General features: G+C 36.7%; 12 protein-coding genes and 2 pseudogenes across 17 annotated transcripts; 9 read left to right on the forward strand and 5 right to left on the reverse strand.

Moving 5' to 3' along the window:
- The first annotated feature begins 17,272 nt into the window (after window positions 1-17,272).
- On the forward strand, window positions 17,273-24,913 carry LOC116121554 (annotated as a pseudogene).
- Window positions 24,914-26,301: 1,388 nt separating this feature from the next.
- Window positions 26,302-28,377, forward strand: LOC116121553 (ribonuclease 3-like protein 3). The gene is made up of 3 exons (XM_031407508.1): window positions 26,302-26,913; window positions 27,487-27,633; window positions 27,744-28,377. The coding sequence occupies exons 1-3, from the start codon at window positions 26,500-26,502 to the stop codon at window positions 28,053-28,055; spliced, it is 873 nt and encodes a 290-aa protein (XP_031263368.1). The 5' UTR covers window positions 26,302-26,499; the 3' UTR covers window positions 28,056-28,377.
- A 208-nt stretch (window positions 28,378-28,585) lies between these two features.
- Window positions 28,586-32,607, forward strand: LOC116121552. Its single transcript, XM_031407507.1, has 3 exons — window positions 28,586-29,266; window positions 29,883-31,178; window positions 32,048-32,607. The coding sequence occupies exons 1-3, from the start codon at window positions 29,084-29,086 to the stop codon at window positions 32,273-32,275; spliced, it is 1,707 nt and encodes a 568-aa protein (XP_031263367.1). The 5' UTR covers window positions 28,586-29,083; the 3' UTR covers window positions 32,276-32,607.
- Window positions 32,608-33,843: 1,236 nt separating this feature from the next.
- On the forward strand, window positions 33,844-41,040 carry LOC116121564 (CSC1-like protein At3g21620). 2 transcript variants are annotated; one of them, XM_031407516.1, is made up of 12 exons: window positions 33,844-34,182; window positions 35,030-35,353; window positions 35,757-35,903; window positions 36,149-36,284; window positions 36,563-36,664; window positions 37,268-37,387; window positions 37,532-37,612; window positions 38,170-38,510; window positions 38,970-39,215; window positions 39,815-40,139; window positions 40,254-40,487; window positions 40,567-41,040. In XM_031407516.1, exons 2-12 carry the CDS (start codon window positions 35,040-35,042, stop codon window positions 40,792-40,794), a joined length of 2,274 nt encoding a protein of 757 aa, XP_031263376.1. In that variant the 5' UTR covers window positions 33,844-34,182; window positions 35,030-35,039; the 3' UTR covers window positions 40,795-41,040. The 2 variants fall into 2 exon arrangements, with proteins under 2 accessions (XP_031263376.1, XP_031263378.1); XM_031407518.1 differs by lacking the exon at window positions 33,844-34,182 and having other exon boundaries at window positions 35,335-35,423.
- Window positions 41,041-44,738: 3,698 nt separating this feature from the next.
- LOC116121565 (uncharacterized membrane protein YuiD) lies at window positions 44,739-48,608 on the forward strand. 3 transcript variants are annotated; one of them, XM_031407519.1, is made up of 5 exons: window positions 44,739-45,027; window positions 45,465-45,621; window positions 46,643-46,693; window positions 46,914-47,006; window positions 48,212-48,608. In XM_031407519.1, the coding sequence occupies exons 1-5, from the start codon at window positions 44,873-44,875 to the stop codon at window positions 48,269-48,271; spliced, it is 516 nt and encodes a 171-aa protein (XP_031263379.1). In that variant the 5' UTR covers window positions 44,739-44,872; the 3' UTR covers window positions 48,272-48,608. The 3 variants fall into 3 exon arrangements, with proteins under 3 accessions (XP_031263379.1, XP_031263381.1, XP_031263380.1); XM_031407521.1 differs by having other exon boundaries at window positions 44,891-45,027; window positions 45,457-45,621; XM_031407520.1 differs by having other exon boundaries at window positions 44,918-45,056; window positions 45,457-45,621.
- A 1,123-nt stretch (window positions 48,609-49,731) lies between these two features.
- On the forward strand, window positions 49,732-54,535 carry LOC116121566 (condensin complex subunit 2). 3 transcript variants are annotated; one of them, XM_031407522.1, is made up of 13 exons: window positions 49,732-50,021; window positions 50,207-50,308; window positions 50,399-50,513; window positions 51,278-51,351; window positions 51,423-51,483; window positions 51,574-51,774; window positions 51,870-52,183; window positions 52,309-52,462; window positions 52,551-52,801; window positions 52,903-52,936; window positions 53,310-53,443; window positions 53,711-53,821; window positions 53,993-54,535. In XM_031407522.1, exons 1-13 carry the CDS (start codon window positions 49,779-49,781, stop codon window positions 54,206-54,208), a joined length of 2,010 nt encoding a protein of 669 aa, XP_031263382.1. In that variant the 5' UTR covers window positions 49,732-49,778; the 3' UTR covers window positions 54,209-54,535. The 3 variants fall into 3 exon arrangements, with proteins under 3 accessions (XP_031263382.1, XP_031263383.1, XP_031263384.1); XM_031407523.1 differs by having other exon boundaries at window positions 52,554-52,801; XM_031407524.1 differs by lacking the exon at window positions 53,711-53,821.
- An 834-nt stretch (window positions 54,536-55,369) lies between these two features.
- Window positions 55,370-58,433, forward strand: LOC116121555 (condensin complex subunit 2-like). The gene is made up of 11 exons (XM_031407510.1): window positions 55,370-55,450; window positions 55,522-55,582; window positions 55,673-55,873; window positions 55,969-56,282; window positions 56,408-56,561; window positions 56,650-56,900; window positions 57,002-57,035; window positions 57,410-57,543; window positions 57,804-57,914; window positions 58,086-58,278; window positions 58,357-58,433. Exons 1-11 carry the CDS (start codon window positions 55,370-55,372, stop codon window positions 58,431-58,433), a joined length of 1,611 nt encoding a protein of 536 aa, XP_031263370.1.
- Window positions 58,434-59,527: 1,094 nt separating this feature from the next.
- Window positions 59,528-62,838, forward strand: LOC116121572 (fatty acid hydroperoxide lyase, chloroplastic). The gene is made up of 2 exons (XM_031407528.1): window positions 59,528-60,045; window positions 61,641-62,838. Exons 1-2 carry the CDS (start codon window positions 59,593-59,595, stop codon window positions 62,670-62,672), a joined length of 1,485 nt encoding a protein of 494 aa, XP_031263388.1. The 5' UTR covers window positions 59,528-59,592; the 3' UTR covers window positions 62,673-62,838.
- A 600-nt stretch (window positions 62,839-63,438) lies between these two features.
- LOC116121551 lies at window positions 63,439-67,998 on the reverse strand. The gene is made up of 3 exons (XM_031407506.1): window positions 67,665-67,998; window positions 67,023-67,046; window positions 63,439-63,988 (listed from the first exon to the last, which is right to left on the reverse strand). Exons 1-3 carry the CDS (start codon window positions 67,855-67,857, stop codon window positions 63,642-63,644), a joined length of 564 nt encoding a protein of 187 aa, XP_031263366.1. The 5' UTR covers window positions 67,858-67,998; the 3' UTR covers window positions 63,439-63,641.
- A 1,793-nt stretch (window positions 67,999-69,791) lies between these two features.
- Window positions 69,792-74,460, forward strand: LOC116121556. The gene is made up of 4 exons (XM_031407511.1): window positions 69,792-70,230; window positions 70,461-72,317; window positions 72,748-73,394; window positions 74,024-74,460. Exons 1-4 carry the CDS (start codon window positions 69,907-69,909, stop codon window positions 74,223-74,225), a joined length of 3,030 nt encoding a protein of 1,009 aa, XP_031263371.1. The 5' UTR covers window positions 69,792-69,906; the 3' UTR covers window positions 74,226-74,460.
- A 2,025-nt stretch (window positions 74,461-76,485) lies between these two features.
- LOC116121557 (cell differentiation protein rcd1-like) lies at window positions 76,486-84,207 on the reverse strand. Its single transcript, XM_031407512.1, has 11 exons — window positions 84,046-84,207; window positions 82,849-82,923; window positions 80,714-80,904; window positions 80,567-80,636; window positions 78,924-78,995; window positions 78,641-78,730; window positions 78,042-78,084; window positions 77,434-77,540; window positions 77,190-77,285; window positions 76,689-76,879; window positions 76,486-76,609 (listed from the first exon to the last, which is right to left on the reverse strand). Exons 1-11 carry the CDS (start codon window positions 84,205-84,207, stop codon window positions 76,486-76,488), a joined length of 1,221 nt encoding a protein of 406 aa, XP_031263372.1.
- A 2,510-nt stretch (window positions 84,208-86,717) lies between these two features.
- Window positions 86,718-100,448, reverse strand: LOC116121558 (annotated as a pseudogene).
- Window positions 100,449-103,026: 2,578 nt separating this feature from the next.
- Window positions 103,027-106,510, reverse strand: LOC116121574 (cellulose synthase-like protein B4). Its single transcript, XM_031407531.1, has 9 exons — window positions 106,185-106,510; window positions 105,775-106,102; window positions 105,373-105,498; window positions 105,111-105,227; window positions 104,822-105,016; window positions 104,582-104,711; window positions 104,276-104,448; window positions 103,773-104,123; window positions 103,027-103,656 (listed from the first exon to the last, which is right to left on the reverse strand). Exons 1-9 carry the CDS (start codon window positions 106,439-106,441, stop codon window positions 103,087-103,089), a joined length of 2,247 nt encoding a protein of 748 aa, XP_031263391.1. The 5' UTR covers window positions 106,442-106,510; the 3' UTR covers window positions 103,027-103,086.
- A 12,323-nt stretch (window positions 106,511-118,833) lies between these two features.
- LOC116121559 (cellulose synthase-like protein B4) lies at window positions 118,834-123,296 on the reverse strand. Its single transcript, XM_031407513.1, is given in 12 exon segments — window positions 118,834-119,370; window positions 120,390-120,740; window positions 120,901-121,082; window positions 121,213-121,342; window positions 121,483-121,677; window positions 121,786-121,902; window positions 122,074-122,199; window positions 122,483-122,807; window positions 122,884-122,923; window positions 122,926-123,027; window positions 123,030-123,152; window positions 123,260-123,296. Coding segments are annotated over 12 exon segments (2,265 nt in total).
- Window positions 123,297-143,500: the final 20,204 nt, after the last annotated feature.

Genomic DNA, 143,500 nt, shown 5'->3' on the forward strand with positions numbered 1-143,500 from the left:
ACCACCGGTGCCACTGGCTCAGCACGCCGCAAACAATCAAGGGGTAGGGACATCAAATCCTGAGAACGGCTAGCTGATAGAGATGATTAGAACAATGGTTGCATAGGCGGTGCAACAGAACGTGGCTGAGCTGAGGAACCAACAACCAGTCTCCCAGAACCCCGACTAGCCGCGTTTTACCAACGTTACCCCAACAAGTATGAATTCTACAGGTCAACAGTCCGTTTCGTCGCCGCCAGGGGGTGATCAACACTACCAACCTCACGGGCAACTCCTCACTCATGAGCAAGAGTCCTACGGGCAAACAAACCACGGGAGGCGGCCGGGGAAGCAGCCGTTGAGGGAAAGCGAAGGCGACGAACACCACTGAGAAGCTCGACGGTATCCCCAACATTAGCGTGCCGGTTTTAACCCACATCCAAAACAAGATCGATCTTCACAAGCTCGCGAAGTGAGCCATGTGCGTCAATCTGTCAATGACTGATGTTTAAGTTATGACCGACGTCACGAGCAACGCACCGAAGAGCATGATAGCACCTACCAACCCAACTATCATGACTCGGCCTCGTGTATCAATGCAGGCATCGAAGGAGCTTCGCAAGCGACAGACTTGCGAACCCACTTGCTCGAGGTACAACTTAACAAAGCCAACTAGGGAAACCAAAATGAAGACATGTATCGCATGCAAAGGATGCTCGACGATCTAAAAGTTCGCCATAATAACCTGGCGGAAGAAATAGTAAGTGCCCCCTTTATGGAGGAAGTTCGTCAGGCCCCGCTCCCACATGGATTCAGGACACCAAAAAGCAAGTTCAACTGGAGGGGAGACCCTAGAGATCACCTCGACAACTTTAATGACCTGATAGAGCTACACCAGGTCAGTGACTTAGCGAAATGCTAGTGCTTCGCAGTCACATTAGTCGGAGATGCCAAAAGGTGGTACAAACAGCTCAAGGCGAACTCCATAAACTCTTGGCAACAATTCTCCACGCTATATCTACAACAGTTTCAGGCAAGGAGACAGTTCGTAGTGTCACTTAGCTACTTAAGCAACATTCACCAAGAACGAGATGAATTGCTAACCTCGTATTTAACGAGGTTCCAAAACGAGTAGGCAAAAGTCGTTGATGCCCCCGAAGAATCCATTCAGACTCTCCTGATCGCAGGGATCAAACCTCAGGGATCAGACCTAACACGGAGCTATGGAAAGAGCTCCAAAGCGAAGACCATGTGAGCTTAGCCAAATTCTACCAGATAGCCACAAAATACCAACGAGTAAAGAGCTTGTTAGCAGCACTAGCCAAGAGCTCGACACGGGGGGCCCCGGATAAGAGACAAGATCACCCTTCAGATAAGCATGGGGGCCAAGATCGCAGTGACAGGGATCGCAATAGATTCCCAAAGAAGTAGAGAGTAGATAACCGCGGAGACAGGCAACGTTTCCCGCGGTATATAGAGTACAACCCTCTTACTCAAGACATCGTCCGCATTTATGAGATAACCCAAGAGGCAAAGAGGCTACCCGCTCCAGAAAAAATAAGGGGGGCTCCAAGAAGAAGAGATCAACAAAAATATTGTTGGTATCATAGGGATGTCGGGCACAATATAAATGACTGTCGGGCTCTGAAGGATGCCATCAAGGACCTGATAAGAAGAGGTTATTTGAAAGAATTTGTTAAGGCAGAACCAGCTTGAGAGAATCCTAGCGAGCAAAGTAACGAGATCTTCGTGAATATAATCTACGGAGGACTGAATATCGCAGGAAGCTCAAAGCGGGCCTGCGAGCAATACGCTCAAGAGGCCAGAATGAACTCGGTCCCCCAAATAATGAGTTACAAACAAAAGTTGCCCAAGCAGCCCAAACAGGAAAGCAAGGTAGTGGGTTTCACAATTGATGAGTGCGAAACATCCCCTCGTCATAATCATTATACGATTGTAATCGCAGCCAAGATTGGCAACGTAAGAGTATTAAGGGTTATGGTCGACAACGAGAACGCGACAAACATTATTTTCTTGGGACCCTTCCAAGGAATGGGATTCACATAAAGGAATCTACGAGCGTGCCCTTCGCCACTCTATCGGTTTACCAAGGACAGCCTGGTTCCCAAAGGTACTATCGACCTTCCTGTAACTCTGGGGGCCGAACCGAAGGTCAAAACTATGATGGCCGAATTCTTGGTGTTGGACTGCTCGACCACGTATAACGTCATCCTTGGAAAGCCAATCCTGGATGATTTAAGGGCGGTCACGTGAGTGTGCTACCAAGCAATGAGATTTTCAACTCCCGGGGGAGTCGCAACAATTAAGAGTTGCACCAAAGAATCACGGGAATGTTATAATTGAGCCATAAACGCCGCACAGAAATGGCCACACCCAAAGACCATGATCATCACAAAATCCAAGCCAAATCCCGGACCGTTAGAAGACACCATAGATCTTCGCAGCAACAAAGAGGAGTTCGCTACGGGACCAACCGAGGAGCTAATAGGAGTAAGTGTTAGCGAGGAGGATCCAACTTGCTTACTAAAGATCGGTAGCAGCTTGAGCAGAGTGATGGTTGATAATTTGGTCGAGTTCCTAAAGAAGAACCTTGACGTATTTGCATAGGTTCATGCTGATATGGGCGGGACCATCCCTGAGGTGATATGCCATAGGTTAAACCTCGACCTAGAGGTTTGGCCTATAAGACAGAAAAGAAGGGTCATGGATGCAGAGTGCTCTCAAGCGCTCAAAGATGAAGCCGACAAGCTTCTAGAAATCAACTTCATCAGGGAAGTTAGTTACCTAGACTGGCTCGCCAACCTAGTCTAAGCCGAATGGTAAATGGTGGACTTGCATCGACTTTATGATCCAAACAAAGCCTATCCGAAAGATAGCTTTTCGCTACCACAGATCAACTAGCTTATAGATGCGACGGCGGGAAACACACTACTTATCTTTATGGACGCATATTCAGGATATAACTAGATCCTGATGTACAAGCCCGACGAAAAGCATACTTCTTTCATTACTGATCGTGAAATTTATTGTTACAGGGTTATGCCGTTTGGCCTCAAGGACGTTGGCGCGACCTACCAGTGCTTGGTGAACAAGATGTTCGCTAATTAAATCGGTCATTCCATAGAAGTATACATTAACGACATTCTCGTCAAATCAAAGGTCGCTGAAAGTCGTATTGAGCACCTAGGGGAAATGTTCGACATCTTCATATAGTATCAAATGAAGCTCAATCCATTGAAATGTGCTTTCAGAGCAAGCTCGACATGAAAAGCCCGATTGGTATTAAACATGTATAGAGTCTGACTGGACGTGTGGCCATGCTCAGCAGGTTCGTTTCCCAAGCCATGGACAAGTGTTTACTATTTTTTGAGACCCTGAAGGGGAAGAAAGGTTTCAAGTGGACAGAGGAGTGTCAAAGAGCATTCCAAGAGCTGAAGAAACACCTTGGACAGCCCCCATGTTATCAAAGCCCATCCAGGGTGAGCCGCTACTACTATATTTATCGGTATCCAAATCCGCTGTCAGCATAGCATTGGTACGCGAAGAGGGAGGAATACAATGGCCCGTGTACTATGTGAGCGAGAAACTACTTGACGCAGAGACAAGATATCCAGAGATGGAAAAGCTTGCCTACGCCTTTGTTGTTGCCGCCAAGAAGTTGAGACCCTATTTCCAGGCACGCTCCATCCATCTGCTGACAAACTTCCCTTTGAAGAAAATAATGCAGAAGCCCGAGGCATCGGGTAGACTGATCTAGTGAACAATGGAGATGAGTCAGCACGACATTAAGTATATCCCGAGGGCATCGATCAAAGGTCAAGCCGTGACGGATTTTATATATGAGTTTTCTTATCAACCAGATGCTGAGCCAAGCTCGCCAGAGATAGATACCTCAGAAGAGATCGAGCAACAAAAACCAAGGAGTGACGACTTATGGCTATGGACTCTATGTATAGATGGCTTCTCGAATCAGAAGAGAGCAGGAGCAAGCCTCTTGCTTGAAAGTCTGGAGGGAGATCCAATTAGAGTCGCGGTAAGATTTAGGTTCAACACCTCTAATAACGAAGCTAAATATAAGGCATTGCTCATAGGTCTTCTTGTTGCCGGGGAAATGAGGGTAGAGTCCATCAAGATTTATAATGACTCACAGCTCGTGGTCCATCAAGTTACCAGGGAATATCAGGCAAAGGAAGACAGAATGGTATCTTACCTCCAGTAAGTGGAGACCGAGCTTAGACAGTTTAGATCTTTTACCATCCACCAGATCCCAAGGGAGAGAAACTCGCAGGCAGATGCACGGGCTCGCCTGGCCTTTACAATGAATAATGAGAATGTCGATTCAACCCCAGTTAAATTCCTCCCAAAACCAAACATCTCCGCTTCAAAAGATTCGGTGTTAGCCACAAGTCCAAGGTATAGCTGGATAGATGCAATCATCGCCTACTTGAAGGACGACACACTACTAGAGGACATAACCAAAGCTAGAACACTCCGGACAAAAGTAGCTCGATACAAGCTCGTCAATGATAAATTGTACAAGCGAGGCTTCAATGTACCATTGTTGCGATGTATTGACCACGAAGATGCAAATTATGTTCTAAAAGAAATACATGAGGACATTTGCGAAACCACGCAGGGGGCAGATCTCTAGCTTACAAGGTGCTCTGCTAGGGATACTATTGGCCAATGATTTATGATAATACAGCAGACTACGTCCACAAATCTAACAGATGCCAAAGATTTGCAGACATTCTGTGAGCTCCCTCGCAAAAATTGACCACTCTGACAAACCCTTAGCCATTCGTGATCTTGGGCATCGATCTTATTAGCCCCAACCTTAGGGAAAAGGGGGTGTCAAGTTCATAGTTATTGTCGTAGATTACTTTACTAAGTGGGCGGAAGCTGAGCCATTGGCGACGATAATGTCGAACAAGCTGAAAGATTTTATCTACGAGAGCATCATTTGTCAGTTTGGAATTCCCCACACAATAATAACCGACAATGACAGTTCAACAGCAAAGATTTTAAGACCTTTTACGAGCAGCTTGGCATCAAAAAGAGTTTTACAACCGTCTACTGACCTCAAGCCAACGGACAAGAAGAGGCTGTGAACAAAGTAACCAATCACACCATAAAGAAGAAGTTCGACAACCTTAAAGGGAGGTGGGCCGACGAGCTGTTAGAAGCTCTATGGTCTTACAGAATGACTGCCAGGAGCTCGATGGGTGAGACCCCGTTTTCTTTGTCTTATGGATGTGAAGCAATGGTCCCGATCAAAGTAGGAATCAGTTTGTTTCGAAGAGAAATCTTTGGTGAAGAAGCCAATGAAGACCTACTCTACTTGAAGTTAGACCTGATCGAAGAACATCGAGTGAAATCTCAGTTAAGGCTCGCCTCTTATCAATTACTGGCCAAGCGATATTTCAATACCAAAGTCAAAAACAGAGAGTTTGAAGTGTGCGATCTGGTTCTCAAAAAGTGTAATAACTCTTTTTAACTAGTATACTTGGGAAATATAATATGATAAAAACACATATACATATAAGTGAAAAATAATGGGCCCGAAAATTTTCTTTACTTTAGATATTAAATTCTTTACATAACAAAAGTATCATATACAGTAGCTTAAAAACAGTGGACAGTAGTGTCATTTCTCTTTGCTTCTCGACGTCTATCCGACCGCTTCTCACCTATTCCCTGCAAAAACATTTAGAAACAACGGGGTAAGCACTAGCTGCTCAGTAAGTAAATCCGCTACACTATTCTTCTATCTTGATTGCTCATATTCTGAATTCTTTCTTTACATCACACTTTTGCTTCTTCTCGGTTCTTTCTTTGTTCTTTCACTATTTCTAATTCTCACTATTCTGCCTTTCTAGTTCTCTCTGTTCTTTCTCTATTCTAACTTCTCACTACCCATGATAGTAATCATGGTATCATGCATAGGTATGATGCAAATGCTCAAATGCATAGGAATGCATTTTCTTTCTACTTTTATGTTTCTTATACTGTTTTCTTTCTCTTTTCTATGTTTCTTTCTTTCTATTTCTCTTCTTTCTTTTTGTTCTATTCTTTCTTTCCTCTTTTCTGTTCTCTTCTTTTCTTTTCTATTCTTTCTTATTCTTTGCTGATCGGACTCGGTTGCTGCATGGATTCAGAACCTTGGCCGTGTGAGTGAGTACAGTCCTCATCTACATGTATTCTTATGGACTGTACAAATTCTTTTTCTTCTTAGGCCAATCATTAAAAGCGGCTTGCATGTAGGTATATTCTTTTGGGTACAGCCCTCATCCACATACATTCTTACGGGCCGTACAAATTCTTCTTCTTATTCTTAGGCCGCTCACAAGGCGACGTGTATGTGGGAATATTCTTCTTCTTGTCACTCACAGATTCCCCATAGCAACAACCTTTCTATTCTTTTCTTTAGCACTTTTCTTTCTTTCTCTTTATTCTTTAGTGCTTTTCTTTCTTTCTCTTTGTTCTTTAGTGTGCTTGTATGCATGTATGCATATAGATGGATTCTTCTTATTATTCTTTCTCAATTCTTAGTTAAATGCAAAGATGCAATATAGCATGTAAACATGTCATTTTCTACTTTCTCTACCATCTAGAAACTCATTTCAAACTATTATACTATCATAGCCATACATGCACTTCACTTTGGAATTTCATCAAATAAGTGGTATGCACAAATAAGCACTGAATTAGCTACTCTTCTATCTCTTTTTCTAGCTACCAAAATTGAAACACAATACTCTATAATTAACCTCAAATCTGGCCAGGAAATTCATACCAAAATTCTATTTCAGCTTCATCATAATTTCTTCAAACTTCCACCAATTCATCTCATACTAAACACTACTTCTCATGGTGGAGTTCAACCCAATACTCAACATCAATTTCATCATCAATTCTCAACACTCAAGCATCTAAGTACTTATAAGGAAATTCTCTACTCAAGGATTTCTTAAATCAAGGGCTAGGGTTGGATTTACTTACCTTAAACTTGAGTAAATCCACACTAGAATCTCTCTCTTTGGTAGACTTTCTCTTCTTCTAAAACCCTAAGCTTATAAACTATAAGAATTCAACACTTTAAAAATTAATCTCACATCTTTTACAAGAATTCTTACCTTTGGATGCTTAGGATTGAATCTCTACCAAAATTCAACCAAAAGTCCCCTAAATGTCCTTGGAAATTGATGAAGGAATTGAGAGAATTTGAGAGTGAAGGTGGCGTGTGAGGGGTAGAGAGTGATAGGGTTTGTATGCTTGAATCCTTAATATCTCATATTAATATGCATACTTTCCCATTTTGCCCTTACAGTTTCTTAGAAAATCCATCTTTGTCCTTTAGTCATTTACAAGAATGCCCTCACCTTCATTGCATTCTCCATGAAATTTCCTTACTTGTCACTCCTCACATTTACAACTAATTAAGGATAGAATGGTCATTTTTCCCTTAAGGAAATTTTCTCTACAATCTTCTCAAGATTTCCAATCAATTCTTTGCCCCGGCAAAAACTCTTCTTCGCCTCGGTGAAGCATTTGAGAGCATACGTCGCCGTGACGAAATTTATTCTTCACCGTGGCAAAGCCTGCAAATTCCAGAACACGATTTGGGCAGAGAGTTTGTTGCCGCGACAACAAAAGTCATTTGCCATAGCGAAGTTGGAACTTCCTAATTTTTCAATCTTTTACCTTAACACAAGCAAAACTCAAGGAATTAAAGGCATAAAAGCATAAATAACTTACCTCAATATGGGTGTTACAGGAAGGCCGTCCAGGGTACCCAAAACCCGAACTTGGGGCACTTGGACCCAGGTAGGAAAGTCCCTTTAGGATCTCCGAAAAGCTCGCACCAGGATCTTTCCACCTAGAACACCTTAATGGTGAAGCAATAATGCGAGCTTGGAACGTCAAGCACTTGCGAAGGTTTTACCAGTAAGCAGCTCAGGTTCTATTTATTTCTATGAACAGCATTTGTTGTAAGGTTGTTTACGGTCGAAACCTTGATCAACAAGAAAGGTATTATTCAGTACTTGCTTTGTTCATAATTTACATTTTTTAGTTCGTCGGCAATGAACTATCAATCAATAAATCACGACCTAAGCGATGGAATTCCAAAAGAAAACTTGGAGTCAAGAGTCTAGGAAGGGTAGCTTACCTCGAAAAAGCCACGCCAAAATCCAACTCTTTGAGGATAAAACATCCCAAATCGACGAAGTTAAACTTAATTTTAAAATCAAGAAAAAAACACGTTGAAGGTAATCATCTCTAAGCCGACAACCAAAGAACTCGAAAGGGATAGTAAAGTCTAAAATCGAAGTTTATCATCGCATCAGATTTCCTCACATAAATCGGGATTGAAAATCCCAGGTCGACGAAGTTAAACTTGGAAAAATCCAAGAAAAAGCATGTCAGAAAAAAATTGGCCTTAAGCTGGCGACGAAAGCCCGAAAAGGATGAGGAGTATGAAATCAATGTCAAACGTCGCATAAAGATTTTTTCGAAAAAAATCCGAAAAGCTCCTAAAGAAGGGAACTACGCATGACTTAGAGCAAAATCTGAGTCCCAAAGTCTAATTAGGACGAATTAAATGACTCCACATAAATGAAACAATCATTGCTCAAAAAAGAAACGTTGAAAAATGTTCTTTCATTAATTAAAAGTTTAATTACATTTGAGCAATAAAAATAAGACTAAGATTCTTCAAGCTGATGGGGGAGCAGGGAGTTCATCCTCAACCTCGTGTTCGGGAACCTCGCTCGAGAGGACTGTGGTCAGAGGAACCGGGTCTTCAACCTCCAGCTTGAGCCCAACCTCCTCGCCACCTTCCTTGACCTTTTTCTAGCCCTTGTCGTAATCCCGGGAGTCATCCGAATACACATAGGTCATCCTCTGAGCCTCAACGTACATTCTTTCGACCTCTTTCTAATAAGCTCGCAGAAGGAAAGAAAAGTCAATCGATGGATGAGCCTCCTATAATTTCTGCATGAGGAAGACCGATGTCTCCGAGGATCGGGTAGTGACGGCCTCGTTTAGCTCCTCAATCCTAAGCCTGAGTTGTTTGGCTTTAGCTTCGGCATTTTGCTAACCTACCGTTTCCTGGGCAAGGTCGACTGAAGTCTGCTTAAATTTTGCCTCCTAGCTCGCTGCTGCTTTATGGGTTGAGGAAAGCTTAAAGTTTAGCTTGTTGTTGGCTCCTCACTACTAAGCCAAACTTTGGTCAGCCTCTGCTGCCTTAGCTTCAGCTTTACCTTGAGCAACCTCGCTCGCCTTAAGTTTGTCAAGAAACTCCCTTTCCTTGACCCCAAAGGCCGCAACTTCCTCCTTAAGGCGTTCAAGCTCGACTTGCCTAGCCTCCCTCTCTTTCTCCTCAACCCGACCCTAGCCAAAGCATCCTCATTTACCGTCTCCGCCAACATCCATCCCTTGTGAGTTCCCTCCAAGGTTTGGCCGCATTCTTTGTACAGGAGTCAACTTGCCATGGAAACTTGAAAACAAAAAGGTGAGAAGCGAGTGAAAAACAAAAATAGCATTAAAAAAGGGAAGCGAGCTACCAGTACCTTAGCCGCGTAGCTGCAAGTTAAGGACAGTATCTAGAAGGGAGTTGAGTCCCTGACAGCTGCGAATGTTCGCTGGGTGATGCAATCTTTAGCCACCACGGCCAACACTAATATGGTCAGGGAGTTGGTCGATCAGAGTGTCAATGTTAGCCTCGATCGCTTCACCCGTCTCCTCATCCTTTGGCTTGGACGAGCCAGGTCTACTCCCCCTTGGAACAACTGTCGCACCCATAGGGGCGGGCTTCTTCTTGGCCAAGCTTTTAGCTGCGTTTTTCTGAAGGCCGCCAGCTTGTGTGGCGACCTTTTTGCCTAAAGGCTCAATCACCTTCTTCTTCCCCAAGCCATCATGTTGCTCGGGTGCTTTACCTTTTCTCGAGCCTTCAGTTGGCTCAGAAGTCTTCTTCGCTAGCCCCTTAAGAGGCTCGGTGGCACTCTTCCTACCATCCGCTTTAGAGGTAGCCGTGGATTTCTTCGTAAGCTCGCCTCTAGCGCACTTCGTGCCAACAACATTCGCGGCTGTTTTTTCACCAAAGTAGCCAGCGCCTTTTGGGCAGCCACTGTTTTCTTCTTAAGGCTTTTGTGTTTTTCGACCCACATTTTTGCAAGAAAAAAGGGAAACGAGTTAGTAATCTATTCACACGGGAAATCAAACTCGAGCAAGCAACAACTTACCATTTTCCAAAAGCGTTGAAAATCTGGCCTCGTCCCTACAAAAGTTGTACGCCTTTAGGTGAGGAAGCGTAAGAAGCTCGTGGACGTTGCGCGAATTTTCTGGAAGATTGTTGAACGCTATAGCCTTTGCAAGCTCGCCATTGGGAGATAGTTCTGCTTGATGTAAACTACAATAGAAAGTAATTCGGTTAGATAATGAAGCAAAGCTCAAAACTTGTCCTCGCGTACGCGAGCGACCAAAGCCTTACTCGCTCACTGAGCGAAGACACCGCTCGCCCCGGCTTCATAGAAGAAGAATTGGGAATCCCAATGTGGGACCTTCTTCGGAACATCGACCAGTCTGCTGAAACGTATTTTCCTCGCCTTGGAAAGGTAGTACGTCTGGTCTTGCCCATTTTTGAGCCTGTACAAGTGGACAAACTCTTTGACGGATGACTCGCCTAGCTCAACGATCATGTACATGATGTATACCCTAGTAATGATCAAGTAAGAGTTGGCCATTAATTAGAGAGAAGCGATGTCGAATCACCTCAACATTTTATCGATGAAAGGGTATAGGGGAATGGATACCCCGCACCTGAGGAGAGTCTCGAAAATTACCACCCATCCGACTGGAGGGTTCTTCCGAAAGTGTTCTCTTGTGACCATCAGGTTGAGCTGCAGCACATAAGTCCCCTTGATGCGTTCAAGATCCCCAAGGGTGATCGATGATTGTGGCTCTTTTCGTAACCTATGAGCTAGAAACAGCGGGGAATGAACCAGTTGGATCAAAACACGGTCGGACAAGCCCGCAGCATTGGGGTCCGAGCTTCTGGCGACAAACTCTTCAGATATCTAGGGGGACACATCCCCTAGTGTTGCTGAGCCAACCGGTGAATCGAACATTCGATCTATTGTGCGACTACTACACGAGGACATGGTTGTAACTCGACTAGAGAAGCGAACATGTGTTAGAGCTTGAACAACTCGGCGACCATTCCATATTTGCTTCTATCTCAGACACCCAAAATAGCTCGCGCAACATAACGAAGTCACTCGACCTACCTAGGACACCGATGGCCACTGCGATTAAACCCCTTTAAAACCCGAGACCGCCAGAAATTCACCCCAAAAACCCTACTAAAACCTTAAAACATCCAATATGGCCACTACAACAGCCATCCTTTAGCACAAAAGTTAGAAAAATGAGCAAGGAAGAGAAAGAAGTATTACTGGAATAAAGAAGAGCGTTGAGAACTCGTAAGAAAGACAACTGCGGTGACGTAACAGCAATGGCAAAAGAAAAGCAAGAGGGTGGAAGAACTTTCAGAATGGCTGCTCTAAATATTCGCCACCTTTTATAGTGATTTTTGAATGGAAGACGAAAGGGCGGAGTTCAATCTCGACCATCGACTTACAGCTGATCCTAGCCCTTCGTTCGTTAAGCGATCTCAACCCTTGGACGTGGCCATGTGTCGACGCACGGCACCTCAACTTCGCACGTGAACAGCTGTTATCGCCCACGCACGACGAAACATAACTAACAAAGGCTGTAGCATTTAATGTGACACGACCACGCAAAAATTACATTTATACCTTGACTTTTTATATTCTAAATTTTGACAGGTGACACCAATAATAATGTCCAAGTGTGAAGAACGTCGACCAAACGTAAGGTCGGTCGTGGAAGCCTGATCGAGCATGCACTCAGAGACTCACTGTTGAAGGCAAGCTTGGCGTCAGATTGAGCGATAGTCTTCGAAGCTCGAAACAAGCATCGAACACTAGGGGGCAGACGTTGTGTGTGGTTTTTTCGCCAAGCTCGAGCCAATGCGAGGATATAGCTCGGCTCAGAATGATCTCAACAACTATGATTGATCAACCCAACATAAGCTCGTCGAGCCGTAGCGCAACCCAGCACAAGCTAGTCGTGGACAATCCCAGGAATTAATCAATCAATCCCCAAATTATTTCAGATCTCGAATATCGCGGGAATGACTGGATCAACAGTTATCGTTGTGCGATCATAGCGCTCAATCGCAAGGATATTGAAATTGTGATTCAAATTATTTGTAATCCCCTTAATTTCTCTATTTCCTTGATGTAAATCTTGTATATAAACCCCCTAAAACGATGAGGAGGGGGATACGAATTCTGGATTAAAACTATATTGTAAACTCTCACAACATATACAAAAAAGACAGTGGATGTAGGCTGTTAACTCCGCCGAACTACTTTGAAATTTCTTTTTGTCATATATTTTCTGGTGTTACCATTCACTCATCACTTATTACTCATAATCACACACACATCAGTTCCGATCTTGACAAGGTTGATCAAATCTTGTTGGTTGGTGCAAATATCTAGTATCATCCTTCGAGTTAAAGTATGAAAATGTCAAAATAAAAAAGGAACATAAATTTGTGATATTTGTTAATATAAACGTAAGATTAAATTACGTTTGAACAATAATAATATAATTTAATTACCATGACTTTTAGTGCATTTGAATGTTGAAAAAATTATGACCAATTTTAAAAAAATCAACATTAAATCATGAAATAACCAATCCACCACCATGAAGATGTTTAGAAATGGGTGGCATGCCAAGAGAAGCGATCCAATGAACCACGGCCCACGGTCAGGTTAATTTTTCCAAATGCCTCCATTGGTGAGTGGGTGGGGTTAAAATTTTCCCAATTGAATTGGTTTTTATTTTTCATATTTTCAGAGGTGTAATAATTTGTTCAACTAACAAAAAAACGTAACACGCGCATAAACATAAAGGCTGGCTGGGTTGTGGGAACCAGTATGTGCACACTTTACTTACACACACAGGGAGTGGTGGAGCCGACCCACCTTCACCACCACCCAGCCATATACCAGCTCAGCTCATTCATTTTCCCATGCAATCAATTGCATCAAATGCAAGGATATTCAGGATTATGGTTCTACTCTTTCCACCATAATTATATATCTCCCTTCTATTACATTACAAAGAACAAAACCACACACTTCCATTTTTTTAGTACCACAATCGAGTAGCTTAGCTAGCTAAGGGTGCAATTGATTGTTTGAGGAGAGTGTGGCCCAATAAGAGCCCAACATATATTCCCATGCTGCAGAAAAGATTTTAAAGAGTTTCCCTCCCCTTCTTAATTGAATGGTGGTTGTATGACATAATGAGTATTTATGCTATCCATTAATGTTGGGGTAAAATTTAGGTCAGAAAGTGAGTTCACTCTTACCTTTTCAAACTCACTCCCACCCTCCTTTTGAATTTCATCAGCGGTCCTGTTTCAACTCGATTTCTGTAATCTTGATTTCAGTGTAGCTGTTGCCTGTTTTTGATGGCGATCATTCCCTTGTAATAAAATACCCCATATATTCTAAGTCAAATACTGTTTATTCATTAAGATTAAAGCCGCAAGTTCATGCTGTTCAGGTTACCAAACCAAGAATGAATCGCAGAGTAAAAGAAAAGACGATGGAAATTAATTACACTTTTCCCATGTGAATCTCTTCCATGTCTGCGCTTCAAAAACTCCTGCAGGTTTCATCTTTATAGAAATTATCATGCAATTGGAGCAAAAGCCAGACACATAGTTTCAATTTCAACTCTTTAACTTGCAGGTTGCAGGTTGCAGCCTTATCAAAAGCTATTTCTGAACGAGATACAGAAGATGTAAACATCCCTGATCGATAAGCTTTTACAGAAGATAATTATTATTATATATGAACCCATTTCTGATGGGATACAAATGAAGCCTAGCTAGAACAAACCATCAATAACACAACTACACAAATGCTAGCTATATCATGAATCTAGAACGCATATATATATATATGAGTTCTAAACAACATTAATTAATTCATAAATATCGTTACCTTCTGTACAACACCTCTACAAAATTTCTAACTAGGTATGCAATAATATGTGATCATAATTTTAGAATTCTCCAAAACGAAAGCTAGAATATAAATATAAGATGTTGTCTTGTTTGTCAAGCCTATGTAACATACAAAAATAAGAGAAAATAATAAACATAAATTTATTATCTGAAGATGGAGTGATGGATCATCGTCGCTTGTTGTGTAATGGATTGGATCCTGTAGGAACTCTACGCTTCTGAGACTGAAAATCTCTGGTTTGGCTACTGGAAAAGGGAGCGTTTGAAGGGTGAAAGGCTTGTTGAACTCTTGCTGAAGGACTTGAGAAGCTCCTGGGAATTGCGTGAATTCTTGGAGTAAAGATAAGGAGAAGAAGAAGAGCAGCAAAGAAGGAATAGAGGTGAAAGCGATTCATTTTGTTTGAAAGAATGTCAAATGATCAGAAAGATAGAGATGGAAAGGCAAGGTTGTGGCTTTGCTTGTACATGTATTTATATATATGGCCAGTTGTCCACAATGGTCGGTCCATAAAGTACTATATGTGTATGCATTTCAAACATATGATTAGTACACATCAATTCTTTATTCATCTAATCTTTCTTTTTTTTTCTTTTTTTTCCCCTTATTTAAAAAATTGAAAATTACTTGATAAATATATTAATGAATTATTATGATAATAATAATAATATATAGTTTGGTATACACATTGGAATAAAATAATTTTAAGAAAAGTTTAAATTATGGTACATCAAGTGTATCACGCTCAACATAGTGTGTGTATATATATATATATATATAAGTATTTTCATCTTGTATTTTTCTACGAATTAATCAATTAAGACACATTTTAAGCTAGGGTCAAGAAAAGGATACTGATTGAATTATAAGACATCAGATCATCATAATTTGTAGTAGTGGCTGTTAGGTCGATGTCCTGTCATCGTCTGATCAAGATCGAATGGTGACAAAATTGTTGTGATATGAGGGTTAAAACATGAGATCATGGTTTAGAAAGGCGGTTGGGGGTGGTGGTGGAGGTCACAATTAAATACGGACAACGACATAAGAATTAAACCCAAATCGGCAAATCCATTATCCATATGTGAAATCTTGGAGGGGAAGTGAAGCCAATGCTATTGCTATGACTGTGACTTTGAATTTGTTGTAAGGACTACAATACCCATTGCTTTTTGGAGTCTACATAATTTACCTTCTAATCTAAACATGGGCATTTCGGTCAGAAGAAAAAGTCAAAGGTCCAATACCGACGCACTTGATTAATGTTGTAGAAATTTGAGAGGCGTGACTGCTTTAACATAAAAACAAATACATATTATACAATATAATTAATCTAGTATAGACACGTACCAAAAAAGGTCGGCTGGGTTAATAGAGATCCAGTTTCTAACTCAATAAATAAACACGACGTGGGATTTGGAAGACTTGTAAATTACACCTCTAATATATACATTACTTATTTATTAATTATCATGCACAGATTTAGTGATGGTGATTTAAAAAAAACAGAACGATCTATAAAAGATTCTAGGAAGAAAATGTTTAATGGTTGGCCAATTACTCACCAAAACAACCAAATAATTTGTATTAAAGTGAAAGAATTATTCTGTGTCCAAAATGATTTAGCGTTGAATAAGACAACTTTATGAAATATATGGTATTAAAATGTAGTCTCTTTTTGGTGCACGGGTGGAAAAAAATGCTTCTTGCTTTTCTCAAATTCCTTTTGTATGTTGTGACCTTGACTCGTAAACTCTTTTCCTTTTTCAATAATTCTAAACTGGGTTAAGAGATATTTTCAATTAAAATCTGAATTAAGAACCCTAATTCTTTAGAATTGACATAATGTTTAAAGAAAAAATAAATTGAAGACAAGAAAGATGATGAATTTGGCAGCTTATAACAAGGGAAATCTTTATATAATTTTACGCCAACTCGTAGCTTATTAGGGAAATCTTTTAAGATTTTTAGTCCAACCAATAGCTTCATCATCATGAGAGACCTAAAATTAGAGACACAAAACGTTGATAATAATAATAATAAAGTAATGAACGTCAAGAGATGACTTTGATTATAAATAGTTCGTACGGCAAAACATAATTCCTAAAATGATGGTAAAGACTAAAGAATGGAAAGCTTTTGCAATTTCCATGGTCCGCCCACATATATGCATTTCGTTTTCAAATGTGCGTTCATTGGGATTGGATTAAGCATTCTTTTAAGTACCCACCGGCTTTAATTAAGGAAGAGAATTATTGTAATATTACCTTCTAAATTAGGTGTGGTGGCATTTAATTAATTAAAGTTTAATTGACAAACACACACTCTCATGGGTAGTTGTCATTTGAAAGCTCATACATTAAATTCTTTATTAACATCATATAAATGTATTATAGACTACTTAAGAGTCTTGATTAACATCCAATGCGTCATTGAATTATATTTGAACCTTTTGGGAGGGGATTGCCGTAACCGTGTATGTAGCGTGTATTCTCTATAAATACTTTTATGATATTCAAATTCATAATTATTCTATGTGGATTAAGTTTATAATTGGGGTCCTCATCAACGATCTATTTTATGTTAATATAAACTTTGAAATATCTAATTTAGTTAATATGATCTAGAAACTTATGATTCTAGAAGTTTAATTGATAAATTTGAGGTGGGTTTGACTCCTCACCCAATAAGGTTTTGTTGAATGAGATGATTACTCACTCTTCTAAACTAATAGGCTTGAGTGTACTTAGTCGATGTAAGAATCGAATACTTTCCCTCACGGTCAAGCTCATATATTAGGTCATGTCTATTGATGGAGGTAATTGCTGGCTCTAACTCTTTACCCATTGGTCAAGCACTCAACTCAACTAAGTCTGGCTCTGATACCATAATAGAATTTGATATGGGTCTGACTCCTCATCCAATAAGGTTTTGTTGAATGGGAGGATTACCATCTCTTATAAACCAATAGGCTTAAGTATGTCTAGTTAATAGGCTTAAGCATGTCTAGTTAATATGAACTCTGTTATTAATTTGTATTGTTTTGGTGTCTCAATAAGAGTTTGACTCATTGGGTGATTTTGTTCAAAACTTTGGTTAATGGAAATTCTGGTGAAGTTTTGATAGTAGTAGTGGAAGGAATGGGAGAAGGGAGAAGGAATGATGAAGAGGATGCATTGCAGAGTAATGGCCACCCAATTCATAATGCGCGTCTAATCTTCCAAGTACAGGGATACTTGAATTCCCGTAATATGACATCAATCTTTTGACATTTTTTTCTTAACTCTGTAACCCACCACACTAATAACCATTTTTTTCTTCTTTAGCTCATCTGTCACTTCTTCATCTCCATGATATTAATAAAATCTTTTGGCATGATTAAACTATTCTATTATAGTGCATAAAAGTGAAGGGATTTGCAACTAAATATTTGCCTATACTTAGCATGTGAAAGTTAAGAAAGAAATGGTGATGGGTTTTGAGTATAAATGGCACTTGAGAAGGTGGTGGAATTGAAATATTTTTTATCATTTCCCATAGTAAGTTTTGGTGAGGCATCAAAGTCCAATAGATCTGAAAAGCATCTTTTACTTTGTGTGGTGGGTTGTCTACAAAATCACTTGAGTGGACGGTTGAATGAATTCAATATTTGTCTCCATGATATAATACTATTACTTTTTCCTCTCCTGTGGCTCTCTGATTATCAACATTACAAATGAGTCAACTAGGTTACAACTTGGTGCCACTTTTGTAAGTCAGACATTTTAGTTGGGTTCAGGTTCAGAGATTTTCTCTTCAGTCAACCACCCCGTTCACAACCCCACACGTATCCATGCTTCATTAAACCTTGTGTAAGGTTCAAGTTGATGAATCATTAATAAGGATTATTATTGAAAGCAGATATGGAAAAAAAAATCAGTTTCAAGACTTGGTTAACCTTAAAGAAGAATATGAGAATGAGATTGAACAAGAAAGGGTCCATTGTTGACCAGATTTGGTCAGCAATGGAGGCAACTAGGCAAGAAACATAAGGAGGGAGAGGTTATTATTTTATAAATTATAACAACCTTTTTGTAAAAATTAAAAAAGCTTATTATATATTTTCTCCTTTTAACCATTTCTGTTATTTTTATAAATCAATATAATAACAGCTAAGATAGTGACGTGGTGATTATAAAACTGACTTTATTCATTTCAATAAAGATAATTATGATGATAGTGATTTGATAATACAAATCAATCAAAGCCATTTAAATTTATTAAAACAATATTTTATTCTTTAGAATTCGATTAATGATAAATTTAAACTTAAAATTTTTGTATTATAATAACCAAACCTATACAAAATTCTTCATTTGGGGGTTTTACATAGAAGAAAATGTTTATTTTTAACTTTTTGAACCATAAGACAGATGTTTTAAAACGAAATATTAATCATTAGTTTTTAATATTAAGACAGAATAAATAGATTGAATAAGAGTATCTTCATCCAATAATTCATTATTAGGTGTTATAAGTCCACAAAGTTAGCCCACAAAAATATTACATAATGGGCTTTATGTACACATAATTATATTCTAAAAACCAGTTTTTGTCAAAATCATATAACCTTGATGACGTAATATATTATCATTTTTAATAAAAATCATATAAAATATATTATAATATAGCATTAAATAGCAGGGATGTTAGACCAATTCAAATTTAACCTTGATGACGTAAGTGATGGCCTAGTTTGTTGTTTTTATTATAATTGCTGGAGCTATAACCACTCTCAACGTTACTAAACTCAAACCTCACTCGCTTCATACCCATTTGGGCCCAAAGAACCCAAGCCCGAGGTCCACCTTCAACTTTTAATAACGAAAAATCTAAAGCTTTTACTAGTTTGTGCTCATGCATCAAGATGATTCATTTTAAACCATTCACATTCTTTTTAATATTGTGTTTTCGATTCAACGATACAAGATACTCCACAATAACACATAGATATAATATGTAAATTTTTTTAGTTTAGATAAAAAATTTTATGGCATATAAAAAAGAATTATAACATTTTTTTTACTTATTGAAGGATTTGTAGTATGTGAGTGGTTAGTTTATAAAAATCTTTTATTTTGTACATCAGAAATAGAGTATTGACATTAATTGGCCCAAGTTTATTCGGCCCATAATACAGCTTAAGATTAAAAAATAAAAGCAATAATATGTCCGCGCGTACTTCACTTTCTATACTCGAGAGATTCCAGTCAACGATTCTTTCATCAAAAAACGCGGGAATTCGATGTATGCTTATTTCTGATTGTCAAAACAAGACAATCAAACAATTAAACTTTGAATAAGTTTTTTAAAAATGACAGACTAAACAAGAGCCTTACCAAACCCGTAACCGATTCTTTAATCCCTAAAAAATCAGACATATACCAGTCAACGGTTCAATTTTAACAACACTTATTCCCGTCCCGATCTCAATTCCGGCACCCGGAATTTTAGGGTTTCAACTCTCCGGTTACCTCCGTTCGGTTCTGCTTTTGTTCTGCCGTCGCTCTTTTTCGTCACTGTCAATCACAATGCAGCAAGGGCTGTGACCGAGCTTTAGCCTCCTACTACGTTTGGGAAGGCTCAAACCTCACCTTCATAGCTCAAACCCTACATTCAACTCCCTGGACGACAGATGTCGTTCAAGGTCATTTTGAATTACAACAAGAACATAACCAGCAAGACAGTCTCCCTGCCGGTGTCAGAATCAACGTCCCGTTCCCCTGCGATTGCATCAACGGCGAATTCCTCGGCCACGTGTTGATTACAATATTAATTCCGGTGACACGTACGATAAGATTGCCAAGATTTATACGCCAACTTGACGACCGCGGAGTGGTTGCGGAATTTTAATAGCTATGACGGAATAGGATTCCGGACACTGGGAAGCTTAATGTGACGGGTGATTGTTCGTGTGGAGATGTGAGGTTTCGAAGAATTATGGATTGTTTGTTACGTATCCGTTGAGGCCGGGGGATAGTTTGGAGTCGGTTGCGAGAAGTGTGAATTTGGATCAGAGTTTGCTGCAAAGTTATAATCGTAATGTGAATTTAGTCAAGGGAGTGGCTTGGTTTTTATTGGCGTAGGTAATTGTTTTGTTAGTTGGGACCTATGAAAAATTGTTTAAGAGCATATGATTGTTCATGAGAAGGGTAGAATTGGATGAGCTTGTTTGAGATTTGGTAGATACAGAAATTAGGCACAGATGTCTTGTAGGGGAGATTTCGATATTATTCAGAAAAATTAGAGAGAAGTTTATCATGAATTTTACTATTTAGGTTGGTTGCGGAAGGTTTTTTGAAATTATGTGGTTGTTTGTATTGTAGCGTAATATTTGGGGAGGTGAATGAATTTTCATTAGGTTTTTCAGTAGAATGTGTGATTTGGCTAAAATATTGGAATATGTAGGATGCGTATGGATTAAGTAGGAGAATATGTTTTTGACTTGGTTTATTTGATTGCTGATTTGTAGTGGTTATGCTTTGTAAGACATGATTATGTTGATGATCATTTTTCTTCACGCATTTGGTGGATAGGGAGTCCAATTTTCAACATGTTATTGAAATGCTTAGAGCACATTGGATTATTTGAATCTCCAAAGTTGTTTACAATGCTTCCACGTTGTTATTGGCAAATTATGAAGTAATCATTGCAGTTACAGGCAACAAGAACTTAGCTGAATTCTAATTTCTTTTTGTGCAGATGAAAATGGTGTCTACCCAGCCCTTGAGTCATCAAGGTAGCTTCCACAATCAATAAAATTTCATGTTTATCAATTGTTTAATCTGAGATTTTTTTTCTCAAAATTTCTAATTATGTTGTTTTTTTTTTTCTTTCTCTTCTGCAGCACAGGTGGTTTAACATTGGTCTTCATTGCTATTAGTCATATAACAAGTATCTTCAATCGGGATGCTGAAGTGAGATGCTTAACTTGAAAATTGATGCTACTTTGAGCTGATGTTTTTACTTTTTATATAAGCAGGCGTATCTGGTGGAGTTATTGCTGGCATATCTGTGGCAGCAGTAGCTTTGGTGGCGTTAGTGGCAGTTTGTGTATATTTTGTATTTTACCGAAAGAATAAGGTGAAGGGGGGAACACTGCTCTTGACACAATCCCAGGATCTGTCTGCTCAAGCTGGATCTAGTATGTTTACTGATTATTTTGGTCTCATGTTTAGCAAAATAATGAATCAAACTATGATTAAACATGATCTTATTGCTAATTTCTCTCTCCATTTGGGGTTGACTCCTGGAATTTCTTCAGATAAACCATTGGAATCTCCTGGTCCAGCTGCTGGTGCTTCCACAGGGCTTACAGGGATAACTGTGGACAAGTCTGTGGAGTTCTCATATGAAGAACTTGCCAAGGCGACTGATACTTTCAGTATGGCTAATAAAATTGGAGAAGGTGGTTTTGGATCTGTTTACTATGCAGAGCTAAGAGGAGAGGTCTGTAGCCCCACACTTTTTCTTTTGCTTTTAAATGTATTTTTGAAGAAGTATTTGCATTTCCAACCTATAAAACATTGTACAATAATTATTTGATTAACTCCAGAACTCAGCATCTTGCTGGAATTTTTCAGAAAGGACTGGGTTCTTGCTTGTCGATGAAAAACAACAATTTTTCGATCTGAATAATCCTGCCATGCATTGAGAAAATTGTCTGGGGATCAAATTGGAATGAAACAATTAGGACACCCTTTTATATTTGCAGGTGAATGCTTGAATATCTATCAATTGACAGTTAAAGTATCTAGAAAAAAATTACAAAAGCTTACCCTCTTCAATATGCATAGTGTTACATGTGCTGAATTTTTTAATCAAGATATTTTTTTCTAGGGCAATTTTGTCACTTATGAGAGGAACAGTTTCCATGAGTTCATTCATTTTGGAAAGGTTAGAAATAGGATTATGTTGGCTGACTCATAACAGTTTCTTGCGGTTTAGTCAATTATAACTGAGCAACAAAATGGATGGGAAGAAGTGAATGGGATTTTAATCTACTAAGTAATGTTATGAATAACCAATGCCCTGTCAGTGATATTTGCTTAGGTTTAAGTGGAATGGCGGTCATGTCATTGACATCCATAGCATATGCTATGCTAGTACTCAGTGTATAACATAGGCCGTTTTACCTTTTCTGACATTTCAGTGTTGCATTTGTAAATGCTCTTTAGGGATGGATACAAAAGAATTGGTGTTCGTTGGTCATGTCACGTTGATTTCATGTTCTAAATTTGCATATACTATTCTGCAAAACTTATCCCTTTATAACTCTTGATGCAGAAAGCTGCAATAAAAAAGATGGATATGCAAGCATCAAGAGAATTTCTTGCTGAATTGAAAGTTTTGACACACGTTCATCACTTGAATCTGGTAATGTGCTTTCTTAATTGGAGAGAATTTTTTTATCATCGATCTTTCTCTTTTTGTAGTTTAATGCAGTTCTTTTTTTCCTTTTATATGATTTTGTTTGCTTTATTTTTTTGGTGACTTTCTTTAACATTGTCCACTTTTGATAATCAAGGCACTCAATATAACTTACGTGACATCTACTGCAGGTGCGCTTGATTGGATATTGTGTCGAGGGTTCTCTTTTCCTGGTTTATGAATTCATCGAGAATGGGAACTTAAGCCAACATTTACGTGGATCAGGCAAGTTTACATGTGCCTGATGAACAACGTTTTTTGTGGCAGTGTATGGAGAGCAATGCCAATGATTGCCTATCAGGAAAAAGAAAAATCAACTTTTTAATGGTTTTGTTTCTATGTCTTCAGAGAGGGATCCTCTGCCATGGTCTTCTAGGGTGCAAATTGCGCTTGATTCCGCGAGAGGTCTTGAATATATTCACGAACACACAGTTCCTGTTTATATCCATCGAGACATAAAATCAGCAAATATACTGATAGACAAGAACTTCCATGCAAAGGTTAGGTTACTATCATGTCTCTGTTGCCAAGGTGACATCTGACAGCCCGTCGCATTGTTGTACTGAATAATTAGTGTTGCAGGTTGCAGATTTTGGATTAACAAAACTGACTGAAGTTGGAAGTGCATCACTTCCCACACGTCTTGTGGGCACATTTGGATACATGCCTCCAGAGTAAGATACTTCTATATTTTTGTTAATTTTTCAAGGTTGAATCGAGTAGTAGTTGGTAGAAAAGAATGAATTTTAGCTTTGGCATTGGTTGATCTGGATGTTTCTTGCGACAGTGACCTGGATCAAATTTATGATCCAAGGAAGCAGGGCACTTTACATGAATGTTTAGTAATTAGGTGATGTTAATCTGAGCTATAGTTCCGGGAAGGGATGCAATCAAGCCTAACTGAGACAGGTTTTGCTACATTTAAGGTTGGCTCAATTTGTTCTTTGGCTCGTAAAAGCTAGAGCTTTAGCTGGGCCTAGAAAATATGTTCAAGTTTATCTCAGCTGGATCGAAGTTGAAAAGGCTGTGAAGGCGACCATTGAGTGATGTGTTCCTGCCAATGTGGAAGGATGTACAGACTGTTAATGCTATTTATCTTTCATGATTTAGAGTTTTCTGTGTTGACATTTAATTTTTATTATATTCATGTTTTAGGTTTTAGGTTCTGAAATTTGATAATTTCTTGTGTATTAGTTATTGCAAGAAAAAAAGGAATTGGTCCATTTCCAAAGATGAGCTTGGCATTTACTGTCTCCAAAAGATGTATTTACTTGTTAAAAGAAGTGATTAAACTTTGGTAATGCTTTTTGCAGATATGCTCAATATGGTGATGTTTCTCCCAAAATAGACGTATATGCCTTTGGGGTTGTCCTCTATGAACTAATTTCTGCCAAAGAAGCCATAGTCAGAGGAGCAAATGATTCTGCTGCTGAATCAAAGGGCCTTGTTGCTTTGGTAAGTTTGTCAACCCTCTATTTGATGAAGTAACTAAGAGTGGTAATAAAGGAGCTCAAAGCTCACTGATCTTATATTGAAACTTGAAAACAAGTCAGTGTCAAACTGGACAACTATAATTTTTTATTTCTTTGCCTCTCAAGTCATGAGCCAATTGGTTTTTGTAGCATATCAAGCTTATAGTTGGTTTGCCTATCTAACACCCCTCATAATAGAATTTGAAAGAGCGCCATGATTATATTTTATCTTATTATAATTTTTTCTTTTGGGTTTTCTTCACAGTTTGAGGAAGTGCTTAATTTACCTGATCCTAAAGAGGATCTTTGTAAACTTGTTGACCCTAGGCTTGGTGATAACTATCCATTTGACTCGGTCCTGAAGGTGAGAAAATCTTTTGGAAACAATATTTTAAGATTTTGTGTTAAGATTTCTGTTTTGTGAAGCCATGGTGTCTGATTTTATTGCAGATGGCTCAGCTTGCTAAAGTGTGTACCCAAGAGTATCCACAACTGCGTCCAAGTATGAGATCCATTGTGGTTGCCCTAATGACTCTTTCTTCTACAACAGAGGATTGGGATGTCGGCTCCTTCTATGAAAATCACGCCCTAGTCAACCTAATGTCAGGAAGGTAGAGAAAATGCTGTCATACGTGCATTATGGAAGTTTTTTTTTTTGGTGTGACTAAATACCTATTAAGTAATTCCACTATTTCTCATTGTTTGTAAATGCTATAGTTTAGATTAGGTAAGGCTTTCACAAAATTATTTATTGCTTGAAGAAAAGCCTCGGAAGGAAGAAACTCATATTTTGTGCTGTAATATGTTCATTTATAATCTTTTTTATTTTTCTAGCTGGCATTTGGTGTCTCAATCTTATCAAGGAACAGCAAATTGTAAATTCTTTATCAAGTGGATTTAGACATTGACATCAAAAGCCAGAACTTCAGAAAGTTAATATTGTGATGTTGAAAGGTATAGTAGATGTTACTAAATTTGGTTTTCTTGCTTATGAAGAGATCCTTAAATAGAAAAAACATAACAGGGAGTGGAGTTGGGCGACAATTCAGTCTTCAAATTCTCTCTCAAAAAGCCTTGTTTATAAATGGTAGAGGTGATATGATATGAGCAACTGTCAATTTATCAAAGTACATGCAACATTTACGGAAACACTATTGAAGTAGGTGCTTCTTTATTTTATTCTAAATGGTGGAAGCTAAAGCCAAAACTATCATCATCACTTTAGCTAGGAATGGTGCGTGGTTAACGCTGTAAAGATTTTTCTCTCATACAAAAAGCAAGCACAATTTTTCTTGGGTCATAAGATAATCAAGGTAACATCTACTTTGTAGACACCGTCCTTCAACTTTCTAGATCAGCAACACCAAGTGGTCCATGCCGTCTTAGACACTTCTCCTTCAAGGAGGAAAGTAAAATTAGAGCCATTGGGGCCGGTATTCTTGTGAGTGGCTTAAGTTCTTGGTAAACCAAATTTATATACTACAACTGAACTTTAACTGAAAAATATATATTAATTACATAATATGGTTTAGTTTTTTGATGGCGATTCGGTCTTTAAGATCTTTCAGGAAAGAGTAAGAATGGTGCATAGTATAGGTGGACTGAATGTAATTAATCACCTGAAAAAAGGTATTAATCATGGGATCTAGCTGGTACTGGTTGCAATTAATATATAAAAACAACTATTATTACAAGTTACTTAATATATATTTATTTATAAACAATTACTCAATTTAATATTTAAGAATGACCGATTATTTTGGTTTTTTTTTCAAAATTGATGAGATCTTCTGGTACTGTACTTTCTGGAACTATAGTAGTAGACTAGTAGTAGTAGTAGTACAATGAACTCCGCAGTTTGGCTCTTCCCAAATCCCAACTGCAATTAATCCGCTGTTTCTGTCTTGGGCCTTACGTAAAGGCAAAGTTAATCTTAGTTGGCCACGTCATTTGTCAACTCCAATTTCTAAACTACAACCACCTCTGATCTGCACTGAGTTTAACATTAATGCACTTACATTGCCATGGCATTGAGTATGCAATGCAAGTATCAATTTTAAATTTGACCTACTTTGGTTATGTTGGTAATATTCTTATTGTTATTTATAATATTCCTAATTGCATAAAATTAACAAAACTCACCAATTCAGTTTAGGTTATATATCATTATCATACCATATTTAAACCCTAATAAACAACCGAAACTTCATTAGAAAATCACAAACCCAAATAATATGAGAAAGAAACTAAAAAAGTCAAAAGTTGTAGACAACATGGATCTTGTCATTGTGTTTCAATTTCTTTTATAATTTCGTCTATAAATACAACAAAATCCCCCATTGTTTTACACTTCATCTTTGTCCGGCATATCCACTGTTGACTTTCTATTCTCTTTTTCCTTTCTTTGTATTCTCTAAACTTCCGTAATGAAAACCATGGAAGACCAAGACCAAATAGTTCTTTTTCGATTAGCAGAAAGCCTTAATTTAGATGGAAAAGAGAGCGACTCAACCCAGATTCATGAGGATTCTTTTCCTAGTCTTGATCAAGTGGAGGAGATTCTCGGTTATGAATTCAACAACAAGGGCTTATTAGAAGAGGCTCTTACGCATTCTTCTTATTCTGAAAAGCTTTCATATGAGCGTTTAGAATACGTCGGGGACTCGGTGCTTAACGTACTGTTCACCAAGGAACAGTACTTTCTGTATCCGGATTTGCCTCCCGGGTCCTTGACCCGCCTCCGTTCAGCAAATGTTAACACAGAGAAGCTTGCACGTGTCGCCATCAAACTAGGGTTACATAGATTTTTACGCCACAAAAAACCTCTTCTTGAAGAACAAGTAAGTGACAAAATATCTCAAACTCTTCAAAGTCGGTTTATTGTATGATGCTGTCAACACATCCAACAGTTTTTAATCGTTACGCAAGGTTGAAATATGGCCGGCGTTGGTTGGTTCTGACTATTAACCTAATTTGCCGTATCAAGACTTTCTTTTAGTTTTATTTATGTTTTTTGTTTATTACTTATGGCTCTGTCGTGCCAGCCAGTGCTCTAGAAAATATATGTGAAAGCGATGTCCTGCTTGGATGCTCAAGCTATATTTTTCAGTTGTCCAATCGAAACCATTCAACAAAAATGGGAAAGAAACAATTCGGAAAATTATTCAAATCTTAACATGTATGATTATGACTTATTATTTGTTTAATAACATATGATGATTTGACTCTCAAGGAATCATCGACCAGCAATAGAGGTTGAAGTTGTTAATCCTAATGCTCTTGTTTCAATAATTTTGTATAAATTCTATAGTGCAGAGAGGTTGAGAATCAAAACAGTTTGTAGTTTAATATGTTGAAGTTAGTTGATTTGTTTTATTTGGTATTTAGTATATTTGAGTACTTCGTGGATACAGATTCGAGAATTTTCGGAAGCGATATTGGACTATCCTTTGCACTCAAATGGACTGGTAGATGTGCCGAAAGACCTGGCTGATATTATTGAGTCAACAATAGGGGCTGTTTTCATTGATAGCCATTGCTCAATTGACACCGTGTGGAAGGTTGGTATAATAATATATTATTATTTACTCTTCCTTCTAACTTCCCTTTTCATATTTCTTTCTAAAAGCATACAGTATTCAATATTAAAATTTTGTGGTTTTTGGATTAGGTGTTTAAGGGTTTGTTGCAGCCTATCATCAGTCTGGAAACATTGAAGAAGCATCCAGTAACGGAATTGTATGAAGTCTGCCAGAAAAAGAAGATGAAAGTAAAATTTGTGGATTTATGGAAGGAAAGTACAGCATTTGATGTATTCGTAGATGATCAGCTTGTGGGAAGAGGTACATATGCTCTGAAGAAAGAAATTGCCCACAATAGAGCGGCAAACGATGCATTAAACAACATTGAGAGGATCCTGAATGAGAAACTTGACTCTCAAGACCTTCAGTGTCTGGACCAAGCTCAAAGTGTTGATACTTGACTTGATTGGATAAACACATTCATCATTCATGTAGGTTGCTTATAGAATCAGAAAAATCCAAATTGCACATATTCTCGTTGCTTATATACTTGCAGAGTTGGTCCACATTAATTGGCAAGAGCTTAAACAATTTGGTTGCATGTAATGCCCCACATAAATTACAGCCTTGCCTCATGATTGAGGGATCAACCTAGAATGGACAACGAGAATCAAAAAATGGATCATAGACTAAGATATATGGATTCTACTTCTTCGTATTATAATTATATTTAAATTTGAATTACGTGCAACTTTGCTGTTCAATTCTATTGATATTAGGTAGTTTATTTTCAAGGTCAGGATAAACATACAAATTTATCCCTATTATAATAATAATAAAAAAAAAGAAGTACAAACTATTTTAATAAAATGATCCAATCAATGGTTAGCTTTGAAATTATTAGAACAAAGTAAAAGGAATTTTTCTTGTCATTCTAAAAAAGTTTTAGAAAGAAAAACGATTTTGCAAAATAATGCACAAACTGTTCCTACAATACCATATTGATAACGAAAAGAATGAAGGTAACATTAACATAGAAGATAGAACTCATAACTCGCAAGATGGTGAATACTGAACCATCCTTTTACACATGGCATATAAAGAGAGGGTCAGATTAATGCTAAACAATGTCATAAATAAATAGTCCATTTTCCCAGGTTAATCCAATCTAATTGGGCTATTGTCAAAAAACTAAATAACACTTGTTGGGCTACATAATTCCCCAGGCCCAAATTTGGGTAGTCAAGTCCACCAATGCCCATAATTAGACAAGTTCCTGGAAGAAAGGCCCAGATCCTTCCAGAACTAGAACAGCCAACTTACAAGGAGAATCTAACAAAGTTAAGAACAGAACGCTCTTTCTTAGCCAACACGAAGTTGAACTCTTCATCATCACCTTTAAAACTCCTAAAATATAATTAAAATCCCACTTCAAACAATAACCCCCTCTCATTAAAGACTTATACCCAGATATTTTATAGAGAAAAATATGGATTTTGAGCTGAGAAGAGCAAGAGAAAAGCTTGAGAAAGAACAAAAGGAGAGGAAAGAAAAAGCCAGATTGAAACTTGAACGAGAAAGAAAAGCTAAAGAAGAGGCTAGGAAACAACGTGAGGCAATTGAAGCGGCTCAGAGATCTCGAAGACTCGATGCCATTGATGCCCAACTCAAGGTCTCACCTACCCTTTCCTTTATTTCTCATTAGATTATACGATCGATTAAATTTAAACTTTTTGTAATGTTCATAATTTATGTTACTCTCAATTTTATTTGTGCTTTCATTTCTAATGTTGATGATGATTAATATATATGGTATTAATGGCTATATTAAAGGACTGCTGATTCCTTCTTTATGTGGGATACATGTAATCTTTTATTTTGTTATATTTTTTTCCTAATGAGCTGTTTTATGTCAAGGAAGTCTAATGAACTTCAATTTGGGGGAAGAATGGACTTGTGTTATGGTCTTCTTGTTGATCAATTTGGTTTTGTTTTAGGTTTTCGAAATGGATTGGAGACATGCTTACCTTAGCTTGAGGATAATTAAAAAGTTGTATTTGCTATTCTTTTTTTCTTTAAAAGAAATCCATTGTGCTGAGTTGGTTTTACTCACAAGAATTTTTGTTAATCTAATTGTGTTTTAGCCGTTTGCTTGGAATCTGACATTCTAAAGAGAAGTTATGTTGGCAATGTTCACATGATTTTGGGTTTTATTATTTTTCTTCCAAATGTTGCATTGTGTTGAGTTGATTTATTGACTAGGAATTTGAAATTTTCATTCTTCTCAGGCCGAACAAGAGGTGCAAGAAAATTTGCTTGCCGGAGGAGGAATTGCATTTTATCGTATTTTAGAAGCTGTGCCTTACCAGGGTAGTGGAGATAAGATCAAATTACCACCTTCATGTTTCACTGAATTGTCTGGTCAAGGTGCTTTCGATAAGGGTCCTCTGCATTTCATATTATCAGTAGTTCATCAAGAGGGTCCATCAAGTATGGAGGATAATAAAAGTCAGAGGAGCACCCATTCTGGTGTTTTGGAATTCACTGCGGATGAAGGTTTTGTTGGGCTTCCTTCTCATGTATGGAGCAACTTATTCCCCACTACGACTCCAAAGGCTTCATTAGTTGAAGTTCGTTATGTTCGGCTACCAAAAGGAACTTATGCAAAACTTCAGCCTGATGGGCTTGGGTTTTCAGAATTACCCAACCAAAGGGCTGTCCTTGAAACAAGCCTTCGCCAACATGCCACCCTTTCTCAGGGTGATGTCCTTACAGTCAATTATGGAGTGCTGGAATACAAGTTACAAGTACTTGAGTTGAAGCCCTCTTCAAGCATATCTGTTCTAGAAACTGATATTGAGGTTGATATAGTAAATCCTGATGTGAAATCAGATGGGGGAAATCAATATGTACTGAAACCACTTGTATTTGGAGAGTCAGATTCTGGGGTGGTTGATGAAGGAAACTATGTTTATTACAAGTTCTCAATTGATGATGATACCTGGGAAAAAATAGTTTCTGGAGAGAAAAGAGTTGAGGTAAGAATTGACACAGAGATAGATGGAGGAGACACTAATCTTTATGTATCTAAGCATCCTCTCATATACCCAAACCGTCACCAGCATGAATGGTCTTCTCATGATGTGAGTTCTAAAGTTTTGATTCTTAGCTCTAAGGATAAGAACTTGGGGGTTGGTACCTACAGCATTGGTGTGTGTGGCTTCAAGGACACAACAAAGTTCCAGGTATTGGTAACAATTGATGATAATAGTGGCCGTAAAGTGGGTCAACAAGCAACATCGTCTTCCTCATCTATGGAGATAGATACTGTGAAGTGTAGAAACTGCAACCATTTTATACCAAGCCAGAGTATTGTGCTGCATGAAGCCTATTGTAGTAGACATAGTGTGGTCTGTCAGCGTGCTGGTTGTGGGGTTGTACTGAGAATTGAGGAGGCCAAAACCCATGTTCATTGTGAAAAATGTGGGGAAGGTCTTCACCAGGGAGAAATGGAGAAGCACATGAAAGTCTTTCATGAGCCACGTACTTGCCCCTGTGGAATAGTCCTTGAGAATGCTGCAATGGTGAGAAATATACTGTCACTTTTCTTGATTAGTCTTTATTCAAATTTCCTTGTTTCAATTCCTTTCGTCCTCCAGTTTGGTATTCTGGTTGACCTATTTACTTTATTCATTGATCTACATTGAAAGTATACTTATATGATATAATTTGATGCTGATTTAAGTTGTGTTCTTCTAGCATAAGAGTGGTAACTAGTTATATAAGATTTCTTGCTCCGTGCTATGTTGCATGACATTCCCCTGAAGTACTGGTGAATTTCTTGAGTTGTCAGAATCTATATAGCTTGGATGCAAATTTGAATGAACAAAATAGTTGTGGTATAAATTGAAGGATAATTTGCTATGCTAGATTTTTAAACAAATTTCGATGCATCTGTTTTCAAGTATAGTTTAAATGATCAACAATTTGTTATGAGCTGAAACAGTCATAGCCAAATGTATGAAGAGAAAAAATATAACTTTAAAAAATTTCAGATAAGTTGGATGTATCTCATAGATGACAATCTAAATAGGCAGGCTCAGTGTGGCATTAGTAGTATGTCTAGGAATGACTTTATATTGGTTATTTGTGCTTATACTAACATATGTTAAGAAAGAATTTCTTCTCTATTTATATTAAGTAGAGTACTTTTATGTATGATGAGCTCTTCCCAAGGCTAGTTGTTCAAGAGGCACCATGTATGTCCCAAGGCTCGTACAACGAAAATTTTGCCCTGCTGGAACTGATAATGAACTACTCAAAATTTGATATGCAATTTTTTTTATTAAATTATTGTTTTAGGGTCTCATCAATATATTAACCTTCAGTTTCCTAAAAAAATGGAATAATTGTTTTAGGAACTTATAGTCACTTGCATTGTTTGTTGACACAGGTACAACACCAAGCCTCAAGTTGTCCTCTACGCTTAATTACTTGCCGGTTTTGTGGGGATATGGTCCAAGCTGGAAACTTGCCTATGGATGCCCGGGACAGACTAAGAGGACTATCTGAGCATGAGAGCGTATGTGGATCGAGGACAGCTCCATGTGATTCTTGTGGGCGTGCTGTTATGTTGAAGGATATGGACATTCACCAGATTGCTGTTCATTCAAAAAGCTAATCCTGTCTACTCAATTCCCGAGTTGCGTTGTATTTGAGTGCCTGGCATGTGTGCTTCGTAGTACAACTTATACAAAGAAAAAAAATTACGTCGCTATGAACACATTCATATATGAACTGCAGTGCCAGATTTACTTGTATTTTGGCAATTACTGTAGTATCACGAGTGATTGATCGCTTGGGCATGTTAATTGCAGTATAGAAATGAGATCATGTGGGTTATAATGTTGTATTTGATGTATTCTGCTATTTTTTTACTCCTCAAGGCTATGGTTTAAGTGTAAGACATGCCTGTCTGGTTTAGGAATGTGCTTCATTTTCTTCAATTTTCAACAATGGTGATGTTTCACTAACAAAATTGTGACTCTTGGGGCCTGTCGGCACTGTATATTTATGTCAAGAATTTTAAATGTATGCATAAGCTGGTAGATATGCTGCGGCTGGTCGGTGTTCTTTGTTGACTCTAGAAATGGATTGTATTGCCTCCCAGTTTCTTCTGAGCTTCGATAAAATTAACATGGTATTGGTCCTCATTCCTCAAACTTAAAATAACAGTGGCCAACCTGCCCCTCCAGTGCTGTACCTTTTTCTTTGATCTGGTCCCAGACAAATATTCAGGTAAAAGTAGTTATCGTTTCCACCAGCATATAAAATATTTGGAAAGGAGCTACCTACCATTTCCATTACTAAGATGATAAATAGAAAAAAGATTCTATAAAGACAAGTGAACATTTTGGGAGTTTAAAGGCATAAATGATAACATATCTTGCAATATCTGCCTTTTTGGAAAGGGAAACCCTGCAGTGGAAAGATGATATATGATTGTGATTTTACAGTGTTTGGTCTCAATCCAGTGTCCCAACAACCATATACACCTAAATACTTACACTAATCACTTATCTTATTACTTATTAGCCAAAAAGAGAAGCATCCCTCATCAGTCAACACACATCTCTTTCTGGTTTGTCGCAGCATGTTTTTATTTTTCAACAACTCCGTGTAAATGAAAATTACAGTAGTGGATTTTAATTGCTGTCAAAAATCTCCCTCAAAATCTTATCTTATAAATAAGATTTCTATTGAATTTTGACAAAAAATATTATTGATGTTAATCCGAAAGAAAATTAAGGTATCAAGCACAAGCAAGACGCATAAATATGGATATTGATTAATGGATATCAACCTATAATTATAACATGAAATATGATAAAAAAAGTATTGCTGTCAAATACAATCTTACAAGTACTAGGACACTTGTCACTTCAAAAATCCTAATAATAAGCAAAAGAAAAAAAAGATGATGTTGACCTTCACACTTTTGGTTTTGGGTATGATTGTCATTTGAATCCAAAATTATTTTACTCGTAAAAAACTTTGATTGATTGATGAATATAAAAAACAGTAGCCGTTATAGATCTCTCCTCTCCTGGCATGCATAAAGAACCGACCAACAACTACTTTATTACTCTGTTACAATATTTAAATGTTTATAAATATAATAAACAAATGTACTACCCAAACCAAAACCAACGCAAATCTTGTTTTTCTTGCTTGTAACAACTAGTCAATTTTGCTTTCACGATCTTTTTTTTTTTCAAGAGGTGAATTAATGCGAGCATATAGCACGAATCTTACTTCACTTGATTTAGACCAGTCGCACATTGTCAGGTTTTTAGTGGGTTCTGAAACTCCTGCTTTCGTCACCTGTCAAGGTTCTTTTTTGTCAGTGCGGTATTCAACTTCTTATAATCGAGTTAAAAAGCTGCGCGGTTTGTGGGGATTCTCCAAGAAGTGGAGTGAGTATGTCCTGTTAAAGAGTGAGGATCGATCCTGGAACTTGCTTTTTGTTTGTTTGGTTGATGGGAAAGTGAAGGAAAAACAGAAGAAAAGTATAACTGCTTGTTAGCGGTACGATGTCTTACGTCTGTTGTTCTCATTTGTCAGTTTATTGTTTTTGCTTTTGATGAAAAAAAAATAAAGATATTTTCTTTCTGGTTAGTTGTCTGTTTGGTTGCTGTGAATATAGAATATAATTTTGTTTCGTTATATTAATTATTTTCTCTCTTTATCTACCAGACTTGAAATTAAAGTCTATCTTTGAAAAATGGACTTCAAGAATTGATGTTTCATTACCAACTAAATTGAGATTCTATGAATTGTGAACATTTTTCGGTAACTGTTGTTGTGAATTGAATTAAATTAACGTTTAATATTCTGAGATAGTCGGTACAGGTGACTCGAGTTATATTTTCAAAAAATAACTGATATTCTAATAAATAGGAAATCTCAAAAATTAAATGCTTCTGTATAAGGTTTTGTGGTAACTTCTCTGCATAGTTGCATGTTTTTGGTTTCAACTCTATACCTCCAGATTCTGCTCTGAAAATTTTTGGTATTGAGATGCAATGAATTTTTTCTTGACTAAATGCTTTCAGAAGATGTCCATTGTCCAGTTTTATTGTTAGATATATTTTATATCACGAAGTTTTTTTTTTTTAATTTCCCCATATATTATTAGTGCTGATACATCCCCTTTGTGGGAATTGGGGACAGCCTTTAAACTAGACCTTTTAAGTCAAAAGTAGCTATTGTTTGGATCATGTTTTTCAAACTGCAATCGAGAGTTGTTGTAACTTTATAATTTTTTTCGAAAGCAAGTGTGTTTTCTTCACTAAATTATGCATGTGTCCAAATAAATAGCGTATAAATACTTTTAGCATGCCTATGAGCTGATACCTTACTATTTGTTTTACAGGAACAAACATATGGCGACACTTGGTGATATAGGAGTTGCAGCAACTATCAATATACTCACTGCATTTGCTTTCTTTTTGGCATTTGCTATTCTTCGGATTCAACCTGTAAATGATAGGGTCTACTTTCCGAAATGGTATCTCAAGGGTTTAAGGAGCAGTCCACTTCATGGTGGAGCACTTGTGAGCAAGTTTGTCAATGTGGACTTCAGGTCATATGTGAGGTTTCTGAGCTGGATGCCAGCAGCATTGCGGATGCCAGAGCCTGAGTTAATAGATCATGCAGGCTTGGATTCTGCTGTTTACTTGAGGATTTATTTGATAGGGTATGCTCTAGTGAATCAATTCTTTCAGCTTGTGAACTTGGCTATTAAAGGTGCTTGATTTTTCTGATAGGTAATAAGAGTCGAATTGTTTTATAGAGATAAAAGTAAATGTTGCAATTTGAAACATTTTGCTTCTGCTTTAATAAATGCATGTATGAAATAGTTTGGAAACTGTTAAGTTGGAGAATTGCATATAGATAAATTTGGTTTACTGATCTTTACTGCAAATATTTTATGTTGATGGCCATTGATCAATTTCCTGTCTAAGAATTAACTTTTATGCCCAGGGTGTTATGTTGAATTGGGGAAGACATAATTGAAAGAATGTTTCTCTTTGCTTGACATTGATTTACTGTACTCTTGGATTCACTCTGCCTTTTCTTTTTTTCCTGTTTAACTGCAGGCTTAAAATTTTTGTTCCAATTGCCTCCCTTGCATTTGCAGTCATGGTACCAGTTAATTGGACCAATACGACCTTAAAGCGTTCCAATTTAATATACAGCAACATAGATATGCTCTCTATATCAAATATTCCTACTGGATCACGTAGGTAAGTAAAGTATCTGATCTTAAGCTCAGTCGTATTGTCATCTCTTACCTTTTATTTCACAACATTGGTTGAACATCTTTGTTGGTTTTATTGGTTTCCACTACTTTGCTATTAGGTGTGGCAATGACTTACGTTTTATAGCTTCTTTTTCTTGAATAACGATTCTGTAGCACAATTTCTTGTTTGCTTCAGCAATATTTTCGTTGGCAGAGTAAATTTTACTCTATATATTTTTGGTGTTGCAGATTCTGGACCCATTTAGTAATGGCTTATGCTTTCACCTTCTGGACATGCTACGTATTGAAAAGGGAGTATGAGATTGTGGCAGCAATGAGGTTGCATTTTCTTGCATCAGAACAACGGCGGCCAGATCAATTCACCGTAAGATCAATATGTATCTTTAAGCTAAAATGATTTGGCCAGACTTAGTGCATTGACGAGATTTGATCTTGCTAACATGTTTTGGCTTTAAATTTTTTAGTTCGTATAAGAAACGTATATGGGCAAATGCGTCCTAACAGATTTGGTCAAATGACTCTTATATGTTTGAAGCATACTGCAATGTTTATGCATGTTAGAATCCATTACAAAATTCATTTAATGACAGGAAATGTTTTTCTCTTTATTCATGATTTGTGGAATTTCATATTTTGTTGTAGGTATTGGTTAGAAATGTGCCTCCAGATCCTGACGAATCAGTTAGTGAACTTGTGGAACATTTTTTTCTTGTCAACCATCCAGAACACTATCTCACACATCAGGTTTGATGATATTACATTTTCATTTGCATATATTCTTTCCTACAAAAATGACATATATTTTGTCAATAAATGTTCTTGCTCCAAACACGCATAAAAGAAATGAGAGAGTATAGAGTGAGAGAGAGAGGGGTACTCGACTGTTTATATAATTTATTTTAATTCTGAAATGAAATAAGTTTACTGGTTTCCATGGATTTAACAGCTAATCCCTGAGATGTTAGAAGTACATCATGAGTGGTGGTAGAGTCTATGGTTTTGATAGCTAATGTAGATATTTCTGTGATATAAGTTCACAATTCTCTCAAAAACAGTAGATTGACGATGTCTTATTTAACTGTAAAAGCTTACTGTTCCTAAACAATACCGGCCATTCATTTTCAGCCAATTTGTATTCAGGCTGCATCCTTATGACTGTACCATGAAGCCATTTATAATAGCCAAATATATTTGAACTTTGTTTCATTAGTTCTCCTTCCATTTTTTGATCTTGAGGTGGTATGCAGACTACATAAGCTTATTTATATTCATCCTTGTATTGAACTTACATGATAGAAGTTGATACTTCTTCTTTATTATTTTTTTCATGCTCAAATATGTGTGCAGGTTGTTTATAATGCCAACAAACTCTCTGAATTGGTCAATAAGAAGAAAAAACTGCAGAATTGGCTTGATTTCTATGAACTTAAATATTCAAGACATCCATCTAGAAAGCCCTCGTTGAAGGTACAACATGGCAATACAAATATTTACATGATGTCTAATTTTCTTTTGGTTATGAGGCCATTCAAAACTAGTATTTTGGGTGCTTAACCAAAATGGAAAATAACAACATTAAAGTCTTCTGATGGTTTCTTTTTTGTTAAGCAGACTGGTTTTCTTGGCCTCTGGGGGAATAGAGTGGATGCGATTGATTTTTATATATCCAAGATTGATAGACTGACTAAAGAAGTAAGTGTCAATGTTTAATCTTCTTTTACCTGTTGATTTAGTTCAATGTTTCTAAGGATCCTTCTTCCCCTGTTTCTAAAGGCATTAGGGCACATACTAATCTAACCTTAGTGCATGGTTGTCCACGACTATTTTATTTAAAGTGAACCTATAAGACAGTCCTCAGCTTGTTTAACTGACTTTGGAGTCACAAGTGTTTGTAATCTCATCATATTGATAATTCTTCTTCTATTATTTGTCAGAAGATCTCCATTTGAAACTGAAGCAATTCAATCCATGTGTCCATCAGACACATATTTTCCTTATGCCCCACATTTAGTGATTAATAGCATACAATGATACCTGATTTTATACTTTACTTCAATCCCCTTAAAATTCATAAAAAAACTAGTAGTCAATTTTGCTTTTTTAATTTGATTTAAATGCATCAAAACTTTTATGTACACATTTTCTGTTTAAAATATGATTTTGCACTGGTTAGCATCAAATATGATTGAATTTTTCATTAACACGAAAGCATATGTTAAATTATACGTTCTTAAATGAATAACTGTCAGATAAACTTGGAGAGAGATAAGATTTTGAGCAACAGTAAATCTGTCATGCCAGCAGCATTTGTTTCCTTCAAAACTCGATGGGCAGCCGCAGTTTGTGCACAAACTCAACAAACCAGAAATCCAACTCTATGGTTGACTGAGTGGGCACCAGAGCCTCGTGATGTTTATTGGGATAATCTTGCTATTCCATATGTTTCACTTGCAATTAGAAGACTTATCATCGCTGTCGCATATTTCTTCCTGACTTTCTTTTTCATGATTCCCATTGCATTTGTACAATCCCTTGCAAATATAGAGGGCATTGAGAAAGCTGTGCCTTTCCTAAAGCCCATAATTGAAGTGTAAGTCGCTCTTCCTCTTCTTTCCTATGGTATTTCACTATTTATCATTTCCGTATTCTGTATGCTACAACTGTTGGCAGTTAAGACTATTTTTTGCTTTGTAATAGTACAATATATATCTCTATTGGAAAAAGAACTTTGCTTCCTCACTATTTTGTGCCATCTAAGTTTTTCTAACTGTTATAGCATGAATATGGTTTGAATAATGTTCATAGTAGACAGCCACATAATTACTGGGTGAAAAGAATAATTGTAGCTAAGAAAACATATACTTTTAACTCTGTTCGCCAAAATTTATCATCTGATTTGCTAATTTTTTTTTTTTCAATTGTAGATGGAGGACATTATTATGAGCAAGAATTTTTTTATGCCTTATACTTCTTGTACAATTATTATTGTAAATACTTTAATTGCCTTCTACTCCTTGTACATCCTAAGATTGTCATGCATGTCATGCAGGAAGGTCATTAAGTCATTCATTCAAGGTTTCCTTCCAGGAATTGCTTTGAAGATTTTTCTTATTTTTCTACCCGATATATTGATGCTAATGTCCAAATTTGAAGGGTTTGTTAGTCGATCATCCCTGGAGAGGAGATCTGCTACTAGATACTATATTTTTCAATTTATTAATGTATTTCTTGGGAGCATAATCACCGGAACTGCATTTCAACAGCTAGACAATTTCATGCACCAGTCAGCAAATGAGTAAGTCTTCTCACACATGGGCTATGTTTTATACATGATGATTAAGAATTATTGGTTGATTGATTCCTTTAATAATAATATCATGTAATCGTACTTATGTGTATGCTTTTTTAAATTAGCGTCAAGACTCAGAAATCTTGTTTTAATTCTGATAATAATCACTAATCATCTTAAACTGTGGATTGTATCAACCTGAATTACTTTCATGAACTGTTGTTATTTATGTTGATCTAGTAGTGTGCAACTTTCTGCAAACGTTTTGAAATGATGCATGAAATACTGGACATTAAGTTGAGATTTGTGTGTTTGAATGTGTAATATAGAAACGAAACTCAACTTATTTAAACCTCAGTCCTAAACATATGGCCTTTTCCAAATTTCTACCTACATAATTTTCTGTTTACTGTTTTACCTTTTTATTCTTATCACTTGAATTGAGTTCATCTGTTAAACTGAAGCGTCCAAAACTCTCTTTTATGTGACTAGCATAATTTTTAGCCCAATGTTTTGTCTGTGTTGTTGCATGTGATACCTACTTCATGGTGGTGATTATTCATTTGATTTCCTTTGCTGATGACTTTAATTGTTTACTTGTGCAGTATCCCAAAGACAATCGGGGTCTCAATTCCAATGAAGGCAACATTTTTCATAACTTATATAATGGTTGATGGGTGGGCCGGAGTCGCTGGGGAGATTCTGAGGTTGAAACCCTTGATAATCTATCACTTAAAAAATTTCTTCTTGGTGAAAACTGAAAAGGATAGGGAGGAGGCAATGGATCCTGGAACCCTTGGTTTTAATACTGGAGAACCTCAAATACAACTTTATTTCTTACTTGGTCTTGTTTATGCTGTGGTGACCCCCTTCCTTCTTCCATTCATAATAATTTTCTTTGTGCTGGCATTCGTTGTATATCGTCATCAGGTAATACTTTAGTAGTGTTTTTCCTACGTTGGAAGCATTGTGGTCTGTTAGAAACAGTTTGTTCAATATTCTTGCCCATTGATTGATCTAACGAGTACTTTTAAAAACTTGTAGATTATAAATGTCTACAATCAAGAGTACGAGAGCGCTGCAGCATTCTGGCCTGATGTCCATGGACGCATCATAACTGCCCTGATTGTCTCACAGTTACTACTAATGGGATTGTTAAGCACAAAAGAAGCTGCTCAATCAACACCTCTGCTCATCACACTTCCAATACTAACCATATGGTTCCATAGGTTCTGCAAAGGGTGTTATGAACCTGCTTTCGTTAGAAATCCTTTACAGGTTGGTTCAATGTTGCATAACTGCATTGACATTAACAACCGATGACCACATGATGAAATTCTTCTGGTTGTTTTTTCAGGAAGCAATGATGAAAGATACATTGGAACGTGCAAGGGAGCCGAATTTCAACTTGAAAAGCTTCCTGCAAAATGCTTATATCCATCCAGTTTTCAAAGGGGTAGAAGATGATGAAAGTGATCCAGCTGTTGAGGAGTTTGAGGAGGAACCTGTGCTCATCCCAACCAAGCGAAAATCGCGAACAAATACTCCATTGCCTAGCAAATATAGCGGTTCTTCATCACCCTAAGTTAATTTTCACTGACATTCTCAACCTTAGAAAGTTTTTTTAAGTAAACCTGAGGCTAGAACAAACTTAAGACGGGTGATGCTTGGACTTCGGATACACTATAAATGAGATAGATCAAAGCTGAGAAATATTACAATGTGCAGCAACAAGTAAATGAAAATGGATATTAGATAATACTAAAATTGTACGATTCTCATGTTAATTTTAACATAAATTTTTTACCTTTGACTCGATGTAATCCAACAAGAGAAGTTTGAAATAGTTATTTTTAATGTTAACTCACAACTTTTTAATTATTAGATTGCGTTGTCTGAAGAGTAAATTATGTATTTTAAATGTTTAATTATTAGATTGAGTTAAATCAAGAGTATATAATTTGATGTTATAATAGTTTGATGCTTATACTATATAGTTATGAAGATGGATTTTTCTTTTTTCCATTCTCTTTTGGTTAGGGGAAAGATAACTCCGATAATCTATCTTTAATTTCGAACATTTCTTTGTTTGATTGTCAAATAATAAAAGATTTCGGTAATCTTTTAATATCAATAGTAATTATTGTGGGTTAAATATGAGGTAATCAGATTATCTTCTCAATGGGTGGTATTTAAATATTACCGAGGTAATCTTAATTTTATACCCATTTTGCCCTTAATTAAATACCATTCCGGACACAATTGCCCTCAAATGTCTACCAAATAACAATTATCCAGACCCTCTATATTTTAGAATTTAGTTAAAACACCCCATCCACAAAAAGTTTAAAAATTAACAAAATACCTCCAGCCACCAAAGACCACCGGCAATAGTTGTCAGATTGATGCATGACTGGCAGGATCTGGCTGGCCGTGCACTGATCTGGTGTTTCTGGCCAGATTGAAGGCTGAAGACGGCCAAATGATCTGGCTGGAAACGGCAGAATAAATTAGCCATTTGTGACCATTTTCAACCAGATCCATGACGATCTAGCTATTTTCAGCCTTCGATCTGGCCAGAAACAGCCAGATCAACGTGGATTTGGTCGTTTTCAACTAGATCCACATTCTACAGTGATCTAGCTGTTTTTAGCCTTCAATGTGGTCGAAAACAGCCAAAACGGCGCACAACCAGCCTGATCTCATCGATCGTGCGCTGTTTTGGTGACTGACGTCGGTGGCTGGCGGTTGACGATGGTCTTGGGTGGCTGGGAGTATTTTGTTAAAATTTAAACTTTGTTGTTGAGGGAGTTTTAGCTAAATTTTTTTTTTATTATTATCATATTAAAAAGGAAGTGCAACTCAGTAAAAGTCTCTATCGATAATATTTTATTTTTTCCAACCAAACATCTTAATTATTTATACCCATTAATCTAACCAAACATATTGATATAACATTCTCCCGTCATCTTCAAGATAATATATCTTGGTGGTAATCATACCTTTTTAGCCATAAAATATTCTCCTAACCAAACATAGCTTAAATGTTATATAAACAGTAGTCAATGGTGTATTATTATTGTCTTCTATATTGAAATAAACAGTGCTCATTTTAAACAAGCCATTGAATAGAGTCAAGTTTTAATTATATGTTGACACTAAATTTTTTTTTTTTAANCATTCTCAACCTTAGAAAGTTTTTTTAAGTAAACCTGAGGCTAGAACAAACTTAAGACGGGTGATGCTTGGACTTCGGATACACTGTAAATGAGATAGATCAAAGCTGAGAAATATTACAATGTGCAGCAACAAGTAAATGAAAATGGATATTAGATAATACTAAAATTGTACGATTCTCATGTTAATTTTAACATAAATTTTTTACCTTTGACTCGATGTAATCCAACAAGAGAAGTTTGAAATAGTTATTTTTAATGTTAACTCACAACTTTTTAATTATTAGATTGCGTTGTCTGAAGAGTAAATTATGTATTTTAAATGTTTAATTATTAGATTGAGTTAAATCAAGAGTATATAATTTGATGTTATAATAGTTTGATGCTTATACTATATAGTTATGAAGAAGGATTTTTCTTTTTTCCATTCTCTTTTGGTTAGGGTTCTGGAAAGATAACACCGATAATCTATCTTTAATTTCGAACATTTCTTTGTTTGATTGTCAAGTAATAAAAGATTTCGATAATCTTTTAATACCAACAGTAATTATTATGGGTTCAATATGGGGTAATCAGATTATCTTCTCAATGGGTGGTATTTAAATATTACCAAGGTAATCTTAATTTTATACCCATTTTGCCTTTAATTAAATACCATTCCAGACACAATTGCTCTCAAATGTCTACCAAATAACAATTATCCAGACCCTCTATATTTTAGAATTTAGCTAAAACACCTCAGCCACAAAAAGTTTAAAAATTAACAAAATACCCCTAGACACCAAAGACCACCGGCAATAGTTGCCAGATTGACACACGACCAGCGGTATCTGGCTGGTCATGCACTGATCTGGTGTTTCTGGCCAGATTGAAGGCTGAAAATGGCCAAATCACCGTGGATCTGGCTGGAAACGACCAGAATAAATCAGCCATTTGTGACCATTTTCAACTAGATCCATGACGATCTGGCTATTTTCGGCCTTCGATCTGGCCAGAAACAGCCAGATCAGCGTGGATTTGGTCGTTTTCAACTAGATCCACATTCCACAGTGATCTGGTTGTTTTCAGCCTTCAATATGGTCGAAAACAGCCAAAACGACGCACGACCAGCCTGAACTCGTTGGTCGTGCGCTGTTTTGGTGACTGACGTTGGTGGCTGGCGATTGACGATGGTCTTGAGTGATTGGGGGTATTTTGTTAAAATTTAAACTTTGTTTTTGGGAGTGTTTTAGCTAAATTCTTAAATATAGGAGGTTAAAAGAATTTATAATAATAATATTATTATTATTATTATTACATTATTATTATTATTATTATTATTATATTAAAAAGGAAGAGCAATTCAATAAAAGTCTCAATCGATAATATTTTATTTTTCCCAACCAAATATCTTAATTATTTATACCTACTAATCTAACCAAACATATTGATATAACATTCTCCCGTAATCTTCAAGATAATATATCTTAATGGTAATCCTACCTTTTTAGCCATAAAATATTCCCCGAACCAAACACAGCTTAAATGTTATATAAACAGTAGTCAATGGTGTATTATTATTGTCTTCTATAATGAAATAAACAGTGCTCATTTTAAACAAGCGATTGAATAGAGTCAAGTTTTAATTATATGTTGACACTAAATTTTTTTTTTTTTTAAAAAAATTTATTGTCTTAATGGCCTAGTTAGTAAATACGGTTACGGCAAAAAAAGGTACGGAAATTTTACGGATATGATATGATAAATGGTAAAAAATACGTTTGTAAAAATTTAGTCATAAAATTTAGATATGAAAAAAATACGGTATGGGTATATACGAGTTTAATACGATACATTGTCAATAATACGTTTTAAAAAATACGATAATATTAATCTTAGTTTTAGCACTTTTCATGGGCCATTTGGTTAAAATCTATATAGCATTTCAAATATACAGGTATATCAAAAAAAAGGTACGAGAATTTTACGAGTATGATACGGTAAATAGTGAAAAAATTGTTTGTAAAAATTCAACAAAAATTCGAATATGAAAATAATTCACAAATAATATGACTGAAGCATATAATTCACAAATAATATAACTAGACTGATAAAATATGACAGTTTACGAATGATACATAAATTATATGATTGGGCATATAATTCGAGAATAATGCGAAATTGCTAACTAGGCGTAATGGTATTGAAATGTTCATAAACATACTGAAACAGGAAGAGCCAAAATTATGATCGCGTTCCGACGCAGCCGTGGGCCCATAGAGGCGGTGGCCAATTGGTGGGCCAATATTCTCTACGGGGGGCCCATTTCCACTTCCCCACCTTCTTCCAATCCTCTCCTTCCTCACAAAAAGTGTTAGTTACATTACAATTTACATACATCGCTTTGACTTTGAGAGACGGTGAGGTCGTGGGAATCGAAAATCGCGAATCGCAGAGATAATCTCATCCGAATATTATAATTATTTAAATTCATTGGAATTATAGAAAATGGACGAGGTGATCACTGTGACGGATGCGGCGTCGTTGAGGACCGGTCAAACAACGCCGTCGTCGTCGTCGCTGTTGCTCCCTAACAACCTCCCTCTGATCTCCGCCTTTCTCGCCTTCGCTCTTGCTCAATTCCTCAAGATCTTCACCACCTGGTCCGTCCGTACTATTTTCTCCATTTCTTGTAAATATCTCAACTGATTATGAAATCTTTTCATTTGTTTATTGTAATATTTGTGAACTATGATTTTTTAGATGTCTTGATTTGCGCTTTAGGTTTGTATATGCAATAATTTGATATGATACCATTGAAATTAAAGAAGAGATTACAGTAGGTAATATATTTCGAAGGAAATGTTATGGTACCAGGATATTGAAATTCAGTTAGATATTACAATTGATATTTGTATTTAGAAGGGAAACTTATATGTAATTTTGATATAATACTCCATGCAACCAATAAATGTCATGATTTTTGTGTGCAGTACAACATGTGAATGTAAATTATATTATTATGTGTTTAAAATGTATTCTAATGATATATAATGTGAAATAATATCTCAGTTTGTGTATGTTCCTCCTAGATGCTCAGGTATAAAGAGAAAAGATGGGATTCTAAAAGAATGCTAGGCTCTGGTGGAATGCCATCATCACATTCTGCAACTGTGATGGCGCTAGTGGTAGCAATAGCTTTACAAGAAGGGACAGGAGGTCCAGCTTTTGCTATTGCATTGGTGTTGGCATGCATTGTATGTGTGCTCCTCTCACCTTATTGTTTTTCTTTCGCTGACATACTTATATATTTTTATCATTTGGTTGTTACCAATAACTGTAATACAATTTGCTACAAACATAGTGTGTTCTTAAATTTATTTCTGAATGTTTCTTCCAAATGTGTTATGAATTTGAATTTGAAGTTTCTCTAGCTAAATTGTTATGGACCCTTGTTAAAGTTTATTTAATTTACATTTACATGTTTCAATTACAACTTTAGGGATGCTGAGGCTAGTTCCTTTCATCTTTTTTCTTTTTTCTAGATTTTTTGGGATGTAGTTAAAGTCAGGGTCTGAACTGAACTTATATACTTTGTGGCTCTGTTTCTTGTTGTCATCCGATTTCTTATTTCTCTTTGAGTTTCATGTTTAGTTCAAAGGTTTGGTGGATTTTTTATGAAATCCCGTGTTCTGTTAAGAAGAACTGATGCAGTTCATTATGTCTTGTCGTTTGAAAGAGCTTTGCGGTATAACAAAAGCAAAGAGCTAAATATGAGATTATCAAATTAGTGCTCAAGCACATTTTCCCCCTTTTTCTATGAGTATATTTTTTAATCTAATTTTAAGAAAAAGCTAGAAAGTTGGTAAAATCAAATAAGTGCTACTGATGTTAAAATTGCTATCTCTTCACTTTGAACTGATTGGAGAGCAAATATCCCTGCAGATATCTCATAAACTGATGCACTTATTTGATTACGACCAACTGGTTTGTCTTTCACAGAAGTTATATCTTGTTAGCCTTATGTGTGATGTCTTGAATTGGTATGTGATAGATTAACTTCTCAAACCAGCCTTCGTTTAGGGTGCTCAGCAATCTAGATAAATCCAAGCACTACTTCTTTTAATAATTTGTTTTTAATGTTATGGATTTTATTTTATTTTATTTTATTTTTTTCTGTTTTTTGCTAAATCTTGTTAATCTTGATTATCACTGTGATAACTGCACTATACTTATTTAAGTTAGGTGGGGTGGTTGATAATTCTTAGAAATTTGCAGGTAATGTATGATGCCTCTGGTGTCAGATTACATGCTGGTCGGCAAGCTGAAGTAAGTTCCTGTTTCACTTTCTTTGTAAACTTTAGTTGCCTTTGTATTTTGCTTACCTCACTTGGTCCACTTTTGTTTCTGTTCTTCTACAGTAATTCAAAATTTTGTTTCCTATATATATAAATATAAAGAAAAAAGAAACTGCTTACCTTGTAACAAAACTGATCACACCTCTTCTATATGTTGTTTTTCCTGAGTATTTTATTTATGCTTATTGCAGTTGCTGAATCAAATTGTATGTGAGTTTCCTCCGGATCACCCATTATCTAGTGTTAGACCTCTACGTGAATTACTTGGCCATACACCAGTACAGGTATTTTACACCTATGTTCTATTTAAATAAATACTGCTTTTTTGTTTTAAGCTTTCTTATTTGTGTGGAAATTCTCAGGCTGAGACCAAGCCAGATATACATACATTCTCATGATTTGTAATTTGAAAAAAGTTTGTTGTTGTAGAGATTTAATGTGAAACTATGGCTGCTAAAACTGGAGGTATAGTTTAAGAGTAATACTACATGCACAACCTTTTCTCACAAACTTTCTTTCACAACCCTAATGTGGCAGCTCACAATTGGTCAATTATAATTTATCAAGTGAGTCTCATTGCAAGTTGACCAATTGCAAGTTACCATGTCGGGGTTGTGAGAGAAAGTTTGTGAGAAAAGGTTGTGGGTGTAATATTACTCAATAGTTTAATTATTTTAGCTAGGAAAGATTGAGTTTGCAGGTCGAAGATGAAGGGTGAGGGGGTTGGTTGGTTGTGAAATTGTGCTATATTCTGTTATTTAATTTTGCAGGTATAATAATTGATTTTCATATGGTTGAGATCACAACAAAACAAGATATTACCTCACTGTTTGAAAAATGTCTAGAACTTTAAGGTTTCCGCAGTTATTACCATATATTTTTAACTGCCAATGACCTCACCTGAACTTCTTGTTGGTTTAACAAAATTTGTGTTGGGTAGCCTCCAGGTTTCATATTCTGTGTACCTATTTCAAGGCTTATAATAACAGGTTGCTTGATGGGGGTAGACTAAGTATCTTTAAACCTGCTGCGAACATTATATTTCAGCATTTTATTTTGTTAGTTGATTAACTCTATTTAGGTGTTTGTTACAATTGATTGCATACGTTTGTTGTTAGTTACAGGGTTCATTGTTTTAAAGCTCTATTTCACACTTATTGAAACCATAGGAGTTGCATTTAACATTTACGTTTATGCGTGTGTGCGCTTGTGTTTTCATATTCTTCTTTTATAGCCCAGAGGGAACTCTATGCTGTCTAGGGAACCATTACCATAAAAACGTTGACATAAATAATATTGGCCGACTCTCATCTGCAAGCATCCTGATAAGATTTTGCAATGTTACACTTGTACAAGTTATTAACTGGAGGGTTGAATAAAAATAATTGTTATTCTATCAGAATTACCATTATGTTTTGTTCAAGGCGGAAGGCTAGTTCACAAGCATTCTGATCAAGGCATTAATGTTCGTTTGTTCGGTATGATCCAGGTTGTTGCTGGTGCCGTCTTGGGATGCATTGTGGCATATCTGATGAGAAAGACAAATTAGGTTGTAACTAGACCGATACTAATTCTTTTGTTGAGCCGGTTAGTGTAGCATATTCTGCAGCTTGGCAACAAGATCGTTTCATCAAAGCCAGATGTTGTAAAACGAGTTCCTGGAATTGATAACCTGTAGAGCGATCTGTGGATTTCTTTTGAGAGTTGGGGTTGAAGATTATGTTACTTCTTGGCTTGGAACTTCAATATGTATACCTGAAAATTTTTATTTACTGGATAAACGTTCATTCTGTGTTGTACTCGGGAACATGTAATCGTAGTGAAAGAATTTGGAGGGAAAATAATTGAAAATTAAAGTTTTAATTTAATGGTTTCGATATTTTGTATAATTTGGAGGCTTAAAAGCATCTCCAATGTATTATTCTTTATTTTGAAGGATATATTTCATATAAATAAAGAGCATTTTTATTAATTTTAAAATATAAAAAACAAAATTTTTATTTAAATCCAATAAACTCTTTAAATTTAATGAAGATGTTCTTTATTTTTAAGAAAGAGACTTAATGGAAGAAAGAATTAATAAATAAAATGTATAGGAACTTCTAGTTTATTAATTAAAATTAGGATTAAGAGTCATATTTGACTCTCTATATGTGGAGAGTCAGATTCATTCTAATTTATATTATAAAGATAAAGAGTATGTTATACTCTTGTTTTTATAGATAAACTCTTTATAATAAAGAGTTTGGATTATATAAAGAGTAATTTGGAGATGCTCGGACTCTTTATATAACCCAAACTATTTATTATAAAGAGTTTATCTATAAAAACAAGAGTCTAATATATTTTTTATCTTTAAAATATAAATTAGAGTGAGTTTGGCTCTCCACATTTAGAGAGTCAAATTTGACTCTCTGTCCTAATTTTAATTAATAAATTACAAGTTTCTATACATTTTATTTATTAATTCTCTCCCCTATTAAGTCTCTTTCTTAGAAATAAAGAGCATCTTTGCAAAATTTTAAGAGTCTATTGAATTTGAATAAAAATTGTGTTTTTCATATTTAAAAATTAATGAAGATACTCTTTATTTATATGAAAGATGCTCTTCAAAATAAAGAGCAGCATTAGAGATGCTCTAAAAATGGGTATGCTAATGCCCACCATAAATAGCGAGAAAATATTTGAATGATGGTATATTGATGCTAATTGATGATCCTGATATTCAGTTAATCAATTTAAAGTTGAATTTTTAAATATAATGTTAATTATTAAATTTGCATTGAAAATTTAAAGTTGAATTTACATCATTGTAAATTTGTAATATGCATTATCGGGGGCTTTTCCACCGTCTAAATAAGATCAAAAATTTAAACGGCGAAATGATATTAGACCTCATAACAACTCCATACATCACACGCAGCGTGTCATCTCTCTCCAAACCCAAATTTCAAAACATAAACTGGAGGGAAAATCCATTAATTCACTTATGCAACTACATCTTAAAACTCCCAACCCTATTATGCGATTCTCGATTCGTGTTTGAATTGGCACAAATGGCTGAAATCCTAAGCCCTAGTAGGAGGCAAAGAATTCCGGTGGCATCTCCGACCAGCCCCTTCTTCTTGGGCTCCAACGACGACAGACGAGAGCGGGCCCAGGCCCGAGAGGCTCGAGCCGCCGCTATCCGCCGGAAGGTAGTCCATGCTCCGCCTCCAAACCAGGCTGACTCTCCCTGTCTGTGCAAGGACCAGATTCTTGAGTTGTTAGATAATTGCATCAAACTCGCCAGCGAAAATGTCCGTACAATCCCTTTAACTGTCAATATTTCTGCGATCTTTTTATTTTGAAATTTGAATTTATATTACTAGAAATGGAGAATTTATTAGTGTACTATAATGTCGATGGTGGATGAATGGTCGTTTTGGAGTATTAGTTGTATTTATATATTTATTTTTGTTGGTTTTGTTTGATGGGCATGCAGAAAATTAATCAAAAGAATACCTGGGAACTGAGCTTGATTGACCATCTAGGTGAGATTATTAAGGTGGAAGAAGAAAATAATGTGGAGACTAATTTTCAAAAGGTGTGTTATTCTATCTTGAATTTGACAATTATAACACCCTTTTGCATTTTTCATACTTAGGAAAACATGTATAAATGACTATCTCCACAGGCAAGTTGCACTCTCGAAGCTGGAGTTAAGATATACTCAGCGAGGGTGGACTCACTGCATTCAGAAGCATACAAGGTTCTTGGTGGAATTAATAGAGCTGGACAAGAAGATGAAGGTTAGGTTTCTTATGCTGAAGACTGAAGTTATATTAGTGCAAGGATTGCATGCAATGTGCTTTGATTCTAGTCTTGGTTTTGTACGACTATAATTAGGAAAGTATTGTCTCAAGTATTATGTCAATTGATCATTGTTCAATTGCAGGAAAGTTAGAAGTTATTCAAGGGCCAGTATACATCATTTCGTGGATAGTACACGTATAAAATTGTCTTATGGTCTTGATAGTTTCAGCATTATATACAATTGAACTTGCCAGAAACTTTACACCTCATCCATATGAACTCTCATTAGTAAGACTAGTGTAATGAAAACTGAGAATAGTCAATAAGATTTCCCCCTACTGTCAACCTGTTTCCTTTGTTAGATAAGTTGGCTCATCCTTTTTCTCAGAGAGGCAAGTTTAGGGTAAAATACTATCAATAAGAATGATTTACAAGAAGTTTTTCATTTCTGACAAAACTTTAATATAATATTTTTTTGCGTATATGCATAATTTTTAGCTTCCATGGATTGTAACTTTCATTTTTTCCTCCAAGATCGGTTTATTTTTTATCGACAAGGTAAGTTTTTAAGCATGCATATTTATTTGTCCTCCTTCCTTCCTACTTGATTTTCTCTAGTCTGAGCTACCTCATGTACTAATGTAATTGATTATAAAGATTCATGTCATTAAGCTTGCTTTTAAGATTTCAATTTGCAGCTACCCTGCATCCCCCTTTTTCTTAGGGTTGTTAATCTCCTAATGTTGTATTACGATGTCAGATACCATGGTGGAGGATGCCAGCGTTCAAACTGGACATAAGGAAGGGCACTCAAAGAAAGATGTGGAGAAAAAGGTGATACCTTTGTTTACTTAATGAGTTGGCTAATATTATATCTATAAACTCATAAATTTCAATACATGCAGCTGTCACCTTTGTCAACACTGGAATCCTCTTTTGAGGCACTTAATTTGAAGAAATTCGATGGTTGGTCACACATTCTAGCCATGTCCATCACTGGTTTGAGATTTACATTTAGAAATATGATGGCATTTCCTTTCTCTTTTCTTTCGTCAGTTGCATTTGCCGTCGATCCACTCTATCATCAGACATCTGCACAATTTGATGAAGGTGGAGCTAAGGGTCTCTTGCTGAATAATCTTGGAGTATATGCTGGATGCCGGGTTCTCTTTGATTCACAAGAAGTACCAGGGAAGGGCACATCATGTGCAAACCAACATTATGAGTCAGATACAATTGACCTTTCTTTTATCAGAGGTTTGTTGCTTCTACTATAATATTTTCTCTGTTTTGTAGTTTTGTGTTAGGAATTTGTGGTTCTAATGGCGGTCAATTTTTGTTGTTTTTTATAGACTATGTTGAACAGATGGTACTGAACATGCAAGTGAAGAATGAAATCTCACCAACCCTTAAGATTATCATCAATGAGTTTGATGAAGATAATAGAAGGCCATTAGATACTCTTGGTTCTAGCCAGAAAGTGATTGATGAAGTTGAAGCTTTGAATAATAGTGAAGTTGAGTTCGATGGTAGTGCATGTGAGGATTATGGGACCTCTGCTTTTGATCATGATGACCAGACCTCTGCTTTTGTTCATGATGACCGATCAAGCATTGTTGATGAGAACATCAGTGGTGTAGATCCGACTTTTCCAAGTTATGATGAGGTTTTTTCATATACCTCCTGTTCATTGAGTTTTGGCTGTAATATGTTCTATTACTTTTCCCATTATCATTTGAAGATTTCAAGAATGAAGTTTCATGCCCAATAGTTTGGAATTACTTTTTGCAGGAAACTGAACCATTTTCTTCTCACAACCCTGATATGGACAGATTTGAGAAAGTTGATGAACATTTATTTTTAAGTTTGGGAATTTCTTCAAAACAAAATGCTTGGGCAGGTCCTGATCACTGGAAGTATCGAAAAGTTAAAGGTCCTGTAGCAGGTGATAATATTAATTGCCTTTTTTTTTTTTTGGGTTTCTGTGGTTCATTGACATTGGAACATAAAATGAACTCTTTTTGCTGGTTCAGAAGATGATCCTGCTTCAGAAAATGCATCACCAGTAACAAATAAGAAAACAAGGAGTAAGAAACAAGCAGAACCTGATATAGATTTCACAAAGGCCTTAGATGAAGAATTACCAGATATATTTGCACCTCCAAAAAATCCAAAGTCGCTATTGATGCCTGCAAGTAGAGCACATTGTAATACAATGCTGCCTGAAGACTGTCATTATCAACCAGAGGATCTTGTCAAATTGTTTCTTCTACCTAGTCTAATGGTAAAACTTAACACAATTATACAACCATGATACGATTCAGTGGTTAAATTTTTTCATCTTCATTCTTTTTTCTGTTCTTAAGTTGATTCTGCTGATTGTAGTGCCTTGGGAAGAGGAGAAGAAGAAAGTCCTCAGGTACTTTTTTGTCTGGGATAATTGTCAAATACATTTTTGAATGTCTGAGAAGTACTGATAATTTGTGTCGTTAGTGCTTGTATTCTTAAATACAGGCTTAAATAAATTGTATTAATTACCATTGCGGTGTCTCTAACTTTTTCGTAAATTATAGTATATATTGAGCATGTTGCTGAGCATCATGCTTATAACTGTCAGTCTTCCAACAGATTATTTAACAAATTCCGGATTTTTAGCCTTTATTTTTACATGTCTAACAAAATTTGAGTTTGTACAGTCATAACTCTAACCTATCTAGTTTACATATTATTTAAGTTATAAATGCTTGGGATTTGGTTATATTACACATCTTCATATTTTCCTCTATCTCCAGTTGAATCGAGAGAGGAAAGTGATGATTGTGAACCATTACCATCCTGGGGCGACGAAACATTTGGTTGCCAATTTGATGACGGAAATGATCAAAGTGATGTGGAGGACGGCACACTTGTCTCTCAGCCTCGCCAGGTTGGTTGGTTTGTCTATTATTTAGCCCTTCCTTTTCCAATTACTGTGAATGTAGGCATTCTATGCCCTTTGAAATGATGTGACTTCTTACCATATATACCCATGGCATTATGTTTAGTAATATTATGTATCAAGACGACGCAAAGACCTTTGATTCTCTACGTTTTTTAAGAACGCAGATTTAAAATGTTATTTCAAACATTCACTATGTGGTGAAAACTTTTTGTAGTTGGTGCTTACGTTTTGCTTCTTATCTTAACCATTCAGATACAAAAAATTGAAGTTGAGTATGACAGAACTTCTAAACAAGTTGATGTTCAGACTTTGAAACAAACTATATGGGATCAGATACAGGAATCTGCTCAAATGGGTGTTGAGGTATGCTAATAGGATTTGCTCTTGGCAAACGTCATGTGGTGATAATAGAATGTTAGTTGTAACTGACCTTATGAATGGGTGTACAAAGACTTCTTGCACCCACACCGTCTTAAGTGAATTAAAGTTGGGATAATGGTGATCTCTAATTTAGATATTTTGTTTCTTGAAAAGGGTCAAGAAGAGACACAATCATTCAGGCACCTCTTGGCGAAATTTCCTACCGACTGCCGAGCTGCTGCAACTGTCAAGGATATCTCACCTCATCTGTGTTTTATATGCCTATTACATTTAGCTAATGAGCATGGTTTGAGCATCCACGGCTGCACCAGCTTGGACGATCTTAGTATACAGCTTCCTTCAAATGGTATGCATTCAAGTAATTACTGAAGTATAAAGCAATCATAATATCTGTGATGCTTGTGTATGGTATTTGTGTAATTAGTGGAAGTGATAACTGCATGTCCTAAGCTTGTTGTGCCTCTCGTTCACACACTCAATTGGGGTACCACAAAGTTGTAACTTTTTTTGTGAATTTGTCTTGATCTGTCTGTCTATCTGCATGCTGATTGGCAGATAACTAATTTGATATATGTCCATCACATCCTTCTATCCTGTGCTTGAGAGTTGAGACAACTCTTTGGTTCTCCACGTGAAACACACAATAGCAACGTGTTACACAAAATAATAATAGTGGCGTCTTTGAAGATTTTTGTTTGAGAAGGTCCCTCAACGAACTCATGCATGGTGCACAAAAATTTGCTTGTCCAAGTCTCCTAGAGCTCCATCTCAAATCTCCTTGTCATAGAAAATACATGTGACTCGATCTAATGATCGTCCTTGCAACCTTTTATTTTCTGTTAAGAACTGCCGTACTCTCAAGTCTCAACTCATGGAAAGACAGTTTAATAGTCTAAATAGTGCTTGTGAAGAGAGATTAGTAATTTTTCATTAGAAAACGACATATAAAACTTTATTATTTTTTTTTTACACGTATAAAATTGTCTTATGGTCTTGATAGTTTCAGCATTATATACAATTGAACTTGCCAGAAACTTTACACCTCATCCATATGAACTCTCATTAGTAAGACTAGTGTACTGAAAACTGAGAATCGTCAATAAGATTTCCCCCTACTGTTAACCTGTTTCCTTTGTTAGATAAGTTGGCTCATCCTTTTTCTCAGAGAGGCAAGTTTAGGGTAAAATACTATCAATAAGAATGATTTACAAGAAGTTTTTCATTTCTAACAAAACTTTAATATAATATTTTGTTGCGTATATGCATAATTTTTAGCTTCCATGGATTGTAACTTTCATTTTTTCCTCCAAGATCGGTTTATTTTTTATCGACAAGGTAAGTTTTTAAGCATGCATATTTATTTGTCCTCCTTCCTTCCTACTTGATTTTCTCTAGTCTGAGCTACCTCATGTACTAATGTAATTGCTTATAAAGATTCATGTCATTAAGCTTGCTTTTAAGATTTCAATTTGCAGCTACCCTGCATCCCCCTTTTTCTTAGGGTTGTTAATCTCCTAATGTTGTATTACGATGTCAGATACCATGGTGGAGGATGCCAGCGTTCAAACTGGACATAAGGAAGGGCACTCAAAGAAAGATGTGGAGAAAAAGGTGATACCTTTGTTTACTTAATGAGTTGGCTAATATTATATCTATAAACTCATAAATTTCAATACATGCAGCTGTCACCTTTGTCAACACTGGAATCCTCTTTTGAGGCACTTAATTTGAAGAAATTCGATGGTTGGTCACACATTCTAGCCATGTCCATCACTGGTTTGAGATTTACATTTAGAAATATGATGGCATTTCCTTTCTCTTTTCTTTCGTCAGTTGCATTTGCCGTCGATCCACTCTATCATCAGACATCTGCACAATTTGATGAAGGTGGAGCTAAGGGTCTCTTGCTGAATAATCTTGGAGTATATGCTGGATGCCGGGTTCTCTTTGATTCACAAGAAGTACCAGGGAAGGGCACATCATGTGCAAACCAACATTATGAGTCAGATACAATTGACCTTTCTTTTATCAGAGGTTTGTTGCTTCTACTATAATATTTTCTCTGTTTTGTAGTTTTGTGTTAGGAATTTGTGGTTCTAATGGCGGTCAATTTTTGTTGTTTTTTATAGACTATGTTGAACAGATGGTACTGAACATGCAAGTGAAGAATGAAATCTCACCAACCCTTAAGATTATCATCAATGAGTTTGATGAAGATAATAGAAGGCCATTAGATACTTTTGGTTCTAGCCAGAAAGTGATTGATGAAGTTGAAGCTTTGAATAATAATGAAGTTGAGTTCGATGGTGGTGCATGTGAGGATTATGGGACCTCTGCTTTTGATCATGATGGCCAGACCTCTGCTTTTGTTCATGATGACCGATCAAGCATTGTTGATGAGAACATCAGTGGTGTAGATCCGACTTTTCCAAGTTATGATGAGGTTTTTTCATATACCTCCTGTTCATTGAGTTTTGGCTGTAATATGTTCTATTACTTTTCCCATTATCATTTGAAGATTTCAAGAATGAAGTTTCATGCCCAATAGTTTGGAATTACTTTTTGCAGGAAACTGAACCATTTTCTTCTCACAACCCTGATATGGACAGATTTGAGAAAGTTGATGAACATTTATTTTTAAGTTTGGGAATTTCTTCAAAACAAAATGCTTGGGCAGGTCCTGATCACTGGAAGTATCGAAAAGTTAAAGGTCCTGTAGCAGGTGATAATATTAATTGCCTTTTTTTTTTTTTGGGTTTCTGTGGTTCATTGACATTGGAACATAAAATGAACTCTTTTTGCTGGTTCAGAAGATGATCCTGCTTCAGAAAATGCATCACCAGTAACAAATAAGAAAACAAGGAGTAAGAAACAAGCAGAACCTGATATAGATTTCACAAAGGCCTTAGATGAAGAATTACCAGATATATTTGCACCTCCAAAAAATCCAAAGTCGCTATTGATGCCTGCAAGTAGAGCACATTGTAATACAATGCTGCCTGAAGACTGTCATTATCAACCAGAGGATCTTGTCAAATTGTTTCTTCTACCTAGTCTAATGGTAAAACTTAACACAATTATACAACCATGATACGATTCAGTGGTTAAATTTTTTCATCTTCATTCTTTTTTCTGTTCTTAAGTTGATTTTGCTGATTGTAGTGCCTTGGGAAGAGGAGAAGAAGAAAGTCCTCAGGTAACTTTTTTGTCTGGGATAATTGTCAAATACATTTTTGAATGTCTGAGAAGTACTGATAATTTGTGTCGTTTGTGCTTATATTCTTAAATACAGGCTTAAATAAATTGTATTAATTACCATTGCGGTGTCTCTAACTTTTTCGTAAATTATAGTATATATTGAGCATGTTGCTGAGCATCATGCTTATAACTGTCAGTCTTCCAACAGATTATTTAACAAATTCCGGATTTTTAGCCTTTATTTTTACATGTCTAACAAAATTTGAGTTTGTACAGTCATAACTCTAACCTATCTAGTTTACATATTATTTAAGTTATAAATGCTTGGGATTTGGTTATATTACACATCTTCATATTTTCCTCTATCTCCAGTTGAATCGAGAGAGGAAAGTGATGATTGTGAAACATTACCATCCTGGGGCGACGAAACATTTGGTTGCCAATTTGATGACGGAAATGATCAAAGTGATGTGGAGGACGGCACACTTGTCTCTCAGCCTCGCCAGGTTGGTTGGTTTGTCTATTATTTAGCCCTTCCTTTTCCAATTACTGTGAATGTGGGCATTCTATGCCCTTTGAAATGATGTTACCATATATACCCATGGTATTATGTTTAGTAATATTATGTATCAAGACGACGCAAAGACCTTTGATTCTCTACGTTTTTTAAGAATGCAGATTTAAAATGTTATTTCAAACATTCACTATGTGGTGAAAACTTTTTGTAGTTGGTGCTTACGTTTTGCTTCTTAACTTAACCATTCAGATACAAAAAATTGAAGTTGAGTATGACAGAACTTCTAAACAAGTTGATGTTCAGACTTTGAAACAAACTATATGGGATCAGATACAGGAATCTGCTCAAATGGGTGTTGAGGTATGCTAATAGGATTTGCTCTTGGCAAACGTCATGTGGTGATAATAGAATGTTAGTTGTAACTGACCTTATGAATGGGTGTACAAAGACTTCTTGCACCCACACCGTCTTAAGTGAATTAAAGTTGGGATAATGGTGATCTCTAATTTAGATATTTTGTTTCTTGAAAAGGGTCAAGAAGAGACACAATCATTCAGGCACCTCTTGGCGAAATTTCCTACCGACTGCCGAGCTGCTGCAACTGTCAAGGATATCTCACCTCATCTGTGTTTTATATGCCTATTACATTTAGCTAATGAGCATGGTTTGAGCATCCACGGCTGCACCAGCTTGGATGATCTTAGTATACAGCTTCCTTCAAATGGTATGCATTCAAGTAATTACTGAAGTGTAAAGCAATCATAATGTCTGTGATGCTTGTGTATGGTATTTGTGTAATTAGTGGAAGTGATAACTGCATGTCCTAAGCTTGTTGTGCCTCTCGTTCACACACTCAATTGGGGTACCACAAAGTTGTAACTTTTTTTGTGAATTTGTCTTGATCTGTCTGTCTATCTGCATGCTGATTGGCAGATAACTAATTTGATATATGTCCATCACATCCTTCTATCCTGTGCTTGAGAGTTGAGACAACTCTTTGGTTCTCCACGTGAAACACACAATAGCAACGTGTTACACAAAATAATAATAGTGGCGTCTTTGAAGATTTTTGTTTGAGAAGGTCCCTCAACGAACTCATGCATGGTGCACAAAAATTTGCTTGTCCAAGTCTCCTAGAGCTCCATCTCAAATCTCCTTGTCATAGAAAATACATGTGACTCGATCTAATGATCGTCCTTGCAACCTTTTATTTTCTGTTAAGAACTGCCGTACTCTCAAGTCTCAACTCATGGAAAGACAGTTTAATAGTCTAAATAGTGCTTGTGAAGAGAGATTAGTAATTTTTCATTAGAAAACGACATATAAAACTTTATTATTTTTTTTTCCCAAAACTTGGTTAAAACAGTTCATTTTCACCTGGACAATTGCTTAAAACGTGCTTGTACACAAAAATAAAATGAAGCGTAATGGCTGTTATAACGTGTCTACTATTATTTTCATGAGGAGGGTGTAGCGTCAGTTACATATACAGTGTTTCAGAAATTTGAAGTGACTAAGACAGGTGGCAGAAATAATACAGGTCACGCGTTAATAACTAAGAGGTAATACTTAAGTTGTCCTCTTGTCAAGATATTTTCTTCTTCACCGTCCACATTTTAGTGCACAAGTTTTTAATCAGGTACAAAGGTCGAATGTCAATATAAATATAATTACTCTAATGGTTTATACTCATAACAAATTTATCCTGCCTTTTCGGATATAATTGTTTCCCAATATATACATAAAATTATATATTCTTTCATCAACATGTATAAACAACATAATTTTGTCAAGATAAAAAAAAAAAAAAAAAAAAAGGTATTTTTGTAATATGAACAGCAAGAGAATTTATAAGCTTAGTGAAATAACATTAAGTCATTAAATTAACTTAACCGTGCTCTTGTACCGTGGTTGCTGTCTCATCACAATATTGAATGACAACTCATCCATTGGCTTTTATCAACAAAATCCTATATAACATAAGCACTCTCTCTCAGTAAACCTAACAAACCATCGTTCAAACTTCAACGCTACCACTATGATGATCAAATCCATGAGTTTAACTCCCGGCATGCCATCTTCATCATCACCCTTGTCTTCACAGCCACCACTCTCCACCGTGTCGCCTCCCGCAACGTCCCTCCCACTTCGTACAATCCCCGGATCTTACGGTTGGCCTTTGCTTGGGCCCATCTCAGACCGCCTCGACTACTTCTGGTTCCAGGGTCCTGGTACTTTCTTCAAGAAACGTATAGAGAAGCACAAGAGCACGGTGTTCCGAACAAATTTGCCCCCAACGTGGCCACTCTTTCTGGGTGTTAACCCGAATGTTATTGCTGTTCTAGACTGCAAGTCTTTTTCGCATCTTTTTGATATGGAGATTGTGGAGAAGAAGAATATTCTTATTGGCGATTTCATGCCTAGTGCCAAATTTACTGGAGATTTAAGAACTTGTGCTTATCTTGATACTTCTGAGCCACAACACGCTAAGGTACGTACGGTTCATGACCTTCAGCTAGCCCTAGAAAATTAATTATTAGTTTGCTTATAATTAATAATGTCTACATTCATTCAATTTTTTTTAACTAATTACTAATTAAACACTAATTTGTGCAATATAATTATGTTTGCTGGCGTCAGAGTTTGGGTTATGGTTTCTGATTTCTCATTCATCCCAAAGCTTTCATTTTGTATACTTGATATAGTAAGATCTTCACCTGAATATTCCTTTTTTTCAATTTTTACAGATATCGTCATACTTAATTTTAAATAACAGTTATGGGAAACAATATGTAATCGTTTGTCAACTAGCATGTTAAAATTCAAATTTTTTTTAACCGATATGTCTTGTCAGCTTGGTTGCCTACCCTTCCACTAATTTTCGGGTATATTCAATACACCTTACTAGTCTAGTCTAAATGAACTGCAATGTTATTACTAGTCTAGTCTAAATGAACTGCAATGTTATTTTAATAGGTGGTACCAAGATTTGAACCTAAAAATTCAAAAGAGGTTTGCACCGTTAGACTAACTCTTTGGGACCACTTATCACAATAATATTGTAATTTATATGATCTTTTGGTGGCATTCACATTTATATTCAAAATGTGTTTGACCAACTATCGTTGGGTGATCTGATGGTAAAAGAGCTAAAAGAGGTTTTATGAACTCTTGAGTTCGAGTCTCTATAATAAACCTTAATAGGGTGGTTATTGAGGGACTTACCTGTTCATCAACTTTAAATTTTGAAGGATTAGTTAAGATGTGTCCAACTGTTTCAGACCTCCTGAAAAAAAAAAAAAAAAAAAAAAGGTGTTTGGCCTTGAATTGATGTTTCCTCTCTTTGGAGAATAGTTACATCATTTTTTTTAATAAATAATTCAAATTTAATATCAAATCTTAAAACTGTAATATGGAAACAATCATTTTCTTTATAAAAGAAAAAAAACTAAATTGTTAAATAAAACATTGCATTTATGTGAAGAAATATATATATAGGCCATATTGGAAGACTTTCGTGTACACTCTACAAGTGGGGGATAAGATATGATCGGCTGAAATTAAATGAATGACTGAATTAGTTGCCTAAAAATAAATTTTCGATGATCTGTCGCTCATGATGGTTGTTTGTTAGCGAATGGTTGCTGGCTGCCAGCCACGGTGTGTAAATGGAAGCTATTTAAGGGATGGTCTGTTTCTGCTGTCTGCGTGTCGTAATTAGTAAGAAATTAAGAAAGGTAGCTTTCAGTTTGAGAGACGGCATTATTATTGGTGGTCCTATTCTAGGGACCACTTTTGATGTTTATTTTTTAATTTTGAGGTCATATATAAACACACGTGACACAACATAGTCAACGTCACGTCATTATTTTTCCAATAACACCATCATATTCTTACATGTCAAATTCTCTAAAATCTCAACTGAGAATCTTCAACACTAATTTAGTTTAAGCTCAGATGAAACAAAAATTCACACGTAATGATAAAAAGATAATTTCTAGATTTTTAGTTTCAATATATATATATATATATATATTCCCGCTGAAGAACGTTAGTTAACTAACACCATCACTTTCTTCTCCACAGATCAAGAACTTCGTCATTGACATTCTGAAACGCAGTTCAACAGTGTGGCTTACAGAACTCAAATCAAACCTTGACATATTGTTTGACACAGTTGAAACAGATATCTCCGAGAAGGGTTCTGCAAGCTATTTATTCCCTTTACAAAAAAGCTTGTTCAACTTCCTCACCACTGCCATCATCGGAGCTGACCCCACAACCGACCCTAACATTGCCGACTCCGGCTACTCCATGCTTGACCGCTGGCTTGCCCTCCAGATCCTCCCCACCATCAAAATTGGAGTCTTACAACCCCTTGAAGAGATCTTTCTCCACTCTTTTGCATACCCTTTTGCCCTAGTAAGTGGAGACTACAACAAGCTTTATAACTTCGTTGAAAAACAAGGTAACGAGGTCGTACAACGAGGTGTCAATGAGTTTGGACTCACTAAAGAAGAAGCTATTCATAACTTGTTGTTCACGCTAGGGTTTAACGCGTTTGGTGGTTTCTCTGTGTTTTTACCAACTTTGATCGGTACCATTGCTAGTGATAAAACTGGAATACAAGAGAAACTAAGAAAAGAAGTTAAAGAAAAGGTTGGATCACCAGGTTTGAGTTTTGAGTCGGTGAAAAATTTGGAACTTGTTCAGTCTTTTGTTCATGAAACTTTGAGACTCAACCCTCCAGTCCCTCTTCAATATGGTAGGGCAAGGAAGGATTTTCAACTGAGTTCGCATGACTCGGTTTATAATATTAAGAAAGGTGAGCTGCTCTGTGGGTACCAACCTCAGGTAATGAAAGACTCGAAGGTATTTGAAGATCCGGAGAGTTTTAAAGCGGACAGGTTTATGGGTGAAAAAGGGAGCGAGTTACTGAGTTACTTGTACTGGTCTAACGGGCCACAGACTGGGTCACCGAGCGAGTCGAATAAACAGTGTGCAGGTAAAGATATTGTTACTCTCACGGCTTGTTTGATAGTTGCATACATATTTCAAAGATATGAATCAATCAGTGGGAGCTCTTCTTCAATCACAGCCATTGAAAAGGCAAAATGAGTGAGGATGTGATGGTGATGGTTGATTGGTGTATGATAGTTTTGTCTAGTTATTTATATAGATGACGAAAGAGTAGTGAGATGGGTTCCATTGTCTTTTAAAGTTGAAGAAATGAAGTGAACGAGTAGTGATGGTGTGGGTCGAACCTCTCATTTAAGTTTTCTTTCATGTATCTTTTCCATTCACATCATTTTCCTGGGAGCATATAAAGTACCGTCTCCAATTAATATTTCAAGCTTGCACTTATATAGTAATTTATTTGTGTTATATTTAAATTTAATTATCATTATAAATACACTTAATAAAATTAGAAAAAAAAATGAACATTTGTTCACGTAATAACTAAAGGTGATTTTATAAGATAAGGTAACTCTGCATGGGGTATTGAATTTAACTGCATTAGATATGAGTAGATTTTATATAATATTTTCATGGTTCAAATTCTTTTAAAAATTCAAAAGACGGACCAATTTATCTAACATAATAGACCGAACCCACAACTCGAAGGCTTAGACCTTTTTCAAAAAGGATCGATTTTGGGCTTGCTTTTAGGATAGCACCCTTCAGCCAGGAAACTTTGTACGGTTACTTTTATATCAGGAATAGTATGCAGATCCAGACTGACACAAGTTTGGGAGTGTAATGCCCACAAATACAATTACCCGAACTGCAAATCTTAAAGCTCACTAGCAAAAATAACTGTTACTGTATCTCGCCTTTGTTTCACATTACTCGTGGCTACTTTTTAAGTGTTACAAATGGAAACTAACACAACAAAACAAGCTAATTTGAGCTTTTCCATACATATTTGGTTCCTTCAAAGAGCTTCATAATTGAGAATATGCCTATACTCACTATTAACCACAATATAAATAAATGAGATAGTTAAATACGAGTTCATCAAATTCATGAATGTCATGCCCTTGGGATCAGACCTCATGAATATTTATACAAAACCATGGCCAATTTCTACGCAGCTTGGGTAGCTCCCTGAGTCTGAGCACGTGACTTTGTCATCCCTTCTTTCCATCCTTTCTGGCGAGCCCTTTGCTCCCAAGTGGCTGTCAATTTCTTCTGTGCCTCTAATGCTGCTTCTGCTTTCTCCCTAGCTTCTTCACATGTTTCCATACCTGAATTACACTTGTCTGCTTCCTTCTGATACTGTGATGTTAATTTCTTAGCCTCAAGCAGAGCCATATCAGCACGCCGTTGATTCTCCAGAGCTTCAGCTTCCCGAAGCTTCAGTTCCTCGGTCAGTAGCTCTGCAAAATTCTTTTCAGTGTCTTCACTCACTTCTGGGTCATGCTTTGCACAATCTGCTCAATAGACACAAATTGGACAAAAGAAATAGGTTTTACAAACAGAGCGTGCACATAAGGCATCAAATAGATCATAAATTTGATACAGAGACTTAACAATCCTCTCTCTAAGTACATCAGTCACTTACAAATTTGAACCCCAACCAATATATACAGTTAAAAAAAAAAAAAGGACTTTTAGCTTGAAATAATACCTAAATCGAAAGGTCATGAAAAGAACAAAATTGCAGAACTTTATATCCACATTCAACAGAAATGATATTAATGATTATGAGTAAAGGTGGAACAAATGGGCCGGGTTAGACGGGTAAACCCTAACCCGGCCCGCTTTAGAGAGGATTCAACCCGCATGCAACCCTTAGGCGGGCTTGGTTGTTATTTTGTTTACAATAGCCAATCCGACGGGTTGGCCAAAAAAAATTTAAAAAAATAAAAAATTAATTATTTTTTTTAAATTTTGCAGGGAACATTGGCCACAGGCCCACAGCAGCAACCTTTTGTTTAGTTTCAAGGGCAATTGCAAAGAGAGGTCTAACTTGACACATTGTTATTATTATTTTTTATGATACGTAAAATATAAGAAAATTAAATACCAAAGCCTTATTCTCAAATTTCCATGTCTTGTATAAAATATAATTCATTCTTTAACTAAAGTTTCATCAATAAAACCGTATACAAATACTAATAAACTGTGATACCATCACATTTTACAATTAAACTATATAAATTTAAAAAAATAAAAAAGATAATCCAAAATATTATTTATTATTTATAATAAATTTTTAAATACTTTAGCACTAAAATATATTTAATTAAAAAATCAAACATTTTTTAAGACTAAGTCCTAATACTAGGGGTGTTCAAAAGAACCGATTGGAACCAGAACCGGCGAATACCCTGGGTTTGGTTCCGGTTCCTACCCAGAACCAATCGTCAATGGGTAGGTTCCGGTTCCAAATTTTTGGAACCATTACTGTGCGATTCCAGTTCCTATAACCTACCCAGAACCAATCGTCAATGGGTAGGTTCCGGTTCCAAATTTTTGGAACCGTTACTGTGCGATTCCAGTTCCTATAGTTAGGAACCGAAACCAAGAACTAGGAATCGAGACTAATATAAAATAAAATTAAAGATTAGGGGGGTTAATAAAAATTTTTGTAGAAAGTTTAATGTGAATACATTTATATTTATATTTCATAACATTTAAAGTACGTTGGTTTGACTTTTGAGAATCTACCTTTACAAAGTAATGAAGTTTGTAATTTTGAATTTATAATTTGTAATCTTATTTTTGTTAATAAGTGCCAGGTGGGTGGGTGTTTGTAAGTTTTTTAGGGTTTTTTTATCATTTTAAAAACTTTTGGGGGGTAATGAATTTTACAGGGTACCCAGAACCGGAACCTTTCGGTTCCGGTTTCGGTTCTGGCTCCAAATTTTAAGGAACCGTCGGTTCCGGTTCCTTCAAAAAGTGCAGGGTACCCAGAACCGAACACCCCTACCTAATACGACCCATTATAAAACGACTTATTAACAAATTGATCATTGATGACCCAAACCGATAAGAGTAATATTACATATACATCATTCTCATACAATATTTTTCTCATACAATATTTCTCATATAGCATTATGTGGCAAAAGATGATTGAGTGAAAGTTTAATTTAAATTTAAAATCATTCAAAAGTTTAATTTAAATTTAAAATCATTCAATCTTATTTGGTCATATAATATTGTATAAAAATATTGTATGTGTAAATCACCCACAAATTAATTGTTTTGTAAATTGTAACTTGTAAATTAATTGTCAATTATTGCACTCTTTTTTCTTTACCAAGTTTTTGTCCCATTGGGTTTTTCTTGGTGAGGTTTTTAACGAGACAATTATTATTATAATTTCTTATTTTATTTTTTGATAAATGAATAAATCTAATTTGAAATGTTAACCAAAAAAAAAAAAAAAAATTTAATTGAATTATTGATATTTGAAAAGTTAACTAAAAACAATTACATTTATTCATTTATAAATTGTTAATTATTCATTTGAAAAGTTAACTAAACAAAACAAAATAAAATAAAAAATAAAAAAAGGGGGCTAACCCAGCCAGGCTCGCAGCCTAACCTGGCGTGTTAGGGTTGGCGGGCCAGGCTAGGCCAACCAATCCCAAAAAAATTGGAGCGAGCGTGTTAGGACCGACCCGCCAAAACCAATAACCCATCGCGGGCCAGGCTGGGCGGGTGGGTTACTTTTCCAACATTAATTATGAGTAGTTATTTCAAAGGGTTCTTTGATTGGTATTGCCTATCTGTGAATGTAGGTTCAAGCAAAACAAAGAACAACAACACACACTAGGATCAGGATGAGAATACGCAAAACATAGATAAATGACCACACATCATTAATAATTTAGTTTAACATGTCATTTCGCTTTATAATCTTAAAGTGCAGTCAGACTGTCCTCAAATTATAAGCACTCAAATATAAACATTTAGGCCTCATAAAAAGGTTGCTTTAATTTATTTCCATAGAAAGCAGGATTTGGTTCCACAGAAACAGCTTCTCGTAAGTGTATAAAAGCCATTTATGGGCAATAAGATTTAGTTTGAGTCCGACATTATAGAAGGGTAAAAGAGAAATATAATGGTAAGGCTTTTAGTACATAATTGCTAAAACAAATACCATTTTCTTCATGATATGCAAACATTTAAACAACTCAATCTGCATTTGGAAGTAAATCTTAGGAATAGTAGAAGAAAACAACCAGACAACACAAGTTGCATTTTTCTTTTTTCATACCCAAAAACCCATAATTTTTCTTAAAAGTTCATTGAATTTGAAGCTACATTCTAATGCCGGCCAAGCAACAAGATGCAATTTAGTAGAATAGTTTGGAACTGAAGGGTATTAGGTATTGTAACAATATCATTTATGTTCCTAGTCCCATGCATATATACTTTTAACAAAAATATAGACAAAGAAAATGAAATCATTAACATCCTACTCTACACTTGACACCTGATAAAGGAACTAACCTGTGAAGGATGCATTGCTTAATCCTGCACAAACATGGACAAAAAAACTGAAATAAGTACAAGTTCGATGTTTATTCAAATAAAAGAAAAAAGCGTCAGAAAGTTAAAACTCTATATAACTCAACTTATTAGATTATGTAAATGCAGAATTTGGTTACACATATCACACACAAAAAGCCATCACAATGCATTCACATCAAATGCAAATTCAGAAACTAAGACATACTTGCTCAAGTCTACACACACTTGAGTGCACACAGCACAAAACCATCAATACACATATGAAATAGGCAAAACTTGAACACTTATTAAGAACAAATTTCGCATACTCAGTCATGACCAATACATTAATAATCAATACTTAATACTGTTAAAGTATTTGTTTTTCTTATAGAATTATGGTAAACTCTGGTCCATCTAAAATCTATAATGCTTTAAATAAAATTTACAAACATACAAACCCACAGGAACCTGAATAAAAAAATTTAGAATTTTTTTTCAAGTTAATCGAAGTAAGAATTATAGTAGAAAAGGTTACTAGCATTGAAATCACAGAAGAAAAAAACAAAATTAGAGTGCAGATCTGAAAGAAAGCGAGGAAATCATGGATCTGGGAAGATCGGAGGGTAAAAAGGAAAATACCGTCAGAGATGGAGAGGAGAGGCTGAGAGGAGCAATCACAACGGCAAGGATCGCAGGTGGTGGAGGAACGGCTCACAGCCGCTAAACCCTCCATGAAGTGCCAGTACAAAGGTGGACCCACTATATAACCGAACAAGCACACTCCCATAAAAACCAAACCTACTTTCAGTATTGCCGCTTGGTTCATCGCCATGTCTATGGAGAGTGATCAGACCTTTCGCCCCTGCTTTTCTTCTTCTTCCTATCTTGGTATTTTATAATAATTTAGCGGCTCTACGCGGTAAAGAATTGGGCTGTCAATCACCGGCAAAGCACAGAGCACTGTTAACTGATGAATTATACGTATTTTATATGTATATTAGCCCCAGGCCTCATGATAAACACACAACTGAGGCCCAGAGCCAGTTTATGGACGAATTTAACCTACTGCCCTCATGTTTTTGAAAGTTACAGGTAAGTCCTAAGTTTAATAAAAGCTTTCTTATTTCAGCCCTTTTTATTCTACTCTTTTTTTGCGATCTTTTCTTAGTTTTTTTTCTTGCAATTACACCACTAAAATTATCACACGCCCTACATTTTTAACTAACCATCTAAGGGTAAAAGAGAAATTCATTATATGGTTTAAATCATAACAAATCAACCCTTAATATGTGAAAACAAAAAAAATCTTTTAAATTTTAGGCATTAAAATAAAAGATAAAAAATTAATTAAGTAAATATTTATCGATGGTAAGTTCAACTATTCACCAACACATAAAGATTTGTGTTATTTTTTAGATGTAAGAAGATTTTTGATCTCATGCCTCTTACATTAACATTTTTTTTTTTTCTTTTAAGTTTAACATATGCATTACTAATATTAATTATTTTATTCAAGATTATTTTTATTGAATAATATAATGTTGTAATTTATTTTAGCATATGCATAACTGATGGTAAAAATTGAAATGAACTAACGGTTAAATCTAGGTAGTTCAAAAATCCAACCAAACATAGTAAACTAATCCAAATCTATGTTAATTCACCATTTTAAGGGGGCGTTTGGTTGAGAGTTATGTGAGATTATTGGAGTTAAGTCATTTTATATTACTTTATTACTATGTTTGGTTGTTAAGTAATATAAGATACTGGTAATCTTCAAATACCAATAGTGATTACTATTGGTAATATTGGAGGTAATCAAATTACTTCAATTTTCTTAGGTATTCTAAGATTACCAAGATTATCTTTTATTGTTACAATTTTATCCTTTATTAATAAAATTTTAGGACAATAATGCCCTTATTTTTAAATTATTTACATGAATATGACTTTACTATTTCACCCAAATTAATTAACTTTTTGGACAAAATTACCCTTGAATTCAAAACAAATTGCAACTCACCCAAGCCACCACCCCCACCCACCTGTCGTCGGAAAACCACCACTACGGCTAGCCGCCGCTGTCCGTCGGAACGGCACACGGAAGGGCGAAAATAGCCGTCGTGAGCTGATATGGCCATTTCCAACCAAATACATGGTCGAAAATGGCCAGATAGTGATGACAGCCAGATCAATGGCCATTGACGGCCAGATCCATAATTGATCTGGCCATTAATGGCCAGATCTGTCATGTCTGGCCATTTCCGGCTAGAGATCTGGTTGGAAATGGCCTACGGCACACGGATACCATTTCCTGCCTTCTGTGCGTCATTAGATTGTTGGCAGCCTTTGGTGGTTATCGACGACCGACAATGGCTGGGTTGGTAGGAGTGCTTTGTTGATTTTCCAAACTTTTATTATGAGATTATTTTTGCTAAGTTTTTAAATGCGGGGGTTTATAATAATCCAAATAATAATCAATATTAAAAAATAATATAATAATAATATTTAATTAAAGGATAATTCAGTAATTTAAATAATATACCCACCAATTTATTTCTCCCAACCAAACATATTAATATAACATACCTATCAATTAACCAAACATATTTTTCTAAATATTTCCAATGATTTTCAAGTAATTTAACTTTCCAATAATCCAACATTTTCTAAACTAAACGCACTCTAAAAATAACAAAAACTGAAAACATAACTATAAAATCAGGAGAGCTTGAGAACCACAAGTGAAACGCAGCGTTCAATATCTGCAACGCTGGAAACGACAGCGTTTACAGAAAAATTGAAGCTCAGTTCTGGTAACACTGAAACATAACCACCTTCCAATCCCAAACTACCGATCTGGATCTCACAAACCCTAACAATGTCGGTCGAAATTCCGTACGATCTAATCAAGCAAGTACAGATCGCAGTTCTCAAAGAAGCCAACCTCTCATCATACGATCCAGACGACGCGTCGGTTCCCAACTTACCGTCGTTTGAGTCTTCCATTTCTGAGCTTGACCCGTCTCCCGAATATCTCCGATGCAAGCATTGCAAGGGAAGACTTCTCAGAGGCGTAATGTCTTTAATTTGCATGTTTTGCGGCAAACAACAAGCTCAACAAGAAACGGCACCTGAGCCTATTAATTTCAAGTCCACGTTTGGATGCCGTTGGTTACTTCAATCCCTTGCGTTAGATGGATCGGTAAGTCCCTTTTTTTTTTTTTTTTTTTTTTTTTACCAAAAAAAAATCTATTGAATTTTTAACAAATTTTAATTTTTGTAATATAGGATACAAAGCGGTGTCTTCAATTTGCTGATGCTATTGTTTGTTTGTTTGTTTGTTTAAGTATTTTTGGGTAAGTTGAGTGGTATGAGAAGTGTATTTCTAGTGCATGAATGATGTGTTGTTTGAACTGGGACTCTGTGTTGCAGGAGATTGCTGGGGTGCCTGTTAAAGCAAAGGAATTAAACAGAGCACAGAATACCGGACAGGAAGAGTTTCCGTTGTCGGATTTTCTAGATTTGGAAATAAAATGGCAGCCTGAGTTGGAAAAAGTTGAGAGTGAGAGTTATAAAAGTCCTTTGCATTTAGTTGGTATCAATCTTGACAACATTTTCACTGAAGGTAAAAAAGACACTGTCTCGGAACAGCAGGTGGTGGAAGACCGAAATGATGATGGTGGTGGAGATAATGATTTTCAAGTTCGGGGTCATAGTTCTTTAGAGAATGTTAAGCGTTTTGAGCCGGTTGTGAGGTCTACGGAGGACGAGAGTGGTGGTGACTCATTTGATGGTTGGGAGGCCAGCTTCCAATCTGCTGATGATGGAAATGCTCGTGAGGAATCTAAATTGGATGATCCTGTTGTCGGGTCGTCGGTAGATCTTTCTGCCCACATGGATGCAGTGTTTGGATCTGAAAATATCGGTTCTTGTGCAATCAAAACTAATGACGGGCTTCAAGATGACCTATGGAGTAGTTCCAACTCTGAAAAATTAGGCAAATCAAACCAGGTTGATGTGACTGCAACAACGGAGGATGTTGGAACACTGGACAATGTGAATAATTCTTCTTCCATGAGTATTGATTTTATTCAAGATGCACAATGGAAAAGTGAAAGCAACAGTGCACCTGATAAGACAGCCATTCACGACGAAGATGATTCATTTGATGCTTGGAATGATTTTACTGGCTCGACTACTGTGGAAAATCCTACTAATATTAGTGAGGCCAAGCAGTTTGAAGTGACTGCAATTGTTAAACATGGTGGAGAAGCGGAGAAAGCAAATAATTCGTCCTCCAGAAGTATTGATTTGGTTCAAGGCGGCCAACTGCAAACTGACAACATTGAAATTCCTGATAATAAAGTCATTAATGAAGGAGATGATCCATTCAATGCTTGGAATGATTTTGAAAGCTCAAATAGTGTACAAGATACATTTAACAGACAAACTGACCAGGCCAAGCAGCTTGAAGTGAATGCGAATATTAAGGACAGTGAGATGGAAAATGCTAAAAATTCTTCTTCCATGAATGTTGATTGGTTTCAAGATGATCAATGGCAAACCACGAGTAAGAAGGCACCTGAGAATAAAACTGTTGATGATCTCTTTGATACTTGGAATGATTTTACAAGCTCAGCTAGTGCACAAGATTCTTCTAAGAACCAATCTGGTCAGGCCGTGCAGTTTGAAGTGACTACAACCATTAAGGATGATAAAATGGTGGGAAATGCCAATAAGTTCACAAGTATTGCTTTGATTCAAGATGATCATTGGCCAATTAGCAGCAACAAGACTCCTGATAGTAAAACCATTGATCAGGGCAAAGATTTATTTGATACATGGAATGATTTTACAGGCTCAACAAGTGTGCAAGATTTTCCTAACGAACAAACTGCTCCAGCCAAACAGTCTGAAATCACTGCAAATGTTGAGGAGGTGAATAATTCTTCTTTTGATTGGTTTCAAGTTGATCTAGGGCAAACCAGCAGCAACAAGGCCCCTGGTGATAAAACTACTGAGGAAGACTATGATTCATTTGATGCTTGGAATGGTTTTACAAGCTCAACTAGTGCTCAGGATCCTTCTATTAAACTATCTGTTAATCATGTGCCACCATCCGTTGAGCAGACTTCAGAGATAAAGTTCATAGGAACTAACAACAATGTGCAGAATGATGATTTTGGTAGTTTTTCTCAAGCACATTTCTTTTCAGGAGAATTCAGTGATCAAAATGGCTCTAAAGAAGTTAATATTATGCAGTCAGAGCCTTCAGTCTCAAAAAGGTTTGTATATTTGAGCTGCCTTTTCTTTCTGTGGATTAGAATTACTCGAATTTAAGTTTTATATTCAAAGCACTTGCTAAATTGCATCTAAATTGCATGGGACACTTACCTGAAATCTTTAGGTGGTACTCAGACTTATTAGATTTAAGATAGTATCAATACTCTTATCATATTTTCACACCTCTCTCTCTCTCTCTCTCTCACACACACACACACACACACACTCTCTCTCAGGTTATATAACACTTAGGATAAGGGTAGCAGAGATTCACTTCTAGCAAAAACTTAGTTTTGCAAGGTAGTTGGGGCAGACATGGTGCAGGATGTTTGGTGCTTCAATCTGTGAACCACTGGTTTTTGCTAAAGGACATAATTCAAGGTAGATGTTGGGACTAAGAGTTTTAGTGAATGGAAGGTAAGTGAAGGACTTTTAGAATTTGCATGGCTNTTCTTCTAAGAACCAATCTGGTCAGGCCGTGCAGTTTGAAGTGACTACAACCATTAAGGATGATAAAATGGTGGGAAATGCCAATAAGTTCACAAGTATTGCTTTGATTCAAGATGATCATTGGCCAATTAGCAGCAACAAGACTCCTGATAGTAAAACCATTGATCAGGGCAAAGATTTATTTGATACATGGAATGATTTTACAGGCTCAACAAGTGTGCAAGATTTTCCTAACGAACAAACTGCTCCAGCCAAACAGTCTGAAATCACTGCAAATGTTGAGGAGGTGAATAATTCTTCTTTTGATTGGTTTCAAGTTGATCAAGGGCAAACCAGCAGCAACAAGGCCCCTGGTGATAAAATTACTGAGGAAGACTATGATTCATTTGATGCTTGGAATGGTTTTACAAGCTCAACTAGTGCTCAGGATCCTTCTATTAAACAATCTGTTAATCATGTGGCACCATCCGTTGCGCAGACTTCAGAGATGAAGTTCATAGGAACTAATAACAATGTGCAGAATGATGATTTTGGTAGTTTTTCTCAAGCACATTTCTTTTCAGGAGAATTCAGTGATCAAAATGCCTCTAAAGAAGTTAATATTATGCAGTCAGAGCCTTCAGTCTCAAAAAGGTTTGTATATTCGAGCTGCCTTTTCTTTCTGTGGATTAGAATTACTCGAATTTAAGTTTTATTTTCAAAGCACTTGCTAAATTGCATGGGACACTAACCTGAAATCTTTAGGTGGTACTCAAGACTTATTAGTTTTAAGATAGTATCAATACTCTTATCATATTTTCACACCTCTCTCTCTCTCTCTCTCTCACACACACACACACACACACACTCTCTCTCAGGTTATATAACACTTAGGATAAGGGTAGCAGAGATTCACTTCTAGCAAAAACTTAGTTTTGCAAGGTAGTTGCGGCAGACATGGTGCAGGATGTTTGGTGCTTCAATCTGTGAACCACTGGGTTTTGCTAAAGGACATAATTCAAGGTAGATGTTGGGATTAAGAGTTTTAGTGAATTGAAGGTAAGTGAAGGACTTTTAGAATTTGCATGATATTGAAGAATTTCACTTGTTACTCCATGTTTAGTTCCTGGATGAGTTTAACTTGTAAAATAGTAAAAAGGCTTAATTGAGAATGATTTTGCCTGCAACATGTATAATAATTTGTTGGCCCTCCTCTAGTTCTGCATTTCAAACACAGATTGAGCAAGTAAACCTTTCTCATATCTTATGTTTTCATGTTTCAGAATTCCTGATGTTAACACAACAAATGGAGGAAATGCTAGAGAAGCTGCAAAAAGTGAAGATGCTTCAAATACAACCACTAAGACAACGACTAATGATGTAGAGATGCTAATGTCACAGATGCATGACCTATCATTCATGCTTGCTAGTAATCTCTCGGTTCCATCAAAACAAGATGAATGTGGTTCATTTTCTAAACATTGAAACACTTTTTTTGTTTTTTTTGCCCTTTAGTTAATCAGTATATAGTGTTTGTTGTCCACTCTGTAATCTATTTTGTTTGATCCATATTCCAGTATTCTTTAATGTAGTAAAGTCGGCATATGGCTTCATTTTCTAGCCGTTTCTTTGATTATTTTTTTCTCCAAAACAGTTATGCTCTTCCTTTGTGTACTGATTAGTATCTTTTAGCCATGTTGGAATTGATATAATTCAATATGTGAGATAAAAATGTCTTATAATACTTAGTTTTTTTGTACCTCATTTTTATGGACATTCGCAAATTTGGAACAAGAAATTAAATTTTTGAAAAATTGAGAGAGCCATCTTCTTGAATCTAATTTTTAAGCTTTTGTCCTCTACGTTTGCAATGTCTAGCTATACAAGCAGGGAAAATAATAGCAAAAAATGCGAAACTGATGAACCAAACTTGTCCATTGCTTTTGCAATCTTTCTCCCATAGCAGAAAATTTAGTCTCATTTTCAAACTGGTCTTGGAAAAACTCAAGATGAGTTGTATGATTGCAGAAACAAACATTTATGCATCTCCTAATATTTTCTTCAATTCATCCTGATGAATCTGGATCATAGGCAGAGCTGTGTATAGCTGCGTTATTTAAGCATTAAGATGTGGGTGTGTGTTTGTGTGAAGGTAAACATTTTATAACATCCACATTAGTTGCATCATATTCAGAAGGATAAAGTCAAATCAAGAGATGTAACTTTTAAGCGGATTAAGCACAGCAACAACAATCCACATATTCAGAAAGATGAATTGAAATCTATTAGGCAGCAAGTATGGCCTAAATTTGGTTTACAAGTAAAAGATGCGCAGGTTTAGGGTTACAATAAACTACATGTCTCTTTAACACAAACAGTATCTGGATGAACATTGATAGCAGGACATAGCTACTATCAGATGAAAAAGTCAGAGTGTGCCCTAGCCTCTGACGCGTCCATGCGATTCCCCAACAGCTAGTGGCCTAGAACGTTCTCTGGCTGAGACATTCTTAATCAATCTTTTAAGGCAGTCCGTGGTTGTTGGATCACCCTAAAAGTGAGAGAAGCAGAAGAAGAGGTTCAAGGAAAATAAAAATTGTGAATTTTCAAAATAATAATCATGCTAATACATAACAATACCTGAGCATCACCAAAAATTTATAGTTGTAAGCTTACACTTACTGGTTTCTTCCAAAACTAACAGATCAAGAGATTCAGAACTTTGCCCTCTCTCCCTTGGCAATATTATAGATGTTTATATTCCTTTTAAGGGAAGTGGTGCCCCCTTACACAGTAAATGTGAAGATCTAATGTTGTTTGATGTACAGGGACAGAAAATTTAAGAAATTTCTTTCTGGAAGGGCTATATAAGGAGATGAACAAAAAAAATGAATTTTGATTAATTATCTCATGCTTATATCTAGAATAACATATAGATTGCTAAATGACAATTCCACTACATCATATCATGAATATGAATAGCAATATAGACCACATTTTGTTTTTATTATAAACAACAGTTTTACTCCAGAATAGATGTGGTAGAAAATATGTTTTTGATTCATTATTTATATCATATCCTATCTCTATCCTACCCAAAATACATATTTATTTCCATATTTTAAAAATCCAATTATATTTTATTCAATTATTTTTAAACCCCTTAGATTTGTTAATTTAAATAAACAGCACCAAAAGAAAAAAAAGTTTAGAAATTGACAAAAACATCCCCACCCACCCACATTTGCCAGACTTCGGCCACCATTGTCGGAAGGTGGTCGGAATCTAGCGTAATAGTGTACTACCGAATGGATTTGGCCGGTAGTGCACAAATCTAAATTTTTTTGATCAGATCCACTGTGGATCTGACTGGAAAAGGCCAGATCTTTGACCGTAGCTAGTTGTCAACGACGGTCATATCTTTGGTTATCGTTGACGACCAAACGTAGCCAGATCTAGTCGAAAAATGTCATATCGGTACACGACCGGCTAGATCTAATCGGTCGTGCGCCATTACGATGATTGCCGACCACCCTCCGACGGTGGTGGCTAACATTTAATGGGTGGGTGCCTGGGTGGAAATGTTTTTGTTAACTTTCAATGTTTTATTGTATGGATGTTTAGTTAAATTAACAAACCTATGAGGTGTTTTCGTTAATTTTTAAACCCTACCTTGTAATAACCATCAAACTCTAACTTTTTCAAAAATCCTACCCAAAATAATAAAACAAACACACCCACTTTACTAAGAAATTTCAAAGTAGCTAACAGGAAGAAGAAAGGTTATCAAAGAGCATACTTGTAGTAGGCCAAAAAAAGTATTGTCTTTTAAACTCCTAGGAAGACAGCATCTTAGTCCATCGCATGCCCTACGTATGTCAAAATAAAAATCTTAACTTGACGTTGCACATTTGAATAGTATTAAAAAGGCATCTAAACTCTACTAACCTCGGATTTTCTGAGAGTCTAAAAAAACAACTAATAATAAGCTTTAGCAGCCGTTGGGAGGGTTCTTCAGCTACTTTTTCAACCATCTCTCTCAAAAGATGAGCCACTGCGAAAAACCGTTCAGCAAAAGTACAGCAATACCTCAAACCCTCATCATTTGATAAGATTTTATGAACAATAAATGTGGCAACCTGTGAAAGTTGATATATAAGCAGAATTCATTAGTATTCAGAGACATGCACATTTTCAACGATAATTCTCTAGACTCATAGAAATCAATAAATATGTTTAAAAAGAAAAGAAAAAAAAATGCTTTAAATGTGCTCATTGTAAAGCCCATATATCATAATTTTGAAACAAATCAAGAGATTTCAATCACTGAAGAGGATCCTTCTTCATCCCTTTCTTGGATCCTTAGGCAGCAAGGAAATATTTGGGTGTCAACATACGCAAGTGCTGTACTATACATTAACTATTGTTCAAGAAGTTTCAGACACTTACGGTTTTTGATAATTCAGTGCCCACCTCCATGCAGACCAGGCAACAAGGAAATATTCGAGTCTCCAGAAGGAAATTAATAGCTTCTGGATCATTTGACTGCACAGAATGAAAACATTCGGTACACCTTTCTTTTTTTCTTTTTTTTTTTTTTTTATTACTTTCAAATAGAAAACCAGAATCTATAGAAGTAAGAATTAACAGGTAAGTCAAGAAAGCAAAGAGAGCAACAGAGCAGAATAGCCACCTTCACCAGGGCACCAATCACACCTAAGCTGGCAAGCCTTAGATATTCATGGGACTTTTCTTTGTTCCTATTGTTCAGAAAGGGGTACAGATACAGCGGCACTTGAGCTGCAAAAAATAATATTCAACCATTAAAGAGGTCCACTCTCCTAAATACTTGACGAATTAATGACACGATCTTAGCTGAATCAAATCAATACTCTTGAATAACTATATCAAGTTATGCATGATTATATAATCTCTCCAATCATTAACGTGGAAGAAAATATCTTGAGAGGCCTCGAGGTGAAGCTCAATGCATTATTACTACTGGAGCATTTAGATAATCAGTTGGTCTATGTGAAAGTCAAAACACCATAAGAATCATATAAAAATTGTGCTGAATAATTGAAAACAGAATTTTGTAAAGTATGCACTGCCAAAGGATATTAACCATTAAATATTTAAAGACTATCATTCTAAACATATGTTCGTGTTAAATTATTTCATTATATCTGCTAAATTTGATCATCTCTAGTATATTTAACCAAACTGAGATATTACTTGAACTTCACAAGATTGAAGCCATTAAGTTCTTGTACATTTGAAGGATAAGAAATATTAATGTACCGTTGAGAAACTTCTTCCTTGTATCAGGGTGGGATGCTACACACTGCAGAAAAAAAAATGATGCATCAGTTATACGCCATGGTGATTGAGATGGTTAGAATGCATAAAGCATCATATGCTCACTATACTGAAAATTGGTAAACAAAAAACTAGTAGTAATGTCAGGTCAACAAACATACGGAGCATATATACTCTCCTTAGGTGGTATTGTTTCTTGACCATTTAGCATTTCGCTAATTGGCTGCTAGAAGCAAGGGTGGTAGGCCTTGAGCCAATGTATAAACCTCTCACCTAGAGTTATTTTTATGCACTATTTTCTGATACTATTATCTTGTCGCTAAAATTAATTAATTTGTATTAGAATAACCATCTGGGACCATCCAAAACCTGGCCAAGTACTAAGAACCACAAAAATCAGAAACCGTGTCCACATCAAACATAGGGACAATGGTGGTTTAGTGAAAATTTTGAAAGGGTTAAGATCACAAATTTCCTCAACAATATCCATCAAACCTGAAAGGAATAATAAGAAAAACATATATATGTTGGGTGTTTAGGGAGGGGGTTGCAGAAGAAAATTTGAAATGTGAGAATACAACCTGAAATAGAGCAAGAGCATGAGATGCCCTGCTTGATGTTCTTTCTGTAAGAGCTGAAGAAGATAGCAAGACGTATACTGATATTATTTCCTGAATTAATGATAAAACAATATTTGTGATCAGCGTCATTATCAATATATTGTATGCTGCAATAACTCTCCGAATTGAAGTGTTTATAACACTAAAAAGCAGGGGAAATACTAGTATGTAAGATGCATTACAAGTAAAATCTATTACTGATAGGAGGCATCCATTGAATATGAAGCCAAATGGCATACCCTACCTGTAACAGCAGAGCAATTGTACCAAATGAATCCCATAACAATGGCGCCAAATGTCCACGATTTTCTCTCATCTGGAAAAAAAAAAAAAAAAATATGTTCAAGATTGATCGTTAACATTATCACCATATATGTAGTGGCAATACTGGCAATCCCGGAAAAACAAGTTATATTAACATAAATGAATCTTTAAAAGTAGTATGCTCACCACACACACATTCTGGCATACATGTGACATACCATGATTTTTTTTTTATCAAACTGGCCTTCAGAAAGAAATTTAGATTGGGATTCAGATAGAGAATTTGACTCTTACTATCATGATAAATGTCATATATAAATTCCAGGTGCCAGAGCCTCTAACTACATAAGGTCATAAGAATTGAACTACAGCAATAGGACATTTTTTTGTTGTTTCTTATGATAATTAGATATTTCTTTATTTTCTGACTACGTGTCAAACGAGATCTAAATTTGACAATTATTATTCGCCCTACAACTATGATGATCAAAATAAAAATAAAAATATATGCATTGATTTCGAAAGCGACAAATCATCATAATGATGATTAAGTACTAAAGTGAAAATAAATGTATAAAAATTGATAGATCTTGCATACAGATGACGTCTCATCCCCTTACACAGTAAATGTGAAGATCTAATGTTGTTTGATGTACAGGGACAGAAAATTTAAGAAATTTCTTTCTGGAAGGGCTATATAAGGAGATGAACAGAAAAAATGAATTTTGATTAATTATCTCATGCTTATATCTAGAATAACATATTGATTGCTAAATGACAATTCCACTACATCATAACATGTGTATGAATAGCAATATAGACCACATTTTTGTTTTTATTATAAACAACAGTTTTACTCCAGAATAGATATGGTACAAAATATGCGTTTGTTTCATTATTTCTATCATATCCTATTTCTATCATACCCAAAATACATACAATTTGTTTCCCTATTTTGAAAATCCAATTCTATTTTATTCAATTATTTTTAAACCCCTTAGGTTTGTTAATTTAACTAAACAACCTCAAAAGAAAAAAGTTTAGAAATTGATAAAAACACCCCCCCTCACCCACATTTGCTAGATTCCCGCCACCACTGTCGAAAGATGGCTGGAATTTGGCGTAATGGCATACTACTGAATGGATTTGATCGGCAGTGCATCGATTTAGCTTTTTTCGATCAGATCCACTATGGATCTGGCCAGAAAATGCCAGATTTTTTGCCATAACTGGTCGTCAACGATGGTCATATCTTTGACTGTCATTGATGACCAAACGTAGCCAGATCTGGCCGAAAAAAGCCATATCTGTGCACGACCGGCTAGATCTAATCGATCATGCGTAACTACGGCGACTGCCGACCACCCTCTGACGATGGTGGCCGGCATTTAATGGACGGGTGGAGATGTTTTTGTTAATTTTCAATGTTTTATTGTAAGAGTGTTTAGTTAAATAAACAAACTTAAAGAGAGTTTTTGTTAATTTTCAAATCCTACCTCGTAATAACTATCCAACTCTAACTTTTTCAAAAATCATATCCAAAATAATAAAACAAATACTCCCACTTTACTAAGAAATTTCAAAGTAGCTAACAGGAAGAAGAAAGGTTATCAAAGAGCATACTTGTAGTAGGCCAAAATAGGTGTTGTCTTTTAAACTCCTAGGAAGACAGCATCTTAGTCCATCGCATGCCCTACATGTCAAAATAAAAATCTTAGTTTGACGTTGCACATTTGAATAGTATTAGCAAGGCATTTAAACTCTACTAACCTCGGATTTTCTGAGAGTCTAAAAAAACAACTAATAATAAGCTTTAGCAGCCGTTGGGAGGGTTCTTCAGCAACTTTTTCAACCATCTCTCTCAAACTATGAGCCACTGCGAAAAACCGTTCAGCAAAAGTACAGCAATACCTCAAACCCTCATCATTTGATAAGATTTTATGAACAATAAATGTGGCAACCTGTGAAAGTTAATATATAAGCAGAATTCATTAGTATTCAGAGACATGCACATTTTCAACGATAATTCTCTAGACTCATAGAAGTCAATAAATATGTTTAAAAAGAAAAGAAAAAAAAATGCTTTAAATGTGCTCATTGTAAAGCCCATATATCATAATTTTGAAACAAATCAAGAGATTTCAATCACTGAAGAGGATCCTTCTTCATCCCTTTCTTGGATCCTTAGGCAGCAAGGAAATATTTGGGTGTCAACATACGCAAGTGCTGTACTATACATTAACTATTGTTCAAGAAGTTTCAGATACTTACGGTTTTTGATAATTCAGTGCCCACCTCCATGCAGACCAGGCAACAAGGAAATATTCGAGTATCAAGAAGGAAATTAATAAATAAAACATAAACTCGGATCATTTGACTGCACAGAATGAAAAAATTCGGTACACCTTTTTTTTTTTTTTACTTTCAAATAGAAAACAGAATCTATAAAGTAAGAATTAACAGTAAGTCAAGAAAGCAAAGAGCAACAGAGCAGAATAGCCACCTTCCCCAGGGCACCCATCACACCTAAGCTGGCAAGCCTTAGATATTCATGGGACTTTTTTGTTCCTATGTTCAGAAAGGGGTAAGATACAGCGGCACTGGCTGCAAAAAATAATATTCAACCATTAAAGAGGTCCTCCTCCTAAATACTTGACGAATTAATGACACGATCTTAGAATCAAATCAATACTCTTGAATACAATATATCAAGTTTGCATGATTGATAATCTCCCAATCATTAACGTGGAAGAAAATTCTTGAGAGGCCTCGAGGTGAAGCTCATGCATTATTACTACTGGAGATTTAGATAATCAGTTGGTCTATGTGAAAGTCAAACACCATAAGAATCATATAAAAATTGTGCTGAATAATTGAAACAGAATTTGTAAAGTATGCACTGCCAAAGGATATTACACATTAAAATTTAAAGACTATCATTCTAAAATATGTTCTTTAAATTATTTCATTATATCTGCTAATTTGATCACTCTAGTATATTTAACCAAACTAGATATTACTTGAACTTCACAAGATTGAAGCCATTAAGTTCTTGTACATTGAAGGATAAGAAATATTAAGTACCGTTGAGAAACTTCTTCCTGTATCAGGGTGGATGCACACACTGCAGAAAAAAATGATGCATCAGTTATATGCCATGGTGATTGGATGGTTAGAATGCATAAAGCATCATATGCTCACTATACTGAAATTGGTAAACAAAAAACTAGTAGTAATGTCAGGTCAACAAACATAGGAGCATAATACTCTCCTTAGGTGGTATTGTTTCTTGACCATTTAGCATTTCGCTAATTGGCTGCTAAAGCAAGGGTGGTAGGCCTTGAGCCAATGTATAAACCTCTCACCTAGAGTATTTTTATGCACTATTTTCTGATACTATTATCTTGTCGCTAAAATATTAATTTGTATTAGAAAAACCATCTGGGACCACCAAAGATCAGAAACTGTGTCCACATCAAACATAGGGACAATGGTGGTTTAGTGAAATTTGAAAGGGTTAAGACTACAAATTTCCTCAACATATCATCAAACCTGAAAGGAATAATAAGAAAAACATATATATGTTGGGTGTTTAGGGAGGGGTTGAAGAAGAAATTGAAATGTGAGAATACACACTGAAATAGAGCAAGAGCATGAGATGCCCTGCTTGATGTTCTTTCTGTAAGAGCTGAAGAAGATAGCAAGACGTATACGATATTATTTCCGAATAATGATAAAACAATATTGTGATCAGCGTCATTATCAATATATTGTATGCTGCAATAACTCTCCGAATTGAAGGGTTTATAACACTAAAAGCAGGGAAAATACTAGTATGAGATGCATTACAAGTAAAATCTATTACTGATAGGAGGCATCATTGAATATGAAGCCAAATGGCATACCCTACCTGTAACAGCAGAGCAATTGTACCAAATGAATCCAAACAATGGCGCCAAATGTTCACGATTTTCTCTCATCTGGAAAAAAAAAAATATGTTCAAGATTGTCTTAACATTATCACTATATGTAGTGATCTAATAACAAATAATTCAATCCGGAAAAACAGTTATATTAACATAAGAATCTTTAAAAGTAGTATGCTACACCACACACATTCTGGCATACATGTGAATACCATATTTTTTTTTTTTTTTATCAACTGGCTTCAGAAGAAATTAGTTGGGACAGATAGAAAATTTGATCTTACTATCATGATAAATGTCATATATAAATTCCAGGTGTCAGAGCCCTAACTACAAACTATGTGATCAAAATAAAAATAAAAAATATATGCATTGATTTCAAAGCGACAAATCATTGATGTTAAGTACTAAGTGAAAATAAATGTATAAAAATTGATAGATCTTGCATACAGATGACGTATCGTGGCTCGCTAACTCTGTTGAGATCAAAGACTTTAATTACTCATCCGAAGAGCAATGCTGTTTTACAAAGACACCCTTAATGTTTATGATTTCTCTCCCTCCTTATTTCTCTTTTCGTTTTTCTTTATTTTTTCTTCTGGAGATGTCACTTGTAACCTTTGATGAGTCTTTGTAAGGATAACATTTTCCTCATCCGAATCCTTAGAACTTATTAACACATCAAATTGGATAAATTAAAGAAGGTGTTACATTAACATCAAGAAAAGGAAAATAAAAGGTATGCACCTACAAACAGCACTTCACATATTCGCAAAGTAAATACATTATAATGTGATCATGTTTCTCAATACTTTAGATTCAAATCAGTATTCATATCTTAAACCAATAAAGGATCTCCCTTATATATTAATCTAGTTCATGATCAAGAACTCAGAGATGAATAAAAATAATAATTAGCTACTTGCTAATCATCCCCCCCCCCCCCAACCGAAAAAAAGAAAAAAAAAGAAACAAGAAACAAAGAAAGAAAGAATAGAACATTATGCGGTAACGGTGATACAATATCGACTTAGGGTCTGTGGACTTGTTTGTTTACCAAGAAAACAAATATCAATTAACAAATGGATATTGCATGGTTCGAATTCTCTTTCCTGCCATCTTTCTTTTTTCTCCGAGGTTTTCTCGGTTACCAAACAAATTGTTTAGAGTTTTTACCTTAGAAAGGACAATGAGAGCACGTTCTCGGGTTTCATGGGATTGGAGAGCCTTAATCCACTGCTCCAACGACGCCAATTTTTCGGCATCAACGGCAGTAGACGTGCTTGCACCCGCTACTGACAATGAGTCTCCCCATATCGATTCTGGTAAGTTGGCCATTCCTTACAGACTACTTTCTTGAAACCAAGAAAATGAAAATATTTATCGAAAGTTAATATTTTATATAATCTTGAATGTATCAGAAGTCTGCTGATGAGTATTATATGAGTTCAGTGGCACAAAGAGAGTGAAGACAAACTACCCTGGCGTAATGTATTAGCCATTCTCTCTTCAGAAAGTCTCCTCTGGTTTTGACTAAAATTTCCTTGATACAATTACTGAGTGGTCTTGTTATTAGGTTTTTTTTTTTTTTTTTTTTCCCTAATAACACAACGTAACGGTCAAAGAATCACATTCTATGACTTCTAATTTATGCAACAATGGTAATAACTATTAATTAACAATAATTAATTGTCAGGATTTTTTACCTAGAATTGAATTTTAAAAAGTGGTATAATTTATTTTACACAGATTCTTAATCCTCAATCCACCATAATCAAAAGTGCATATATAAAGTTTATTCCTTAATTTGCATATTAAATTCCTTTAGTTTAGAAAAAAAAAAATGCTCTTAAAAAACTTTGCTATGAAGATTAATATTTTTCAAAGGTTAAATTAAATTGATTATTACAATTGGTCGTATCATTATATAATAAAATATGTTGTAATGTGAAAATTAATGTATTTGTACTACACAAATGTGTATTTATCAAGTATTCGTCTTATGTATTTGTACTGCACAAAATTATTGGTCTTTTGTCTTAACAAGTGACGTAGGAGGGTGGTGAAGTTGATACACGTGTGGCACATGCATTATTTATATTTATTGTTTGCCAAAAACTAGAAGAAGACAAAGGTTAAGAATGATTGATTCCGATTTTGACTCTTGCGTCTCCACGTGGCGACAAGCTGGGTTCAGTTGACTCTCTTTTGTAACTCTCGAGTCAACTGTCATTGAAGCTTTGTTTCCTATTGAAAATTGTACCACCACACCCTTTAAAAACTTTACAAGATAATTAAGTAAATTTCTAAAAGTAATTCCAAGTTCATTATATATCTTACCATATCATAAAATATATTATTAATTTATAATAGTCTAGGAGAAGGTGTTGTAAATATTGGTGCAAGCATGTGTGATAGAGATATTTTCATTGCAACGAAGCCTATAATTATTCATTGCCAATAGTAATTTACAATATTATGATCTCCATATTTCTATTTAATATTTTTCCTTTTACAAGAAGACATAAGAGTCTTCATATTTTTTTTCTTTTGATCTTGAGTTGGCACAATATGTTATTGATTCATCATTTATAATTATTTTGATTCTACATGTAAGTTTAATTGAATGTTTATTTGTTGAATGCCAACTCCACTTCAAGTGAAGAAGATATGCTTCTAAATTGATGTATCATCTTATGGTGAATTAATTCTATGCTTACCTATATTCATACACTAAAGAAAATGTCTCGATTTATTAAATTATGGCATAATAAGATGAATAAATACAATTATCAAGATATATGTAATCAATCAAACTGAAAAAAAAATAATAATAATTCAAATTATATAATTAGTATGAAACACAAAACGGATAAAAATAAAAAATGAATTTTAAGTTTTACCCTAAAAATTCTAATGATAGTAATTAGTAAAAATTAGTTTGGAATTGTTGTAGTTTTAAGTTTGATTAGTTTTTCTCTAACTAAACACACAATAAGAATATGGATTTTATCAAGCATTCCAATTGGATTTTCCAGATTAGTAGAGATTCACATGAATTATTCTTGGTAATAAATATGAATGCTGCAGTATATTTGATTTTTTTTGTTTTCTGAAAGCTATTGTATAAAACATTCATGGTTAATGAAACATGTAAAAAATCGGGTGCAGGTTCAGGACCATCCCCAAACTCGTCCCGCACTCGAGAACAGGTATTTTTTTTGGACCTGCACCTGCCGGGGCCCCAACGGGGCAGGTCAAACTCCTATCCCTAGTTTCTATGAAGATTGGCCCTGTCTCAATCCTGGTAAACGACCTCCTCAGCTATTTCTTCTCTTTTTTCGCTATGACCAAATAATAACAGCTTTTTTATTTGTCTAAAATTTGTCCACTTATAAAGTTGTGGTGCTAAAATAAATAAATGAAACTGAATAATGTCATAAATCTTAGTCTTATATATTTAGTTTCAAATCACAATAATACTTGATTTTATGATAAATATAGTAAAATTGTATTCACTTTTAATATATTAGCCAAAGTAAATGAGCGGACCAATTTTCATTAAAAGTGGAATTATTATTATTTTCTAAAAATCATAAATTTAATTATAGGGTATGAATTTGATATTAAAATTTGATGAGCATTGATTTTCACGAATGATAAGTATATTATTTCAGTCCATTAGTACTTTATAAGAGATTTATTACAACTATATGATATGTATCATTAATATGATAACATTAAAGTGTTGATTTATTCGAGTATGAATGAAACTATTGACCGTATAATTAACTAAAATAATTTCAATTACAAATCTTATTTGGATTTATGAAAGACTAAAAGCCCAATACAGAAGGACTGATTTGGATTCCAATCCCTCTAGCCCATCAAACTCAGATGTACAAATAGAAATGCCAATTCAGCAAACCTGCAAATGGTGGATATGGGAATCCCATATCTTCCTCTTCCACAAAATACCCCTTTCACAAAAGGCCAGAAGCATGTCACAACGTACAAACTACACATCAACTCCCCTAGCCCTGAACCTTGCAAACCATGACCCGCTTGTGGTTGCAGCCCCAGTAAACTTGTAGCTACCGCAGTCAATTGCACCATTAAAATTGTTGTGCCTGGTACAAACATGGGGGACTCATTGAATGTAAATCCATTGTTATCTCTGTCATTTCCATCAGTAGAAGTAGATTGGTCTTTCTTGGTAACTTCAAATACTGTGTCTGAAAAGTCGAAGGGCTTGAGTATGACACTTGAAAATGCAAATAACCATGCACTAGTTGTGGTTATTCTTGCCATTCTTTGGCTAGTCCACCATGAACAGAGTGAGTATTCTGATAGAGCATGCAGATTGTAAGTCACAAAAATTGAAACAGGAATGTATATGCCCGGTTCCCGAAAGACACGTGTTATAACTAAAACCTAACTTATCAATCACATAAACACACAATCAAGAATCAACACCAGAAATTTTACTGTGGTTCACCTATCTTGTTTCAAATAGGGTACATCCACATTGAGCTATGAAAATGGAGAGCTCACTGCACTAATCAGTCTAATCTTTAATTGAAAATAATTCACATACACACTCAGATCAACCCAATTTGAACAACCCTTAAACCAAACCAACCTGTAACTTCTAATCCTAGAGATATCCCCACAGAAATCCCTAAACCTTGAGAGAATTATAACCCTCACAGAATGACAAGATCCTATCACTCAATCTTTACAAGTCACAAATTTGATTCAAGCTTTTGTAAATGCTCTTAGACGAAACGAAGAAGAAGCTATTATGAATATGAATTTTCTGTTGCTTTTATAGAGTTGATTGGAATTGATGATAGCAGCCGTTGGATCTTTGTTTGATCAATGGTCTGAAATTGTCCACTTAAAGTACAAAACAGCAGCGCACCACTCACTCCAAAATGACGCAACTTCAAGTCTTTACTGAACAACGCATTTTACGCAGTTAGAATTACATATATAATTAAAAGTTGTATTGTTGTTTAGATGTATATAGCTTTGCTTGCTAACCTTGGGCAAGAAATTGGAGTTGTTGATGATGTAATAGGCCGGTAGAGCTACATAGCACACCTCAAGAATAAAGCGTAATGTCCCGCACTTAACTTCTTGGCTAAGTCTGTGCGGCCTGAACACTTCGAAAATGTGTTAAGCAACCTAACACTCACACAAACTCAAAGACTAATAGTATGCAAATGAGAAAGATAAGTGTAGAGAAAAGGTCAACTCTGTATTGAAGGATTACAACTTATGAACTTTACAAAGGGGAGTGGCCTATTTATAGGCTAAATCTCCTCAAAGAATATGACTAGATACATTGTATACTTAATCCTTACGTAACACTAAATGGCAACCTTAGGTGGCAACTTTGGGAATGGATAATGCTTATCCTTAAAGTTCCTTTGCCATTAATTTTACTTAACTATGAAGTATACTTAGCCACTAAGTTTACTTAACCATTAAGCAACATGCAGCACACTTGAGTCACCAAGCAAGCTGGTCGTGACATTCTCCTACACCTAATGCTGCGACGCCTTCGTTGCATTATCCTTGTAGCGTAGGATTGAGTCTTGGAATTTCCATATAGTCTCCCAACTAGCTTCGACATTGGGAAGTCCCTTCCATTTGATGAAGTATTCCCGGTAATTTGGCACACCCCGTCGGCGAATGACTCTTCAGCAAGTGTTTCTTCAACCTCTTTGTCAAAGGATGTTACAACGGCTGTTGGTGCTCGTTTAGAGACTCCTCGGGATGGCACCTTCGGGTCTTCATGGAATGGCTTCAGCAAGCTTACATGAAAGACTGGATGTATCTTCAGTTTTGGAGGAAGTTGGAGTCTATACGAAACTTTGCCGATGCGTTGTATCACTAGAAAGGGCCCTTCATATTTGCACACTAGGCCTCTGTGCACCTTTCTTAGTGTCTTGAATTGTTGGGGCAGTAGCTTTACAAGGACAAGATCACCTTCTTGGAACTCAACGTGCCTTATTTTCTTGTCTGCCCATTTTTTCATTCTTTTGGCTGCCTTATGTAGAGTTGCACGAGCAAGTTCAGTTTGTTCGTGCCATGACTTGGCTAATCTGAAGGCTGTGGGGCTCTTCCCATCATAGCGTGTGGCTAGGGAAAGAGCTGTGCTTGGCTGTCGTCCCATGATGATCTCGAAAGGACTCTTGTTGGTTGCCTCGCTCCGCTGCAAGTTGAATGAGAATTGGGCTATGTCAAGGAGCTTTGCCCAATCCCGCTGGCTAGCACTCATATAGTGCCGCAAATATAGCTCTAACAGTGTATTGATGCGCTCGGTTTGGCCATCAGTTTGGGGATGAAAGCTGGTTGAGAAGTCTAGGTTTGATCTTAGCATCTTGAATAACTCTGTCTAAAATCTTCTGGTGAACCAACGATCTCGATCACTGACTATGCTTGTTGGAATATCCCATAACTTGATGTTGTTGCAAAAGAAAAACTTGGCTGTTTCCTTTGCTATGCAATCGGTGGATGCAAGGATGAAGGTGGCATACTTGCTAAACCCGTCCACAATGACTATGATGCTCCCGAACCCTTTAGACTTTGGCAAACACGTGATGAAGTCCATTGAGACACTCTCCCATGGTCTCTCGGGCATGGGTAATGGTTCTAGCAAGCCTGCTGGTTGTTGTTGCACTACTTTATCTTGCTGGCAAACAAGGCATGTACACACATACCCCTCGATGCTATCCTGCATCCCAGGCCAATAGTAGGCAGATTTCAAGAGAGCAAAGGTACGTCTCATACCTGGATGGCCTGCCCACAAGGAGTCATGACACTCCTTGATCAACTCTTTCCTTAGATTGTCCCATCTCGGGATGTAGAGGCGGTTGCCTTTGGTGCAAAGTAAGCCGTCAGTTAGCCAAAACCTCCGGGTCTTCCCTTCTTCTACCAAGGCAATGATGTTTCGAGCCAATGGCTCGTGCTAAAGTTCCTGCTTGATTTTGTCAGCCAATGCACTTGTCCTTACCTTTGGATGAGGAGTTGTCTTGGCGGGTCTCGGATGCTCTCCTTAGATTGCCCCTTGTCTCCCGCACCTTTAACAAAGCCACCCTTCTTATCTTTGGATTTGCCAGTGTATTCTTTTTTGTTGCTATAATCTATCAAACTTTCAGCAACTGCTATGGCTGTGGCAAGGTCTTGCACTCCCCGATGCCTTAGCTCTGTTTTCACCTATGACTGCAACCCATCCATAAAATTGAAGAGTGAGTCCTTGTCGGACATCCCAGGGATCTTTAATATCAAGTCGATGAAGTCCTTGATATAATCACGAATTGTCCCTATTTGCTTGATCCTTCGCAAGCGAGCTCTTGCCTCATCCTCAGCATTTTCAGGGTAAAACTGCCGCCTAAGCTCTTTCTTAAAATCATCAAAGCAAGAGATATTGCATATACCTTTTTCGATGTCTCCTTCTCTTCTCCTCCACCATAACCTTGCGATGTCCGTGAGATAGAGGACTATAGTTTCAATCCTCCAGCTTTCCTCCGTGATGCCTACGGCCCCAAAGTACTTGTCTAGTCCGTCCCCACAAGAAGTTGTCAACTTCTTATGCTTTGCGTGAGCCACCAAAGCTTTTAGGTCTTGGTATGTCAATCCTTTGGCTTTCAATGATGTTGTTGCCGGTCCTTGCAACTATAGTGCGCTTGCATCCCGCTAAATCAGCTTGCACCTCGTCTAAGTCAACAAGAGTGCTGTTGACTTCGGTTTGAAACACATGACAGGTTTTGGCAAGCTCCCCTACGAACTCCTCATGGATTTTTCTCATTTCGGTCCTTAATGACTCCTCCAATTGAAGCAACATGGCTTTCGCAACAGTGTGGGTTTCGGACACCTCCGTCTCTAGATCATCCACCCGATGATCTAGCTCTTCCGACTGCGCGCTCACCCTTTCTTCTATATGAGATAGGCGTGAGTCAAAACTGGAAATAAAGTCTCTGGACTTACCTTTCTACCTTGAGGGGTTGGCGTTGGGGTCGACTCTTTTCGGACGACCACATTCTTGGGAAGTCTCCATCTCAGCTGTCTTGGATCCCTTTGTTGAAACGACAGTATCTTTTGCCATTGAATAAAAACCGAGGTTATGCTAACCTGACTCTGATACCACTTATCACGCACTTAACTTCTTGGCTAAGTTCGTACGACCTTAACACTTCGAAAATGTGTTAAGCAGCCCAACACTCACACAAACTCAAAGACTAACAGTATGCAAATGAGAAAGATAAGTGTAGAGAAAATGTAAACTATGTATTGAAAGATTACAACTTATAAACTTTACAAAGGGGAGTGACCTATTTATAGGCTAAACCCCTTCAAAGAATATGATTAGATACATTGTATACTTAATCCTTAAGTAACACTAGGTGGCAACCTTAGAGCATCTCTAAGGGGCTCTTTATAAGAGTCAAACTCTTTATTATAAAGAGTTAATGCATAAAAACAAGAGTCTAATGGACTCTTTATTCTTTAAATATAAATTAAAGAGTGAGATTGACTCTCCACATCTAGCGAGCCAAACTCACTCTTTATAATAATTTTAATTAATTAAATTACAAGTTTCAATATATTTTATTTATTGTTTCTCTCTCCTATTAAGTTTTTTTTGTTTGAAAAATTGTTTTTCCTCCCCCCACAGTGGTCTTTTGAGTTATCTATATATTCATGTTTTCTTTTCTTTTCTCTAAAATATGAATTTTCAAGTTGGTAGTGATGGAAATTTGCATATTGATTCCACTGAAAATCCTCAATTTTCAACCCAACTTTCAAACTCTGATGATATATCTATTTTCACCAATACTGAAGAATCCCATTTATCTACTCCAGTTGAGTCTAACTCTAAAAGATCACGTGGCGGCAACTTTACTGCAGAAAAGGACCTTCTTATCGTGTCAGCATGACTTAATACCAGTTTAGATGCTGTGCAAGGAAATGAACAGAAACACAAGACAAATTGGGCACGATTGTGGGAGTACTTCCATAAATACAAAAATTTTGAATCTAAACGTACACAAGTTTCTTTGATGAACCGTTGGTCAACAATTCAACTAGCTACAAACAAATTTTGTGGATGCTGTGCTCAAATTGAATCAAGAAACCAAAGTGGCGTCAATGAGCAAGACAAGGTATTTATTATTTTATATTTTAGAAATATATTTATATTATTGCATACTTTTTTAGTTTGTATTTTTTTTTCTTTTCCAGATTGCTAATGCAAAATTCCTATACCAAGAACTAACTAAAAGTAAATTCCAATTTGAGCATTGTTGGAATGTATTGAGAGTTTAGCCGAAATGGAAGGAAGATTGCCAAAAGAAAAAACCGATAAAAAAGAAAGACAAAAGTCATACTCCTACATTAGAGACTAAAGTGAATTTTAGAGATGACAACATTACAAGTCCGGACTTTGTGGACATAGAGAGACCACCTGGAAGGAAAGCTGAAAAAGACAGAAAGAAAAGGAAGGGAAAAGATACGGAAAATGACTTAACAGGTTCATATGTGAACTTATTACAAGAAATGAGAGACGAAAAGAGGCAATTCAATGAAAAGAAATTAGAATTATTTGAAAAGGCATATATTCAAGGACAAGAGAGACTTGCTTATCAGCAAGAAAAGCTGCGATTAGAACAAACGAAGGAGGATGAAAGCATAATGGCTATAGATCCAGCTGGGATGCCTCAAATGCTTGCAAATTTTTATATTCAACGTCAAAAAGAAATTAGTGAAAGGAGATCTAAAAATTGCTAAATTTTAGTTTTGGTGGTTGAAGCTCTGTTATGCTTATTAGTAAAAAAAATGTCAGTTTTGGTGGCTCTGTTGCTGTTGTGGTGGTTTTGCTTTTTAGTTTCTTTCAGGTCTATTTCTATAGTTTTCTTGCTGCTCTGTACTTTCTCTTTCAATCATACTATAACTCTTGGTCAATTTTGCTTTGGCCTCTTTTATAAAGTTTGTGTTTTCAATCATGCTGTAACTCTTGGTCAAATTTGCTTTGGCCTGTTTTATAAAGTTTGTTTGTTTGCTTACTAAAAAAAAAAAAAATGTCTTGCATAAAGCAAATTGCACTAAAAGCAGATTAAATACATTAGCAGCATGCCACAAAACCAACCTATGCTGCAAACACCATTAGCACGAAACTAAAAAGTTACATATGACTTCCATGTAATTTCCATATATGGTCGATTAGGTCTTGTTGTAGTTGAGAATGAATATCTCGATCCCTAATGCGACGATGACATTGAACAAATTCCAAAAGCTTTGCCGTATGCTCGTGCGAAATTGATATGTCTGGATTGACATCAAATGCATCATAATTATAATCTAAATTTTTAACATGTCTTTCATCTTCAACAATCATATTGTGTAATTTGATGCAAGCTTTCATAATGTCCTTTAGAGTTTCACGATGCCACAAACGTGCTGGTCCACGCACAATGGCAAATCTTGCTTGCAACACTCCAAATGCTCGCTTAACATCTTTTCTTGCTGACTCTTGAGCTGCAACAAATTGTTTGTGTTTATGACTTTGTGGAAATGGAATTGTTTTCACAAATGTTGACCATGAAGGATATATAACATCAACAAGGTAGTATCCCATTGTATAGTTATGACCATTGATTGAATAGTTAGCTGGTGGAGCTCGTCCTTCAGCAAGTTTTGTAAATAAAAAAGATCGCTCTAAAACATTTATGTCATTATGTGATCCTGGTAGTCCAAAGAATGCATGCCATATCCAAAGATCATATGAAGCTATAGCTTCAAGAACTATTGTTGGTTCACAACATGGCCAACATACATCCCCTTCCAAGCAACTGGACAATTTTTCCATTTCCAATGCATACAGTCAATACTTCCTAACATTCCAGGAAACCCACGACTGTCACCTTCTTTTAACAATCTATCAATATCAATTTTGTTTAGAGATCTCATGTACTTATCCGAAAAAATTGAAACTATTGCTTTATCAAATTTTTTAAGACTTTCAACTGCAGTGCTTTAACCAATCCTTACATATTCATCAACATAATCTGCCACAACTCCATATGCAAGCATCCTTAATGCAGCAGTTATCTTTTGGAGAGAAGACAAACCCAAAAATCCAATAGCATCCCTTTTTTGAACAAAATATGGGTCATGAGCTTCTACAGCAGATTGAATACGAAGAAAAAGAGACTGACTCATTCGAAACCTCCTTCGAAATAAATTTGGAGAATATACAGGATTTTCTCCAAAGTAGTCATGAAAAAGCTTGTGATGCCCATGAACTCTATCACGCCATATATAGGCATGACCATAAATTGAACTCCAAATCATCATCTGAATCGGAATCATCAAGAATAACACTGACTAACCTAGTAGAAAGCATGGCGTAATGGAAAGGAAAAGAGGTGGAAAGATTGTGCAGGAGAAGATGGAATTGATCAATTGAATATAAAAGGAACAGTTTAACTTACAAAGAAAAATGGAGGGAAAGTAATGAAATATAAAGAGGGAAATTAGGAAAAACAAAAGAGGGAAAAAATTAAAATCATAAATGCTTTATGGGAAAATTCAAAATAAAGAATTAAAATTTAAAGAGTCCATTGGACTTAAATAAAATTTTTGCTCTTTATGTTTAGAAATCGACAAAGATGCTCTTTATTTATAGGAAATATGCTCTTTAAAATAAAGAGCACCATTGGAGATGCTCTTAGGTGGCAACTGGCAACTTTGGGAATGGATAATGCTTATCCTTAAAGTTCCTTTGCCATTAAGTTTACTTAGCTATGAAGTATACTTAGCCATTACGTTTACTTAACTATTAAGCAACGTGCAGCACACTTGAGTCACCAAGCAAGCTGGTCGTGATAGTAAACCCCAAATAAGGACCCGCAAATAACCAAAACACTGCCTGAATTGGAGCTTGCTAGAGAAGGTAGCAAATACGGAGTTGTGTTTGCTGAATAATATTTCTAGTAGGCCAGTGGCCCATCTCTTTTGTTGGGTCAGTGAAGCCGGTCCGCATGATGGTGCACATCCTAGAAAGGCTGGTGTGTTGGGTGAGCAATAGCCGGATCCCCAGCCTCATTTATGGATCATTAACCCAGTAAGGACATCTTGATTTTTGGACCCATATAGCCATCCCACCTGAAAGTAAAGCACCCAAAATATGAGGACAAGACATAAAGAGTCTAAAATTACAACATATACGTCAGTGAGTACCCAAAAGAAAGATCTCAATTGCCGCTTAAATGATTGTTTGCAACTAACCTTTTTTCCCCAATTAGTTCCAATTTCATAGGCACAACCAGCAACTTGGTAAGCCGCTGCAACAGAATTTGAAAGGTCGCTTGGACCATATATCTTTTCTTGCAGAGCATGAGCAACTGACTTGGTGAACTCCTTCGAATTTCCAAATCCTTTTAGTAGTTCATCGTCTGCTAATTTCCCTGCACAGATTGAAATGACTGTCATCTTAACTCTAAATAACTTCACCATTATATCTTTAAAAAACGTGAACAGAGATCATCCTTATATGTATAAAAATGCGTGTGTGTGTGTGTGTGTGTTTGAAACAAATAATTCTAGATGTACAATTCAGTGTGATGTTAATTTGATATGCTTTACGAAAATGAAGAATCATGGTCTTGACTGTCGATGTGAGTACCAGTCACTGAAGTAAGATCTTTTCCTTCGATTTCTAAGTCATCCGGCTGTAGCCCATAGATCACTTTACGCCTATGAAAACATCCAGTTCCCTCATAGATTGGTCCTTAAATTCCCACAACTCCTTTAATCATATACTGTAACATAAGCATACAGAACATGTTGATTACTCAACCAATTAACTACTTAAGTAACCATAGTGACGAAACAAATCAAACATTTGTAAATTTAAGAAAATCTTATTTCATTGGAAATCACTATTGGATTATTAGCATAATCAGTTAATTAGGTTCAGTTAATTAGTTTAGTTAGCTAGTTAATTTGTTAATCTGTTAATTAGTTAGTAATCTGTTAGTTAGTTGTTAATTAGTTGTAGTTAGTTGTTAATCAGTTGTTATGGTTAATTAACTGTGGTTGACTAACTATGGTTACTTGTATATATAAGCTTCTCTGCTTGTAAACAAATCCCTTAAGCTAAATAAAAATTCTCTTCTCTCAAATGCGATTTTTTCATGGTATCAGAGCAGTGTTTTTCAACTGCAAAATCAGTAGCTTCAATTAAAGATTCAAGTTATCGACTCTAGAATCAACTCTGTTTTTTCTTTTTCTTCTTCATCTCTCTGAAATCAGAATAAGTTCATCCAGCTGTTAGCTAAAGTCTGTTGATTAATTCGACTGAATTTCTGCACAAAGCTGAAACAAATTCATCTCAGAATGTCAAGTGTTACTGACTCAAGTTCACCTATCTACATACATCCATCAGATACGCCTGGTTCAGTCCTTGTTTCAAAGCAACTTATGGGAATGGAAAATTATGGGATTTGGAGCCATGCGATGATTGTTTCTTTAAGGGCAAAAAACAAATTAGGTTTTGTTGATGGATCTTGTGAGAAGGTAAATTTCAATCAATCTTTGCATGCACAGTGGGAACGTTGTAATTCCTTGGTGTTAGCTTGGATTTTCAACACTGTTTCAAAGGAAATCTTCAACAGTATTGTATACTCTAGTAGTGCGGAACAGGTTTGGCAAGATCTTCAAGAACAATACCACAAGGTCAATGGCACAAGAGTCTTTGGTATCCACAGAGAGATAGTCAACATGATGCAAGGAACTCACTCGGTTGCAATATATTACAACAAGCTGAAAACTCTATGGGATGAACTCAGCTCATTGGTGAGTTTGCCACCACCTGACAGTGAATCAGCTAAAGCATATTTGGCACATCTTAACCAACAAAAACTTCTACAGTTTCTTATAGGACTTAATGACTCATATGCATTGGTGCGAAGTCAAATCTTGTTAATGGTTCCCCTACCTTCTGTCAAACAGGCTTATTCAATTGTAAATCAAGATGAAAGCCAAAAGGTCTTGACTGGATTTAATCAGAACACTGAAGTTATTACGGCTCTTTACTCATAAGGGAATCAAAGAAATCAAACTCAGAGCTCAAAATATAAAGGAAAAAAACCCTATGTTGAATGTGATTACTGCCACATAGCAGGACACAAGAAGGATAATTGTTACAAACTGCATGGATATCCGACAGATTTTCAGTTTACCAAGAGTAAGTCAGGATCAAAAGCTAAAGCCAATCAAGTTCACTCAAGTCAAGAATCAGATTCACAAACTGAATCAACAACCGACAACAACAAAGGAGTTAGCTTAAGCAATGTTTTAACTCCACAGCAGTATACTCAATTGATTCAGTTACTAGGCAAGGAGAACTTGGGAACACCATCAGCTAACCTGGCAGGTAATATTGTTTCCCTATTTTCAAATTGTGGTGTTATTGATGATTGGATTCTTGACTCGGGTAGCCACTGATCATATGACTATAGTGTCCAAAATTTTACATTGTTGATAATAAACATCTACACCTGTGGTGTTAGTCTCCCAAATGGAACAAAAACATCAATTAACATATAGGGACTGTCAGCCTACAAGAAAATTTTTCACTGGATAATGTTTATAATACCAGATTTTAAGTATAATCTATTATCAATTCTAAGTTAGCCTCTGATGGTCAGTGTTCTATCAATTTTTATCGGATTTTGTTGTGATCCAGGATCTTTGGAATGGCAAACTGAAGGGGATGGTAAGGAACACCAGGGGCTATATCACTTCATGCCAATTTCGAAATCATCTCTTTTTTTCCTGGTTTTGTTTCAGCCTTAAATACACATTGGGAATCAAAGTTTCTGATTGTAATAAAGCAACAGATTGCAAATCTCTCAATGTAGCTACTAATTTCTCAATAAAACACTTGTCTCAAAATAAGGATGTTGTTCTTTGCATAGGAGATTAGGACATGCTCCCTTATCAATCTTGCAGGATTTACATCATACTTTTAATAATCATTACAAGTTCCATTTGGACACTTGTCCTTTAGCCAAAATACCAGGTTATTTCCCTACAGTAACACAGCCACTTCTCACACATTTGAACTGCTGCATTTGGATGTTTGGGGCCCTTACAGATTGCTACTCAAGGTAATGCACGTTTCTTCTCTACTATGGTAGATGATTTCACTAGGACCACATGGATTTTTTTGCTACAATTCAAGCTGATGTATTCCAGACTTTGAGAATTTTTTGCAAATGGTTCAAATCAATATAATCACACTCCTCAGTATGTTAGAACTGACAATGGCACAGAATTTTTCATAATCAGTGTTGTGAATTGTTGTCTAGTTAGGGATTACAACCAAAGCACTTGTGTCTACGCTCACAACAAATGGAGTGGTAGAAGCCAAGCATAGGCATATTCTTGCCATGGCCAGGGCTTTAAAATTCCAATCTCACATCCTGTACTTGTGGGGATATGCTGTCAAAGTTGCTGTATATATATCAATCGGTTACCTACCAAGTGTTTACATGGATTATCTCCTTTTGAGAAGTTTATGGCCATAAGCCAAATTTGGATCATTTAAGAGTCTTTGTGCTAAGCCTTCCTTCCAATCTGCCTATTCAAGACAAGTTAGCTCTAGATCAGTACCCTGTGTTTTCCTTGGGTATTCATCACAAAAAAGGGTTATATACTCTATGATTTGACTCTCAGAATGTTTGCTTAACAGAGATGTTTTATTTTATGAACATATTTTTCCTTTCTCATTGCAGCAAGCTCCTAAATCTGCTTTTCCAGCTGACATTTCTGCTGCTACTTTTATGGAAGAAGAGCCTACTGCATATTTTATCCCCTTATTCCTGACACAGATTCGACTCTTAAATCCTCCTCGCACCTCCTGCACCTTCCTCTCCGATCTGTTAATCGTTAATTAGTTAGTAATCTGTTGTTTAGTGTTAATCAGTTGTTATGGTATTAATTGTGGTTGAATAACTATGGTTACTTGTATATATAGACTTCTCTGCTTGTAAACAAATCCCTTAAGCTAAATAAAAATTCTCTTCTTCTCAAATGCGATTCTTCAATCACTACTTCATCTGCGGTCATCGTAGAATAGCTGTGGAAAGTAACAAATCCGCATTCTCTTTCATTCTTGGAACCAAGAAGCAGACACATTGCTTCACGAACAACAGTGGTGGTGTTGGCAAAGATGTCGCAGTCCACATTAAGCATAAACGAGTATTGTCATCAACCGGAAACCCTAGTGTTTTTTGGCATTTATTTATAAAAAGCAACTGATAAAGAGTCTTTAAATAGCTAGATAATTCATAAATTGATGATGGTTCAGTTGGAATGCATAGAGTATTACTGTATTAGAAACATCGCTCTTACCAGTACATTCATTGCTTCAGCTTTGTAATTATGCATATGCTGAGGCCGCTTCTCTCTGGATATGTAAACTAAATGTGGTATTCCATCTGAGGAGTGACCCTTTTTCTCCCAAATAACCTACAGAAAGAACAGTCTAATTAAAAGTTTTGATAGTTTTCTAAAGCTTCATCGTTAATCGAAGTAATCCGTCGTTAATCGTTAAAAATTAATTCTGATAAATGATGATTGAGTAGTGCTTTCTTTTGACAGAAATCATCTACCTTCATTATAGTTGAATGGTTTCGGCATTCCATATTAGAGAAAACAGCCAACTCGCAGGTTAGATCACTGCTGGGAAACGACTTACGAGCTGCAGCTTCTATTTTTGGGCTAAGCTCGTCATATTCGTCCTACAAAATGAAAATGAAATAAGAATTAAAATAAATAAATTCATTTTTAAGACTAAAAAACCGATTAACCAAAAAAGGTTAAGCTGTGTTATAGTAAGAAATCAACATTAATTTTTGAGTCTAAGGTCTTACTTGCAGAAGTAATGTTACAGAAATTTCACTTTCGTTTACCTTCATCTTTTTCCATTCTAGTTGGAATTCACTTGAACTTTCATTAGCCGCTAGCTGTAGACTCATCCAAGAAGTACCTAAAGGGAGCTCTAACTTGAACATTATACTTCTTACAAAATGGAACCCAAAGCACAGCAAACTTTGACGCTGCAACGAGAGAGTAAAATGTGAGAGGGGAACAGCCATCATCGGAAACATAGCAGGCTAACTTGTGAGCTGGATAATCAACTGCTAACAAAGAAAGCACAGTGTTTACGGTGATGATAGGCGGCTCTAGCGCAGGGTCAGCGGTAGTCACAAACACGTCCACCGGTGGAAGATCTAGTCTTCTATACCATTCCTGGAGACGTTCTGGGAATGTTTTGTATTCCATGGGGTCCACTGGGTGTTGGTGGTGAGAAGTCAAATGAAGGTGAACCACGACTCGCATAGAAAAGCAAGGAACCAAGCATATCCATGATTTTGGAGATATTTGAGACGATAGATAAGAAGAGAAAACAGAAGGAACAGTATGGTGACATTTAAAGCTCTTTGTGAAGAGTTTTTTATTGCAACCTTTTCATATAGTGGGAGCGAGATTGGCTTGGCCATTGGTGATGGTGCTTGATGACTGATGACTGATGACTACAAATTTATGTAATATTGTATGTATCTTCAGATGTCCATATTTTTTATAGTGGTCACGATCGATTGATTATTAATATCTTTTTCAGGTTAACTTTTACTTTCTAGCAGAAATCTATGAAGAAGTAGCTGCCCAAGGGCATCGTGCTGTTCAAGGCATCATATATAGATTGAGACCAACTCAACAGGGAAATAATAAATTGAATAAATCTACTGTTCTTTTCTGTAAGGTAAATTTTCATGATTTTAAACATATATATATTTTTTAATTGTCGTCAAATGTCAACTAAATTCCAAGTTTGTGGACTTATGGTCTAATACACAACCCAAATAAAATGGTTGAATAGTACATTTGTTGTTGAGCAAGGGATGATGACTAAGTGCATGAGAAGTTTGCGAACATCACGTAATCATATCAATAAACTATATAATATGTCTATTATGTGATTTGATTTAAGTTAATTCTTTAGGTGCACGTCATGCTGTTGCACTGCCGTGACAATGAAAAACTCAATTGACTCGATTCCGCTTTTGAACAATATATATATATATATATATAGAGAGAGAGAGAGAGAGAGAGAGAGAGAGAAAGAGAGAGAGAGAGAGAGAGAGAGAGAGAGAGTAAAACCTCTTTATTATTATTATTATTATTATTATTATTATTATTATTATAATGTTCAAACTAACTAATTTTATTAGTATAAAGAGGTAATAATTTAATAAAGGTATAGTTACAAAATTTTCTTATTTCATAATTTATGTTTTAGTAATACAACATTAGGATTTCAATTCATGTTTTAATAATATTAGGGTTTCAATTCAACGTTTCAATTGCTTACTTTTAAAATAGATAAAAGATCGTATCTTGGAACCAACAAAGATAAGTGTCCTTGATGAAATTGCAAATGTAATTACTACATGGTCAATTGTTTTAAGCATTGCAAAATTAGGATCCACGATGTCGATGAATTGCAAGTTACAAATAAAGTAGATGAGGAGAATCAAAGTCATTGTAGAATTGAGTGATCAGATTCGACAACTTCACCACACTAATTGAATGAATATTAATGTTTTCTTCAATCATCCAAATGAGCAACAAGTCATGTATGCTTTAATGAAGAAGAAATCATTTTTACAATTAAACAAGAAGAGAAAATAAATAATTATGAGGACGATAGTATGAAAATACAAAAAGTTTAAGTGCCAAGAAGCTCTAAACATACTTGAAAAGCTAGAATATTTTGGTTTCAGCAAGAAAATATCCATGTTAGCGAATAATGTATCTGCAAGTTAAAAGATGTGGTAACAACTCAAAAGCATAAATCATTATCTCAAACAACTTTAGATAAATATTTTATTTCATCTTAAACCTTTAATATAATATAACATATTTTTTTTGCAATATACATATAATAATTACTATGTGGAGACAATTTTCCTTAAGACGAGAATTAGAAAAATTACAACTTATTACAATGTGAAGTTTATTTTTATTTATAACTATCTCAAATTGAAAATATAAATTTTTATAACTATTTAAAATTTATTTATATATAAAATATCACTATAGAAAAGTTTTACTGTATTATACTGTGATAAAATACTTGTATTTTTCATAAGAAGTTTTCTCATAGAAGACTGTTCGAATATTCTTTAATTTCTAAAGGGGTTTTGGGCATTTGGGCTGGATACATCCACCAATTACCATAGTCCACATTCCACAAGAGAAGGAACAGAATACTCAATAATTAATCAAATCGAGCAGCTGATTTGGATGCTTCTGTCCAGGTGTGTAAGCCAATTATATTTGGCAGTCAATTTCAGTGGATTTACATAGTCAAGTTTTTGATGAATTTTGCAACAATTTAAGTAGAATAATATTCATAATTTTAGAACAAATTTTAATAAATTTTAAGATCAAAGAAATATTTATTAATTTAACCAATGAAATGATAGTTTACACGAAAGTTTTCATTAATTCAAAGCCAATCATGCAGTGTCTACAGGGAAAAATATGATGTGATGGTTACAAAACTAGCCATTATAAATTTTGCTTCAAGAAAAATTTGTTTCAGAAGTCCAAGTAACAGACACTGGTACTAAATCAAATCATAATATTTCAACATAGATGAAAAAGTAACAACAATGAATGATGAAGAAATACTGTTTCATGTCAACATTAATAGAAATCATCTCAACCTCTTTTACAGAACTGTACAAAAAACAATGCCAAAGCAGAAGATTTAAATATAACATAGTGCGTAAGAGAATTCCATATTCAACTCGCAATTGCATTAGATCAAGCATGATCCATTATTGGATAGATAAAACTCATTGCAAGTTTACTAATTATAAACTGACACATTGCGTTTGTGAGAAAAAATTAGTGAGACGGATTTGTCAGTGTAGTACTACTCTTCCATATTTTTCTTTTCTTGAACAGACCTTGCACAAATGGCCAGATGGATATCAACACAGACACACTAACGTATAACAGCAACAAAAGGATTTAAATATACTGCTTGATGATAAAGTAACACTGATATTAAATCAAAATATCTTTTTCACCATTATTTGATGAACAAATAACAACAATGAAGATTTACTATTTCATGTCAACAATAACACAGATATTCTGAACCTCTTTACATAAATGTATAAAAAGTAAAGCCAAAGCAGCAGATTTGAATATAGTGAATAAGGGAATCCCATATTTTCCTTTCCTGAACAGACCTTGCACAAATGGCCAGAAGGATACCAACACAAACACACTGCCGAACAACTCCCCAAGCCCTGACCCTTGCCCGCTTGATTGTGGTAGTAACCTAAACAAGCTGATAGCCAATGCGGTCAGGTGCACCATTACAACCACCGTGATTGGTACAAAAACCGGTGACTCATCAAAGACAAATTGACCATCATCATCGTCCCCACCATCACCAGAAGTTGATTGGCCTTTTCGTGTAACTTCAAATTCTGTCTCTAATAATCTTAGGAGCTTCAGTACCGCATTTATTACTCCAAATAACCATGCACTCAATGTGATAATTCTTGCCATGCATTGGGTAATCCACCATGCCTTAATTGAGAAACCAGTTCGGATGATCTCTGATAGAGTATACAGGTTGTAGCTCACAAAGGAGGCAACAAAAATATATATGCCTGGTTCCTGGATCTGCAATAATTTAAGATATTACATTTAGTAAAATATTAATCTTGGATCTCTTTTATTCTAGTAACACGTGAAGACACATGTTAATTTGTGGATTGCAATATATCATCAGTCCTTACACTGGGTAAGAAATTGGAGTTGGTAATGAGGCAATAAGCTGGTAGAAGAGCGTAGCACAGCTCAGGAATTGAGCGTAATCCCCAAAGAAAGATCCACAAATACGCCAAGCACTGCCTAAATTGGAGCTTGCCTTTGAGGGTACCAAAAATGGGGTTGTGTTTGCTGAATAGAATCTCAAGCAGTCCAGTGGCCCACCTCTTTTGTTGGGTCATCGTTGCCGGCCCACCAGGTGGTGCACACCCTAGAAAGGCTGGAGGGTCAGGTGAGCAATACCCTGTTCTCCAGCCTCTATTGTGGATGGTCAACCCTGTTAAGATATCTTCTGTAGTGGATCCATACATCCACCCAAACTGAAACAGAAACCGTATATTACATTAGATGTGATTCTTCTTCAAAATTTGGGTGTTATTTGGACTTGAAATTGAATTTGTTTGCATGAACACTAATGGATCTGGGGATGAAAAACAGTGATGAACTCATGAACATGCTTGCTCAATATTACCTTTATACCCCAGCTAGTGCCGTACTCATAGCCACAACCTGCAACCTGGTGAGCTGCCTCAAGAGATTCCCATAGGTTGCTAGGATAATAATCTGTCTTCCCTTTCAAAGCATGAGCAGCTGATTTCATGAATTCCCTTGAGATTCCAAAATCCCTTTGTAATTCATTCTCATCTGCAAAAGGAAGACAGAACATTTAAGGCATTGGAGAAAAAAGTTACCCTTGAACCATTTATTTTTGTAGTAATTGTTCATGATCAAAGGCACACCATAGGTGATAATTAGCAGAGCAGACAGAGATATAAACCTGAGTAAACATCTCTTCCTTGAACTTCTACCTCATCCGGCCGTAGACCGTAGATAACTTTTCGTCTATGAAAACATCCTGTACCTTGATAAAAAGCTCCTTGAATTCCCACTATTCCTTTGCCCACATACTATATTATCAATTAGCTACAAAGTTAGGATCTTTAATGCAGCTTAAATATCTTTGGTATCTATTCTTACTCGATTTGTGAGTGAAAAAAAGAAAAGAAACATGACTCACTTCATGCAAAATCAGTAGTTGTTCGGGTCTGTCATAAAATAATTGCGGAGACTGAACAAATCCGCAGTCTCTTTCATTCTTGGAACCCAGCAGGAGACACATTGCCTGACGGAAAATCTGTGCGTTGTTGACAAACATGTCGCAGTCCACATTAAGCATGAATGGAGCGTTTGTCATCGACCCAGAGACTCTAGTCTATTTATCGTACAAAAAGTTAGAAATCAGAATCAGTTAAGATGTTGATTGGAGTTTGTTATTTATTTGGCCTAGAGGAACAAGAACAACTTACAAGCACATTCATAGCTCCTGCTTTGTAATGATGTTGATGTTCTGGCCGCTTCTCCCTGGATATGTAAATTAAATGTGGCACCGCATCTGGAAGACCCTCCTTGTTCTCCCATAGGACCTACAAAATGATTAATCTAATAAATTAAATGTTTGGGTTCTATAGAGGCTTAATCATCAGTTAATTTATATTATAATACTGGTTAAAGTGCCGAATCAAAGAAAAAAAGTTATTAAGTATATGCAAATCAATCAATTGTACGTACCTTGACTATTTCTGGATGGTTTCGGAGCTCTGTATTGGAAAAAACAACTAACTCACCAGTTAGACCAAAGGGAAAAGGCTGTTGCGTTGCATTTTCAATCTTTCTGCAAAGTTGCTCGTACTCATCCTATAAAAAAATGACTTAAAAATATAAATGAGACTCTAAGCCAATAAGGCCCCATAATTACAGCTTACAACTTTTTTATTTATTAATTGTTTGTTGTCTTATATAACTAGATTACAAACGTGAATTAAAAAAAATATTATTCAGACTCCCTATCCCACCAAAACAATATTTTTAGATAAAATTTCATTTACTCCAATAGAGACAAGGCACCGAGGCAGCTTGACCAGACGCTAAGATATGAAAAGCTTTATCTGTATCTCTTAACTTTTCTTTTACCTTCATCTTTTTCCATTCTTGCTGGAATTCCCCAGAATTAGCACTGGACGGTACAGACCGATCATCCAAGAAGCATCTAAAGGGAGCTCTAACTTGAACGTTATACTTCTTACAAAATGGTACCCAAAGGTTTGCGAATTTAGATGCTTCAACAAGAGAGTAGAAGATAAGAGGTGAGCAGGCATCATCCGAAACATAGCAAGCTAGTTTGTTAGCTGGATAATCGACTGCCAACAAAGATAGCACAGTGTTTACGGTGAGGATAGGTTGTTCCAGCACAGGATCAGCAGTTGTCACAAACATGTCCACTGGAGGAAGTTCTTTTACCCTGTTGAATTCAAATAGTAATTAGGACAACGGTAAAATGTATCAGAAAAAATAAAATAAAATTTATATTTGATCAAAGTTACTGTTGCTGGAGGCGTTCTGGGTATGTTTGGTATAGCATAGGAGTCCATCTAGAGCAAATAACGAGAACCCAGTTGAAAGTGAACCATGACTCGCATAAGAAAGCAAGAAACCAAGCAAGCCCGTTATCCTTGAGAGTGAGGAGACGATAAGTGAGGAGACAAAGGAGAAGCAACAAGATAGTCACATCTACAGCTCTTTGGGTAGTGTTTTTAATAAAAACTTTTTGAAACAGAGGGAGAGAGACAGGATTGGCCATGGACAAGAGATAATGAAAATTTCTTTTGGTGGCCTTGTTACTGGTTGGTGCTTGCAGGCTGAGTATAAGTTACATATGAATACGTATACATCGAAGCTGTTTAGTGTAATAAATCCCACATTGAAAGCGTATCGGGAAGGTCTTGGGCTTATAAATGGGGGGAGTCCTTTCACCTAATAGATTAGTTTTTTGAGTGTGAAACTCTCACCCCGTGATAAGTGGTATCAGAGCAGACCCAATCTATCTTTTGATGTCCTATCAAGCGTCCACACAGGGGCATTCACGTGTGATTGTGGGTCCATATAAAAGTAAAGTGGATGGGTAGGTAGGGGGCCCCATCCGTGACGAGGGTGTCACAGGATTGAGTGGGGGAGAATATAACAAATCTCATATTAAAAGCATATTGGGGAGGTCTTGGACTTATAAATGAAAGGAGTCTCTTGATGTCCTATCAAGCGTCCACACAGGGGCATTCACGTGTGATTGTAGGTCCATATAAAAGTAAAGTGGATGGGTAGGTAGGGGGCCTCATCCGTGACGAGAGTGTCACAGGATTGAGTGGGGGAGAATATAATAAATCTCATATTAAAAGCATATTGGGGAGGTCTTGGACTTATAAATGAAAGGAGTCTCTTCGCCTAATAAGTTAACCTTTTGGGTGTAAAACTCCCAACCGTGGCATTAGGCAGCTTTAGTTATTGTGGTTATTAAGTTATAGTTTTACTAACTTGTACGACTGTGTCTCTGTTACATATGTGGTGATGAAAGCATTATCTTATCTCTTCGAGGACTGAACCTTGAGTCATATAAAGTTGCTTGTTGTCACTTGTCACTGCTTTTGTTTGCCTTATAACCTCTTCTTCGCCGGGTCAGGAGACCACATAATTATTTTTTTTTTTTTTGAAAAAGTAAAAAGCTCTTCTCATTTGTTGAGAAATATGAATATTAGAGATGTTTATTGAAATTGTATCTTTCTAGTACCTAAATGGGAAGGGATATAGTTTAAATCTGTAAATTTCATGAGAAACGAAAGAAAGAAATGATAATAACAGATCTGTATAAAAAATAAAATAATGTGTATTTCATGTTTTAATTTACCATGGGGAATATTCTCCAAAATATCTTAAACCTTCATTCAAGCTTTTAGGCCACCAAACTGATATTCCTGTCCGCCAATGATTAATCTTCTCCAGTTTATGTAATATATAATTGCTTGCTCCCAGCTCAAGTTGGAACGAGATTGAACTGAATCTTACATATTTATATACTTTGTGCTTATTCCCCTCATTCTTATTAACAATTTGATGCATCCGTTGTCCATAGTTAGGTTAAACTTGTTTCCAGCTTCATTTATAATAAGTACTGAAAGAAGTTACATAAAAGATACGAATCTACGATGGCGGCTCAAGCTTACGGCCAATATTTGATATTGCAAGCAACATTGAGTGCTGGAGTCATAAATCTTCTCTTTTCTACTTTTGTGTCTATAATAATAGCTTAGCAAATTATATATTTCACCTCATCTAGGATTTTCTTGTTAATATAAACAAGATTAATCGAACATTTACTTGGAAATGGGAGCGATTTGGGTGATAATGTGTTTGAAAATGGCAGGATTTGGACCATTAATCACCAGTAAAGGACAAAGAAACCCGAATGCCCATCAGTTGGTGGTTGCTGTTGAGTACGACATTGCTAACTAGTCTGGTTGCCATTTCATTTTTCTGCCCGTGCGTGGAGTTTCGTATGGAACTGTTGCTCAATTACGGTTGGAGGATGGGACAAAATTCCTTAAAAGCACTTGACAATCACCATGTGAGATTCTGAATTATTGAATTTTTCATGTAGCTTCGAGAAGAGAGACGTATGCTAAGTAAGGCTGGATGTCAGAGGCAATGAACGCACATCTAGAGTTAATTGAAGCAACGTAAGATCCATTTTTAGTCTAATCTACTTCTATTCTATGTGGAATGTCATATCTCATCTCCGTTAATTTCATCTACTTTAATTAGTCTTTCTTATTGTTCATTGAATGTTAAATAAATCAATGTTATTATTTACAATTTTTTTCATTTCTGATACCGGATATAAATTCTGTTAACATAAGAAAAAACAATAAATCAATGATATTACTTCTATTATATGTAGAATGACAGCGATTAATAGACTTATGTATGTTATGGTGTGTGCAAGGTCAATTATAGCATATACACTGAGAGTTGTGAGTAAGTATATGAGCAATTTAGGAAAGCAATATTGTGAAGCAATAAAATAGATTTTCAAATATTTGAGAGGTAGTACCGGTTCAACATTATGTCTTAGGAAGTCAAATTTAGAGCTACAAGGTTATCAGGATGTTGATATGACTAGTGATATTGATAACCGCAAGAGTATCACACGTTATGTCTTTGCATTAAGTGGTACAATAGTCAGTTGAGTTTCAAAGTTACAAGAGATTGTTGCTCTCTTTACTACAGAGACAGAAGATGTTGCTATGAGAAGAGCGCATTGTATTGTGATAGGCAAAATGTCATTCATCTAGCAAAAAACCCAGTCTACCATGCTAGAACAAAGCACATAAAAGTACAATACCTTTCATATCCTCAGCTTTGGAAGAAGGAGTTATAGCTTTCGAGAAGATTCAAGGGTGTTAGAAACCTGCTGATATGTTTACGAAGGTGATTACCATTGAGAAACTGGAGTTTTGTACAACTTTAGTTGAACTTCTTGCTTGAAGAAAGTTGAGTTGATGTTGCTGTTGATGGAAGTGAAGAATTGAAAACATATGTTGAATTAGTCTCCAAGTGGGACATTGTTAAAATTGTGGAGTCAAATTTGTTGGAAACATGACTCATTTAGCAAAATCCCACTTGGGGTAGAAATGAAAATAGAGAAAGGTTTAGGGACTTATATAAAATAGGCCAAAGGTTAGTATGTCCCACATTTCTTAGGAATGAAAGTGGGGGAACTTTTGAGGCCTATATATAAAGACCTAAGCCATAGTTATAAGCATCACAAATTGTATTTCTATTACACCCCTCTTGTATATGGTTCTTTCATTAAGGACCCTTTAATTGAAAAGTTTTGTTGTATCTCCCTTTTGTTTTGGGTAATTATTTTTATGCACATATAATTTGTGTATTTGTAGTATTACCCAAAAAGTTTGTAATATTCTTTAGAGATAGTGAAGTTTTCTTTTGCAGTGCCCAAGGACGTAGGTTATAATACCGAATCTCATTAATTCCAGGTATTATTTGCTTTGCATTTATTTTGGTCATTTATTTCTGTTTTAGTAGTTGTTATTATTATATTTAAATAGCTACCATTAGAGTTTATGTTTCCGTTGCATAACAAAATTCAATCTAAATTAGTATTGCATTAGGACACAACTTTTCCTAATATGTTTCTACATAGAATTGTGTTTTTTTTTTAGGAATACAATTAGGAATATGAATATAATTATATTAGGAATTAAAAATTAAAATCCCTATTAGGATATGGATTTTGAGTCTTATTAAGAATATATCTCATGTATTACTTATAAAAAATGGTTAAATCCTAGAGTTAGGTAATTGAATAGAATAGAAGACAAAGCCACAATTAGAGAGTGAGAGCCACCACAAAGAGGTTTAAAGAAAGCCAATTTGTGAGGTTTATGAGAAACTCTTATAATTTTTCTTCTTTTTCATAGTGAAATTCTGCAATTAGAAAAATAGACGTAGCTCTCATACAGAGGGTGAACCACTATAAATCTTGTATTTATGTATGCTTTATTTATTTGTCCGTTCGCTTTATTTTTGCTTTCATAGGGATATGAGATTTGCTAGCATCCGATTAAATCCCACAGCAAACAAAAGACTTGTCCGTTCATTAAACAGGTAAATAGAGAAAAACTTATATAACATTTGATTGGATAATCTCACCATACCATGTGATAAGATTGTCCTACATAAGTTTTTTTTTTTTGGATAAAAATAATTGAAACTGTTGATGTGTGTTTTTGCACCAACGAAACGTACGTGCGAAACGTTGTAGGGGCCAAGAAATCGCACGTGAAAGTAACGGATAAGAGAGAGTAAATGCAATGTAGACAGTTTTAAAGTGGTTCGGATGCTAAGGTAGCAAGTCCTATGTCCACTGATATTTGTATTGATGGTAGGGGTCAGGTCGCTATTAGCTGACTGACTTTACAATGATAATACAAGGTATCAATTGCTAAGAAAAGAGAGTATAATTAATCAAGCGAAAAGTGTGCGAATCCCTTTAATGAGAGATGAATTCCTAATTTATAGTCAGATGCCCTGAGGCAATGATCACTAAATCTGCAAGTTGGTGGGATTATCCATGCAAATCCTTCTTTATGTCACATTGCCCACCTTCCAGAGTGATTTGCGTGATTTAGAGCAGGGATTGGACACGTGGGAGCGCCACAGCCTCCTAACTAGCCTGACGCGCGCCCACTATCCTAACAGACGCAGACGGTGGCTGTTCCAATGATCTGACTTCTGCGGGCTAAAGGGTCCTGACGTCAACCCTTATATTTTTAGGCATAACAGAAGCCCCCTAGTTTTTAAGGTTTGAGGATTGAACCTTGGAAACTACAGGTCGTGCTGCGGTTAGATGATTTCTGAGAACTATCTGTTCGAAAGTAGGTCAGAGCGGCATATGCACGAGCGCGACCTCGCATGCTCAAGGACGAGCGACCTGGATCCTTCTAACGTCACCCATTTATTTTGGTAACAGGAAGGCATTTAATGAAGCCATCCCTGTGCTGACAGGTGTGCCCCTTGCGTGGTGAATGCCAACCAATCACATTTAATGCCTTGCATGCTGAAACAGTGCGCTTTACCAGGACATTAAATGCAATATGCGTTGGAACGGTACACCTTACTAGAGCATTAAATGAAGATTTGAGACGCAATTAATGCTCTGAGAGAGATATGGCCGTCGTTTAAGCTTTTCGACTGGAAAGATGAAAGTTTGACTTCATCCAGTCGTTTCGTTCACCCTTCCTCGCTGATGAGTGACACGTGGCCAAGATCAATGGTAAAGAATTTTTACCGCTCGAACGTCGTTTCGATTTCAAGGAATTCAAACGCCGACCCACACACTATAAAAACCACGAATCGTTCTCAGGCAATGCTACCAAAGCTTTTTTCATAGAGAACAAAAGATTTTCACAGGCCAAGAACCTTTGTCTTCCAGACTTGCATTTTTCCGGCATCTGAAGCAGACACCGTCGTCGTACTCCGAGAGGTAAGGGTTTTCTTGCCACCATCTCATTTTTTCCATGAGTTAATGGCGTCGATCTTCCGGTAGCCCATCGGAGACTAGTCGTCTGTGCCGGGTTCGAGCCGCGAATGGTGGCTCAAACCATGTTGCTAGGGTATTTATTTAGGGTTTAGGGAGTTTATTTCCTCCAATGTCATCGTACGATATAGCGTACGAAGACCAAATAATCCCTCTGCTTGTTGCTGTTGTAGACTGGCAAAATAGACCCCTCGGATACCAGACCTGAGCAGGGAACCAGCTCGTCCCCGCATGGTGCTCCTAGCATCCCTCTTGAGGTTTTCTTGGTACTCACCGAGGAAGAACTTGAGAGGGTAATAAACCAGTTCGGCATCGAAGTGGATGTATTCTACGACCTGACGCACTCGTCGCGATACCCATCAAAAGGCCTGGCCGCGATCTCTGAGGAGATTATCAAGGGTGGAGGACTTATCCCCCTGCACCCTTTCATCAGGTCGTTTTTGGACCACTTTGGGGTCGCACCGATGCAACTGACCTCGAACACGTATGTCATTGCTGTTGCAATGTACATCGCGTGCCAGGAAAATGGACTGGGTGAGCTGACAGCCTTGGAGCTCGGCTGCTCGTATTATCTGAAGAAGAGCAAGGATAAGGATTCGTATTACTTGTCCAGGCGACCTACGATCGCCGACGGGATACACAGTTATCCCAGCAACGCGGGGGCCTACGAAACGAAGTTTTTCTTCTTTCGTTATGATGGCCATTGCCATTTCCATTTCCAGGATCCGAGTAGGCATCTTCTCTTTGTTTGTATTTCTGTTTTGTTTTTGGCGAACTCATCGCGCTCGAAGCGTGTTCGCTCTAACGACCTGATTTTTCTTTCTTGACAGTTAACAAGACAACTGAAATAGGGCTGCTCCATGACAGAAGAAGAATCTTGCAGTTCGGCTCCCTTCCTGAGGACAAGCGTGACGCGAGGACACTTATGACAATCCCAAATTTGCGAAAGTACGGTTTCTTTAACGCCAGCGCGTCGTTAGAGCCTCTACCATGTAAGTTTCTCTAACTTATTCTTTTCTTGGTTGTGGGACAGAATGCCTTTACTAACTTTGCCTTGCATGCAGCAACAACCATGCCACCGAAGGAACCAGAGCAACCTCGTCGAACGCACACCAACTTTCCTTGGACGAAGAAAGCTAAGGCGGCCGAAGCTGCACGAAAAGTCCCCCAGGCTGAGGGTGTGATCCCGAGCCAAATGGCGCGGCCTTTCGGAATGTCCTTGCCACAGCTGGCAGAGGACGCACCGACGCAAACCACGAAGGTCGCCCAACCGTCACCTGCTCGGCCAAGGATAAAAACCATGGCTCAGCGAAAAAAGAGGAACCAGATTCAGGCCGAGGAATTAGAGACAGAATCTGAAGGTGAGCAACCAGGGAGGTCGCACCCGGACGAGAGCAAGTCGGGCAAGGCGCCTATGGACGACACGACGGCTGCTGAGGCCGCGAAGAAGGGTCCCCCAGTGTTGGACTCACTGGGGAACCTGCCGGAATTCCTGCAGCCGATGGTGTATGCCCTGCTAGAATGAGGACTCTCGGAATCTTTCGAGCCATTCGCAAGTTCCAGCAACGTGGACCTAATGTCCACATCGATCCATCATTTAAGCAAGGTGAGCGAACTGTCCTCGGCGAGGGCTTAACTTAGCTTCTTTTAGTTAACTAACTCTTTCTTCTTTTGTTCGCAGGCTCTTCTTTCCATGAGAATGTCCATGGAAAAAGTACAACTGGGAGCCATGAAGGGAGGTGCTACCCTGAAGGAGGAGAACGCAGTGCTTAAGCGAAACTTAGAAGCTACCGAAGCAGAGAGAAACCTGTCTCTCGAATCGGTGAACAGTTATTTGAACGAAAGAAATGTGGCTCTTTGCACGGTGGATTTCCAGAAAGCGCAGCTCGAGAAGCAGGGAGAGGAGATAAAGGAGCTGTAGAGGACCGTATCCAGATTCTCCAGATTGGTCGGGGAGAAGGACATGGAGCTGAAAACGACCTTCTTGCAGGTCGCGCAAGCAGAAAAGGAGAAAGAGGCCTCTGAGAAGCTAAGACAGGCTCTTGTAGTTGAACTTCAGGAGAGTCAAGGGAAAGTTGCTTCTTTGGCAGAGAAGCTCGAGGAGAAGGCTGCCGAATGGGCAATTGACTCCATTTATGCCTTGCGACCAAAGAATCCTCTTCTTGACATGTCCGACCTCCCAGCAGACTGGCAGGAAACACTCATGTCCATGGCTCGAGAGGACGATAAAGCGACGACCTTCCGACCAGAAGGTTCTGGACACGCAGCGGACAAACCCTCAACTGACCAACCCTAGGACAAGGAGGTCGGCCCTGTAGGGGTTGGATTAGGTCTTGCAGTCATGTTTTCTTTCCTACTATACTCCATAGTAATGAAATACATTTTTGCCTTTACAATTTTCTGTTCGCTTTATCATACATAAGTTCTTTCTGATCGTTTACATTCATTGAATCAAACATAACTTATTTGCATGAAAAGATCATACATAGAGATTGTTTACAAACGCTCAAGATAAAAACTTTACAAAGAAATGACTTACAAAAATCAGAAATTAATTTACAAGGAAAGCTGAGTTCGGAATTACTGATAGTATGGCCGAAGATGCTCAGCATTCCAGGCCCGAGGTACCTTTGAACCGTTTAGCCTTTTGAGATGATAAGTCCTCGATCTGATTACTTTATCAATGCGGTACGAACCTTCCCAGTTTGGCCCTAAAACTCCTGCACTTGGTTCTTTGGTCCCGAGGAGAACTTCTTTTAACATCAGGTCGCCGACCTGGAAGTCTCTTCGCCTAACCTTTGAATCAAAGAACTTTTTCGTGCGTTGCTGATAGGCTGCTATCCTTAGCGAAGCCTTGCTACGATGTTCTTCGATAAGGTCCAAGCTTGCCCTTATGAGTGCTTCGTTATCGGCCTCATTGTACAAGTCTCTCCGAAGTGAACCAGTTCCTACCTCGACGGGGATCATTGCTTCGCACCTGTATGCCAGTGAAAAGGGGGTTTCCGAGGTGGAGGTCCTTGGAGTTGTTCGGTATGCCCATAGGACTTCGGGGAGGTCGTCGGCCCAATTCTCTTAGCTGTGCCAAGTTTTGCCTTCAGAGTGTGCTTGATAGTTTTGTTGACAGCTTCAACTTGGCCATTTGCTTGCGGTCTTGCCACAGAGGCAAATTTCTTATGGATGCCCAGCTCGTCACAAAACTGTTTGAATTCCTCATTGTCGAACTGCTTTCCATTATCTGAAATAAGGGTGTGAGGAATTCCAAAACAGCACACAATATTCTTGAAAACAAAGTCCTTCAGCTTTCTGGTTGTGATCGCGGCTAGCGGTTCGGCTTCTACCCATTTAGTGAAGTAATCTACCGCGACCACGACATATTTGACTCCCCCTTTTCCAACTAGCAAGGGGCCAATGAGATCAATCCCCCACATGGAAAAAGGCCAGGGGCTAGTCATAGTCACCAGTTCGTGGGAGGAAGCTCGCGGTATGCTTGCGAACCGCTGACATTTATCACATTTCTTGACAAAGTCGTAAGCGTCGTCTTGAATTCGGGGCCAATAGTACCCTTGACGAACAACCTTGTTTGCAAGAGATCGTGCGGCAGTGTGATTACCGCAGATCCCTTCATGAATTTCCCTCATAATGTAGTCCGCTTCTTCGCTGGTTACACATCGAAGGAGGGGGGCACTGAATCCTCTCCTATACAGCTGGTCCCCGATGAGGGTATAGTAAGCGGATCTTGTTCGCAAGACCCTTGCCTCGACCTTGTCGTCCGGTAAGATCCCATTCTTGAGGTATAGAAAAATGGGAGTCATCCAGGAATCAGAATGAGTCACATTCACGGCTTGTTCGATCAGGCTGATACTTGGGGTTTCGAAGAGCCGAACAGGAATGCTATCTAGTGCCTCTGAGTCCAACGACGAGGCTATCCTTGCCAGGGTGTTCGCCACAGAGTTGTTGTCTCTGGGAATCTGAGTGATTTCAAAATGTTTGAATGGCTCAAGTGCGGCCTTAGCTTCTTTCAGATAACGGACCATGTTCTCTTCCTTGGCTTGATATTCCCCCAAAATTTGGTTGATGAACAGCATTGAATCGTTGTGCACACTGATCGCGGTCGCGCCCATTTCTCTAGCCAATGGCAACCCGGCAAGCAGAGCTTCATACTCAGCCTTGTTGTTGGTCGCTTTAAATCCGAACCGAAGAATGCCATGAATGCGGGCCCCTTCGGGGCTCAAAAGAAGGAGACTGGCACCGACCCTTTTTCTATTCGATGACCCGTCGACGTAGAGACTCCAAGTCGACAAGTTCTTAATATCTTCCTAAATGGCTTCGCCAGGCTGTTGCTCGATCGGAAGATAGGAAAATTCTGAGATGAAGTCAGCAACTGCCTGCCCGTTTATAATTGATCTCGGCTTATACTTAAGATCGAACTGACTTAATTCCATGGCCCATTTAAGTAGTTTACCCGATGCTTCTGGCTTTTGAAGGACTTGTCTGAATGGATAGTATAGGCGTGGAAGTAAGGTCGCAGCTTTCTAGAGGCGATTAGCAGGGCATAGGCTAATCATTCCATTTCTGGATATCGCATTTCGGCATCTGTCAGGCGCTTGCTCGCATAGTACACTGGCCACTACGCCTTTTCCTCTTCCCGAATCAAAGCTGCACTGGCTGCGAACTGAGAAACGGACAGGTACAGAAGTAGGATTTCTTGTGCTCGTAGCGAGGTTTCTTCCCTTTTCGCTAATCATCAGCGTCCCCTCTGCGATCAGCTCTTCTACTTTCCCCCCGACCGGACATACTGCTTGATGCGCCAGGGTCACGACGGCGTAGTGCCACCAACGAATTTTCTATTCGGAGGTATTTCTCCGCAAGGTTTTAGAATCCTGTGAGGGAGACATCGTCCTCAGCTTGTAACTCCTTCCACAGGTCGGTTTGTGGGCGAACCCCGGCTATAATGAGAGTCTGAACAGACTCTTCGGGAGTATGAGCCACTTTGTTGAGTTCCCTGTGGAAACAGTCAATGTAAGACTGGAGGGATTCATCCCTTTCTTGCCTTATGTTGCTAAGGTAGCTCAAAGGCATTGAAAACTTCCGATTCGCTTGAAAATGCCTGAGGAACGTCGTGCTTATCTGAGGCCACGAACTGACCGACCCTACTGGGAGCGACCTGAACCATTGTTTGGCATGGGAGGTCAATGTTACTGCTAGACAGCGGCATTTCGCCAAGTCTGAGACCTGGTGGAGCTCCATCAGGTCGTTAAATTCATACAGATGATCCTGCGGATCGGAGTTTCCATCAAACGCCCGCATGTCGGGCATCCTGAATCCTGGCGGGAGTGGAGCGGCTAACACTTCAGGAGAGAAGAGGGACGCAGATGCGACCTGTCCCTGCTCATTTTGCTGGGCCCTTAGCCTGTCTAGAGCTTGCTGCAGGTCTTCAATTAGCGGCAACGGAGCCGTTTGGGGGTTGCTTTCACCCACGCGAGTTCAGTTCTCGCAGTTACTATTGAGGAATGCCCGGAGGTCGGGCTCTTCTTCGCCTCAGCTGGCTGTTCCAGCCACTCTCGACACACGCTGACTAGAGGCGTGCGATGGCGATGAGAGGTACAGGGTATTCTCACGACCTTCGCAGTGGTAAGAACCGCCCCGCGAAGTGTGTGACCCTTTCGCACGGTGGCGACCAAGATTGACTTGCTGACGGTGATAAGAATCGACCCGTCCAGCACTTTTATGGGTACGTACCTACGACGTGGCGTGGGACAGCTTAGGCTGCGTCCTTTCATCGATTCTCAACGAGACTGGTATTCTGCTTGGGACGCGGTCGGTGTTTGTTGGCCCTTTGGAGCCCGTGGGCTTGCTTTTTGCCACTTGCTTACCCTTTCACCTTCGCGCTGCAGTGCTCGTGGCATGGGCTATTTCCCTTTGCCGTGCTTTCGCGCCATCTGCAGGCGTTTTTGGCGGTTGTACTGTCGCAGCTGACTTGGATGGCGCGCCTTGGTCCAAACGGTCCAACCTTTGGTTGACCGTCTGGAGAGTATTGTCAAACCTTTCTAGGTAGCTTCTTATAGCGGGGTCAAGCTGTGAGCTGGACGGGATGTCTCCCACATCATTCTGCGAGGCTGAAGGTTTTTTGGAAGAGGTATCCCCCTGAACTTGGGGGGAACCCTGAGTGCCTTGGTTGGTTTGCTCATGTTTTGGCTGGCGGGCCATTTGTTGCTGTAGGACCGGTACGTTGGAGACTCTCCTGATGAAGGATGAACACTAAATCAGGTCCTCCTTCTAGTGCCAAACTGTTGATGCGTGTTTTTGCACCAACGAAACGCACGTGCGAAACATTGTAGGGGCCAAGAAATCGCACGTGAAAGTAATGGATAAGAGAGAGTAAATGCAATGGAGACAGTTTTAAAGTGGTTCGGATGCTAAGGTAGCAAGTCCTACGTCCACTGATGTTTGAATTGATGGTAGGGGTCAGGTCGCTATTAGCTGATTAATTACACTCTCTTTTCTTAGCAATTGATACCTTGTATTATCATTGTAAAGTCAGATGCCTTGAGGCAATGATCACTAAATCTGCAAGTTGGTGGAATTATCCATGCAAATCCTTCTTTATGTCACATTGCCCACTTTCCAGAGTGATTTGCACGATTTAGAGCAGGGATTGGACATGTGGGAGCGCCACAGCCTCCTAACTAGCCTGACGCGCGTCCACTATCCTGACAGACACAGACGGTGGCTGTTCCAATGATCTGACTTCTGCGGACTAAAGGGTCCTGACGTCAGCCCTTATATTTTTAGGCATAACAGAAACCTAATACAAACATAAAAATGATTCAAAACAACATCAAATTTATATATATAAACGACGTTGAAAGACAATGGAAATTTGAGTAATGATTCCATGAATCTTTTTTCAGATTTGGAAATATTAATTTGACAATGTTCACAGGCTTCAGCATTAAGACAAAATTGATGATAAAATACCTATGATGTTTAAATTAAGCAATTAATATAACTTTTACATTTGAGTAAAAGCAACAATGATGAAGATCAAATATTTCATATCGTCTCAATCCTAGGATCTTCTTTTAAAATCTACACCAATATACAAAAAATAATGCCAAAGCAGCAGATTTAAATATGGTGGATAAGGGGATCCCATATTTTCCTTTCCTAAACAGACCTTCCACAAACGGCCAGAAAACTACCAACACAAAAACACTGCAGAAGAACTCTCCTAGGCCTGACCCCTGCTTCACCGATAGTGGTCGTGAGCCCAAAAAGCCAGTAGCCAATGCGGTTAGGTGCACCAGCACAACCGTTGTGACTGACACAAAAACCGGGGACTCATCGAAGATAAATTTATCTTCATCATCATCACCACCATCACTAGAAGTAGATTGACCTTTCTGTGTAATTTCAAAAACCATCTCAGATAATCCTATGAGCTTGAGTATCACGTTTATTACTCCAAACAACCACGCAGTTACAGTCACAACTCTTGCCATACGTTGGCCAACCCACCATGAATAAACTGGGAACCCAGTTCGAATGAACTCTGATAAAGTATACAGATTGTAGATCACAAAAGGAGCAATAATAAAATATATGCCCGGTTCTTGGACCTGCAAAATTTGGACACATTTTAAACAGTTAAAAAGAATGAATTTTTTTGTTACGTGTATGGATTTGTAAGCATACGACACCAATCAAGCTAATATTGAATGCAAATTGACAAGATGCATGGCCGATGTGACAGCTAGCACAATGAATGACAATATAAACATATCATAGACTGGTCACAACTTTTTATAATTCATTGAACGGTCGCCATAACTGGAAATTTGACAAAGTAGTGAACATCCAGGTCCAGCACGACCACTAAATGACTACGACAAGTCTGTACCAGTGTTCTGAAAACCAGACCGGATCAGATCGGTTCGATTGTGAGTCGACGATATCTCCAGTCTAGTATCTTTTAAAAACAGGTATTTTTAGTTAAATCGGATTGAGCCGCGGTTGGACCACTGGAATAGTGCCGAGTCGCGGTCCAATCGCGATCCAATCGCAACTCAATCCCGCCAGATTTCGACATTGTTCGACAGAGAAAATACCACCATTCGACTTGACGGCATCTCCACGACAAAACCAATCCATTTTCAGTGGCCGTCGTCCAACCTTCGTCGCTCGCCGTCCACCTAAAGTTCACGCTCGCCGTCAGACTTCCTTCTTGATTCCGGCAATTTCTGGCGCTGATGGAACTCCCTAACACCACCATCAGATTCGCCGGACCTATATATCAAAAGCCCCATGATTCCAAACTTCGATTGGCTGTTGATCGTTGCTGCCGCCACCACTCACCAGTTTCTTCGCGCGACAGGGGTGTTTTAGACAGATTTCAAACCTTAAGGGAGCATTATAGGGGTGTTTTTGATGAATTTCAAACATTTAGGGACTAAAAAATTTTACAGGATACGATCCAACCGACCGATCCAACCAGAAACCGGACCCTTGAACAGGTCATATTCTGGTCCAGTTTTCAGAACATTGGTCTGAATATCTTTGTGAATAAACATCTGATGCAAAAATTATTGAGCTGTTGCATTCAGAAAAGGACAGACGATGATAAGTCCACAGCCCTTACCTTGGGCAAGAAATTGGAGTCGGTGAGGATGCAATAGGCTGGAAGAATATCATAGCAAAGCTCAAAAATGGAACGTAAACCCCACACAAGCAACCACAAATACGCCAAGGACTGCCTGAATTGGAGCTTGCCTTTGAGAGTACCAATTATCGGATTGTGTTTGCTGAAAAAGATCTCAAACAGTCCTGTGGCCCATCTCTTTTGTTGGACCATCATTGCAGGCCCACCAGGTGCAGCACACCCCAGAAAGGCTGGAGGGTCTGGTGAGCAATACCCTGTTTTCCACCCTTTTTCATGGATGGTCAATCCTGCTAAGACATCTTCTACTGTAGATCCATATATCCACCCAAACTGATACACAATAACATCCATATATAATGTTAGATGTCACACCTTGGTAGTTGTTTGGACTTAAAAATTCAATTATGATAAACTAATGTGTTTATTTGCCCTAATGGATTGATGAAAATAAATACTCAATAAGAAGCTGTTCAAAATGTTTTCTCCTTACCTTTTTACCCCAGCCAGTACCGTACTCATAGCTACAACTTGCAACTTGGTGAGCTGCCTCAAGAGATTTAGACAGGTTGCTGGTAAAATAATCTGTATTCCCTTTCAAAGCATGAGCGGCTGATGTTATGAATTCCTTTGAATTTCCATATTCTTTTAGTAATTCATAATCATATGATTTTCCTGCAAATGAAGTCAGACATTTAAGAAAATATGTATTGTAGAAAAAATTTACCATACATTTTTTGGGGTGTGCGAAAGTTCAATATAGGTGAAAATTAGTCTAGCAAATTAAAGAGATGTATAGAGTAACCTGAATTTACATCTTTACCTTGATTTTCTACTTCATCCGGCCATAGACCATAAATAACTTTTCGTCTATGAAAGCATCCTGTACCTCCATAGAAAGGTCCTTGAATTCCCACTATTCCTTTCCCGACATACTATATAACATAAGCAAAACAGTACATAAATAATTTGTAATAGAGTTGGAATCTCGATCTACACGCTCAATTATTCTTAGGTAAGAGTTAAAAGAACAGAAAATTTTTCATTTGTATTTAAATAAAGAAAAATTACTCACTTCATGCAAAAGCAGCAAGTCCTCTGGTCTATCATAGAAAAATTGTGGAGACTGAACAAATCCACAGTCTCTTTCATTCTTGGAACCGAGCATGAGACACATTGCATGTCGAATAATCTGTGTGTTGTTGACAAACATGTCGCAGTCCAAATTAAGCATGAACGGAACATTTGTCATCAACCCGGACACTCTAGTCTGTTTGAGATAAAAAAAATTAGAAAATAGAATCATAAGATGCTAATTCAAAAATTGTGTGTATCAAGTTTGTGATTAATCTAGCCTAGAGTCAAAAAAACAACTTACAAGTACATTCATAGCTCCTGCTTTGTAATGATGGGGATGCTTTGGCCTCTTCTCTCTGGATATGAAAATTAAATGAGGCACCGCATCTGAGATACCCTCCTTGTTCTCCCATAGGACCTATAAAAGGATTAGTCTAGTTAATTGAATCTTTTGGTTCCAGAGAGGCTTAATCATCCATTTATATTTTAGTACTGGCATCAAGTCAATCCGATTAACCAAGTGCCTATGGAAGACGCAAAAATATGTTAAGTGGCATGGAATTGGCTATGCTACTTGAACAGTGGCTACCTTGACTATTGCTGAATGGTCTCGCACTTCAGTATTGGAGAAGATAGCCAACTCGCCAGTCAGACCAATGGGAAAAGGCTGGTGCGCTGCATTTTCTATACTTCTGCAAAGTTGCTCGTACTCTTCCTATAAAATTAGACATATAAAAAACTAAATAAATAAGATAATGCTATCAGACAATAACGACCAGTAGGCGTGCAACAGTTCGTTGTTTGTGTCTGTATTCATTTAGGATTATCGACATGAAAAAAAAATTATTGAGACTGAATATTATTGCACGAATATCTCGATAAAGTGAATTTCTTTTTAATAAAATATCTTTCCATTAGTATATGCCAAAACAGTGCAGGTTCACATGACACATAAAAATCGATTAGATGAGAATTTTCGTACGTAACCTTTCTTTTACCTTCATATTTTGCCATTCCTTTTGGAAATCCCTAGAATTTGAAATGGACGGTTTAGACTCATCCAAGAAGTATCGAAAGGGAGCTCTAACTTGAACATTGTACTTCTTACAGAATGGCACCCAAAGCTTGGCAAATTTAGATGCTGCAACGAGAGAGTACAAGATAATAGGTGAGCAGTCATCATCCGAGACATAGCAAGCCACTTTGTTAGCTGGATAATCAACTGCTAACACAGATAGTACTGTGTTCACTGTGAGGATAGGTGGCTCTAGCACAGGATCAGCCGTTGTTACAAACACGTCTACAGGTGGAAGTTCCGGCACCCTGTTGAGTTGAAACTAATATAAGAACGATATTAGAAATGAAATATATGTTGTGATTAATGAAGTTTATTTGTTACTGTTGCTGGAGGCGTTCGGGAATGTATAACATAGGAGTCATCTGGTGCAAACAATGAGAACCCAATTGAAAGTGAACCATAACTCGCATAAGAAAGCGAGAAACCAAGCAAGTCCATGATTGTTGAAAGATAGGAGACGAAAGAGAGGAACAAGATAGTGACATCTACACTCTTTGTATGTGTTTTTAGGAAAAACTTTTCAAATAGAGGCACATAAATTATTGGATTAGCCTGTCGAAGATGTAGTGTTGTTTTGGCGGCCGAGTGACCTTGTTAATGGCTGTGGAAGTTTATATAGTAGTAGTATCAAGTTTTTTTAGTATTGTTATTGTGTTAGGATATTAAAGTAGTTTGGGATTTACTGATTTACCCTTACCTGTATTATAAAAGGCTGTACGGTGACAGTTATACATTTTAACGAAAATTTCAGTCTTCTTCTTCACTTCCTCTGTTTCTTTTCATCTCACTAGGTTTACATTTCCTCTCTAATCAACTTGGTACCAAGGCCACTGACCAATGTGCAAATGGCCGATCCATCCACATTTTCTTCTTCCTTTGACAAAGCAAATAACGATTCAAGTCTCAAACACTCTTTTGATCAGTCAATTTCTCCAATCTTCTTCTTTCTCCTCTTCAACACTTCCGGTACTCACCAAAATTGACAAGAGATAACCACCGTTTCTGGAAATCACATTCTGTTTGCCGTTGGAGCTCAGACTCGAAGAACACCTCTTGGACTCGTATCATGTCCAGCACCCTTTGTTCGTGTTCAAGTGGATAGCTCAAGTTCAGAGGTTCACAAAAAACCTAGTTCAGAGTATTACTTTGGAAAAGAACTGATAAATTGCTGGTGAGTTGGTTTTATCTTCAATATCGAGTCTATGTTTTCTGCGATCTCTAGTGTCAGTTTGCAACCGAGATATGGCTGACCTTGAAAAGAATTTCTTACCGAATCGAAAGCTAAAACACTGCATGTTAAAGTCTATTGCAAAACACGAAAAAGGATGGTTTAAGTATGCATGCTTATTTCCTAAAGATGAAAAGTTATGCTGAGAGTTGATTGCTAGTGGTGTTATTATCACCGATGAAGAGTTGTTGAATTACATATTGGATGGTTTAGATTCTGAATATGATGCGGCAGTTGTTAACATAACGACTAGGCTTGAATCATGGTTGATCCGATAACTGTGCAAGAAGCTCAAATGTTATACAGAAGCTAGAACTTAGACTGGAGAAAGCTAATAGTACAATGAATTCCTTGGTTCAGAATGAATTTCATAGCAGTTCAGCTAATATTGCTAGTCTATCTACGAACAATGAACAGACGAAGTTACAATCTGTACCACATTTCTCTACTGATCTAGCTCCAACCTCACAATCCTCTAAGTTCAACCAATCTAGTAACCAGTCATACGCTGCACCTAATCAGAATTCAGTAGTGATGCCCCCTCTCAGAATCAATTCATGCCACCTAGAATCAATTCTTTACTTCACAATTTGCTGGAGGATATTCTGGTGGCAGAGGAAGAGGTCGTGTAGGAGGAAGAAACAGATTTATCTGTCAAGTGTGTGGTAAAACTGGTCATGGTCTTTGAACTGCTACCATAGTTTGATGTTAATTTCTCAGGAAACTCTTCAATGCTACGGACAATTTTATCCTCATGGATTTGCAAGAGCACTTGAACCTTATCATGGAGGGTTTTATCCTTCCATACCTCCTCAGCACTACTCACAAACTGCCAATGCAGGCCGTTGCCACCATTTCAGAGCCAGTTACCACCATTTCAGAATGTCTATCAAAATCAAACAACCCCATTTTCAACAACCTCTGAACTTCCTCTAGCAACACTGGCTTACTGTCTAATGTTGGCCTCAATAGTCTATACAGGTGTTTATGCTCAGTCTCAGACTTATGATCAGGCACACAATCAGACTCCAGCAGCCATTAACACATAGCCCCACCATCCACTGTAAGAGATGCTACTTGGTACATGGACTCTGAGCAACAGACCATTTTACCTCTGATTTTCCCAGCTGACAACAAGCTCCAATTACACAGGAGGAGAACACTTCAGGTTGGCATGGTGAGTTGCTAACTATTTCACATACTGGTTCTGCTATATTAGCCTGTTCATAAGGAATTTGTATCTTGAAATGTTTTGTTTGTTCCTAATATTACCAAAAATTTACTTAGTGTTTCCAAATTAACTGAGATAATGATGTCTTGGTTGAATTTTTCAATGATCATTGTGTTGTTAAGGACAAATCCTCCACAACACCCTTCTCCAAGGAGTTCTTAAAGCTGGTCTGTACCAACTTCAAACTCCAGTTTGTCCTACTTCCATTGCAGCTTTGTCTCCCTTGTTGTCCTCTTCACACAATGTTCAACATCATAGCACCAGCTCTGCCTCATTTCCTTGCTCTTCCAATCAAGGTCTTCTTGATTTATCTCAACACATCACCTTTGATTTCTCCAACTCTCAATAATTGTAATGAAGATGTGTACGTTCATAGGGGCAAAAATTGTAGAGAATACACTGATCTTGCCATGTATTCTAGTTTGTCTATTCCAAGCAATGTACCCTCTTTTGATGTAGCACCTAATAAATGAAAGTACTGTTTTGCAATCTTCTGTTCTTGACAAGGTTGTTACCACTAGTTAGATAGTTTTCAATCTTTTCCTGTCCAAAAACTGACATTATGATATGGCATAAAGGCTGGTCATCCTAACTTCTTAGTCCTACTAAAATTCTTAAAAATTTGGAGATCCCCTTTCACACAAAACTGACCTCACATTTTGTACAGCCTGCCAATATGGTAAATTGCATCAATCTACCTATCCAAAATCTACCTTTCAAGCCTCTAAACCTCTCAAACTTGTATACTCGGACCTTTGGGGACCTTCACCTATTCCTTCACCTGAAGGTTTAAATACTACATCCAATTTTAGATGATCATACAAGATTCACCTGGATTTTTCCTCTGAAAACCAAATCTGAAACTTACACCATCTTCACTTAATTTCATAACTTGTTGAGAAACAATTTGACACCTCCTTAAAATGTGTTCAAACTGATTGGGGGGTGATATAGGAGTCTAGTTCCTTATTTCAAGCCAATGGTATCTTGTTTAGGCATCCCTGTCCACACACCCACCTCAACAAATGGGAGGGTAGAGAGGAACATAGACAACTAGTTGAACAAGGATTAACTCTTCTTGCACAAGCTGGCATGCCATTAAAATTTTTGGTGGTATGCATTCCAAACAGCTGCCTATCTTACAACAGACTTCCCACACAGGTTTTGAACAATTTTTCACCCTTTCAAAGACTGTTTCATACTGTCCCTAATTACTCTGCCATTAGAGTGTTTGGTTTGTGTGTTTATAAAAAAAAAAAAAAAAAAAAAAAAATCATTAAAAAAAAAAAATATAAAAAAAAATAAAAAAAAACATAATACAAAAACAAAAAAATATGAAATCAAACCACAAAAGAAAAATCAAAAAATAAACATACATATTTAAAAAAATAAAAAAAAAAAAAAAAAAAAAAAAAATAAAAAATATAAATATAAATCAAAATTTAAAAAAATCATATAAAAAAACAAGCAAAAAAAAAAAAAATAAAAAAATAAAAAAAAAAAAAAAAAACCAAAAAAATAAAATATTAAATAAGAAAATACAAAAAAAAAAAAAAAAAAATGTAAAAGAATATTAAAAAAAATTATATTAAAAACAAACACAAACAAAAAAAACCAAAAAATTAAATAAATAAATAAAAACTTTTAATAAAAAAAAATAAAAAAAAAAAAATAATAAAAAAAAAAAAAAAAAAAAAAAAACATAAAAATCACTAAAACAAAATAAAAAAAAAAAAAAAAAAAATAATTAAAAAATAAAAAAAATACAAAAAAAAAATAAAAAACCAAAAAAAAATAAAAAAAAAAAAACGCATAAAAAAAAAAAAAAATAAAAAAAAAAAAAAACTAAAAATAAAAAAATAATTAAAAAAAAAAAAAAAAAAAAAAAAAAAAAAAAAAACAATTAAATAAAAGAACCACCAAAAAACATAAAAAACAATAAAACAAAAAAAAAATTAAATACAAAAAAAAAAATTAAAAAAAAAAAAAAAATATAAAAAAAAAAACAAAAAATAAAAAATTACAAAATAAAAAAACAAATAATTCAAAAACAAAAAAAACAACAACTAAAAAAAAAAAAAAAATAAAAAAAAAAAAAAAAAAATAAAATATAAATACAAAAAATCAAAAATTTATTCATAAAAAAAACTAAAACAAATAATAAATGCACAACAAAAAAAACTAAACTACAACTAAAAAAAATAAAAAAAAAAACAAAATAAAAACCAAAAAAAAGAAACAAAAAAATAACTAAAAAAAAATAAAAACAAAACACGTATCCTAAATATTAACCCGCAACCAAAAATCCTCAAAACAAAATCAACGTTTTATATAAAAATAATAAACCACCCCTACAAAAATTTCAACAACACACCAACCACAACCTCTTAACCCAAAAACTTTTCATAAACCAACATAAACATTCCACCCAATTTCCAAACCCAAATTACCACAAACCAATAACTACAAACAAAACACTCAGCCCCCCTTCATAAAAACAACCAAAAAAAAAATGTACCAAAAACCACCAATCAAACCAAAAAAAAAAAACAAAACACGAATACCATACATAAAAAACATAAAAAACCACAAACTCCCACACAAACTACAACCAAAACACCCCCAAAACCACAATACACAAACAACAAAAATTTAAAAAAACAATCAACAAAAACAATACATACCACCATCTTAACAAAACCATCCACTATAAAACTATCCCCCACCAACACCCACCCCCCCACCCTCCCCCCCCCTTACACACACCTCAAAAACGCCCACCACCAAAAAATCAATACACCACAATATAAACCCAACACTCCCCATCCCTCCAACCTACATACCCCCCCCACCCACCAACCCACCATAAAACAAACCCCAAAAACAAACACGCCCTTTCCTTAGACCCTATCCACTCACAGTTTAACTTCACACTGTCAAGTGTACTTTCATTGGTTATCGTCTCATCATAAAGGGTTGGTGCTTAGCTCCTTCAGGCAGAATTTATACTTTTCAAGGTGTCAAGTTTGATGAGTCGATTTTCCATTCAGAACATTACCAATTCAGCTCCAGTTTCACCTATTATATCATCCAGTTCTGAGTCATTCCAACCCACTGTTTCATCCTGCATGTACTACTGCGTACTTAATTCTGCTCCTCTATTACCTCCAACCTCCACTGTCATCAACACATGATCATTGGACAAATCAACGGATACATTCCCCAGTTTCATCTCAGTCCAGTTCACTTCAGACTTCCATACCCTGTCAGCCTATTGATGTCCAATTTTCTAAAATGCTGAGTCTTCACTTGATCCACAACCTCTAAGACTGAGAATCTTGATGTCCCCTGTAACCTCTCATCTAATAACTCCTTTGAAACTATACCACTTGCAGTTCACTTGCCTTAGCACACCTTTACCTTATGGAAAATACACATCCTATGTTAACTAGAGCAAAAACCAAAGCCCATAACACTGCCCTACTGACCTCTTCATCCCTGATACCAAAGAACCAGTCACTGGTCAGAGCAGACTCTCTCATCCATCCTGGAAGCTACTATGCAGGCTGAGTATGATGCTTTGATATCCAATCAGACCTGGGAGCTTGTTCCAGCTAACTTTGATATGAATCCAGTAGGTTGTAAATGGGTTTTAAGGTTAAAACTAATCCGATGGTTCTATCAGAGATTTAAAGCCAGGTTGGTTGCTAAGGATTCCAGCAGACTCCTGGTATAGATTATCTTGAGACATTTAGTCCAGTCCAGTGGTTAAATCTCCAACTATTAGAGTTATTTTGAGCTTGGCTGTAAGTTTTGGATGGGATATCCAGCAGGTAGATATTAATAATGCGTTTCTTAATGGAGATCTTCAAGAAAAAGTCTATATGGTTCAACCTGAAGGATTTGTTGATTCACAACATCCTCATCATGTTTGTAGATTGACCAAAACTCTTTATGGACTTAAACAGGCCCCTAGGGCCTGGTTTGATAAACTTAAGAAGGCATTTCTTGGTTGGGGGTTTGTTCATTCTCTAGCAGATCCTAGTCTATTTGTGTATCAAAAAGAAGGCACATTGATGTATGTTCTAGTGTATGTGGATGAAATTTTACTCACAGGAAATGATCCTAATCTGGTTCAGAAAACAGTATCTGATCTTAATACACAGTTTGCATTAAAGGCTTTAGGATCTCTCAAGTATTTTCTTGGGTTTGAGGTGACAAGAAATAAGACAGGAATACATATGAATCAGAAGAAATATGCAAAAGATCTACTGGTTAAAACAAATATGGTTAATTGTAAGCCTTGTAATACCCCAATGGCTGCTGGAGCTAAACTTGCACTTGAGGATAGTGAACCTTTTGAAAATCCAGCAATCTACAGAAGTATAGTGGGTGCACTGCAGTATTTGACATTGTCTAGACCTGACATTTCTTACTCAGTCAATAAGCTTAGTCAATTTTAAAAGCTCCTACACAACTGCACTGGCAAGCCTGTAAAAGGCTACTGAGATATCTTAAAGGAACCTCCAATTATGGCCTTCAATTATGTCCCAATCATAGGCTTAATCTAGAGTGTTACACAGATGTAGATTGGGCTTGCAATCCACTGGACAGAAGGTCAACTAGTGGCTGCTGTGTGTTTCTTGGGTCTAATCTCATTCAGTGGAATTCAAGGAAGCAAAAGGTAGTGGCTCTTTCTTCCACTGAGGCAGAATATAGGGCTCTTGCACAAGGGTCCACTGAAATAGCCTGGTTCTGCAGTCTTTTTTCTGAAATTGGTCTTCAGTTGACTGAAATTCCTATTATCTGGTGTGACAACCAGAGTGAGGGATCACTTGCCTCCAATCCTGTCTTTCATGGTAGGACTAAACATATTGAGCTAGATGCTCACTATATACGGGAACAAGTTACAGCCAACAAGGTGAAGGTTCAATATGTTCCAACTGAGTATCAAAAAGCTGATATCTTTACTAAGGCACTTTCAGCTTCCAAGTTTGAACCACTTCGAGAAAAACTTACTGTACAAGCACCTGGTAGTGTTTAGTTAACGGACTAATATGCAGTTGTGGTTTATTACGAATGTGTTTAGTTTTTTTTTTTTGCTGTTCTGGTGTAGTTTTTTATGGTCTGGTGCAGTTGTGGTTTATTGTGCATGTGTTCTGTTGATTGCTATTCTGGTGGAGTTTTTATGATCTGATGCAGTTGTGGTTGTTGCGAATATGTTCTGTTGATTGCTGTTTTTTGTGATTTATGGTCTGGTGCAAAATATTGATTCAGTCAGTGAAGTTTTGGTTGTTGAAATCAGTGTTGATACTGAAAAAACAAATATAAAATGACTGAAGTTGTTTCTCAGTTATTGTACAGATCTGGGATTTTTTTTTTAAGGTTGTTTTTTTTTTAAGACAGTTTATGGAAAGTTTGGGGTTCCTTGCTGAAAGTTTGAGGTTGGTTTTGGAACTCTGTTTTCATTTAAGTACAGCTGTATTGAAGTTGTTTGAAGCTGCATTATGGAATTCTGGTGTTGAAGCTTGTTTTGGTGCATTGAAGCTGTTTGAAACTGCATTATGGAATTCTGGTGTTGAAGCTTGTTTTGGTGCATTGAAGCTGTTTGAAACTGCATTATGGAATTCTAGTGTTGAAGCTTGTTTTGGTGCATTAAAGCTGTTTGAAACTGCATTATGAAATTCTGGTGTTGCATTATGGAAAAGCTGCATTATGGAATTCTGGTGTTAAAGCTTGTTTGGTACATTGAAGCTGTTTGAGATGCATTATGGAAGAGCTGCATTATGGAATTTTGCTTGTTAAAGCTTGTTTGGTACATTGAAGCTGTTTGAGCTGCATTATGGAATTTTACTTGTTAGCATTATTTTGGAGTTCTGGGAAGTGCTGTCTATTTGTTTGGAAGCAGGTGGCGTTGAAGTTGCTTGAGCTGCATTAAAACCTGCTGGACAATTTGCATATTCTGGTGCAAACCTGTAGACCAATTACTACCTGTAGACCAATTGCTTGTCAGCTCCACAAAGGCAGCCAGTGAATGCTACAGCAAGGAATTGATGCTTGGTTCAAGGGTGGATATTAGAGTAGTTGGTAACAGTTATTACTGATAGAAGTTTTGTTGAAGGGAGGATATTAGGATATTAAAGTAGTTTGGGATTTACTGATTTACCCTTACCTTGTATTATAAAAGGCTTGTAACAGTGACAGTTATACATTTTAACGAAAATTTTAGTCTTCTTCTTCACTTCCTCTGTTTCTTTTCAGCTCACTAGGTTTACATTTCCTCTCTAAATCAACTATGGGGAACGAGTTATTGTTAACTTCTTACTTGAATGACTGGGCATTTTATTACATGGAAATACAAATGCCGGCCGGATATATATATATAGAGTAGTGACAGCCCCATTTGATATAAAAATTAAGAAAATAATAATGATAATAACTACTTGTGTAGAATTAATTAATTGAAAGACTTATATGGTATATATAATACTAATAATTTATTAAGACCCTTATACCCGCTTCAATGAGGGGAAAAATTACATACAAGGCCAACTAATGCTATTTGTAGTACGAGGATTATATTTTATTAATCAAATAATTTCTGTCCTAACACATATTCATAGAGCAATTCTTTGGCTTTAATTAATGATTTAAAAGTTAATAAGCAATTGATATTCCACCAATCATATCCTTATCAAGAGTCTGTTAACTTCTGACCAACCGAATGAAAAACCCAAGAGTCCACCAATTTCAAGCCCTACAACATCACCGTGCTGATTCATATGTTAGGAGATCGCATAGCGAAAAACATACTTTCGAGATAAATAACATAGGAATAAAATCATATCACGCAAAAAGACACGATATCTACGTGGTTCGGCATAACTCGCCTATATCCACAGATGAGAAAAACCCACTATAGTTTATGTTAGGGCAAAAAAATGTCATCGGCCCAAAGACGAAGACACCTTCAACAAAGCTCGGAGCCATGGCCCAATTCTGATTGGGCTTGCAACAAAATTTACATATTAGGTCCGCTCAGCACACATATCCTGATGCTCACTGCTTGAGCCCAATTAGCAAAGACCCCAATTCATTTAGGCCTCATCATCAGCTTGTTTGGGCCTAGGCCATTTGATCCAAGATCACCTATTGGACCTAGGGTTTACTTAGACCCCAAGGTTGCCTACTTCTTATTTCGGTACAATTTGGATTCTACCGAAGAGATCCATTACTATCCTAACTCGTCTAAGATCCGTATTTTAGACCAACTAGGACTCCTTTTCCTACTAAGGTAAAGGAATCAAAAGCCTTCCTATTCACTAAAACTCAACCTCCAAAGGACTTACAGTCCTACTAGGACTTGAAGATCCTATAGTTTCTATTTAAACAGAGGCCAACCCTCTCACAGGGGAGGACATTACTCCTTCTAGCCCCGTAGTTCTCACTCTTGAGAACCTCGCATCACAGCCGTAGTTGTAGTCTCTGACTAGACTTTTGGTAACCTTCTCTTTCCCTAACCCTTACTAGATTAGCCTCATTTAGCCTTGTTGACTTGAGCGTCGCAGTGCCTACGACAAACACCACCCCGGTGTTTTCCGTTCACTTCACGTTTATTTTCTTACGTGTGCAGGTACAGCGGATTGCTGGTGGCCTCAACCTCACGGGATCAGACCCTATTTCTGTAGCGGTATATTTTTTGCATCTACAGTTTAGCGCCCATCGTGGAGCCTTTGGCAATCATTCGTCTTTCAAACCCTGCTTCGCAAGGAAACTCTCGATGGCTGAAAATTCAGATAATACCAATCCTAGTCTCAAGGCCAGACTCGAAGCTCTGACTGCCCTTATGCAACAACACTCAGACAAGGTGGCGATAGTGGAAGCCGAGAACACAGCCATCTGGACCAAAAATGCCTCCATCCGGGCCAAAAACCAGTCCCCAAAAGAAAATGTGAGTCAATTTTATGACCTTGAGCTTCAGCCTTGTCAGGTACAACCCAATCATTTTTGCACATCAGTTTCGTCCATGTAGCCTCTCCAAACTCTAGATCAAAGACTAACCGCCTCGGATACTAGATCCATCAACTCTATTCAATGCTAGTAGACGATTCAGCCTAGAATCCAATTGAGCGAGGACTGCCAACAGAGCCACTTTCGGTCGACCCACACCAGGCACGAGATCAAGACATCCAAATAACAGAAAACCCATTACGAGAGCCACCCATCATTGCCATCCCGCCTCATCTCCAATAAATCATTCCTACCCAAACCCCACTCGGCTCGACTTATCCCAGCAGGTTGAGAAGGGCTTTCTCACCTTCAATCCACCCCGCTCGACTCCTCTATCCCCACGGACTGAGTGACTCCCAAATAACCCCTCCACCATCCATGTAGGCCGAAACACCCGATCAGTCACAGTGGGAACCACCCAACCCGAGAGAATGAATGGAGATCCAAATTACCAAGTGGCACACGATGGAACGATTCGCCAAACTACCTCACGTGACTTGACACAACGAAACATGCCAAGTACGAGTCATATGACGTATCAAGCCAACCAAGTCGAACTGGTGGCCTCCGCCTTGCCCATGGAGCAAATATTGGTCAAAAGATTAACCGACATAGAGGCAATGAGAGGCGTATATCTAGAGTGTCAATCCCAACTAAAATTAGTCAACCTCACAGCTATGCTGATTCACCCTTTGTGGATGCAATTGCACTAGCCGAGATGCCACACAAATTCACCATCCCTAGCAAGAAGCCTTATGATGGCACAACCGACCCGGATGACCACATAGCCTCATACAAGCGAACATTGAGGGAGCCTGCATGTGTAAAAACTTCGGCTCCAGCCTCTTTGGACTAGCCTTTCAATGGTACACTAACCTTCCAAACAACTCAATCAGCTTATTCGTCCAACTCACTAACACCTTCGTTGAACAATTCACGAGCAGCAAGAAACTCGAGAAACTGTCAGTGGACCTATATAGAGTCTACCAGAAGATGGCAGAGTCACTAAAAGAGTACGTCAGCAGATTCAATAAAGAAAAAATCTTCATCCCATCCTATAATCTAGAGACAGCGGTAGATGTTTTCAGAAAGGGGCTCCTCCCAGATGGAGAACTATACAAAGACCTGACAAAACTTGTCTGCACCACAATGGGAGACGCCCTAGGCAGAGCAGTGATCCAGATCAGATGGGAAGAAGACAAGGCAAACCAAATGACGCATGCTAGATATGATGAACGTCACCAAAGACGAAGTGAAAGAAGGCCAGAGTCCAGATCATTTGAGCCCCGTTATCAACCCCTTCCCCACAATCCAAGCAGAATCAAAAAACCGTATGATCGCTAGCCAATTAGAGCCACAAATAGCTCATCCGGATCAAAACAATTTAAGATTCCAGAGTACAACCTCAACATTGAACCAGCTCAAGTCATGACAATCATAATAGGGATGGGACCTACCGTAAAGTAGCCAGCCAAGCTTAATCCTGACGCAAAGAGGGACACGACCAAGTGGTGCAAATTTCACGATGATCATGGTCATAACACCGTTGATTGCATCCGAAAGATATCATGAGTTGATATAAGTACGGATGACGATGATAGTCATGTCACTAGGGCATTAGTATGGATTAACGGTTGGTGAACTGTTTTTCGAACGTGACCGAATAACGACAAATCACTTGGAAAAGCATGTAGTCAATGATTTATCGTTTGGTTATATCAGTGCACGATGTAGTCCTTTGACCTGAGACATTATGGTCGGATCTGATACGGATGCGTATGCATATGGTTCATACGGTGTATAAGTACAAGACTAGTCATTTTTCGTATGATAAAGCCTATTTAGTCATACGTTGTTCATATGCAGAAACAAACGATGGTCAAGAGGGGATCCATTGACTTGAAAATATAGGATCAGGAGTACGGTTGACTCCATCCGGATTCGAGTTCTTGGACGAATGTCGATAAATGTCAAAAATCAGAATCTCTGGCCAGAGTCTATTATTAGTCATACGAAAGCAAGTTCGTGATGATAAGTTCCGAACATATTGATTGACGATTCGGTAGAAGACCGAGTTTAGGATTTTGACGTTCCATGAATCCGTACTCGATCAGGATATATCAATGGAGAGACTTTACTTGTATGTTACATATGATCTGAAATGGGTTTGATGAAGTATTTCTTCATCATGATTTAGGGATTATGGCACATTGCTAGATGTTTACCATAGTCGTTGAGCCTCTAGACAAGTTTCCGGATTCATCTAGAATCGGCTCACGGCTAATCTACGATGGACCTACATGGTCACACCAATAGCCTTGAGAAATTAGAGAATGATAAGAGAGAGAAATGATTATCCGAAGAGGGCTAGCACCTTGCGAGGGTAATTACAGGATTTCTATGGTAATATTTTCATAGAAAATTATTTGACATTTTAAGGGTTAAAATGGTCAAGTAATAATTAATTGTATTTAATTATTATATCTTAAAGCGTTAAGATAAATGAGATGAACTAAAATAATCTTTCAATAGTTAAAGGGCAAAAGGGTAAACTTATGGGTTGTTAATGTAAACTAGTTTAGTTTACATGGGTCCTTGAATAATATTGATTATTCAAAGGGCAAATTAATAAATGTTTGGGCTCCTTTTAGAATAAGATTTTATTTGGGGATGCAAGTGAAAAAATAACTAATTACAAAATGGCCCATGTATATATAAATGCAAATAGTTGCATTTTAGGTCAAGGATTCATTTTGTTCACTCAAAAAAAGAAAAACAATCTCTCTCTCTTAGGGTTCGGCCACTCTCTCACTCTCTCAATGTGGTGTCAAAGTGTGGAGGATTCATCCTTTAGAATCTTGGCTTCATCAAACTTAAGCAAGGGAGAAGGTATAATGTTTTCAAGCTTTATTTGGAAATTTTGAATCCTATTAATCCAACTCTTTACATGCTTTCAATCAACATTTTCCGCCACCTCTTCATGGTTATCCTTCACCCAAGGTTGCCTACGTCTTATTTCAATACCATTTGGATTCTACCGAAGATATCCATTACTATCCTAACTTGTCTAAAATCTGTATCTTAGACCAACTAGGACTCGCTTTCCTACTAAGGTAAGGGAATCAAAAGCCCTCCTATTCACTAAAACTCAACCTCCAAAGGACTCACAGTCCTAGTAGGACTCAAAGATCCTACATTTGCTATTTAAACAAAGGCCAACCCTCTCACAAGAGAGGACATTACACCTTCTAACCTCGTACTTCTCACTTCTGAGAACCTCGCATCACAGTCGTAGTTGTAGTCTCCGACTAGACTTCTGGTAACCTTCTTTTTCCCTAACCCTCATTAAATTAGCCTCATTCAGCCTTATTGACTTGAGCAACGTAGTGCCTACGGAAAACACCACCCTAGTGTTTTCTGTTCGCTTCACGCCTGTTTTCTTGCGTGTGTAGGTATAGCGGATTGCTGGTGGCCTCAACCTCACAGGATCTGATCCTATAATACCCAAGATGTCAAAGGTATGTTCCCAACTCAAAATAGTCCTTTAGATGTTAATTTTATGCTAAAAAGCATAAAATCTAACAAAGGGAAAAATAGTCAATTCATTTGGAATGGTATGAATCAATTATCCATAAAAGGGTATTAGGGGCAAAATAGTCATTTTGCCTATGGATAAGCATTTCAAAAGTCAAGGATGAGTAGGCGTAATTGCATTTAATGGCATTAGTTAAGTAATAATTATGTTTAGTGTCAAATGACCAAAATGCTCTTATATAAAGAATTAAGGACTTCTGAGTTATACAATTAAAATAATTGGGCCAATAGCATAATTTTGGAAAATTAATGAAATATTTTCCTACAAATGAGAGGAAATTCGTTCAAGCCAAGGGAGATATCATTTCTTCAACCTTTCTTCCATTTTCTTTCAAATCTTCCATGAAACAAGCTTTCTCTCTCTAAGTTTTAAAGGAGTATTGCATAATTTTTCAAGGAGAACAAGATAGGAGCCTTGGATCTTCAAACTGAAAGGTTTAAGGTAAGGATTAAAAACCCTAGCTTTGATGTGATTTGAAAATTTGAGGTAGATGTTGAAGTATAATGTTATATATGTAGGATTAAGGTGTAAAAGAAGATAAAGGCAAAGGATTTGGTGGGGGAATTCTTTAAAAAGGTAAGGAATAACCTCTCATGGCTTTAGGAATTATGCTAGGGTTTGTAGATTTTAATGAAACCTTAAATTAAGGCTTTAAGGCATAGAATTAGTTGATGGCACATGTAGTTGAACTCATTAATGTTATTTATTGCCTTGAATTCATTATACATGAAGTTATTGCCATTTATGTTCTATGAGTTGTTATGTTTAATTAAAGAAAATGAAGTATTGATGTTGATTGTGGCAAAACTTGTAGTATTGGAGGCCACATGGTGTTGAATGGTTGCTATTAGAAGTGTTGATGTGTTGTTTGCATTAACTTACAATGTTATAGCAATGATGGATGATCATGGGAGTGAGGTTTTATCATTCCTTTAAGATGTTAAAGACTATTAAGGGGAGGTTTAATTGATCCATAAGTTGACATATTTGTTAATTGTCAATAAAAGTTGATATGGCATGGTTTAATATGAAAAATTCGGATTTGGCAATTTTAGGGGTTATGTTAAACATGCTTCAGTATTTAGACCATAACTTGACTTATACAAATCGAAATGAGATGACTCTTGAAGCATTAGAAATTTAAGACATAGCCCTATAACTTTTATGTTTATTCCAAGAGCCAATTCGTTTGATAAATGGATGGAAAATGGCCTGAAGAATAAACTTCTGGTTATTAAAGTTTAAGATTTAACATGATCAATTCTTATGATTATGAATTGATTATTAATGTATTGTTGTAATTAAGCCATGTACTAATGTTTACCCATTAGTTAGATGATCTTTGAAAGATATATATGGTCATGGATGCAAATGTATGATTAATGTTATGAAATGGCATGAAGATGCAATGTAATATATGTTTCAAGATGATGAATGTTAGCAAGAGGTAATGTAAATGGATTGATAATCTATAGATGAATCAAAAGTATCAAGCTCACTTAAGCATGTATTTACATGCCTTAAAATGTTAGAGATGCATATAGATAGGATGGAAAACACGTAAGTATATCCTCGTATATCGGTTGAGGAAAGATGAATATATGCTTTAGATGCTAAATAATGCGTAAGCACGCCTCTCAATGATATGAGCTATAGATGAATTTGAGGCTAGATGAGAGGAAAGATGAACATATGCTTTAGATGCTAATTAACGCATAAGCATATCCTCGTATTCCGATTGAGGAAAGATGAAATATGCTTTAGATACTAAATAACTCTTAAGCACGCCTCTCAATGATATGAGCTCTAGATGAATTTAAGACTAGATGAAAGAAAAGATTAATATATGCTTTAGATGCTAAATAACGCATAAGCATGCCTCCCGATGATATGAGCTCTAGATGAATTTGAGGCTAGACGATATGAAATGCTTAAGACGCTAAGAAGAGTCCGATCGGCTAGACGTTAAATGATTCATATGCATTTAGTTGCATTACATGAGTTATGATGTTATTTACATCATGAGATAATTTGTACTCATGTTAGATGATATATAGATGTTATGTCAAGACATGTGATGTGTGTGCACTATGTTTACATACTTATTTGTATGTGTACACTTGATGTTTTATATGACCATGGGGAAGATGATGAAAAATATATGAGTTAGTAAAGAAAAGGAACCATACTTAGATGCAAAAGAGGTGTGGTATGTGAATGAATGTGTTTGAATGAATGTCAAATAACATACTTGGCATTAAATGGATCATTCCTTACTGAGCGATTAGCGCTCACCCTTTCATGGTTGAATGTTTTATAGGTAATCCAGAAGCAAAGGATGCTGGAGACAGCAAGGCTATACGTGAGGGGAGATAATTTATTGTCATCCTAACGTTTTATCTTGATGTAAATGACAAATGTTTTTGAAACACCTTTTCAAAGCTTCCACCACCTGAATGAAAATGGCATTAATATATTTTGATTGATTGATACCCAAATGAATTCAAGTTTTTATTTTTATTTTATTTTTGAAGGTACAAATTTTGATCCTGTGGTACATCTAGTAATGTTTTGGACATTATCATAATCCTTGCACAGGTTTTCTAAATACAACTCGTTCCCCAGACATGAATTCTCTAGATTTTCATTAAGGAATATTCAAAGGGTACCTGACTGTGGAGGGGTTTTACAGACTCTATTTCCGTAGCAGCAGATTTTTTGCATCTACAGTTTCATGAACACGATATACAAGAGTACACAACACCATAAACCCGGTACATAAAACAGAGCGGAAATATCCTAGTTTCTAATCATGCTCAACCCAATATTTAGAGTGGAAACAATCCCAGTTTTTAAGACACTCTCCCCATGGTGTTTAATAACCCTTACATCAAATACATTATATTCTCACATTCTCTCATAACCGTGAATTGGTTCTCAACCTTATATTTATAGGTAGGATATGAGATATTCTTTTTGTAATAGGATTCATATTTCAATTACTAATAGGACTCCTAAATTATATTCTTATTTACAATTATATTATTTATTAAATAATTTTCCTAAAGACATACAATTTCACCTGAAAACAAATAGGAAAATGAGCCATAAATATCCCAACTCTATATAGGACCACCTTCCCTTCACCGTATATACATCACAAATTCATGCAGACACCAGCTTAACAGGAAAGAGATTGAAGTGATTTTTCAATTTTAGTAAACCTTAAACATGTCTCTTCTTATAATAATCACTATTTATTATTCATTATACCAAGTGTGATCAATGTCATTTTGTATGTGTAATTGTCAGTAGTCTAGCCGTCAAAGCTTGGCAGAACAATCCCGATTTAAGCGGAAAGAGATGAATGGAAAAGTTAAATGAGGAACGTTGGAGACGAAATTTTTCGAAAACGCCAGATTTTGCACCATAGTGTTGATGTAGACTTAGACGTGTTTAGATTTTCAATAATAGTTTAAAGACTTCAAGTCGCAATTTGCAACCCATTCCTGACCAGCTTCCATGCATTCAAAATATTATATGTAGAATACAAACAAGTTTTTTTGAGATTTCACCAGTCCAAGTCGTTGATTTGATGTAAATATTTTTTAATGCTAATGGTCAAAATATGCAAAGATTCAGATTGCACAAGGAATAATAATTTGAATGAGAAATTTTGAATAACTGACCACCCAACAGTCAAACTAATATTATTCAAGGTTAAAGCCCCAAGAAACGGATTTGAACGTAAAATGTTTTAAAACAGCTTTCAAAATTCATTATTGTATAACTAATATATAAATTTCTATTTCAAAATATTTCAGGGTTTTAATATTCTTGCTATTGTTCAATTCAATCTTACCTTTGTTGATGCGTGATTTTTACACCAACAAATAACACGTACGTAACGTTGATTGGTCAAGAGACACGTGATTATGGATAGAAATCTGAAATATGCAAGAGAGCTTTTTTAAGTGGTTCGGATGCTAAGATAGCAAATCCACGTCACTGATTTGTATTAGTATTGTGGGTCAGGGCGCACGACGGACTGACTTACAAATGATTGGGAAAAATAAATACAAAGTTTACAAGAGAGAGAGAGAGAGAGCTAGTTCCCAGTGTGAAAATAGCCGAATCCCCAATGAAGGGGTCTTCTCTTTGTAACAAGATGGATGCAAGTAACATATTAAATCCTTGGGTTGGTGTGAATGTCAGGACATAATCCCGCTTTACGTCACATTGCACCACTTCAAGCTGATTTCACGCGATTTGGAGCAGGGAAATGGACACGTGGGAGCTCCATAGCGTTTGGCAAGCGACGTGCGCTTACCATTCTGACAGGAGCAGGTCACACTTCATCACGTGATTCCCACGTCAAAACTTGATTTCCCAAGCATAACTAAAGGTGAAAAAGTACCGCCAGGCGACCCGCCCGGCCCGCGGCGGGTTACTTTGTTTGGCGGGTCGGGCTTAACCCGCCGCCAGCAAAGGCAGGCCGGGTTAGGCCCGCCATTTTCTCCAAAATGGCTGGCCCAGCCCGGCCCGCCAGCCCTAACCCGCTGGGTTAGGTGGCGGGCTGGGCCGGGTTAGGTGGCGGGCTGGGCCGAGTTAGCCCGATTTTCCTTTTTTCGTTTTTTTATTTAACTTTTCAATAAATAATTATAAATATAATGTTTTTAATTAACTTTTCAAATATCAATAATTCAATTCAATTTTTTTGTTTGTGTAACATTTCAAATATTAATTCAATTTTGATACAATAAAATTATAATATAAGAAAAATTAGACTTATTCATTTATCAAAAAATAAAATAAGAAATTAAAACAATTATTGCCTCGTTAAAAACCTCACCAAGAAAACCCAATGGGGAAAAACTTGGTAAAGAAAAAAGAGTGCAATAATTGACAATTAATTTACAAATTACATTTTACAAAACAACTAATTTGGGGGTGGTTCACTAGGACCTCCTCATCTGTATCATCTATATTACAAAATTGAAACGATTCTACTAAAGTATTGTCGATAACCCGTATTGATCTTGATGGCGCGATCGTTCCCATCTCGAAGACATGTGAGAACTTCAATCATTTTTGGAGCAAGTTTAGTCCTCCTTTCATTTAAAATCCTTCCACTTGCACTAAATGTTTGTTTGGATGAGACGGTTGAGACAGGACAGCGAAAACATCCAAGGCAAGTCTTGATAATACCGGAAAAATACGTTTTGGCTCTCCAATACTCTAAGATACAAAGTGACATGTTGAAAACATTTCGCGGGTTGCCAAATATTGTTGAAGTTCATTACTCTACGATCCATGGAGGACAGTAATTAGTTGTTGTTGTGGTGGTGGTGGTGGTGCTTGAAGAGGAGGCTGTGGCTGTGCTTCGGATTCGGGTCCTCTTCGGCCTATTCAGTGCATTCCAAGGTATAAGTCTCATTTGTGTTTCTTCTGCTACAACTTCTCTGGATATTCGCTCTTGCGACTGCGGGTTCCCATACCTATTTCATATTGGAAATATACTTCGAAAAGACTATTTTTTACCTCTCCTATTTGATTGACAAATGATTCGATTTGTAAATTTTCACTTAAATTGTCAAAACCATTTCTAAACGTGCTAATTTAATTCTAGGATCAAATATATCACTAAAAAATAAAGAAAAGGAATGGGTTCCCAATATTTCAAAAAAAAAATTTCCATTGCCTTTATTGGTGCATTTAAATTTCATTGTCTCTGTTTTTGTAAATAACTCAGAAATTTTTATAATTGTGTATTACCAATGGACTAGTAGGATAATACACACCAGAAAGTTGTAAAGTGGATGGTAAAAACATTTGAGAAAAGAATGAAATACTTAGCTATCTTCCAATCATTTCAACAAATAATGAGGACCTCTATTATTTGCTACAAAATAACTAATTATATTAGTATAAGGTAAACATAATCAAGCATTAAATAAGTACTATTCCATCTAACAGGCATATCCAATGCAAAAGTTAGGAGATATATTTGATTTATACAAGCTTCTTGAAATTTAGCATTTCTTTTATTACTACCAGTATCCAAGCTAAAGATTCCTAATTCTATCAAATTTTTTTTTATCGTTTTCATACCTTTTCACAATTAAATTAATAACATGACATGCACAACGTTGGGTGAAAAACTTCAAATTGTTATATAAAGGATAATTAGTTTGAAAAAAATCTATAGCTTTACTATTAAAACTTGCATTATCTAAAGTTAAACTTATCACTTTATCAATAATATCATAATCTTCTAAAACTTCAACAATTTTATTATAGATTTCTAAACCACTATGATCCACATCCATTAAATAAATCCTAATAAGATTATTTAATTTAAATTCATTATCAAAATAATGACTAGTAACACAAATATAATCTTGTTAGCTCTACCACTCCAAATATCGGCAGTTAAGACACACTAATATGACAAGTATGAAATTTATTTTAATTATAATCATTTTTTTTAACAAATTTATTAAATCATTTCTAGTTGCAGTTTTAGAATAACTTTTAAATCCTGGAAAAAATGAATTTTGAACAAATCTTTCAAAATATTTATCTTCAGCCATATTAATAGGTTGATCAGCTGCAGCAATATATAAAGCTAACTGTTCCCTATATACATCAGAATTAAACGCCAAGTAGTACCCATATTGTTATTTGAGTTTGATTGCTTTCTCTATTTCCATGTTGATTAATATGTTATTAGCATCCCTTTTTAAAGTACTAGTACCATTACCTGAATCAGCTTTATAAACATTTGCACAATATTGCATCTTGCTTTCTGACTTGAACGCCATTTTCTGTCTCGTAAAACTTGTCGAAATGCGCCCAAACGCTGCTGATGTGT

This window comes from Pistacia vera, unplaced genomic scaffold, assembly GCF_008641045.1.
Source record: "Pistacia vera cultivar Batoury unplaced genomic scaffold, PisVer_v2 Contig994, whole genome shotgun sequence".
Classification (NCBI taxonomy): Eukaryota; Viridiplantae; Streptophyta; class Magnoliopsida; order Sapindales; family Anacardiaceae; genus Pistacia; species Pistacia vera.

Coding starts and splice junctions, on each gene's coding strand:
- LOC116121555 (XM_031407510.1), top strand. CDS start 55,370: ATGTCAGATACCATGGTGGAGGATGCCAGCGTTCAAACTGGACATAAG. Junction 56,283..56,407: donor CTTTTCCAAGTTATGATGAG/GTTTTTTCATAT, acceptor TACTTTTTGCAG/GAAACTGAACCATTTTCTTC. Junction 57,036..57,409: donor GAGAAGAAGAAAGTCCTCAG/GTAACTTTTTTG, acceptor CTCTATCTCCAG/TTGAATCGAGAGAGGAAAGT.
- LOC116121553 (XM_031407508.1), top strand. CDS start 26,500: ATGAAAACCATGGAAGACCAAGACCAAATAGTTCTTTTTCGATTAGCA. Junction 26,914..27,486: donor AACCTCTTCTTGAAGAACAA/GTAAGTGACAAA, acceptor TCGTGGATACAG/ATTCGAGAATTTTCGGAAGC. Junction 27,634..27,743: donor CAATTGACACCGTGTGGAAG/GTTGGTATAATA, acceptor TTTTTGGATTAG/GTGTTTAAGGGTTTGTTGCA.
- LOC116121552 (XM_031407507.1), top strand. CDS start 29,084: ATGGATTTTGAGCTGAGAAGAGCAAGAGAAAAGCTTGAGAAAGAACAA. Junction 29,267..29,882: donor CCATTGATGCCCAACTCAAG/GTCTCACCTACC, acceptor CATTCTTCTCAG/GCCGAACAAGAGGTGCAAGA. Junction 31,179..32,047: donor TCCTTGAGAATGCTGCAATG/GTGAGAAATATA, acceptor TTGTTGACACAG/GTACAACACCAAGCCTCAAG.
- LOC116121564 (XM_031407516.1), top strand. CDS start 35,040: ATGGCGACACTTGGTGATATAGGAGTTGCAGCAACTATCAATATACTC. Junction 35,354..35,756: donor TTGAGGATTTATTTGATAGG/GTATGCTCTAGT, acceptor GTTTAACTGCAG/GCTTAAAATTTTTGTTCCAA. Junction 40,140..40,253: donor TCGTTGTATATCGTCATCAG/GTAATACTTTAG, acceptor AAAAACTTGTAG/ATTATAAATGTCTACAATCA.
- LOC116121557 (XM_031407512.1), bottom strand. CDS start 84,207: ATGGCCAACTTACCAGAATCGATATGGGGAGACTCATTGTCAGTAGCG. Junction 78,996..80,566: donor CCTATTTTGGCCTACTACAA/GTATGCTCTTTG, acceptor TTTTTTTTCCAG/ATGAGAGAAAATCGTGGACA. Junction 76,880..77,189: donor GCACTGAATTATCAAAAACC/GTAAGTGTCTGA, acceptor CAACTTTCACAG/GTTGCCACATTTATTGTTCA.
- LOC116121574 (XM_031407531.1), bottom strand. CDS start 106,441: ATGGCCAATCCTGTCTCTCTCCCTCTGTTTCAAAAAGTTTTTATTAAA. Junction 105,499..105,774: donor AAGAATGGAAAAAGATGAAG/GTAAAAGAAAAG, acceptor ATTTTTTTATAG/GATGAGTACGAGCAACTTTG. Junction 104,124..104,275: donor GCACTAGCTGGGGTATAAAG/GTAATATTGAGC, acceptor TTTCTGTTTCAG/TTTGGGTGGATGTATGGATC.
- LOC116121565 (XM_031407519.1), top strand. CDS start 44,873: ATGGACGAGGTGATCACTGTGACGGATGCGGCGTCGTTGAGGACCGGT. Junction 46,694..46,913: donor ATGCTGGTCGGCAAGCTGAA/GTAAGTTCCTGT, acceptor TGCTTATTGCAG/TTGCTGAATCAAATTGTATG. Junction 47,007..48,211: donor TTGGCCATACACCAGTACAG/GTATTTTACACC, acceptor GGTATGATCCAG/GTTGTTGCTGGTGCCGTCTT.
- LOC116121566 (XM_031407522.1), top strand. CDS start 49,779: ATGGCTGAAATCCTAAGCCCTAGTAGGAGGCAAAGAATTCCGGTGGCA. Junction 50,022..50,206: donor TCAAACTCGCCAGCGAAAAT/GTCCGTACAATC, acceptor ATGGGCATGCAG/AAAATTAATCAAAAGAATAC. Junction 51,352..51,422: donor AGAAAGATGTGGAGAAAAAG/GTGATACCTTTG, acceptor CAATACATGCAG/CTGTCACCTTTGTCAACACT.
- LOC116121572 (XM_031407528.1), top strand. CDS start 59,593: ATGATGATCAAATCCATGAGTTTAACTCCCGGCATGCCATCTTCATCA. Junction 60,046..61,640: donor CTGAGCCACAACACGCTAAG/GTACGTACGGTT, acceptor TCTTCTCCACAG/ATCAAGAACTTCGTCATTGA.
- LOC116121551 (XM_031407506.1), bottom strand. CDS start 67,857: ATGGCGATGAACCAAGCGGCAATACTGAAAGTAGGTTTGGTTTTTATG. Junction 67,047..67,664: donor TCTCCTCTCCATCTCTGACG/GTATTTTCCTTT, acceptor ATGTTTGTGCAG/GATTAAGCAATGCATCCTTC. Junction 63,989..67,022: donor AAGCAATGCATCCTTCACAG/GTTAGTTCCTTT, acceptor TCTATTGAGCAG/ATTGTGCAAAGCATGACCCA.